The sequence below is a fragment of the Schistocerca piceifrons genome, chromosome 1 (genome assembly GCF_021461385.2).
Source record: "Schistocerca piceifrons isolate TAMUIC-IGC-003096 chromosome 1, iqSchPice1.1, whole genome shotgun sequence".
Lineage (NCBI taxonomy): Eukaryota > Metazoa > Arthropoda > Insecta > Orthoptera > Acrididae > Schistocerca > Schistocerca piceifrons.
Genome location: NC_060138.1, coordinates 291,511,813 through 291,633,708, shown reverse-complemented (window position 1 = coordinate 291,633,708; position 121,896 = coordinate 291,511,813). Strand labels below are relative to the sequence as shown.

The 121,896-nt window shown below is 43.1% G+C and overlaps 1 protein-coding gene and 1 non-coding gene across 2 annotated transcripts; both read left to right on the top strand.

Annotated features, from left to right (window-relative positions):
• Positions 1-11,648: 11,648 nt before the first annotated feature.
• Positions 11,649-11,724, top strand: Trnas-cga. Its single transcript has one exon. It is a non-coding gene; the product is annotated as a tRNA-Ser (tRNA).
• A 508-nt stretch (positions 11,725-12,232) lies between these two features.
• LOC124801802 lies at positions 12,233-114,638 on the top strand. The gene is made up of 7 exons (XM_047263101.1): positions 12,233-12,349; positions 28,940-29,039; positions 36,667-36,706; positions 43,429-43,473; positions 60,952-61,037; positions 68,432-68,594; positions 114,349-114,638. Exons 2-7 carry the CDS (start codon positions 28,956-28,958, stop codon positions 114,429-114,431), a joined length of 501 nt encoding a protein of 166 aa, XP_047119057.1. The 5' UTR covers positions 12,233-12,349; positions 28,940-28,955; the 3' UTR covers positions 114,432-114,638.
• The last annotated feature ends 7,258 nt before the right edge of the window (positions 114,639-121,896 follow it).

Here is a 121,896-nt window from a genome sequence, read left to right as displayed (position 1 = left end):
GATTGTATGTTCTAAGATAATAGTTATCACGGACACAGAAATCTTAGGTTTTGTTTGATGAGCATCAAGAGTAAATAATCGGACTTCAAAGGCCCGCACAATCACAAGTTCTGAATTTTATCAAGACACTGGACAGTTCGATAGAATTATGTCACAATACTTCGTGATCAGTAGTTGCGTCATAATTTTAGAAGGGTCTTACGGTCATATTGAATGAAATAGTAACTGGTAACGAATATACACTATTGTTGGTGATCATTCGTTCCTCGGCACCAGTAGGGAATTGCATCTTCTAGGATGACAATGTTCTCATTCATACAGCTATAGATCTTAGATTTTGTTTGACGAGATGATGAGTAAATGACAGCCTCCAGTATCACTGCTTCTGAATGATATCAAGACGCCGGACAGTTCTGGGCTCGCTCTGAGCACTATGGGACTCAACTGCTGTGGTTATCAGTCCCCTAGAACTTAGAACTACTTAAACCTAACTAACCTAAGGACATCACACACATCCATGCCCGAGGCAGGATTCGAACCTGCGACCGTAGCAGTCGCACGGTTCCGGACTGCGCGCCTAGAACCTCGAGACCACCGCGGCCGCTGGACAGTTCTACATCGACGTCTACGAATATACTCGGCACCCCGGTATGTATCGAAGGGTACCTTGTATCGCTACGAGTGGTTTCCTTTGCTGTTCCACACGCAAACAGATCGAGGAAAAACGACTGTCTATACGCCTCCATACAGACCCTAATTTCCCTCATCTTTTCTTTGTGATTCTTACGGCACGCAGTACGTTGGCAGGAGTAGAATCATCCTGCAGTCAGCTTCAAATGCCGGCTCTTGAAATTTTCTTAAGAGGGTTCCTCGAAAGGAGCGTCACCTACTCGCCGGTCATATAGGATGTCTCTCTTCAAATTAACATTCTAGTCCGGTTCGTAATTTAAAATTAACTCCGGATTTCTGTCTACATTCATACTGTACATGTAGTCGGGTGAAATGGGATGCATCCTTTTCAAACATTCTGTTTTATAAAAATCATTTCGCTGCATATCTGTATTTGTGTTTCTGACATCTAAAGTGGCCACCCTGCTCACGTTATCTACTACGTCTAATCGGACCCATATAGTACCTCGTTAGATTCAGAATGAGACTTGAGCAGTGCGGGCGCATATTGAGATAGTGGAGGGGTATTTTCATGCCCTGAGCGTTGCAGCTGTTCAATGCACAAAGGGTTCGGCAAGGGACCGCCATTTTCGTGTTCCAGACAGAAGGAGAGTATCCATGGGAATAACAGAATGGCGTGATATGGTTTCTGTAACCAGTGTGAAGCACAAGGGACCTGAAATGACAGTTCAAACACCGTGCAATATCCGGCGAGGACACGCAGCTCTGCAACGAACCCGGTAGCGATATCATAATGGTCATTCCAGAACACTGCAAATTCCGTGCAGATCCCTGCACAGAACTGTCAAACAAGATTATTGTTCCTTAAAAACCGTAAATGGCTGAACAGTTACGCCTGGGAGATAAAGTAAATAGGCGCAATACCAAAGAGCGTGCCAGGTGTGTTTGTCTGAATTAAAGACACTAGGAAAGTACTCCGACTTATACTTGAAATGCGAAGTGCTGCTATTGGGCGACTTTCTTGAAAATATCCGTGCACTCTCTCTCAAAAGAGACGAACTGGATGCAGTGCGTAACGTGACTTCAACTGGTTAAAAGCGGAATGCTTTGCTTAAAACTGCTAACGTAAAATTTTGCAACTTTAACGGATCATAATTTGTTGCTAAGTTACCGGGGGGGTGGGGGGGGGGGGGTGTTAACTCCACGCCAAGGGCTGGACTCCGCCTTACGTGAGACAAAGTGGTGGAGGATCCCAACACTGCAACTCCCAATGACTGATGGGCTACTCATGCAGATAAGTAGATGGTGTGCGAATAAGGATTCGCAAAACAAGCAGGTATGAACTGAAATACTGACATGGATAGTCCAGTAGGGGTCAGTTCTATGGGCAAGCAAAATTTTGTTTGACTTGCATTTCTCATTGATCATAGCCAGACAATGGTTGAAATCTAGTTCTACCTTGTGGGACAAGTAAAAAAGGCCCTTAGAACAGAGTTCCTGCAGAAGAAAGGAAATACAGCACTAACCCGACTCTAGTAGATGTTAAAATGGATCAGGATCACGTTTCATCTTTTAGCACTTTTTAGCCCTGGTCAGCAAGATGAGGGAAGCAGGTCGACGTTGGACTGCTGGCATTGCTGCAAACTCATCCGAACTGTTCTGCTGCAGGTCTTGAAGACTATGAGGATTGTTACGATACACCATAGATCTGAGCGGTCACTTCACAAAATAAACGCACACTGGAAGATCAGGTGACCTGGGTGGTCAGCTAGGGCCGCGACCAGACGGCAGGTCCAGGTGGAGTATTCGTCCGAATGATCGACGTGATGTGCCGGTCTCTTGTGTAAGTAGGCTCTTTAGCTTCTTATATTGGTAACGCCACCGCCACGTAGCGCTCTGTATGAAAATCACTGACTGTGCTGAGTGCAGTCTGAGGCTGGTCGGCATTGTTGCAATATTTGCTATTTTAGTGTTGGGCAGTTGGCTGTTAACATCGAGTAGCGTTGCGCAGTTGGAGCTGAGCCGCCAGCACTGGTGGATGTGGGGAGAGAGATGGCGGAGTTTTGAGAGCGGATGATCTGGACGTGTGTCCATCAGAGACAGTAAATTTGTAAGACTGGATGTCATGATATATATTATGACTTTTGAACACTATTAAGGTAAATACATTGTTTGTTCTTTATCAAAATCTTTCATTTGGTAACTATGCCTATCAGTAGTTAGTGCCTTCAGTAGTTTGAATCTTTTATTCAGCTGGCAGTAGTGGCGCTCGCTGTATTGCAGTAGTTCGAGTAACGAAGATTTTTGTGAGGTAAGTGATTCATGAAAGGTATAGGTTATTGTTAGTCAGGGCCATTCTTTTGTAGGGACTTTTCAAAGTCAGATTGCGTTGCGCTGAAAATATTGTGTGTCAGTTTAGTGTTGATCAGAATAGGGAAAGTGCGAAATGTCTGAGTACGTTCAGTTCTGCTCAGCTGTTTGAAAATCAAATAATGTAAGAGGTTTATCAGCACAGTAATTCATTAATTTTTCTAAGGGGACGTTTCACTTGCGACAGGTGACGTGTTGATTTGGTAGGATTCTGAAGTATTTTCAGGTGAACTGCAGCCACATTTTCTGGTGTGCGGGCACGTTTCGGAATATTTTTTTGACTTTTCAAAACAGATCCTGTCTGAGGCCACTTTCGGACTAAGCGTGTGCAGCACACTTTGCTGGCACCTTGACACTTTTAAACTTCTCAGCAAACAACTGACCGTACCGTTTCCACGACTTCGTTGTCACGTAACATTCCACGACGAACAGCCGCTGTTCCAGTGTTAATACCACCGTCCCCTTTGCGCTGCTCCACTAACGTTGACGCAACCCGCGCTACGCTGTGAAGCGGTGTCGATCAAGTGGCGGGCGCACAATTGGTGTGCGCGTCACGGGTAGTGGTTACGTGCTTACATTCACGTGCAGTGGTGTCCACTTGTCCGGACCACTTTTATTTGCCCCGTCCTGTATAATAAATAGATCGATAGCGACTGACTGCTGCACATTTTCTAACTAAAAAACAAGCACCCGCAGGTCAGCTGAGCAAGAAAGGACTTCAGTGAACAACCTTGACGCTGGAATAGGTCCGTTTCCAAGGGCAGAAGTGGTGGAAGAACCAGTGCAACGGCTTACTATCGTAGTTTTAACAATGGACAGAAATATCTGCCCTCTCAAATGTGCTGTGATGTAACAATGTGCATGATGGAAACAATTTTGTAAACAACTACTGCAGGTGATACCGCCAACAGGACTGCTTAGGCGGCGCGCAAACATCTTCAGTTACTGGGGAGCACGTACCTATATGCAGGATGGAGTCTACATCTACATCTACATCTACATGTATACTCTTCAAATCATATTGAAGTGCCTGGAAGGGGGTTCATCGAACCACCTTCACAATTCTCTATTATTCCAATCTCGTATAGTGCGCGGAAAGAATGATCACCTATATCTTTCCGCAAGAGCTCTGATTTCCCTTATTTTATCATGGTGATAGTTTCTCCCTATGTAGGTCGATGTCAACAAAATATTTTCGCATTCGGAGGAGAAAGTTAGTAATTGGAATTTCGTGAGAAGATTCCGTCGCAACGAGAAACGCCTTTCTTTTAACGATTTCCAGCCCAAACCCTGAATCATTTCTGTGACACTCTCTCCCATATTTCGCGATAATACAAAACGCACTGCCTTTCTTTGAACTTTTTCGATGTACTCCGTCAGACCTACCCGGTAAGGATCCCACACCACGCAGTAGTATTCTAAAAGAGGACGGACAAGCGTAGTATAGGCAGTCTCCTTAGTAGGTCTGTTACATTTTCTAATTGTCTGCCAATAAAACACAGCCGTTGGTTAGCCTTCCCCACAACATTTTCTATGTTCGTAATTGTAATACCTAGGTATTTAGTTGAATTTACGGCTTTTAGATTAGACTGATTTATCGTGTAACTGAAGTTTAACGAGTTCCTTTTAGCACTCATGTGGATGACCTCACACTTTTCGTTATTTATGGTCAACTGCCACTTTTCGCACCATTCAGAGTCGGTTCCATCTCGAAGCCCTTTACGCACTGGTGGTAAGGAGAGGAGAGTGCAAAAGGAGTGGAGAAGGATGAGGGGAAGGGAGTTATAAGGTCTAATTTTATTCAATGTCACCACTGCGTTCCCACTGCTTTCTCGTAGTAATATTTACCCCACTAGAGCCGAAATGTTTATGATATATTAAAATTGTTTTTCAGCATTAAAAGACCTTGAGAAGACATTTGTTTTATACATTTAAATACGAATGGTTCATTATGAATTTTTAAACAAGTAAAGGAGTCGATTTTGTTGACTATTTGCACTGATCTTAACGGTTTCCAGACGACGATAGTAAATTTAACTAAATGAGAGAAAAGATATTTTGAAGGTGAGGGATGGAGTACGTATTTATTCGTGTAAGGGAAAAGGTAGCCTGAACCTCTTGTCATGTTTTAGCGAGGAGAGGGGTGTGCGACCCCTAATAAGATCTCGAACCAAGCTGTTGGAAAGGAGCTTTGGCAGAAGTGAAGAAGAGAGGAAATGAGTTTAATACGAACCGATTTTCCAGAATTAGATTTTCACTCTGCAGCGGAGTGTGCGCTGATATGAACTTCCTGGCAGATTAAAACTACGTGCTGAACGGAGACTCGAACTCGGGACCTTTGCGTTTCGCAGGCAAGTGCTCTACCACTGAGCTACCCAAGCACGACTCACGCCCCTCCTCACAGCTTTACTTCCGCCAGTACCTAGTCTCCTACCTTCCAAACTTTACAGAAGCTCTCCTGCGAACCATGCAGGACTAGCACTCCTGAAAGAAAGAATATTGCTGAGATATGGCTTAGCCACAGCCTAGGTGATGTCTTCAGAATGACATTTTCACTCTGCAGCGGAGTGTGCGCTGATATGAACCTGCTGGGAGATTAAAACTGTGTGCTGAACCGAGACTCGAACTCGGGACCTTTGCGTTTCGCAGGCAAGTGCTCTACCACTGAGCTACCCAAGCACGACTCACGACCCTCCTCACAGCTTTACTTCCGCCAGTACCTAGTCTCCTACCTTCCAAACTTTACAGAAGCTCTCCCGCGAACCATGCAGGACTAGCACTCCTGAAAGAAAGAATATTGCTGAGATATGGCTTAGCCACAGCCTAGGGGGTGTCTCCAGAATGACATTTTCACTCTGCAGCGGAGTGTGCGCTGATATGAAACTTCCTGGTAGATTAAAACAGTGTGCCGAACCGAGACTCGAACTCGGGACCTTTACCTTTCGCAGGCAAGTGCTCTACAATCTTTTTTTTTTTTTTTTTACTTTCGGTGTAACAGTAACAAACATAAACTGCTTCTAGCATTTTTTTTAAATATATAAGACGATGACTTTATAAAATAAAATTTTTCTGGGAGACGTAAATCAGTGGACTTTTTTTTACATAATAGTGAAAAAAAATCCTGCTTCTGTCAGTACAAAACAATAACGGTCTACGTTCCTCTTTTAGGCGCGTAGCTCGCTAATCTCGTCATACCTCGCCTTGGTGTCGGGTACGTCTTCACGTGTGTTTGTGGATCCTCTCCACTGTCCTGGTCCTTTCTTGTTCTGATACTTATAGACAATAATCACATTCTCCTACCCGGGACACCCCAGCTGGGTGGGGGATCAAGCAAGGCACTAAAAAATTTGCGTAATATGTTCGATATCTCGGATGTCTCATAAGCTGTGAGTGATGTTCCTGTAGTAAGCCCCTAAAGTCAAGCACATTCTTACCGCCGTCTCGGAAAATATAACGCACAGTCAAACCTCGAATCCAAGTCACTGCGTTTGTCTTCGTTCAGGGGTAATATGTCTTACCTGGGAGAAGTAGTATCCGTGGTTCTATTGTTTGCGGCCCCACCCGAAGGAGGAAGGCGATCATTTTTTTTGACCAAACACCTTACGTCCGCCGACGGTCCGCATATCAGGCGATGCTCCTCTGTTTCTATAACATTGCACTGCGGACACAGTGGCTCGTCTGCCATATGAATTGTATGTAACCTGGAACGAGTCACGTATTTCCCATTTACCACCTGATACCACAGTGCGCGCGTTCCCGTATCAAGGTGTGGGTGGTGCACTGTACGCCATACCACTGACCACGTAACTGTTGGTTGGCGGCGCTCTACGGCATTATTCGGCCGTCGTCGAGTCAAGATGTGATATATATCACGTGCCGTTGCCGTCCTGGTAGTCGGTAGTTCCATATGTACATAACTGTGTTCCACAAAGAAGGTTCGCATATGGGTAAGCGACGGTGAGATGTGAGCCACCGCTACCGGAGCCGAACGAGAAGGTGGAGCGAGTTCGTCCATCAAGCTGCCCGTCAGACTTGTCTGGTGTCGTGTCCACATCTTTATCATTGTGGTTACATAAATAGCCACTGCTCGGTAGCGTACGTGGACTAGTCCAAGACCTCCACGACTACGAGGAAGGGTGAGGGTTTCGTATCCTACCTTAAAAAGCAGACCTGTGCTCACAAAATATCCTAGTGCCGCCAGGATTCGGCGGGCCAACACCACCGGCATAGGAAGAACTTGTGCCAGGTGATAAGTGTTGGCAAAGGTGACCAGTTGTATCATATCCAGTGCCCTTAACCTCTGACTTCGGACACTCGCACGAATTGTTTGCAGAAGATGTCTGTAACTCAGTGCCGCCGTGCATCGAACGTCTGTAGTGAAGATAATTCCTAGGCATTTCACCTTGTTGATCTGCTGTAATGGTGCTACACTTCCTGTCGGGAGTCCTCTCCCGATGTTCATCGCTCCCGACTTTGCCATGTTCAGGCGACTTCCCGTAGCCATACAATACAAATTAATCCAATGCAAGGCTGCTCTTGCCTCGTCGCCTGACCGCGCTAAAAACACTAGGTCATCTGCGTATGTTCGGCATATAAACTTGTTGTGCCTTATCGTCATTCCTTGGAGTCGATTCCGGAGCCCGCGAAGCAGCGGCTCGACAGCGATGGCATACAATATCGTTGACAGCGGGCACCCTTGTCTAACCGATCGTGAGATGGTGATGGGCCCCACCAAGCGTCCATTGATGAGCACTTTAGATGCGGCTCCGTGGAGTAGTCTCATGACGACGGTGACAAAACTTTCCGGAAACTTCATTTTCGTCATCACGTCCGTGAGATAAGCATGACTCAGCCTGTCAAATGCGCGATCGAAGTCTATCGATACCAATACACCCCGGAGACGACATGTTGATGCCAGTGCGATAACGTCGCGGTAGTCGCTGAGTGCCGTTTGTATATTGCTAGCTCCTCCTAGCTGGGTTTGGTCGAGTGAAATCACTTGGCGTATTACGCGTTTAAAGCGTGCTGCAAGTATCCTGGTGTAGATCTTGTAGTCGCAATTAAGAAGGTTCAGTGGCCGGTAGGCCTGTATCCCTGTGCCGCCAGATGGTTCGTGGATGGGAATGATCATTCCTTCCACGAAGGAGGGTGGAAGAGTCACGTTGGGAGACATCAATTCGCAGTACATGGCAGTCCATCGTGGAATCATGAGATCTTTAAATGTACGATAGAACTCTAACGGAAACCCGTCGGGCCCCGGCGATTTGTGCGACGCTCCCTTATCAATCACTTCCATTACGTCGTCAACTGTGATTTCACCTGTTAACTCCAGGTTGGCCGATTCGTCGAGACACGCGGAGAGCGTTCGTCGGACCTCATGAAAGGCTGCCTGATCGTGTTCCGCTTCTTCATAGAGATGACCGTAGTGTTCCACGAAAGCGTTGGCAATATCTTTTTGCGTTGTCATGCTGCTACCATCTGGCAGTACGACCGTCTGTATTAAGGTTCTGCGGCTACGTTGTGTTTCTTTGATAACGTGATACATCGACGGGGATTCTCCACGGACTCGTTCAAAGGCCCTTGCACGGATTGCGACACCCTCCAGACGGCGGCGCATTATGGAAATTATTTGGGCCTGTGCTCGTTTTATACCGGCACAACGCTCCTGTGAATGTGCTTGTACAGAAAGTTCGCGGAGCATCCGTCGTGTATCGCCTCCACATCATCTGCTCTCTTCCGTATGCAATTAACGCTCGGCGCAATGCAGGCTTAACGCATTCCAGCCACCACTGCAACGTCGTCGGATACGTCGGGAGGCGTCGTTCACACACATGCCAAGTGTCTTCGACTAAGCGTCTGCACTCAGGTTCCCTAAGGTGTGCTGTATTCAGTTTCCAAACACTGCGACTCCTCCACACTTGTTGACGACTCAGGGAGACCGTGCATATATATGCTATGTGATCTGAAAAGGGGACAGCCCACAATTCCGCATCGAGGATCGCAGGTTCGGGACGACGTGTTACGTAAATGCGATCGAGACGACTTGCAGAGTGACTCGTTACGTAGGTGTATCCACGTCTGTCGCCATGTATCTTCTTCCATGTATCAATGAGATTCATGTCCTGTATGAGCTGCCGCAACACGTGGGTGTTGATCTTTTGGTGCGGGCACGCAGTTGAAGTCGCCTCCAAATAAGGCATGTTCATAACGACCTAAAAATAGTGTTGCAATCTCCTCTGCGTAAAATCGGGATCGGTCGCGCCGTCTGTCTGACCCCGACGGTGCGTAAATGTTAACGACCCGTACTCCCAGCGCTGTGAGCGCCAGTCCTCGCGCTGACGGCAGGTACACCGCGTCCTCGGCTACTATGCCGCTACGTAGAAGTATCGCTGTTCCGCTGCCGCCGTCGGTAGTAGGTGTAATGTACGTATCGTACTCATAGAGGTCGGGGAAGCTCTCAACACATACTTCCTGCAGTAGAACGATGTCGACGTCTGACGCATGCAACATGTCTCGTAATAATTGCAATTTGACAGGCGTTCTGATCGTATTAATATTAATAGAGGCTGTTCGATATGCCTGCCGCTGTTCCTCAGTGCGTAAAGCGCACATGAACGCTTATGTTAATTTGTGTGCTGCTGCCCGGTGACATGCTGTCTGTGCGTCAGTCTGCATCTTCTGCGAGGTTAACATCCGGTGGACGCAGCACTCGCCATTGCGGGTGCGTCGTCGGTGTGTGGGTCAGCATCGGATTCGTCGGCCCAGTTCCTGTGCTGGAGGTCCAGCTCCCGTCGTGTCTCTCCGGCCGGGCTGACCGAAGGCGGTGGCGTTGCTGCGGTGGGTGGAGGGACTCCTTCCGTCGGCTTTCCGTCCGGTGTGTCTGTATTCAAACCCTGTTTAGCATGATTCGCGTCGTACTGTTGTGTGGGAAGTAGAACCTCCCGTTGCGCATCCGGATGAACTGTATCGACGTTACACCCAAGTCCATCTGACGTGGACTGCAGTAAGCAGGTATCCGACGGCGCTAGCCGTCGTTTCTTGTGGCGCTTCGGCGATCGTTGTTTGCGCGTGTGCGCCTCCGTATCCGAGTGCGGAAGTGACTCCCGGTGCTCAGGGACGAAAGCAGCTGTCGGCATAACAGCAGGATGAATTTCCATATCTTCTACCGATCCTTTCCATCTGTTAAGTGCGTCGTCGGCGCCGGAGCGGCAGACGTGTGCGTCGTTTCGTCACTGGAGGCGGTCTCTGCTGCAGTCGGTTGCCGTAAACTTTCAGGATTCTGTAGCTGCTCATTCTTCGGGATGGGATCCGTTCGAAATGCGTCCGCACACGTCAGTGGCAGCGGCGTTGACGTGGACGGAGGTACGGGTTCGCCGTTTGGAACTTGCATTATCCTCCGCTGCATACATTCGGAACGGACGTGGCCCTCTTTCCCGCAGCCTGAGCATGTTTTGGGTTGTCCATCGTAGATGACAATAGCTCTGCATCCGCCGATGAACAAGTACGAGGGTACATGTTGTGTCAGTTCTATTCTGATTTGACGCACCCCATTGAGAACGGGGTAAGTCGTGAAGTTGGACCATTTTTCCTCAACGTGGGTAAGCACTCTTCCATATGGGCGTAAGGCGTCAACGACCAAGTCAGACGGAACCTCGAAGGGAAGTTCGAAAATACGCATGTTTCGTAAGCCCAGTCCTGCATGATCAATAGTTACTTCTCCAACATGTCCATCAGAGTGACGAAATTTGAGTCCATGTTTAGTATCTCGGATGATTCTGTCACATACTGCATCGTTAATCAGCTTGACGTAAACACTGCTGCTCACTATGGAGAGGTGGATTCCGATAAGTTCGTTGTAGTCAAGTTTAACTTCGTCTCGTAGGAACCTTTCTATTTCGTAGGCTTTCGGTCTCGCATATTCATTCGAAAAACCAATCTTGAGAGTCGACTTTCGGTATGCATGTGCCATTCTATATCGAGTCGTCTAAACGCACGAGTACGCCGAAGAGGTAAACAACTGCGCGAGCGTGAACTTCTCCGGCAGGGACGTAAACAGACGTCCGTGCAGTAGCACCGCCGAAGGCAGACTCTCCATCTGAGCTACCCAAGCACGACTCACGCCCCGTCCTCACAGCTAGGTACTTCCGCCAGTACCTAGTCTCCTACCGTCCAAACTTTACAGAAGCTCTCCGCTACAGAGTGAAAATCTCATTCTGGAAACATCCCGTAGGCTGCGGCTAAGACATATCTCCGCATTATCCTTTCTTTCAGGAGTGCTAGTCCTGCATGGTTTGCAGGAGAGCTTCTGTAAAGTTTGGAAGGTAGGAGACTAGGCACTGGCGAAAGTAAAGCTGTGAGGACGGGGCGTGAGTCGTGCTTTGGTAGCTCAGTGGTAGAGCAGTTGCCCTCGATAGGCAAAGGTCCCGAGTTCGAGTCTCGGTTCAGCAGGAAGTTCCATATCAGCGCACACTCCGCTGCTGAGTGAAAATCTCATTCTGTAAACATCCGCTAGGCTGTCCCTAAGCCATATCTCTGCAATCTTTCAAGAGTGCTAGTCCTGCATGGTTCGCAGGAGAGCTTCTGTAAAGTTTGGAAGGTAGGAGACTAGGCACTGGCGGAAGTAAAGCTGTGAGGACGAGGCGTGAGTCGTGCTTCGGTAGCTCAGTGGTAGAGCAGTTGCCCTCGACAGGCAAAGGTCCCGAGTTCGAGTCTCGGGTCGACACACAGTTTTAATCTGGCAGGAAGTTTGATGAACCGATTTTGTTAAAGATATATGGATGTAAATGTGTATTTTCATTGATTTTAAGGGTTCCAAGATGCTGTTGGAAATCGGGTGTGGAAACAGTGTGCGTTTAAAGTTGTAGGCACGTTCTGGTGCTTCACCGCGGAGTATCAGGACTGAACATCGGCGCGAAACACCGGGATGGCTAGTACCAAGTTGTGTGGCGAATACAAGATTCGTCGATTTAAAGAAATCACCTGAAGCAATGTGTAACGATGTCACAACTTTTATTTGATTATTCCAAGGTAGACGGTACAGTAAAATGTTTCACCACAAGTAACAACCTCGCAGCACTAAACCATTCTGAAGTTACCCGGCAGGAAGCTACAGGAGCCACGGCTGTTTTCTAGGAAGAAATCCCTGTAGACCCAGATGCAGCTGCAGGAAAACTGTCAGCGTCTCGGGGAGTTGGACGCAAATGCTGCCGGCTGCAGCGACCGCCAGGCGCCGCACCGCAGCTGGAGGCTGGGCTCGTGACTCACAGCGACCCAGCTGAGGAGCAGCGAAGTAGCCTCAGGCAGTCGCAGACCGGCCTCCATCACAGCTGCAGTAGCGTCGTGGACCCAGGTAACGCTCATCTTCTTTACTAACGTCTCACCCCACAACGAGATATTCTCTGTGAAATCCAGCAACATTGTTGGTAGGTCGTCAGATAGGATCAGTTGTCTTTGAAGCTACAAGAGCAACGTGCAAGTGCACGCGTGTATGTATTCGTCCCGCTTTCTACCACACTTCTGTGTTTGTCGTCAACCATATAGTCTCATATGAAACGGTTGTTAGGATCTGAACACGAGAGCGAAGAGACGTTCAATATCGTCCCATGTCAAAAATTTTATTTCGCGATATTTTGATCTGCCGTACGCTGAAGTCTATATATATAAAGCGAAGGACAGGTTGTGTTGGGATTGAACCTATAAACTGACTCCTTGCACATCAATCCCATAACTAAATCGTTCAAATTATGTGTGAAACATGTAAGTAAGTACCTTACATCTCAATTTAAACTCACAGATCTCGTATATCTATACTGATGGCAAATTTTTAAACTGTTTTCAGCTATTCAGTGTCACCGAAAGTAAATTTTCGAGCATTTTTAGCTGTCGTGGGTTTGATATATTACGTTTCACTGGTTATTTTTGTTTACGTCATCGGCATTCAAGGAATGTAAACATAACTTTCTTCTAATGATACCAAACAAGAACAAGTAGCCTTTGTGCGCTCTTTAAACGTTTTTATGGCTCCGTAACACAATCGGTTTCAGCGCAAACCTTATAGGATCACATGTTGTCGGTCTGTCCGACTGTTAAGCCCCTATTTCTCAAGAACGGCTACACGTATCAACTTGAAATTTATGTTACGTACTGACGTCTACGGTGCCTTGATGCCTCAGAAATTTTACTTTCCGCGTTAATGCACTCAGACTTCACGACCATTTATGTCACATATTTTGATACTCATAAACTCATTCATAAAAACCTGTAGTGGAGTTAAGCACGTTCTTAAGTTTTTAGGTAACCCTAAGAGGTCAAGTTCTACTGGCACTTGTCAGCTTTTGTTTTGTTTCTGTCGTTTTTCGTCTCTTCCATCAGCCAACCCGAAAATTATGCCGATCAACAATATTTTCCCGTCATCAAAACTGTGAAGCACCACATTTTTTCAATCAATTGTGGTTTACTTACACTCTCTGCACTATCCAGTGACCTAATAATGCAATTCACTTACGTGCAAGATTTCGAATTATATTTATCCCTGTGAGTGTTTAGTGGGATATAGGGTAATTGTTATATGAGAACTACATTGACGGAAAAAAATCGCAACACCAAAAAACAAAAGTAATTGTTATATGAGAACTACATTGACGGTAAAAATCGCAACACCAAATAATAATTGACCTATAGCGATGAAAAAAATGTTCAAATGTGTGTGAAATCTTATGGGACTTAACTGCAACGGTCATCAGTCTCTAAGCTTACACACTACTTAAGCTAAATTATCCTAAGGACAAACAGACACACCCATGCCCGAGGGAGGACTCGAACCTCCGCCGGGATCAGCCGCACAGTCCATGACTGCAGCGCTGAGACCGCTCGGCTAATCCCGCGCGGCTATAATGATGAAATTACTTTACGTAACGTATTTAAGAGATTAACATTCCAAGGTCACAGGTTAATGTAAGCGGGTGAGAAGCCATTGCAAAAGTAAAATACTGGTACGTTAATAACCAGCGCAACCGCCAGAATGTTGAATCCAAGAACGCAAATGTGCATGCATTGTGTTGTACAGGTGCGGATGTCAGATGCCTGGTGAACTTGGTCGGTCAGTAACGGGACGGTTAATTCTGTTTGTCGATGACTCCGGAGTTGTCGTCCGATGATGTCCCGTATGTCCTCTATTGGAGACAGATCTGCTGATATAGTGTCCGCAGCTCGTGGTCGTGCGGTAGCGTTCTCGCTTGCCACGCCCGGGTTCCCGGGTTAGATTCCCGGCGGTGTCAGGGATTTTCTCTGCCTCGTGATGACTGGGTGTGGTGTGACGTCCTTAGGTTAGTTAGGTTCAAGTAGTTCTAAGTTCTAGGGGACTGATGACCATAGATGTTAAGTCCCATAGCGCTCAGAGCCATTTTTTTGCTGATCTAGTAGGCCCAGGCAACATGTCGACACTTTGTAGAGAGTGTTGGGTTACAAACAGCGGCATGTAACCCAAAAAAATACCCTCTGAAGTGCTGTTCATGAATGGCAGCACAACAGGTAGAATCACCAGACTGACGTTCAAAGTTGCAGTCAGTGTCCTGCTGTTATAAGGAATAGCACCTCAGCCCATAACTCCAGGTGTTGGTTCAATGTGTCTAACACGCAGTCAGGTTGATTGCTGGCACCCAACTGGCCTTCTTACAACCAACACACCCATCACTGGCACCGAGGCGGAACCAGCTTTCATCGGAAAACACAACAGACCTCCAACCCCCCCCCCCCTCCAAAGAGCTCTCGCTTGACTCCATTGAAGTCACAAATGGCGGTGGTTTGGGGTCAGTGGAATGCACGCTACAAGGCGTCTGGCTCGGAGCTATCCTTGAACTAACCGATTCCTAACAGTTCGCTGTGTCACTGTGCTGCCAATTGTTGCTAAAACTGCAGCTGTAGATGCGGTACGATGCGACAGATCCATACAACTAACACAATGGTTTTCGCTCTTGGTAGTGCCACGTGGCCGTCTGGAATCCAGTCTGCTTGCGACTGTACATTCTCGTGACCTTCGCGCCTAGCAATCATGCACAGTGGCTACATTCCTGTCAAGTCTTTCTGCAGTATCGCATAAGAAAACATCCAGCTTCTCGTAGCCCTATTAATCGACTTCGTTCAAACTTAGTGAGATGTTGATAATGGCGTGCCGGCCGCAGTGACTGAGCCGTTCTAGGCGCTTCAGTCTGAAACTGTGCGGCCGATACGGTCACAGGTTCGAATCCTGCCTCGGGCATGGATGTGTGTGATGTCCTTACGTTAGTTAGGTTTAAGAAGTTCTAAGTCCTAGGGGACTGATCACTTCAGATGTTGAGTCCCATAGTGCTCAGAGTCATTTGATTTGATAATGGCGTCTTCGTCACCGTAAGGCATTCTTGACTAATAAGAACTCACCACGTACAACTTCAAAGGTTACTAACGCTAACAACCGCTACAGCGTGCATTTAAAGCAAACCTGATCTGCATTGTAACGGTCTTTTAAATTAAGAAATCTTTTGAATATTTAGTAAAATTATTCTGCTTTGTATGAAATACACTGAATGATGACGAGTGCATAAAAATATTTATTTTGCCTTACCTCTAAAGCAGCAACAGTGTAACGCGATATATTTTGGTCTCTAACGAAAAAAATAAAATAAAATGATAGCTACAGGCTCAGCAGTTGCAATGCTGGCCCTAATACTCTGAAATGTATATGAAACACTTTTGGCTGATAAATGAAAATTTTTAAGGTAAAATCCAACTTCTTTTGAAAACATGTGACCTGGACAGGGAGGCGGTAGTGATTGTGGTGAATTACTAACACTGAGATTTTTAGCAAAGTTATATTGCAAGTTATGTTTGTCTTTCCAAAACATCTAACAACTGAAGTTACATTAGTCAGAGAAATGCATCATATTTACTAAATGATTCACGGACAATAAGATTTGTACAGCAAGTATCATCTAACCTCACTAAACCAGCATAAATGCAAATCAGCAAATTAGATCTAGCTCTGCTAACAAATCTTGGAAACCTTATAAAAGTGAAATATCTAATTAGCCTTTTTACTCAAAAATTACAAATTATCAGTTAAGTCATCTATACTAACGGGCTGCAAAACGAAAATCATAATTCTTTAACATATTTACCTTGCTTGTGAGAAGACTTCTGCTTGCATGTTCTCGTAATTCCTACATTAATCTAACACCTGGTGGCTTCACAAAGCACACTACAAAAACTGCCTACACCATCCTCTTCCAATCACAGACAGCTACCACCAACTGTGCGCCAAGTGCTCTTTACGCCAACACTACAAACTCAGACCAGAAACAGTATCTTTGGCTCTGCGGTCGTGCACAGTCAGCGATCTATTTTATGAACCCTATCAGAGACATACATCGTTTATAACATACTAGTTTTATTTTAATTTACATTAATATTATTGTCGTAGTCGGGTGCCACAAGTACAAGTGTCCTCCAGTAGACTCCTGTCACAACCCTCCAGCGGTCTTTAACAAATTTGGCACATATTTGTAAGTACCCTGTACAACAAATGTGTGGTAAATTTATCCCACTACTGATAAGTAGAAATCTTGAGTTGTGTAAGACCATTACAGTGTAGTCCTGAGGATCATTATAAAGTAACAATGATTGTACAAAAAATGTAACTGTATAACATAATTAAACGTGAAAGAATTGGTGGTGCTTAGGTGCAGTAGTATTAATTATAATCTGGTTATATTATGAGTAAATTGTCTCGTAAGCAAGGTTGTTGACAAGTACATCACATAAAGCAATGTCGGCATACAATCCTGACCGTGAAGATGATGGTATAGGATTGGGCAAGGGAAAACAAGAGTCATGGCTGAAACCTACGAGTATGTTGAAGTGAATGCATCATAAATTCCGTGTCCTTTGTATTGTGCAGGTTCAACAAATGAGTAGTGACCAATGTGGATTGCGTTCAGAGGACGAAGACAACCGAACTCCGTATTATTTGCTTCAGTTATGTACAGAAATACAATAGGTACTCGGCAACAAATTATTAGAAAACATAGTTGTCGATTATCATATGACAGTAATGTGGTGATTTGCATCATCACTGTTCTTCATAGTGCAAATTCCTCTGAGAAAAAACATATACAGTCAGTTATACCAGTAATAAATTGCTTCAGTACCATGAACAGAGGTAGGACACCGGATAATGGAAGGTATGAAAAGGTAACAAAGGTAAGGTAGGGAAAAATGGTCATTTCTACCTATCTCAACATCGAGTAATCTATCTGATGAGAGAAAGTTCAGTATCCTAATTAAATTGTAGACTGGATGACACAACAGCACATTACATCAGAGTGAATAGGCAAAATTGGAAGTGAACTCAGAATAAGCCAACATCAATAAGTGTGGCATCGGGCTGCCGATTATGCACTAGTATAACCTAATATGACAGAGAACATCACTGGTTCATAACATTATACTGTGGCTCTAAGTGGCCTTGTATATGCAATAACGTGACATAATTTCTTAAGAAAACCTAATATCAAATCAAGACTGGAATGGCTCCAGGTGACATTGTAATTGGTATACATGCAAATTTTAATATTTCAAATAATTGTACAGAAACTATCAATCAGATGCTCGAAGTTGCCTTCCTACAAACTTAAATGTTGATCTTAGTAGCTGTAAAATGTGGCAGAAATCATCTTTGTGGGTCAAAGTCGTCTAGTTTTAACATGAAATAAATGCTGACCTTAATAGCTAAAATGTTTGAGGCTCCAAGTGGCCTGGTTTTACATGAGATAAACATCAAAGCTGAGAAAGTATCAAAAACTATCTTTTACCTATAACAGTACATGGCACACAGAAACCTATCCATAATTCCAAAGGGGAATATGTAGCTCGATATGGTTTTTCCAAGAACGAAGTGCATAAATAGCAGTATTATACAAGAGTATGGCTTTTTGCGAGTACATATTAGACAAATAGCATCATAAAATCAAAGTATGCCGTTGTATGAGTAAAGACACAATATTTATAGGTTGTGTAGCACCCTCAGGGCTTCATAAAACTATCTATAAAATTACCTACATCTCTAAAAATGTGCGTGTCTACATGGAAGGACATGTGAATGATAGATAAGGGCAGTGCACTTGATCTGTAAAGAAAGTGATTAACAGTCAATTGTCATTCGTCCTGAGTCAAGAATTGCTATGGCCAAAGCAAAGAAAAAAATGTGATTATGGTATATGCAAGCTTGAAGACAAACGTACAAAACAGCTTAAAGAGTAGATAAATGTAACATGTCACAGTAAATCATGAGATAAATGTGCGAAGATGAGGGTGAACTGCAGAAATAGTGGAACTTGGAAATGTGATTATCAACCTGAAAAAAAAGGCAGTCATGCCTGCTAACATAAGAAGGCAGTATCATATGCAACCTCGTAAGGAATGGTGAAAAAGTGTTTTTAGGTGCAAAGGTTCTGTGACAGTGTTCCACAAATATCTCCAACCATGTGTCACAAGGTGAGACAGATTTTCCTAGACAGTACGCAACACACACAAAATACATATTAACATCTTACAAAATCATTATAGAAGAATCATCAATATGATCCTCATTACAGCAGTGCAGCTCAGTGCATGAACGCTCATTAGACATCAACATAATGACTCTTTCGGATACAATGAGACTTCAATACATTGGTTCAGCAAAATATACGAAATGGATGAGTATATGCAATGGACAAGAGTTACAGGGTACATTGATTTCTTAAATTTACGTAGGTTAAAGTAAGTAAACTATTGACATCATCAAGTACAACAGATATATAGCAAATTAGAGCACAAGACTGGACATAAATGACACATGGCAAAATTATAAAATGCAAAGAGTGACTAACCTAACAAAAAATGTAATAATAATTCATCAATCAATGGCATAAATTTTGGTAGTAATAATATCTTGTATAGGATGTGCAGTAATGGCAAAGAGGAGAAGCAAAGCTACATAAAAAGTAGCACATTAAAGTAGCACATTACATGATGTCAGCAAAGACAAAATAGCATCAGAAATAAACTAATATAGGATATATAAATGCTGTGTACAAAAAGGACACCAATTCTAATTATGAAAAATAATGCTTGAGCTACAGTTTGTGGCAGTCAGTCCACCCAAGGGATGTAATCCACTTGACACATTTCAAAATAAGTGGTGTCGCTTTCAATTGTTGCTTTCACGTACATGGGTATGAAAACAGAGAAATGCGCAAGGTGTAAACTTACGGTAACAGAACCGACCTGCGAGATTCTCCGTGCCAGGTACGTCGCCAGCTAATAAAATGCTGAATAACCAAGGAAAAGTGAAAACAAGGTACTTATAGAATTTGTGCAAGCATGGGAAATGTGTCAATTAAAAGGTCTGGTGTGCTTTATAGTTATGTGGACTAGCATGTAGAAGTAAAATAAGCATAAACTGAGATTTACTGGTATTGCAAATAACGACTTCTACAGGACAAATGCCAAATATCATCGTTCCTCAAAAGTACCAAAATATTTTATATACCAGGCTGAAAGGCGGAAAATAAATAGCTGTGGTATGTGACCATCAAAATTCTATCTATCAACGTGAAATGAACCAAAGCAAAAGTTATTAAGGTGCTTGACTATGCTGACGTGATGATTGCCTCGCGATTTTCTTGTCCGTGAAGTTTCAGTATGAATCACATTGGGATTGGGAAGGTTACGTATCTTAAAAGGTCCAGAATATAAAAGCTCAAATTTAGTGTAACGACGTTTTCCTCTATTGGATAGGTAGTGAGTGCGTACCAACACTTTTTGTCCTATGCGAAATTCCTGGAGGTTACATGTTTTTGTTGACGTTTGCGGCGCTGTGGTGCATGCTTTATATTGTTAACTGCAATGTCTATAATTTCATAGTGACACAATCTTTTTGTAGTACGAAAAGAAAGAATTTCACGAATTTTGTTAAGTGAATCCGTATTTTTCGACACAGGATACGGAGAAAGCATGGTGGAGTCATTTAGTATGGAATTGATGTCGTCCTTACTTGCGAGAAGACTTCTGCTTACATGTTCTCGTAATTCCTGCATTAATATGACACTTGGTGGCTTCACAAAGCACACCACAAAAACTGCGTACACCATCCTCTTTCACTCACAGACAGGTGCCTACAACTGTGCTCCAACACTACAATATCAGACCAGGAACAATATCTTTGGCTCTGCTGTCGTGTACAGCCAGCGATCCGCTTCCAAAAGCCTATTAGAAACATACATCGTTTGTAACATACTAGTTTCATTTTAATTTACATTAATATTACCGTGGTATTCGGGTGTCACATACAAGTGTGCCCCAGTAGACTCCTTTCAGCCTCATCGCACAACTCCTTCTTGGTGTTTTGTTCATCAGTGTATGTCGATAACAGTAAATCTGTGGGTGGGACTGAAGGCGAAATTATATGAAAAGATTTTGTGTTCATTTATGTCAAAATTTGTCACAAATTACACTAATGGGTTTTACAAAGTCTGAGTACTATTACGTATGAGAACTGGAGCCGAATCGCTTGGGTTTTCCAACGGATCACATCAGTGGTGGCACCCGAGGTCAAAGGTTATCAGCAGTGCCCGCTCTTGCGCGCTGACCGCACAAACAGACCGCGTGTTTGACCTCCACTCACGTCATTTACTGTACAAGACCCAATTGTTGTCGCAAAGTGATAATACTCTGATTTTTCAGTAATTTTCAGACTTTGTTCATCGTAGAAAGCTTCCTACAAGTGTCCCAGTGATTTCTGTTAAGAGCATATGGGACGATATTTACATCACGTGTTTCTTACACAGGCTGTAGAGAGGGAAGAGCTCACTGAAAGCATTTTGTGTATACACTCGATTGTAGATAAATCGAAACTCGATAAGTTGAATTTCTCGATAAATCAAGTAGTTATACTGCACCTCGGAAAAATGCCCACAAATTACATACTTCTAACTCAATGGCTATCTAATACTCGATAATTCCAATCGCTTCGTCAGTTCTTTCGGTAATTTTTTAGTTATTTAACTACTCATGAGATTACTCTGTTTATTCATTGGTGCATAAAAAACTAGAGTTCATAAATCAGCTGTAAAAATGACTTCAAATAACTACGCCTGGTTGACTGTCACAGAAAGATAGCAAGTTGTTGGTTAAGTAAATAAAAGGATGTAGTGGCTGTTATCGTGATTCCGTCGTCCACGTAGTTGAAACAGGAAGACAGGATTGCAGAAAAGAAAAGTGTCGCATGGAGGAAGATAGCCAGCCAGGCATGCTGAGTTTTCGTTTCTTGAAGAATTCTTCGCCACTACTGAGGGATGGATTACTAGATTATTTAGAAAACCGTTTTAAACTGTTCAGTGCCGATGAAAGGGGATTTCGTTTTCGAGTGTCTTCGCTACCAAACATGGAATTACAAAGAAGAAGACTCTCGTGGGGGAGAAAATTACCACGAAAGACTAACGTGAAAATGGACGATTCTCAGAAACTAAAACAACATTGATAGCGAAGACTAGTGGCCACAGATGTTTCAAGGGTATCGGATCAATTCTAACAAAAATTCCTGGATGACAAAAGCATAATTCAATGAGTGCCTGAAACAATTTGCTAGACAGTTGCTATTGGATACCGATAATTTCATTTTTTTACTTTCGAGGACCCTCTCGAAATTCCAACCGCTTGACCAAGGAATAAATTCAAAATTTAAAACTCTGAACCGAGAAGAAGGGCGATGGTTGTGTTGGACAGCACCGAGAATGCCGGAGGCAATCTTTTATGTATCTGAAAAACAAGTTGCTGACAGAAATGGAGCATATGACAAAAACGAATCACAATAGCTGTATTAAGCTGCCGTAATAGTAATCCACTGTAAGATATTGGTTGATTTCCGGTAATGGACCAAAAGGCGAAGTCATCAATCCCATCGGATTAGGAAAGAACGCGAAATGAAGTCGGCAGTATCCTGTCAAGTGAACCATCCCGGAATTCTCCTGAAACGATTTAGGTAAATTGCGAAAAACCTATATCAAGAATGCCGGACGCTGGTTTGAACCGTCGTCCTCCTGAATGAGAGTCCAGTGTGCTAACCACTGCTTCATCTCGCTCGGCCACAATAAGATTTGACAACGGTGAAGGAAACAGAAGATGCGACCTGGCTCGCTCTTCGTGGGGTTGTTGCAAGTTTCCCGTACACAATTAACAGTTATTCTGATACAGGTGTAGTGCAAAGCATTTTGAACCTAACAAATTTCGGTCCGGACTGACAATGATACTCGTACCTATACAGTATACTACTAATTCGGTAGGCTAGAGCCATTCTGGAAATTGTCCCTTGAAAATCCCTTAAGTTCTATTTGAAACATGGTATACAACATTTACCGATCCTCATCCTGCACACGCGATTGTAAATCTTTAACACTTCAGCTACGTAAATCCGAACGAAACTTCCTTACTTTATTTTCCTCTGAATGCTTCTTCTCATCGCACAATCATTTCTTACCTCCAGGTTAATTTTTAATTTTTACCAGTTTCCAACAGCACTGTTATCTTCTAAAGATTCTTCCTTCGTCCCCTCGCGAAGCTACGTACTTGCTCACTCTCACCCAAATTATTCTTTGCTTTCCACTTACTTAAAAATCACTCGGGGTCTCGAATCGAGAAACTCGGATTGTCAGTACGACAAGGTTCACCGAATGCCCACCTCTCAAGGAACTTGGCCCCGACAGATCTGATACCTACCCCGTCATCGTGGTTCTTTATTTGAGTCATGCACAACCTCACTCGACATTATCATCTTTTCACAAGTAATGTATAAATGAAATGCCACTGATTGCCTCCGACTGAACATAAAAACAATTAAGAATTTGGAAATAAGTCCTATCTTGGCACGCTTCAAATCGGAGAATAAAATCAACTGAAGCTGAATGTATTCCAGTAATCTACGATATGTTCATAAAATGATGGCAGAATCAGTAATTATGATCGAGGCAGCGTCAAAGCAGGTTGCGTGAAGTGGTGGGACGTCAACAGAGTGTTCTGCGACAAGATTCTTCAGAGTAAATTATCCGTTCTGTTGATAATGGTGGGCTCCATTTAAAGCTCAGAGCAATTGACTCATGAATATCGACTTTTCTGACAGAAAATTGCAATGTTTGTTTGTTTTTACTTTTTTCTTAATCGAATAAGAAAGATGTGCTGAATAAAAAGAAAAATATGTGGTCTACAATAAGCTAAATTACCAGTGAAATGAAAAAAACCTTCGATTCAAGGTTTTTATCACGTAAATGGCAATTCAATAGCATTTCCTTGTGTTAGTTTCAGTATTATCTGTTTTTAAGAACTAAATGAACTATACACAAATCAGTTGAACCATGTGTTGATTCGTTTCTCCTCAAAACCATTCTTTAGATCAGTGGCTCCCAACCTGGAGAGAAGTACCTCCTGAAATTTTATGATTTTGTCTCAGTCATTAAACTAAATTAATTTTAAAAGATCATTACTATTATCATAATTTTACAAGACTCTAATATTTACTACATAATTTATCATTAATTACTTTTTGTTAAATACTAGCATTAAGGAGTGACACGATGCGGTATAGGTTACAGCTTGTAAACTGAATATATGAACAACATCTATGTCACACAGTCCACACATCACACATGTACTTTGTGCTGTAAGACACATACATCACACATGCTAAATATGTCATAAACTTTCTCTTCAGAGTTGTAAATAATTTCTATTGTCTATCATAAATGGCTTCATCACTTATTTTGAAACAGACAAACGATCTAATTGACAGTACAGGACAACGGTAACTACATAATGGCTACTATAGTGCTCCACACAGGATTACTATTATTGTGTTATCATTGTTATTATTTGTCGTTATTACTGGCAGTGGTCAAACACAAAGCACTGACAGCCTGAAATCTTCCAGTCTCTGTTATTCAGAAGTAAAATCGTCAGAAATAAGCTGTACCAATCGTCTCACTGACTCATCAGTTCTTGGTTTAATGAAACACCTACAAAAACAAAATGTATCATTTTAAAAGTAAAAATCTTTTCATTGTACAATTTAGTTAAGTTCAAATGCCAATTATAGTAGTGTGGAGAGTGTAGAGGGGTACTAGCTAATATTTGATTGCACTCAGGGGTAATGATCTCACAAAGGTTGGGACCCTACTGGTTTATATTAAAGACATAACAAAGAAAATCAACATATTTTATCAAAAACCCGCAAATGCTATACACTTATTACAAAAGTCTATCTAAATACAGCCGACTTCATAGTTTCTTTTGATGTAGCTCTTGATGCAATACGCTGATTAAGAACTTTCTTCTAAGAATTTTGTAACTGTATCTCGCTAGATGACGTCATATCACCGACGTAAACAATGTGTGCTAAATTTCAATAGCATTTGCAGACCCCCATCCTTAATTTTCAGTGCGAACTTGTCACATCTTTCCCTAAATTGGCGATGTTTATTTAAAATAACGCCTTTTCTTCACTACCTACACGTGTCTATTAAATACGTTAAATAAAATCAAGCGATGACTGGGAAAACTTGCTGAAGGAGTTTCATGTAATGTCATACATACTTACACCGCATTGTCTACGAATTGCAGTATTGATATCCCGGTTTCCATAATATACACAGAAGAAAGTGGACTGAATGAAACATTTTACTGTTAAAGGAGCTACATATGGGAAAAATAATAATAATAATAATATTAATACAATAATAGTCCATCTGCAAAGAAAAGCAGGAAAGTATGTATGGTAAAGAACACATTTGGTAGAAAGAACTAATTTACTCAATATAAGGTATAAACGGTCTTAATGGGAACATTTAGGAGAAATCGTTGCTTAAGAAAAGGAAATAATAGACCAGAAACAGCAACATATTTTACGCAGTAGACGCTATACAAATTGATGATAAAGGCGGTTAAAATTCTCTCTACCTCTTTGTCTTTCTCCTTGCGTTTGTCTGATTACCTGTGTGTTTCACAACTCACTATATCTACGTTTAAATCCATGTGTACGTCATGTCATTAAACGATAGTTACGTCGTTTTGCAAACGGAAATACTGAACGTGTTACCGGCACCTGTTGTATGAATGAGATGCAGATATATGCCAGTAATTCAGGATTCTGTATTCAAAACGAGGGAGCTGTTCGCCTCCCCATTATGTTATCGATAGAGAGTGATAAATTATATTGGAATATCGCTCATAGTGACAGAATTTTGGAGGAATACTCTCGTTAAACTGTTGATTCAACGCACTGTTTAATCGCGCCATTACACAAAGTGGTGGGAATAAATTGAACGAAAGCTTTTCCAGTCTTTATCCGGAAGATATGTTTTAGAAATATACTTAATGACGGACTCCCCACTTACTGCTCTCAAAGAGACTGCATTATTAAGATTGTCTGCAAGTGTAGCGTGTCCCACTAAGTCAATTGGGCACCGTTGCAGCAGCCCAGCGCTAATTAAAGTGGATCGACAGAAACATCGCTACCGAGAGAGGTGGAGAGAGTGGAATCGCAATCGCGAGAATGGCGGCTCACATATGTGCCCAACCTATCAGATTTAGATTTTCCGTTGATTTTCGTAAATCATTCCAGGCAAAGTCAGGGATCGATCTTTTCAAAGGGCGCGACCAATTTCCTTCCCCATTCTTGAATTATTCTGAGCTTGTACTCTGTCTCTAATGACCTCGTTGTCGAAAGGGCGTTAAATCTTAACCTTCCTGCCTTTCTTCTAGAAACGTCGCTGCTCTTCTTACATGTTCTACTTACTTGTTCAACAAGGACCTTACAAATTGTACTGTCATGAGACAAATGGAGCAAAAATCTAGAACGAAATTTTCAAGTCCAACTTATGATACAATTGGCCTGAAGTCGCTGAGAGTTTCTATGTATCTTTATTATTTAGTTCACACCAAACTTTAAAGTGATTTCACAAAGTAATTTATACTTCCTCCAAACATGGGGTGTAGGGTTGTGTTTTACATTAAGTCAGTTTGAATCATTCGATATATTTATGTACCTGTATACCACGAACAGTATGCCCTCGGCTTAACCACGGTTCCTCGGATCAAGGTGTTACAAATAAATAGGGTGAAGCATTAGAGACGATATCGCTTAAATACTGTACGGGAACCAAAGAGTCGTAATTGATTTTTCTGTGAGTAAAGGCTCTTGAACGAGTAACGCGTGTGAGGAATGTGATTGTTACTGTTTATCATTCGTAATAAACAGCCCTCCCATTGAACTAGTGTCCGAGGTGCTCTTTTGAAAAACAATGCACGTCTTCACTGGTGTGCCCAGTCTGATAATGTTTACAGTTCATGGCTGGTTGCCGGAACATTGCTAATTACAGGATACAGCGACGGACAGTCAAATAAATTTACAGAGAAATGTTTGGAAACAGCTTTCCCTCTAATTCGAAGAACTTTATCTCCATGGATAAAAACTTGCGAGAAAGTGTAACTTCCAGGTAGTAGAAGGTGGGTCGACAACGGTTCTCAGCAAAGGCTCGTTGCAACTATAGAATTTGAAGATAAGATGTTGGATCAGGTAACAGAAGACTCGTCAGCACAACAACCGTGAACATGCCAGTGAAACGCACCCTAGGCAGTTATCGCTTTGAGCAGCTGCTAAGAACTGAAGCTGTTGGTATAAGCTACGAGTCGTTTGTATCAATGAAAACAATTTCCTCACCTCAGGCTGCTCACTTTATCATTGCCACCATTCGTACAATTTTGAACCTAAAGATTTGGGATGCCCTGCATTAACCGTTCCATTTCTTGCAGGGTATCGAGCTTTTAATTTCCACAAAATTATGTTTGATAGCATTATTAATTAATACGAACGTCTTAGGCTGCTGCTGAAAGTTGCTTTTATCAGCATAATAGTGTGCCCCGTCACTCCAATAAGCTACAATCCTGTATTAATAAAAAGTAGACAGACGCTAAGAGGTGCATTTAATGCTTCAGATGTTCTTAACAATCTCCTCCCCCCCCCCCCCTCTCTCTGTCACACACACACGCACGCACACACACACACACACACACACACACACACACACACACACACACACACACACACAAAGTTGAATACGACGAACAGAACCTTCATACAAACATGTGAAATTTTCAGTACAGTCAGTCCTTCTATAGAATGTTGTTCAATTCGTGCATCACAGTGGCTTGAATGTCAGTTGCCCGACAGTCAAAGTGTACAGGGTAAACCTCGCACACACTTTTCCACAAAACATGTCTTGAACACTCGATTTTGCTCCATTGTGATCTGTGACACAGTAAAGTTGACACACTGCGATCGCAAGCCCACTACTTAATACTGCCCGCCGACAACTGACTGGTCGAATGCATATTTTATTTTGTTTAGAATTGTTAGTTCAGGCTTTCAATGTAGTTAGTGCGTTGACGTCGCTTTTACGCCAAAAATAAAATCAGTTCCGAACTCTCTGGCAGTTCGGTGCATACTACTGGAAACAGTCGCCGAAACGTTTGTTTGTTTTAAACAAGAACGTCTTCATACGCACTGTAGAATTTTATTTAAAGCGGTCCCAGGAGCATGCGCACATGGACATTTTTCAGTGGAGAACACTGTTGCTAAACAATAGTCACATCTGGAAAGAATTGAAGCAAGAGGAGATGTGGAATTTCATCCTCATGCTCATGACAAGAGTTCTAAACCCTTACAGCCATGTTAGTGATGGCATTATCATATCATAGTTAGGAATTCGTAACATTATTCCTGACGCATTATCACCGTCAGTACTTAAGGAGAAATAATTATTTAACTTAACCATAGATTCTTGGGACTTAGCTGAATTCACTGAAATGCAGCCCACAGCACCTTCCATTGTCAGTTATTACTTTTTTTTCTCGTTTTAAAGAGTAAAAATTGTACTGTCCAGACACGTTACGTTTTTATTGACGAAGCGTCATCACTGGGGACGTATCACTCTTTTTCACATATTTTAAAGCTAACAGTCTTTTCCTCAACGGCAGTAGAGGTTTTTATCTAACAAGCTGGACCTGATTGTCACCCTGTGCGGATAATTTTTACGAACCTGCTTAATCTCCTGCTGTATTTGCATTATTTGCACTCCACTTTATTTCCGCAGCACTTCACGCAAGCTACTTTCATAGAAATTTTTTAAGCACTTACTGCTGGCAACGAAGGAAAGTAGACACTTCAAAACATCTGAAAACGAGTAATAAATGCCAAGCGCTTCTGAGGATGCTATGTCAGTAAAACATAAGAGCGCCTTCCTTAAAGCTCCCTTAAATTGCAGTATTCAACAGGAGAAAAAAATACTATGAAAGACACCTATTCAAAAAAGCAGAGTATCATCCATTCTCTTCTCTTCTCGCATCATGGGTGTCAGTTCTAGTGATCTTCATGGTGTTTCTTATTTGTCCCACCTAGGTGTAAATTTTGTACCAGGATGTTCTTGAAATATGTAACTCGACTGGCCTGAAGCCATATCATGAGAAGAAGTCTTTCGTCGACTCACGTACAAAAACGTCTGCTTTTTGGACGCTATTGATTTAATAGAAAGATATCTGAACGTTTCTGACATAACTTCTTATCTAAAATATAATTATCATATAAATTACAATCACTTCAAAGCAATTCTGCCTTATTTTGTGATAAACTGTAGTCAGACATTGCCACGTAGTTTGCATGCAGCAATGGAACAAAGAAAATTTACACCAATGAACGGAAGAAAACTGCTTCGCAGCTCACAATGAAAGTAGCAATCACTAACCGCCTAATCTCTTATTATTGTATCTGTACTCGATGCAATTCATACGTCTTCTGAGTACAAACTCTGGTCATATTTTTCAGGTTGGTCTCGGCAGTTATGGGGAAGCTACCTATGCTGAAGCAATGCTGCTGTGGTTGTTCTCTCAAGAGGGGCAGCATTATCATTGGAGCTCTGGGAATAGTAAGTAGCGCGAATACAGGCTATATATCTAATCCAAGAAAAAGGGAACTAAATATACAGAAAACATTTCACTCCGTTCTAAAAATAAATTATTGTACATCTCACAATTAAAGGAAATGAAATATTTTCCAGCTACAAAGAAAAAATTGTTATTACATGTCCGTTAAACTTTGGGCACATGATACTGCCCCTTACAAATTATTTGCTATAACTAACCAAGTGGTAAACTCCTGTCCTGGTGACAGGACTGAGTCGTTTTTATTCGAAGCAGGAAGTGGGCACACTGAATAGTAGGAGTAGAGCGCTAATTAAAGATGAACTGACTTGCTTTTCAGCTTGGCTGTGAGTTGCAATATACAATATACTTTTTTCACACACACATCTGAATGAACGGTGATTTCGCTTGCTCTAAATTGTCATGTCAAATACGAAATACTAAGCATAAAGGATGGAATTCATGTAGCACATATGAAAAACACTGGTAGACTCCTAGCTCCACTCAACATAAACTGAGGCCTAATAGTCACTGACTGATAGCCTGTGTCATCAGTTAGTATATGCAGAATTTTGGTCTGATTGTCACAGTTTACCGCAGGACTAACGAAGAGATTCATTAGAAGTGTAATACCTGAAAATTTACTTTCCTTTCACTAGAAGGATTGTAAGTTTCCTAACCAAGAGAAAGTAGCGTTAGCATAAAATGCATCAATAGAACTTAGCTTTTTTCCTGTTATGCTGTTTGTCATTAATTTTCAGTAGTTTTTTAAGAGTGTTACTGACTCAGAGCTACCTATGTCTACTATGTAATTTCAAAACATTGGGCGGCAATGGAAGATAAAATGTTTTTAGATTCCTTGACCTACTGATGATTCCATTTTGTGTACAATACATCGACTATGAAATAGGTGGCTCCTTCCAGAAGAATTCCTGCGTATGCTCGCTGCCTGGTTTCTAGCTGCTGTCCAGATTAAATGCGAGCACACAAGGCTACAGATCACAGCACCTGAAGGAGACGCCAACGAGAGAGTCGGTAAATTGCGCACAGAAGGCAATCGCATTTCCAACCTTCAGATGCCTTTTTTTTTATAACTGGCCTCCGAGTCAAGATAAGTTGTTCTATTCAGATGCATTTCATGTACGAGAAATGGAACGTAATCGGGAAACTTTTGGAACGTCCGAAATAAAACATCTGGGCGAACGTTTAACATCGCTGTTTCTCCGCCATCATAACGTTTACTGTATCTGTACATGCCATTTATCGTCTCAGCTTCGAAAAAACGTTACGCAGTTAATGTTACAATATTTATTGTCCAAACGTAGTAACTTCGCAAAAAATATATGGAATTCGCCCTATACCGAGAAAATATTCCTACATTTTCTGTGTTCCGAGCCCAACGCCACTGAAGAGCTCGTATCTACAGGCTTTAATAATGTAGACACACCCTGCGCCATGAACATAATGTCACTCGCCTTGTGAGATCCCGGAATGTGTCAGCAGTTAAACATGTATCTGGACGTTCAAGGAAAGTTAAAGTGTCGTCGGCCTCTAGGAAATTGTCCAGGGATGAGGCAAAAGACAGGCCGTTGCCTTGCATCGATAAAAATTCCAGTACTGGCCTTAAGTGATTTAGGAAAACCGAATAAAACTGCTTGAAGAAATGGCGTTTGTAGCTCTATCTCCCAAATCTCTCCTAAACGACTCAAGCGAGGAAGATTTGTCATGTGGTCTGTCTACGAGATGGGATGGTGAGCCTGGCGAACCCCTTGCTATAAAACTGTTCAGCACTTGTGTAATTTCCCTGGTAGTTGATTCCACAGCTAACATCACCGAGAATCAACCACCAAGTGAGTTATACTCCTTGATGTCATTCGGTATTGCTACCATGTTTCACCTTTCCATCTTCCATCCCGTACTTATAACCTCACATGTCACAACGCACTAAGCAAAGAATATGGGACCGAACTAATGAGTAGACATTGGCCTAAAGTTACTTGGGTAACCACGTAAACCTTATCAAAACTGCAGGACACGCAGTAACTGCTCTGTTTTGCTCGATGTCTTAACAGATAGCTACATACGACTGTTACAGTTTCCAGGCCCGTTGATGGAACGCTTTATGTGAACGAACATTATTGTTTTACTAAATGATGTATCACTCCACACGCTTTCTGATGTGTCGACAGAAGTGCCGCCACAGTGTTATTTTGAGGGGGCCGATAGGCACGCTATCTAACGCAGACGGGCGTGAATTCTGGAACAGGATAACTATTGAATGGTAGCAAGAAAAGTACGTAGCTGCTTTATACTTAACTTTTAATAATGGTTGTATACATCGTTCTTCTTGAGACATTTATACGATAACTCTCAAACTATGTATGGCTAATGGCGCCTTGCTAGGTCGTAGCCATGGACTTAGCAGAAGGCTATTCTAACTGTCTCTCGGCAAATGAGAGGAAGGCTTCGTCCGTATTGTCGCTAGCAATGTCGTCGTACAACTGGGGCGAGTGCTTGTTCGTATATCGAGACCTGCCTTGTGGTGGCGCTAGGTCTGCGATCACACAGTGGCGACACGCAGGTCCGACATGTACTAAATGGACCGCGGCCGATTTAAGCTACCACCTAGCAAGTGTGGTGTCTGGCGGTGACACCACACTTTCTGCCCTTAGAAACATGTTTGGAAAGGATGTGGACTTTTCTTAATGACTTGTAAGTGTAACTTTAGACTTTGGAAATCACAGAAATGTTTGATCTGCAGTGGTGTATGTATGCGACGTACCGATCATAATGTTGCTTACTAAATAAATCTCTTTGACAAGATTAAGCGCTAGAGGAAGTTGGGCGATACACGGCTCTATTTGGAACATTAGCTCGACATTATCGTAGGGTAGAGGGGTACATGTCTGTTTTCTTGTCCAGCAGCTAAACTCTCTAAAAGAATAGTATCATCCTCTGACTCTTTGGTCAAATTTAACTAAGCATAATCAAATAATGCGAACTGAAATAGATGCAACTTGCATAACGTAAATATTAATAAAACGTTAAAAAGTTTAAATACTCCTGAATAATTGATGTAGCCAACTCCAAAACGTTTATATTCTAATCAACTGATTATTTATTCGATCAGTTAAAGCACACATCAGTCAAAATGGTGATACTTCAAAACATGTTTAACCACGAAAAAAAAAAAAATCACAAAATTTATCAGAGCACTAAAGGTGGCATGATTGTGCATTTTAAGTCGTAGCAGATTCCCCACTTAGTATTTACACAGCACTGATCTCGTTCCGTTGAAACAAACAAAATATTTGCTAGTGAATAAGTAAATGAGCTTCACCTTGGCGATCAACATATCGAAAATCTCGTAATCGTGATTAGATTCCCGCAGTCTATTCAATAATAATTCTAGATTGCAAACGAAAACAATTAGCTTTTGCGAAATGTTATAGTTCTAACTGGCTTGCTGATTCTAAGTCCGATTTGATAATAAATTTTTAAAAGTTTAGTATTCCAGAGGCCGCTTGCCGCCAAAAATCGATCGTTTCGGAAGTCCTAAAACCACGGTATCGGATCCCCAACACTCAAATAATGTCCAAGATCGATCTGCACACCGTGAAGGCGTGCCACAGAATTCGTGTGGGCCTTAGGATGACAGGAGCTACAAGACGTTCGAGATTGTAATCTTCGGTTTCCCTACCAAAATTAACAATGAACGTAAAATACAGTAAGGGATCACCACTCAAAATACATGCACGTTACAATTATAACGTATATGTTAAATGAAAATTGTTTCTTTCTCAGTCATTCATACATGTTTTCCTCTGCCTGATGGCTTACGTACAATTAAATAAAATAAGAAATATGATCACACTTTTTGATGATAAATGACAAATAAATTGTTGCTAAACAGGGTAAAAAATAAAGGTGCCCTGTTCAACGGTAGTAACAATTACTACATTTAAATTACCGCTTTCAAGAGACGAGAGCCTTTAATACGGGAAGAATTGATTATGTCATTAATTATAATAGAATTCATGCAATAAGTTATACACATGTTACACAGGGTAAGGTTAACGCATAAAGAAAGACTTGGTACATTCATGTTCTGTTTAAGCGAGGAAAATACGATGATCAGGCACATATACACTAATATAATGATGCAAAGCACATAATAATTATATATATACATTTGCGTATATATATATATATATATATGTGTGTGTGTGTGTGTGTGTGTGTGTGTGTGTGTGTGTGTGTGTGTGTGTATATGTGTATGTGTGTGTGTGTGTGTGTGTGTGTGTGTGTGTGTGTGTTGGTGGGTTGGATGGAAGGCTGAGTGCGTCGGGGGGGGGGGGGGGGGGGTTACTGATGATAGCTAGCGCCCCCTCCGCTATATGTATACCTTGTTTGTTCAGATTGCATGAAGCGTCGACTGTTATTAACTGTTAACGATTATTATAAGGGTATTCGGTTGCTGTTACATCTAACGGAGCGTGGCGGAGGGTACCCAGTACCACTATTAGCCGTTTACTTTCCTGTTCCACTCGCAGATAGAGCGGGGTAAAACGACTGCTATATGACTGCGTATGAGCCCTCATTTCTCGTATTTTATCTTCGCGATCCTTATGCGATATGTATACTGACGGCAATAGAATCGTTCTGCAGTCAGCTTCAAGGGCCGATTCGCAAAATTTTTTCAGTAGTGTTCCTGGAAAAGAGCATCGCCTTCCCTCCTGGGATTCCCATTTAACTTCTCGAGCCATTATCGCAACTCTTGCGCCTTGTTTGAACCTACAGGCAAAAAATCTAGCAGTCCGCTTCTAATTTGTTTCTGTTTCTTCCTTTAATCCTACTTGTTGCAGATCTCAATCACTCGAGCGGTGCTCGAGACTAGGTCACACTAGCGAAATATGTGAGAGAGTGTCACAGAAATGATACAGGATTTGGGCTGGACTTCATTAAAAGAAAGGCGTTTTTCGTTGCGACGGAATCTTCTCACGAAATTGCAATCACCAACTTTCTCCTCCAAATGCGGAAAATATTTTGTTGACACCGACCTACATAGAGAGGAACGATCACCACGATAAAAAAAAAGGGAAATCAGAGCTCGTACGGAAAGATATAGGTGTTTATTCTTTCCGCGCGCAATACGAGATTGGAATAATAGAGAATTGTGAAGGTGGTTCGATGAAACCTCTGCTAGGCACTTAAATGTGATTTACAGAGTATCCATGTAGATGTAGATGTAGACCTCTATGCACTCTCCTTTACTGATGAATCACACTTTCCTAAAATTCCTTCCCTGCCATAATCTTCGTACTTTCGTTCCATTTCACACTGCTTTGCAACATTATGCCCAAATATTTAAACCACGTGAATGTGTCAAGCAGGATGCAACTAATGCTATATCTGAACATTAAAGGTTTCTTTTCCTTACTCATCTGCATCAGTTTACATTTTTCTATATTCAGAGCCAGATGCAATTGATCACATCAACTAGAAGTTTTTTCGAAGTTACCTTGTATCATTAATCTTCGACACCCTCCTGTACGCCACAGCATTACCAGCAAACAACAGCATATCGCTGCTCATCCTGTTCGCCAGATCATTTACGTACATCTAAAATAATAGCGGTCGTATCACACTTCCCAGGAGTACTCCTGTCCCTGACGAACATACGCCGTCGAGGACAACACACTGAGTTTTACTACCTAAGAAGCCATCAAGCCACTCACATATCTGGGAACCGGTTCCGTATGTTCATACCTCCATTAACAGTCTGCATTGCGGTGCCGTGCCAAATGCTTTTCGGAAATCTAGAAATATAGAAGCTGCCTGTTGTGCTTCAAACAAAGCTCGCGGTATATCTTGAGAGGAAAGGGCAAGCTGACTTTCTCATGACCAATTCTTCCTAAAACCTTGCTCATTCACAGACATAAGCTTTCCGGTGTTAGGAAATTTATTACATTCGAACTCAGAACAAGTTCTACAATTCTGCACCAAACCAATGATAAGGATATTGGTCCGTAACTCTGCGGGTCCGTTTCTGTGATATAAATAATATTAATGTCTCAATAGGTACACCTCACTGCCATGGTTGATTTGATTCGTCTAGCTACACATCTAAACTGTGAATTATTGTTTAATTTTATATTACTTCTCAGTAGCCGCAGTGTGCCGTGTTACGACAGACGCTGCCTTCAGTACTTGCATCTCCCTCGGCGTGCTGGTGCTGCAACCAACGCTCACATCACACCTTCCTTGTGTGGGAAAAACCACCGAATTACTGCTGCTGGTCGCTTGATCGTCGTCAGCCTCGCGCCTACCAAAATAGCCCCAGCCAGCCACTTGCCCATGCCCTGGTGCTCAGCCGTGCCAAAACAAAACTTCCTGATTGCAATATGTTTAGACGGCTGACAGCTCGCGAGCATATACGTCATGTTACACGTGGTAGAGAAACGCATAAGAATGTGGTAGGGCGCCCTATTCACTGATTGTTAAGCAACCGCTTTTCTGCTTTAGAACTTTAACAGTTCGCCAACAGTATCATAATTCTTTCGATATTTTGCACAGAAAGTCGAAATATCTTCTCCCCATAGATCTAACAGCAAGAAAAAGTTTATTATATGTGTAGACTACTAATGAAAGAATAAATGATTAAGTCACAGGGCCGTGCGGTGTACACGCCCGGTCTCGGGCGTCTTGTCATTGTTCGCGCGGCTCCCCCCGTCAGAGGTTCGAATCCACCCTCGGGCATGGGTGTGTGTGTTGTCCTTAGCGTAAGTTAGTTTAAGTTAGATTAAGTAGTGTGTAAGCTTAGGGACGGATGACATCAGCAGCTGGTCCCATGGAACTTACCACAAATTTCCAAATTTACAACTCACGGGACTCGCTTGCGGAAGAAGCAGGAATCAGATCCCTTTCCTGCCAAACAAGAAACGGGTTTCCTTAAATTTCATAAAATGAAATACACTGTTCCATCCTTGTCTGATTGTAGCTGTAACTCCATCTTTTATGATCGTTGTCTCGACACTTACCTGACCTAACGGGAAGTATCAAATCAGCATGCAGTGCTCTGTAAAATGAAAATACATTCTGGAAACAATCCTCTAAGCTATCGTTAAAGCGTTTCTCTGCAAATCTTTTCTTCTCGAAGTGCTAGTCCCACAGGGGATGCAGGAGAGAGTGAGAAGTTTGGAAGATATGAGAAATTGTAGTGGTGGAAATAAAGATATAAGGACGGGTCCTGAATCATGCTTATATAGTTCATTCAGTTGAGTGTTTGATCGTGGAAGGCTACAGTCCTGGGTTTCAGTTCCAGACCGGCATACAGTTCAGTCTGTTAGGCAGTATCACACACGGCATGAGTCTTCCCAGTGTGTCTATGTGGATATAGTGGAAATATCATTGCACCACGCTGACTGTACATCGTTTTCTAGCTTGCGTAATTCGTACCAAATCACACAAGTTTTATGTTTTTGCCAAAAGTCGTAAAATTTAATTCAATTTATCCATGAATATTTGGCGCTTGTTCACGATGTTATATATTAATTCTCAGTAGCTGTATTGTATTAACATTCGTCAGATTTCCATATTATAAAATTCTTAAAACGTTTTCTTATTTCACAGGTACACGGGATAGCGACCATCGTCGAGGCAGTTCATCTTCGTAAGTATCAGATCTGCTTTCTCAGTTCGTGTGAGATCAACCATTAAATGGCCTCTGTATTTTTAATTCACATATTGGTTCCCGACGAAACTCTGTAGGATGTTCGATACCATTCACCGAAAATATTTTGCAAATATTATGCACTGCACTTCTTGATGAGCTGACCCATATAATTGACATCACTATTGAGAAACAAATGTTCCTTTTTGTGTAGCTGTCTGTTTACTCAGCACACAACGGTTACAATTATGTCCTCAGTAATGTGTAAAAATCAGTTTCGTTCCCCATATTACTACACGCAATTCTCTGTTTTTCTAGAGGTGGTGTAAGGTACATGTTTCGACTTCATCATTTTTATGAAAATTATCAACTCGTGTTACAATATTGTAGTACACAGATCACTCTCTGTTCGTACGATCCGGTTTAGAGAGTATAGGGTGAATAGCAGAGACTCCAGCATAATAAATCCAGTACAACTTAACTTTAAGTAGTGTACACAGAATGATAATGATTCAAGTTTCCTAATCGTACTTACCTTGTTTACAAATTTCTTTTCGATGTTTATAATAAATTAAGCTTCATTTTCATTTCAAGAACAAATTGAAATGTACAAGATAAATGTCTGAATGCAGTTTCATACTTGAGAAATGATATAGCTACAAGTTTTTAGGTTTGCAGCTGAGTTATTTACCCAGAGAAACAAACCCAAAACCTTGAAAACAACCTATTTCGCCGAGAAAACCTGAAAGATTGCTGGAGAAAAGTTCTGAAAACTGAGGCAACAGTTGTATTGAACACTACAGGAAAGTACAGCAACTACCCTAAGGTCTTGGCTAAAGAGTATTTAGCGATGGAGTACTTGGATAGATTTTTGTCGGTTAAATTGCCGCGTCAAATTCGGATCGGATCCGAAGCTTACTATAACTGCCTACGTCATCATCGTCAGGAGCTAAGTCTGTCATGAACCTAGAGAGACTCCCACTTTCATGCCCAGAGACAGTCACATGATTTGGTGGATTACGTCATGGAGATGGCGCGTGCTGTGGTGGTACCCTCGCTGTCCCGCATCGTTTGCATCGGCAGCAGATGGCGACAAGTCTTCCTCTTGCTGTTTATCAAGAGTGGACTTCCATGAAGAACTAGGTGCGTGGCTGGTGTCTGTATTAAAGTTACTTTCACACAGCCCAATTTTCACTGCTCTCAGGAATTTAATGTTGTTACTTAAATAATACATAATATCGTTCGCATTATTCTCTATTTGCACAGAGCCTTTGAATTCACATGCATAGTGTCGTTTTAAAATGGTTAAGCAAAGTAGTTCTTAGTTCTACAAACATCTCTCAGTTGGACTGAAAAAAACACGACAGAAAAATCCTCCATTAATTATCACCAAGCTACTAGACCAGCATTCTTAACACTCGTGTTTATTATCGCTTTCAGAAAGCCGGGTGGGGTGTTAATGCACAATTCGCCTTCATTTTTCTCTGTCTTCTTATACTTCTTGTCTTGACATTGTTTCCCAGTTTCTCTTCTAGTCCTCAGGTCTTCCTTAATCTGATCCAACCATCTTTTTCTGGGTCGTCTTACTGCTCATTTCCCCTGCACATTTACATCCAGATATTGTTTTGGCAGACGGTTGTCGTTCACCCTCTTCCCATGTCCAAACCACTTGACTTGGGCGGTACGTAGTCCCTCTTTCATTGTCAGATCCATTTACATCTCTCCTCTGATGTCTTCATTCCTAGTTTTATCTCATCTACTCTTCTTCAAGGCTGATCACAAGAACTTCATTTCGCATGCTTGTAGCTTGTTCAAATAGGCCTTGTAAATTACATAACACCTCAAGCTGTACGTCGCAATCATCAGGAGATACGTTTTAAACATGTTCTGTTTGACTCTCAGGTGAACTCCCTAGTCACGCACGAGACTCCTCACGTGAAGAAGAAGTATAGGTCCTTTTCTTACTCTGTTCTGTATTTTTTTTAACGCTTTCAGTCCTTGAAATTGTACTTTTCAGGTAACTGAAAGCTTCCACACAGATAATTTTCTCTCCATTTAGCATCAGGTTACCAAGGGCAGATGTCTGTCTCATAACCATTGCTATAGTTTCGCTCTTCCTTACTGTCAGGTGATACTCTTTAAACTTGAGGTTCCATTCTTCTTATCTTCTCTGTACCTCTAGTTCTGTTTGTCCTCGAATAGCTACATCATGAGCAAACTTGTTTTTATGCCAGGACATAACTGGATTTCAAGTGAACGCTGGTGTAATTTCTGCTTGAAGATCACGTCCAGTGCAAAAGAAAAAAATGTAAATGTCGTGTGACTAGGGCCTCCCTTCGGGTAGACCGTTCGCCTGGTGTAAATCTTTAGATTTGACTCCCCTTCGGCGACTTGGGCGTCGATGGGGATGCAACGATGATGATTACGACAACACTCAGTCCCTGACCAGAGAAAATCTCCGACCTCGCCGGGAATCGAACCCGGGCCCTTAGGATTGACAGTCTGTCGCACTGACCACTTTGTTTTAGCTGTTTGCTTCATTTAATTACAAAAATAAACATTCTTTATCTACAAATTTATAATTGCCTTTCTCACTGTACATTAGTCAACAACTGCTGGATACATACAAAGCTGAAATGATGGTGAGAAAGTCAACTGACATGTTTCCTCTTCTTGAAGTTCTTACTCAATTTCTCCTTTCTGCTCTTTCTTTTAAGCATCTTTCTTCTTTTCTCTTCTTCTTCATCTGGATCTTTCCCCTCGAGGATTAGCTTCTTTTTTCTGTTAATCATTTTTCTCACATAAAAGTACACTAATAATCATCTCACATAAAAGTCTGTTTCATCAAGCTTGATCTCTCGTTCTCTCTTATCAACGGACACCTGTGCGCATACCTTTGCAACATCTTTATAGTCTACATCATATTGTTTCAGCTTTGTGTTGATTGCATTTTCAATTGCATGAACAAGGTGAATGTCATAGGGTGAAACCAAAGATATGGCTACACCAAAACTACCTGCACGAGCAGTTCGGCCAACACGATGGATGTAATCTTTTGGAATGTTAGGCAGAATGTGGTTAATAACCAGCTCTACAGCTGGTATATCAAGACCTCTACTAGCTACATCAGTGGCGATTAAAATTCTAATAACATTGCTCTTGAATTTTGCAAGTGCTACCAGTCGTAGCCTTTGTTGCGTCATGGAATGTAATGAAACATTTTCAAATCCAACTTCATTTAGCGTCATCGACAACAACTGACAATTCTTGCACGTATCAGTGAAAATAATTGCAGAGCCATTTTCATGATGTTGTCTGAAAGTTCGAATTGTTTCGACCAAGTACCCATCTCGTACATCATGTGAGCAAAGAACGTAGAACTGATCTAGTTGATCAACTGTAGCAACTTCAGTCTTATCTTCCCACATAAATACCTCATTCGCAGTAACAGCTCTAACTTCTTCCAATGTATCACTAAGCTACCGGGGGCGGTCAGTGCAAAAGAGAAATACTGGTACATTAGTAACCGTTGTAACCGCCGGAATGTTGAATCAAGTATGCAAACGTGCAAGCAATGTATCGTGCAGGTGCCAGGTGTCAGTTTGTGGGATCAGTCAACACAGGGACGGTTAATGCTGAAGCTGTCGTACTATGATGTTCCGTATGTGCTCTGTTTGAGACAGATCTCTTGATCGAGCAGGCCCGGGCAACACATCGACACTCTGTAGAGCAAGTTGGGTTACAAGACCGGTGTGTGAGTGAACGTTATCCTGTTGGGAAACACTCCCTGTTGTTCATGAATGACAGCCCAGTAGGTTGTATCAGGAAACTGACGTACAAATTAGTCAGGATGCGTGGTACAACCCATAGCATAACTCCAGTTGTAGGTACAGTGTGCCTAGTACGCAGACAGGATGGTTGCAGACACTGAAGTATTCTCCTTCTAACCAACAAACGGCCATCACTGGTAGTGGGGCAGAACAATCTTTTATCAGAAAAAACAACAGACCTCCACTCTGCCCTCCAATGAGCTCTCGCTTGAAAACACTGCAGTCGTAAATGGTGGTGGTTTGGAGTCAGTGGAATGCACGCTACAGGGCGACTGGCTGGGAGTTGACCTTGAAGTAACCCATTTGTAACAGTTAGTCAACTGCTGCTCCAATTGCTGCTGCTGTTGGATACATTATTATGAGCCAGACACATGCGCCGAAGTTGATGGTCTTCTCTCTCGATGGTGCGACGTGGCCATCAGGAATCCGGTCTTGGTTCAAATGGCTCTGAGCACTATGGGACTTAACTTCTGAGGTCATCAGCCCCCTAGAACTTAGAACTACTTAAACCTAACTAACCTAAGGGCATCACACACAACCATCCCCGAGGCAGGATTCGAACCTGCGACAGTAGCAGTCGCGCGGTTCCAGACTGTAGCACCTAGAACCGCTCGACCACTGCAGCCGGCAACCTGGTCTTCTCCCAGCAGCCATTTACAGTGGCTACATTGATGCCAACTCTTTCTTCAGTATGTGAGAAGGAACATCCGGCTTCTCGTAGCACTATTAAACGGCATGGTTGAAAGGCAGTGAGGTGTTTATAGTGGTATCTTTGTCGCCTTAAAGGCATTCGGGACTAACATCAACTCACCACGACCAAACTCTCAAAGGTAATTACCGCTCACAGCCGTCACAGAGTGTATGTAAAGCAAACCTGATTTGAATCCTCGTAATGGCGCTACTAGCGCCACTGTTATGCGACCGGCAGGGCATTTGAACAGACATCATCTTTCAGATGCAGAACCGCGCCTACCAAATTACGTTTACGTCGCACAACTCTTTTTTGGTGTTGCGATTTTGTTCCGTCAATGTGTTTCGCTAGCGTACGTGAATGAATCTGTTATAGAACATACACACACACACACACACACACACACACACACACACACACGCACACACACTGGTCATACCGGACTCGAGAGTCCATTACCGCAGCAACATATTTTCGCCATTTGTCCCTGTCTTGGGCTATTTCCTTCCATTCACCTTCAATACCTAGGCTCCTCAAATCAGCCTTCTCATTGTCCCCCCATCTACGCCTCGGTCTCCCCACAGGACGTTTTCCCTCTAAATGCCCTACCAGTACTCAGCGCGCTGCCCTGCCCTCATCCATTCGAGCTACGTGACCCGCCCATCGCAGCCTGCGTTATTTAATAATACTGATTATGTCAGGCTTGAATAAAGTTCGTGAACCTCTTCGTTGTGCAGTTTTCGCCACTCTCCGCTAATGACATCCCTTTTTGTTTCGAAAATTTTCCTCAAAATTTTGTTTTCAAATACTCGAAACTGCTTTTCATTTTGCACAGTGAGAGACCGAGTCTCACACCCATACAGCATAACTGGTAGAATAATAGTTTTGTATATTCTAATCTTTAAATCCCTAGATAATATCCGTGATGGAAGTAATGTATTCAGTGAGAAGTAGCACGCATTTCCCGCCTGTAATCTCTTCTTCAGTTCGGATTCAATCTCATTTCTCGAAGTGATGTCCACGCCTAGATAATTAAATGTGTTGACTTTTTCAAACTGCATGTCTCCAACTCTTAACATTTCCTGATCTACTGCTGTTGGCATTCTAGTAGTAACCAGGTATTTAGTTTTGTCTTCACTTATCCTTAGACCTACAACTTCACTAGCCTTGATTAACGCATTCGCATTTGCTGTTACAGATTCTTTCCTATCGCTAATGATTTTTAGATCATCTGCATACCCTGTTGTTGTTGTTGTGGTCTTCAGTCCTGAGACTGGTTTGATGCAGCTCTCCATGTTACTCAATCCTGTGCAAGCTTCTTCATCTCCCAGTACCTACTGCAACCTACATCCTTCTGAATCTGTTTAGTGTATTCATCTCTTGGTCTCCCTCTACGATTTTTACCCTCCACGCTGCCCTCCAATACTAAATTGGTGATCCCTTGATGCCTCAGAACATGTCCTACCAACCGATCCCTTCTTCTAGTCAAGTTGCGCCACAAAATTCTTTTCTCCCCAGTCCTATTCAAACTTCCTCATTAGTTATGTGGTCTACCCATCTAATCTTCAGCATTCTTCTGTAGCACCATATTTCGAAAGCTCCTATTCTCTTCTTGTCCAAACTAGTTATCGTTCACGTTTCACCTCCATACATAGCTGTACTCCATACAAGTACTTTCAGAAACGACTTCCTGACACATAAATCTATACTCGATGTTAACAAATTTCTCTTCTTCAGAAACGCTTTCCTTGCCATTGCCAGTCTACATTTTATATCCTCTCTACTTCGACCATCATCAGTTATTTTGCTCCCCAAATAGCAAAACTGCTTTACTACTTTAAGTGTCTCATTTCCTAATCTAATTCCCTCAGCATCACCCGACTTAATTCGACTACATTCCATTATCCTCGTTTTGCTTTTGTTGATGTTCATCTTATACCCTCCTTTCAAGACACTATCCATTCCGTCCAACTGCTCTTCCAAGTCCTTTGCTGTCTCTGACCCTAATATCTTAAGATTTCCATTTAACTCCACACCCTCTGAATTATCTGCTGTTATTCGTACAATATATTCTAGGACTAAATTAAAAAGTAGCGGAGACAGGGCATCTCCCTGATTAATATCATACACACCATTGAATCCCAGAATTCCTTCAGAGTCTTTGCAGCGAAGTTAATGCTCGAATTCTCTCCTTGTTTCAGTCTGCGGGACATGCCCGACAACGTTCAAGATGAGCCTCGGGTCAGGTGAGTAGCAGAGATCGCCCCTGGGCTCGCGGCGCTGCAGCGGTTCGCAGCATCTTCACGCAGCGTCCGCGCTCTGGAAGCGACCAATGAGGCACGCGGCAGCAAGCCAAGGCCCCAGCCGGCCGGCCGCCCAGCTACGCAGCGCTGCGCCATAGCGTCGTCGCCCACGCAGCCTGCTAGGGCCCGCTCTCGACTCGTGCTGCGCATCCTGTACGTCGCTGAGCTCAGAAATAACGGCACGAATGTCATGTACTATCTACACCACCGGCTAACGTATACGCCGAATTAATTTAGTCATTATATCTGTGTCTACAGTCTCGAGGTATACTGAAGCGCCAAAGTAACTGCTGATGGCATGCGAATTCACATACAGAGATACGTAAACAGGCAGAATACAGCATTGTGGTCGGCCAACGCCTTCATAAGACGAGACCTAGTAGATAGTGTCGGAAGTTCCATGCGGCTTTTCGCGCATGATGCTGTAGTATACAGAGAAGTTGCAGCATTAGAAAATTGCAGCGAAATGCAGGAAGATCTGCAGCGGATAGGCACTAGGTGCAGGGAGTGGCAACTGACTCTTAACATAGACAAATGTAATGTATTGCGAATACATAGAAAGAAGGATCCTTTATTGTGCGATTATATGATAGCGGAACAAACACTGGTAGCAGTTACTTCTGTAAAATATCTGGGAGTATGCGTGCGGAGCGATTTGAAGTGGAATGATCATATAAAATTAATTGTTGGTAAGGCGGGTGCCAGGCTGAGATTCATTGGGAGAGTCCTTAGAAAATGTAGTCCATCAACAAAGGAGGTGGCTTACAAAACACTCGTTCGACCTATACTTGAGTATTGCTCATCAGTGTGGGATCCGTACCAGATCGGGTTGACAGAGGAGATAGAGAAGATCCGAAGAAGAGCGGCACTTTTCGTCACAGGGTTATTTGGTAAGCGTGATAGCGTTACGGAGATCTTTAGCAGACTCAAGTGGCAGACTCTGCAAGACAGGCGCTCTACATCGCGGTGTAGCTTGCTATCCAGGTTTCGAGAGGGTGCGTTTCTGGATGAGGTATCGAATATATTGCTTCCCCCTACTTACACCTCCCGTGGAGATCACGAATGTAAAATTAGAGAGATTCGAGCGCGCACGGAGGCTTTCCGGCAGTCGTTCATCCCGCGAACCATACGCGACTGGAACAGGAAAGGGAGGTAATGACAGTGGCACGTAAAGCGCCCTCCGCCACACACCGTTGGGTGTCTTTGCGGAGTATAAATGTAGATGTAGAAGTGTCTGAAGCAGTTGTTACATCGGGCACTGATGCCACAATGGCAGGCTATACAGAATTAAGTGAATTTGAACGCTGTGTTATAGTCGGCTTACGAGCAGTGGGACGCAGCATCTCCGAGGTAGCGATGAAATGGGGATTTTTCCCGTACGACCATTTCACGAGTGTACAATAAATGTTACAAATCCAGTAAAACATCAGATCTCCGATATCGCAGTGGCCGGAAAAAGACCCTCCAAGACGACTGAAGACAATCGTTCAACTTGACAGAAGTGCAACCCTCCCAGAAATTGCTGCAGATTTCAATGCTGGGCCATCAAGAAGTTCAGCGTACGAATCATTCAACGAAACATCATTGATGTGGTCTTTCGAAGCCAAAGGCACACTCTTGTACCCTTGATGACTGCACGGCACAAAGCTTTACGCCTCGCCTGGGCTCGTCAACACCGAGACTGGACTGTTGATGACTGGAAACATGTTACCTGGTCGGACGAGACTCGTTTCAAATGGTATCGAGCGCATGGTCGTGAACGGGTATGGAGACAATCTCATGAATCCAAGCCCCATGCATGTCAGCAGGGGACTGTTCAAGCTGGTGGAGGCTTTCTAATGGTGTGGGGCGTATGTAGTTGGAGTTATATGGGACCCCTGATACGTCTAGATACGACTCTGACAGGTCAGACCTACGAAAGCGTCCTGTCTGATCATCTGAATCCATTCATGTCCATTGTGCATTCCGACGACCTTGGGCAATTGCAGCAGAACAACAGCACAATGCGACACCCTACACGCCCAGACTTGCTACATCGTGGCTCCAGGAACACCCTTCTGAGTTTAAACACTTCTGCTGGCCACCAAACTTGCCAGACAACATTATCGAGCATATCTGGGATGTCTTGCAACGTGCTGTTCAGAAGAGATCTCCACCGCCTCGTACTCTTATGGATTTATAGACAGCCCTACAGGACTCATGGTTAGGCAGGTGTACCAGTTGCTTTGGTTCTTCAGTGTATTCTACAACTGGTAAAAATCAGGAAACATAGACCACTACAACTTATGTCAAAGCCAACACTGGTCAGCCCTATGCTGGGCAACCAATTTACAGCATTAACTCCGTTAATTGCACTTAGGAAGATATTATTATGGCGTGCTGCTCTTTTTATACCATCCAGTTTGATAAATTAGTTTCCCTTTAATCACATTTATGAACTACAAACACTGCATGTTTTTCACTTTTGATTTTCTTCCAGTACAGTGTAAGAGACAGCAACAGGAGTTGGAAGATCAGTTGAAAGGAAAGGATAGTTGCGAGGATAGTTCTATCGCCGTAGTCTTAGTTGTGACAACGTGAACTTTGCTTCCCTCTCTACTAGAGCAGTTTAGGCGGATTGCACTGTCATCTGTAAAGTAATCGGAATGGCAGTGACTGTCTCCCTACCTTCATGCTCTTCCAGGTGTTTTCCCTGAAAGACTACTCTTCTGTTGCAGCCATGTTTTAGTGGAGCTGCGAAAGCCCATCGTGATTAACTTCCCATAACCCTCCCAAATTAATTACATGTATCCAAATTTATATATAGAGATTAAATGGAAAGCAGCGTAACTCCACTATCAGTTATTACTTCTTTCCTTCTTAAGAATTTACTCTCTCCCGTTGACAATCATTAAATCCCGTAATACTTGATCAGAAAAGAAATTGGAAGCTAGAGATAAAAATAGCCGGAAAACCACATATTCAAAGGAGATGAGACAGGCGATCGTCCTAGATTCCACTACTTTGTACTTGATTTAACTATTCTGCTGGTGCTGCCAGTCATACTCGCCTAAAGAAAGACTGGGATGCACCGAGCTGCGCAGTGCAGAAATTTAGGCTCCTTCCCAAAAGGGAAGCGTCATCCACTGAGCGGTACTCCAAGGCGTGGCGCCCTCTACTGCACTGCTACAACGAGTCAGTCAGGACGTTTGCATGCTACGGACCAGTCAGTCTCATGCAGTGCTCACTTTCAACCTGTGTATTCCTTGCCGCCGAAACAGTGTCAGTCGCAAATGGCAAAATTACGAACCATTGCAGTACGTTCACGACAATTCTTTCCAATAGTGAAACCCCCAAAAATAATGCGTCTTTTTCAGTCTCCAATGACAAAGTGAAGGTCGCCCCTCGTAAGAAAAGATTTCAACACTGGGACATAGTCCCTCTCCCCCCCTTCCATCCTCTTTCTTCCCCACCTCCCCTCTCTTTGCCCCCTTCTCTCCCCCGAGTCCTTTTACATTTCCCTCCTCTGCCTCCTCTCATTCCCTCTCGCGTCTGCCCTTCTCCCCCTTTATTAGTCCTCTCCCTCCTTGGTCCCCCCCCTTTTTCGTTTTTTTCCTTCCTCCCTCCTTGTTCTTTCCCCTCCTCCAGATCCCCCCCCCCCCCCAACTGCCTTTGGCTCGCGAGTGTCATCCTTGTGCCGCCACTTTCGTGCAGTGTTCTACAGTGAGTGTTCCGTGTTGTGTTTTTTTGGGAAGTGTTGCGAACGGCCATCATACTGGCGCTGGGTGTGCCTTTTATCTCTTGCGAACAGAAACCAGACTGTCGCTGTGTTTTTTAATTGTGTGTGTACTATGTTCTTGACTGATTCCTGTGTCTTTTATTAACGTTGCCAACCCCTTTTGCTTTCTGTTTTAACTTTCCGCATTTTTCCGCTTTTTTACACTTGACGTCACCATTTTATCGCCTGTTTTTCTTGTTTCTTTTCTTCTGCCGTTTTTTAAAATGAAAGTCTGTAGGCTGTAGAGCAGCGTACTAAGCTGCTGCCAGCCGGCCCCCTTCAGGGGGAATTGAAAATCAATAAAGGAAAAAAGAAAATGGAACATAGTATCACATTACTTTACGCCAACTGTACGTTCCCCTACCAATGTCCATAGCTTCAGAAACCGGTTCGAAAAATTCAGAGAGGAACACTATGATGCCAGAGTTTGTTGCCAGTGGCCTGCGTTTCCTGCAAATACTAATCTTCAAAGGAAGTCAGAGAAACATGGAAAAGTCGCCCCCGAGTCCTGCACGCAGAGCCGTACCGCCAGAGTCACCATGCTAAAAGGGAAAAGGACGCAGGCACAAGTTGGGGCTAGCAGGTAGACCCAGGACCTGACCGCTATAAAACTGTACACCACAATGGTGAAGGTGTCGGGGCAGACGAGTTCGGCAACTGGGACTGGCCGACTGGTCGACCTGTGAATGGGCTGCTTCCCAGCAGGGGGAGAACCAATTCTATATCAGCACTTATTTTGAATCTTCGGACGCCCAGAGATTTACATTTTTTCTGCCAGGAATTGGTTCAAATGGCTCTAAGCACTATGGGACTTAACATCTGAGGTCATCAATCCCCTAGACTTAGAACTACTTAAACCTAACTAACCTAGGGACATCATATATGTCCATGCCCGAGGCAGGATTCGAATCTGCGACCGTAGCAGCAGCGCGGTTACGGACTGAAGCGCCTAAGCCGGCCGGGGTGGCCGAGCGGTTTTAGGTGCTACAGTCTGGAACCGCACCACTGCTATGGTCGCAGGTTCGAATCCTGCCTCGGGCATGAATGTGTGTGATATCCTTAGGTTAGCTAGAGTTAAGTAGTTCTAAGTTCTAGGGGACTGATGACCTCTGTAGTTAAGTCCCATAATGCTCAGAGCCATATGAGCCATTTTTGAAGTGCCTAGAACCACTCGGTCACGGCGGTCGACACGAGGATTTGGTATTATGTCACATATTGAACGCCAAGAAAGAGGAAAATTGAATCATTTGGAACAGTATGTACAATTTATGCCATAATATCAGAAGGACAATGCTTGCCACCCTGAGTAGGTTCGTGCCTGACCTCACTTTCCAGAATCTTACGCCATCCAGGCTGCGGTCTAGTACATCCGCCACTGCCCTGCTCGGCCAAAGCGTTTCCTACCGCTCTACTTCGAATCCTCTCCAAATATGCACGGACCTCAGACACTAATAAACTATTCAAACCATCATCGAGTTAATGAGTTAGAGAGCGACTTGCAAATTTCACAGAGCACAGTACTGCCGGCCACTGTTTATTACGATATCAGTAATACTTTCCACACCGAATTTCTGTTTTCTCAGCATCGGAATGATAAATATATTGTAATTATTAATGAAACCAGCACGCGAAATGCTTGCTGCAGTTTATAGTAGCACTGATATCGCGGGAAAAAAAATTCTAAACAACAGGTACAATAATAAAAACTCTTCAGAACCATATAATTCGATCACGTACTTACTGCCATTGTATATGCAATAATACCTCAGGTTCTCCCCTCACTCTCGACATTCAAGCCCACATTCGTTACAAATTATGTGGACAAATTTCATTTAAAATCTTGCCCTGAAGTGCACACTTGAAAACCTAAATTAAGGTTCCATAATAAGAAACGAGCAATGGACACGTCTGAAAAGGGTGAAACTAGGACAGACAAGTACGGACGCAAGAAGTAGGTACAACAGTTCTCAGGAAATGACAGGGAAACAGCAATATAAGTCACATAGAAATAAAATAAATAGAAATTTTAAGGAAGTTAAAGTTGAATGGTTACAGGGATAAGTGAGGAAATAGAAATAGAAATAGAAGGCAGATTCAGCACCTGGAAATTTCAAAGAACCACCAGTGAAATTAAACGCAAAGGAGTCAATATTAAGATTGCAGAAGGAATTCTATTGTTAAATGCAGACGAAAGAGCAGATAGGTGTAAAGAGTACGCGGAAGGGCTCTACGGGTGTGAAGGAATCAGATGATGTGGTAAGGTCTCCCGTAGTCAGTTGATACACAGTTTCTGTGGTAAGCAGAGTATACATAAGCTTTACTTTGTATCAATAAAACAACTTCTTAGTGGAAGCAGATAATTTGGGTTTAAAAATTTGGAGAAACGAGCTCTAATGCAAGAATGGAGTTGCGTAAGAAATAGAAATCAGTACTGCGATTTCTTTTTCTTGAATTTAATTTTATCACTATATTGTAAAATAATGGAAAGAGGAAAATAGTTTTCGTTGACTACAATTCCACCAGTCAAAACGTTATTGCTGTATTCTGTGCTTGTATTATCACAAACAAAACGTAGTGCCTCCGGATTAGTGACACATGTAACAAAAACTTTGGCGCTTACAACCAGTCAGTTCCCTTGTATGATACCAAGAACTTCCTTAATAAACTATTTATTATCTAATTTGTCTCACTATTTTGTGCAGTGATTAGGTGTCAACCATAATTTTGTGGTATCAAAATGCCTTCTTATTTTGAAGGATATTAATAAATTATTCACAAAAAGAATACTTTTTTTTTTATTCTCGGTAGTATCGCGTACACAAGGTATAAAAGGGTGGTGCATTGTCAGAGGTGTGATTTGTACCCAACTGATTCATGTGAACAGGTGCCTCAAATGGCTGATTGACGTGAATGGTAACTGGAACGAGAGGCATAGGATATTCCATTTGGAAATCGTTAGGGAATTCAATATTCACGGATCCACTGTGTCAAGAGTGTGTCGAGGATACCAGATCTCAGGCATTACCTCTGACCACGAATGAAGCAGTCGCCGACGGCCTTCACTAAACGACCGAGAGCAGCGGCGTTTGCATAGAGTTGTCAGTGCTAACAGACAAGCAACACTGCGTGAAATAACTGCAGAAAGCAATTTGGGACGTACGATAAACGTATCCCTTAGGACAGTGCGATGAAATTTGGAGTGAATGGGCATGGCACCAGACGGTGCTTTGCTGTCTGAGGCGCCTTACCAAGGTCCACGCGGCTCCCCCTGTCGGAGGTTCGAGTCCTCCCTCAGGCATGGACGTGTGTCTCTATCCTTAGCGTAAGTTAGATTAAGTAGTGCGAAAGCTTGTAAGCTTAGGGACCAGTGGCCTCGGCAGTTTGGTCCCATAAGACCTTACCACAAATTTCCTTTTTCCAGCAGACGACCGACTTGCTAATAGCACGACATTGGCTGCAGCGACTTTCCTGGGCTGGCCATATTGGTTGCACCACAGACGACTGGAAAACCGTGGCCTGGTCAGGCGAAATCCGATTTCAGCTGGTAAGAGCTGACGGCAGGGTTCGAGTCTGGCGCAGACCCCACGAAACCATGGACCCAGTTGTCAACGAGACACTGTACAGGCTGGTGGTGGCTCCATCATCGTGTGGGCTATGCTTACATAGAGTATTCAAAATGGCTCTGAGCACTATGAGACTTAACTTCTGAGGTCATCAGTCCCCTAGAGTTTAGAACTAATTAACCTAACGTACCTAAGGACATCACACACATCCATGCCCGAGGCAGGATTCGAACCTGCGTGTGGTTCCAGACTGTAGCGCCTAGAACCGCTCGGCCACTCCGGCCGGCACATAGAATGCACTGGATCCTCCGATCCAACTGAACCGATTGTTGACTGAAAATGGTTATGTTCGGCTACTTGGAAACGATTTGCTGTTATTCATGGACTTCATGTTCCCAAATGAGAATTGTACTTTTATAGATGACAATGCACAATGTCACCGGGACGTAATTCTTCGCGATTGGTTTCGAGAACAGTCTGGACAATTCGATCAAATGATTTGACTACCCAGATTGCCCGATATGTATCCCATCGAACTTTCATGGGACACAATCGAGAGATAAGTTCGTGCATAAAATTCTGCACGGACAACACTATCACAATTATGGACGTCTGTAAATTCATCACAGCTCAATGTTACTGCAAAGAGCTTCCAATGGCCTGTTGAGTTCATACCACGACTTGTTGCACTACACCGGGAAAAAAGAAGTTGGACACGATATCAGAAGGTATCCCATGACTTTTTTCACCTAAATCTATTTTCACTCCGCAAGCTTTGTTTATCGGCTGTAATGTAATACCAACTGGCTGTGACTTCACTGCTAAGTGCTCTGTGAACACGACGGACAAATGAGTATGCTGTGGTGCAAAAACTAGTGGCAGTTGGGAGGAACCATTTACATGCTTCCCCACATAGTGCCTTTAAAGATGTAAGATGAATATCAACGAAAGTATAATAAGGGTGATGGAATGTAGTAAAATTAAATAAGACGATGTCCAGAAATTAGATTAGAAAATGAGACACTAAAAGTAGTAGATGAGTTTTGCCATATGGGCAGCAAAATAACTGATGATGGCCAAATTATTGGGGACATGAAATGCATAACTGCAATGGCAGCAAAAGATTTCTTGAAGAAGAGAAATATCTTAACGGATGGTAGGAATTTTCTGAAAGCATTTGACTAGACTGTGGTCTGTACGGGAGAGAGGCGTGGTCAATAAATATTACATACAAGGAGAGAATAGGGAATATCAGAACGTGGTGCAGCAGAGGAATTCTGTAGATTAGATGCGTAAATCGGATAATTATTGGATAAGTACTGAATTTATAGGGGAGAAAAACATTTTTGGCACAACTTGGTTGATAGGGCACGTCCTGGGGCATCAACGAATAGTCACTCTGGTAACAGAGTAAATGGTAGATGATATAAATTGTAATAGCAAAAACGGAAATGATATATCTTGAATAAAGTGTGTTGTGTATAAACTGTAAAGGAAGACCAAGTTTTGGTTAATGTAAGCAGGTCCAAGCATTTGTAGGTTGTAGCAGCAATGCAGAGGTGAATAGGCTTGCACAGCATAGACCAGCGATTATGTGTGTCAGAGTAGTAATCTGATTGAACCCCTCAATAATAACAAGGTGGACTGCGGGCTGTTTGAGGCCAGCCAAATACCAGGCTTGCTGTCCATGTGGTAGAGAATTCCCCAGTTGAAAGTTTATAGGACGGGGGTACTAGCTCCTACATTTGCCTTACCACCAAGGGAAACCTTCCGTAAACCGTGGACAGAATCCAAGGAGTTGGAACCATTTTTAATGCAATTCCAGGACCATGGATAATATTTTCCGTTGTCCCATAATTACGTTAAAATTATTCCAATCATCCGGTTCTGACTAAGGTTTCGGGAAGTATCCCTTCGTCCATTAGCACAGAGGCACATTAAAAATGCATTTCTAGTCATTGAAAACAGTTCTAATCACCCCCGTCACGACCAATGATTTTCCGAAGATTTTTCTTGATCCATTATCCCAGAAAGACGTTCACTATAGTACCAGCTCCACGGTTGCGACCAAGGTTTTCTTGGTGGTAAGGCAGATGCCGGAACTGGTAATCCTTCCTCATTTACTCTCACTTGGGAATTTTCATTTGCAATAATTAAAAACAAATAAAGCAATAAAAATAAACAGATTAGGTGCATAAGCTGCTGCATTGTAGTTAAAGTCCATGGTAGTTGCTTCTGTTTCCATGAATTTCACCTATTTTTGGGGTACCACTAAATTTACGACAGTTATAATTCATGAAGGCACTCAGTAATGTACCTTGAAGTGTACCAAAAGAATGGACGTCTTTTTCTCACACACTGAGATTTAAAAATGTGCATTCTATTAATGATAATCTGTTGCTGTCTTACTTTAAGACGAATGGAACATTGCAGGCCGGCATTCACTGGTGTGGTTCAGTGTGGATCATTATCAGGTGGTGTCTGATCGGCCTGGTGGTATCAAAGCACTCACAAATTTCACACTACGTCGTTGTGATAGAAGGCAGCGGCTGTTGTCTACGACCGTGTGGGACTGCACCTCAGGCATGTAACAACCGTGGTTGACCGTAGGAGTCTACCCAACACCGAGAGACGTCGCTTGTTGTCAACATACTGGACTCGCATTCACGAGATCAGCATTTCCATCCAGCCATCCTAATTTAGGTTCTCCATGGCTCCATGGCTACCACAATCAAACAAAAGCTACTCATTGAATTTACAATTAATTTTACCTTCTTAAAGGGAGCATTTTCAATAGGGGGCTTCGCAATGCTAGCATTTCCTTGATATATCTATAAATGGGGTTGGCACTCCTCATTGACAATCGGATTAACAGCACAACAATTTGTTATATATCGAAATTACACTTGTACAACCGAAGTATAATTACTGAGTATACATATTTTGTTACATATGGATGTTAACACAAGATTGGTGGGCATGGGGGGATATATCCTAAATTCAGCAGTCACTTACAATACTAGCGTTCGAAATGGACAAGGAAAGGTGGGAGCTCACCATTCAGAAAAGAATTTACTCTAATAATTAGTGAAAGTTAAGAGACGGGATCCAATAGTTAATACGTAAATGTATTGAAAAGACAAACTACGAACTACTTGTGGGTGCATGTTATTAAAGCGGCCTCCCATCCTTAAAACAATAAAATTCATAAAACTCATTCTGCAACACCTAGATTAACGCAATAAAAAGATACGCGGGTCATGGTACTTCTGGATCAATTTAGATATCGTGTGCAGAACTACTCATCAAGTGTTCCCACGTGGGCGACAGACAAGGGTAAATGTAACACACAAACTGCCGTTATGAAATGTTCACTAAATCACGGAGTATTGGAGAAGGAAAGACATTCGCTGAAGTCGAAGAGCTTACAAGGACGGTTGAATTATACCGAACGTGGTGACTGAGAGTTCTACGTATATTTTGCATAATGCAACTGACCAGGATCTGACGCCAAGTCCAAGATCAAAATTGCAAAAGGAGGAAGAAATCAAAGCAATGAGGCGCAAATCCTCCCAAAATTAAAGGTCACCTAGCACTTTAGTATGTATTCACGATTCAATCCACTTCTGAACCTAGCAAGAGCACGCACGCTTACCAGCTTTCAACCATATTCCTCTGGATCTCGCCACCGACTCTCCACGACTGCTAACCGCCTACCGACCATTTCTCCAGGGGAGCCCGGCCTTGTGGGGGTGGGAATTGGCGTACTTTTCGCCAGCCAGTCAGGGGCACGGATCTGTCGTCGAACTAACTGCCGCTCAAGCAGATATTCCTGACTTGACTGAGTGACTCGTGATTGGATAGAATTTAGTCAGGGAGACGTCAGGGAGGCCTCTTTACAGAGCCCAAAGAGCAGGAGAAACTGAGTTTTAGGTTGGTACTACTACTTAGAAGAATAAGAAGAAGGACTACTGTGGCATCTCCAAATCATTCAAACCAAAGGCCCACGCATCCAAGCTCAAAGGTCAGCGCGAGAAACGAAAAGCCAACATGGCTAGCTGATGGAGATACTGAATATGAAAATAAAACAAAAGCACCTTGCTCCAGTCCTCTCTCCAGTTTCATTATGCTGCTCATACTGAAAAAAAATCAGCAGAATGGCACGCATGCTATTGCCATATAGGTAATGATAATAATATGACAACCATATCGTAATCGTACCGAGCGAGGTGGCGCAGTGGTTAGCACACTGGACTCGCATTCGGGAGAACGACGGTTCAACCCCGTCTCCAGCCATCCTGATTTAGGTTTTCCGTGATTTCCCTAAATCGTTTCAGGCAAATGCCGGGATGGTTCCTTTGAAAGGGCACGGCTGATTTCCTTCCCCATCCTTCCCTAACCCGAGCTTGCGCCCCGTCTCTAATGACCTCGTTGTCGACGGGACGTTCAACAACACTAACCTAACCTAACCTATCGTAATCTTAAATAAGTGAAAGAAGTGCAAGGCAGATACACGTCTTTCATTAGTCAGTTACACACCTGGAAATGGAAAAAAGAACACATTGACACCGGTGTGTCAGACCCACCATACTTGCTCCGGACACTGCGAGAGGGCTGTACAACCAATGATCACACGCACGGCACAGCGGACACACCAGGAACTGCGGTGTTGGCCGTCGAATGGCGCTAGCTGCGCAGCATTTGTGCACCGCCGCCGTCAGTGGCAGCCAGTTTGCCGTGGCATACGGAGCTCCATCGCAGTCTTTAACACTGGTAGCATGCCGCGACAGCGTGGACGTGAACCGTATGTGCAGTTGACGGACTTTGAGCGAGGGCGCATAGTGGGCATGCGGGAGGCCGGGTGGACGTACCGCCGAATTGCTCAACACGTGGGGCGTGAGGTCTCCACAGTACATCGATGTTGTCGCCAGTGGTCGGCGGAAGGTGCACGTGCCCGTCGACCTGGGACCGGACCGCAGCGACGCACGGATGCACGCCAAGACCGTAGGATCCTACGCAGTGCCATAGGGGACCGCACCGCCACTTCCCAGCAAATTAGGGACACTGTTGCTCCTGGGGTATCGGCGAGGACCATTCGCAACCGTCTCCATGAAGCTGGGCCACGGTCCTGCACACCGTTAGGCCGTCTTCCGCTCACTCCCCAACATCGTGCAGCCCGCCTCCAGTGGTGTCGCGACAGGCGTGAATGGAGGGACGAATGGAGACGTGTCGTCTTCAGCGATGAGAGTCGCTTCTGCCTTGGTGCCAATCATGGTCGTATGCGTGTTTGGCGCCGTGCAGGTGAGCGCCACAATCAGGACTGCATACGACCGAGGCACACAGGGCCAACACCCGGCATCATGGTGTGGGGAGCGATCTCCTACACTGGCCGTACACCACTGGTGATCGTCGAGGGGACACTGAATAGTGCACGGTACATCCAAACCGTCATCGAACCCATCGTTCTACCATTCCTAGACCGGCAAGGGAACTTGCTGTTCCAACAGGACAATGCACGTCCGCATGTATCCCGTGCCACCCAACGTGCTCTAGAAGGTGTAAGTCAACTACCCTGGCCAGCAAGATCTCCGGATCCGTCCCCCATTGAGCATGTTTGGGACTGGATGAAGCGTCGTCTCACGCGGTCTGCACGTCCAGCACGAACGCTGGTCCAACTGAGGCGCCAGGTGGAAATGGCATGGCAAGCCGTTCCACAGGACTACATCCAGCATCTCTACGATCGTCTCCATGGGAGAATAGCAGCCTGCATTGCTGCGAAAGGTGGATATACACTGTACTAGTACCGACATTGTGCATGCTCTGTTGCCTGTGTCTATGTGCCTGTGGTTCTGTCAGTGTGATCATGTGATGTATCTGACCCCAGGAATGTGTCAATAAAGTTTCCCCTTCCTGGGACAATGAATTCACAGTGTTCTTATTTCAATTTCCAGGAGTGTAGTATGTGACAGACCAAGCAGTAGGCCGTGAGTGGACAATGGAATTTACCAATCCAGAAAAAGCCGACATGCTCAGAATGTACGGAGAGTGTAGGAAGAATGTAGTTCGTTCTTGTATGGTGTATGCGGCAAGATATCCCAGTAGATGTCAACCATCTTGCCATCTTGACAGTTATTTACCAATCTCTTCAACCAGTTATGTACTGTAGTGTAACACCTAAACGACATAACAGAAGGAAAACAATTGGCAACAAAAGAGAAAGAAATTAATATTCTTGCTGCTGTTGCAGTTGATCGGCACGTTAACTCCCGCGCAATCTCACGAGGAAGTGGCATGAGTCAGGCAAGTGTCCTACACGAAGTGGCACCTAAGTCTACGGCTTTTTGCATTATGCAGGAAGCATTTACACAGGATTGGCCGTATTTTTCGGAAATAAGATGTGAAAAGTGTTTTTCGACCACCTTCTAAGATTAAGGCCCTGTTGGCGTCTGTAAAGGATGACCTTGGTTTGCGTAAGGCTGGTGTCAATCGTATTCTTTGCAGTTGTGGCATGTCATATATTGGTCAGACAATCAGGACTTTGGAAGACCGGTGTATTGAACATAAGCGTCACACACACTTACAACAGCCGAGCAAATCCGCTATTGCGGAACATTGCCTTGACACCGGTCATCCTATGGAATACAACAACACGGATATTCTGGCTTACACGTCCAGTTATTGGGATAGTGTTATTACGGAAGCTGTTGAAATCAAACTATCAAGCAACCTTATAAACAGAGATGGTTCTGAGCACTATTGGACTTAACTTCTGAGGTCATCAGTCACTAGAACATACAAAAACTTAAACCTAACTAACCTAAGGACATCACATCCATGCCCGGGGCAGGATTCGAACCTGCGACCGTAGCGGTCGTGCGGTTCCAGACTGTAGCGCCTAGAACCACTCAGCCACTCTGGCCGGCTTTCTCCTCTGTGAACCGAGGTATTAAATTCCCTTGCACATTGCTTCCGCCTTGCAGTTGTGAATTGAGAATGGCAGGGTGTGCTCCTGTCAAAATATAGGCGGTGGCCGACGAGGTCACCCGGTAGCAAACTCGTAAGTTATTTGAACATTCAATTCGCCGGGAAAAGTTAAGGTCTCACGTCCTACACATTCTCCAACGACAAAGGTCCCATCACCATCACATCTCTCTCCATCAAGAGCTGTATGGGAACGCTTATTAGAATTGTGTTAACCTCTGTACACGCCTAATTAAGACATGATACTCGGTGTGAATCATATATCTTGTTTAGTGATGAAGCCACAGTTACCAATCATGGACAAGTAAACCAGCAAAACATGTGCTGTTGACAGTACGCGTTGGCTTCGTCAGGTGGTTCAAATGGTTCAAATGGCTCTGAGCACTATGGGACTCAACTTCTTAGGTCATTAGTCCCCTAGAACTTAGAACTAGTTAAACCGAACTAACTTAAGGACATCACACACATCCATGCCCGAGACAGGATTCGAACCTGCGACCGCAGCGATCGCGCGGTTCCAGACTGCAGCGCCTAGAACCGCACGGCCACTTCGGCCGGCTTCGTCAGGTGGATCATCAGCGTCCATACAGTGTAAACGTATGATGTGGGGCAGTGAACCATCAGCTCATAGCCCAGTTTTTCAAAGACGGAACACTGAACGCCTGTAATTATCGTAGTCTTCTAACAGACCATATTCCACCGATGCTGGAAGACGTTTCTCCGCAGACTAGAATGTGATCGCTATCCAGCCTATAGTGCACAAAGTGCTATAACATTTCTTCACGTACTGTTTCCAAATCGTTGAATTGGATGAGGACCTGTACCTTGCCAACCAATTCCCCAGAACCGACGCCTGTAGACTTTTTCCAGTGGGGAAAGCGGAAAAGCAGTGTCTACGAGGATATAATGACTACACTCGATGACATGAAACAACGTATTACTTCAGCCTGCTCGGACATACCCGCTGAAATGCTAGCACGTGTGCAGCAGTCGTTCCACACCGGACTGAAAGCGTGTACTGCCACTGCCTTTGGTCATTTTGTACACAATCTGTGATGGTCAGCTGTCTCGTTACCGGTGAGAATCCATATAAGTAGAACTGGTGTATGCACATACGTTGTTCTTTAGTGTGTGCTACCACAGGTATTGTATAAGTGTCGGTGTGGGAGCTTTTCGAAATAAGATATCTTTTAAACGATTCGAACTAAAATCCTGCAACAAATACAACTGACATTCTAATTTACTCTTCTTATAGTTTGTTAATGTCAATAGGCATTGTTTCATTTACAAACGTGTATGTTTGGACAAAAAATACATTTTCTAAGTGTTAGTACAATCTGTTGAGTGGCTGACAGGATGAACTCCTGACTACCAATCCACTGTGTGAAACTCGCACATCAGTAGCACTTTCCATTTTGGCAAAATTTGCGGTGAAGTTTTAGGTTTCTCACTCTGTGTACTTCAGCAAGATACGAGGTGCGATAACGAGAGTGATTTTCTTTGCAAAGTGTGGCAACCCTGCAGGCTTCCGTGGGCACAATATCTTTGACCTTGGTCTATAAACTGCTTCTAGGCCAAGTGGCACATCGATGCAAGTGCTCAGTCGTGAGTTGTGTTGTAATACGTTAACACATGTTTGTGTCTCTCGTCATGGAAATGGAACCGCATAATATTGCGCAACGGTATGCTATTTCTTATTGCGTTAAATTAGGTGAAAACGCGACGACAACTTACAGTAAGCTTCAGAGGACTTTTGGAGAGGAGATTATGTGAAGAGCTCGAGCTTTTCATTGGCGTAAAATGTTTGCTGAAAGCAGAATGAATGTTGAAGACTGCAGTGGACGATCATCAACCTCACGGACGGATGTCAACTTGGCCAGAGTGCGTGAACTCATACGATCTGATCGGAGATTATCCTTGAAAATGATTGGAGAACAACGTAACATCAATCGAGAAACGGTTCGTTTGACAATAACTGAAGATCTTGGTATGAGAAATATTTGTGCACAAATGGTCCCCAAAAATCTCACACCACAACAGCGAGAAACATGGAAAAATGTGGCAGTCGATCTGTTAGAGCAAACGGAAATCAATACAGAATTTTTTAGCCGTGTTATCACTGGTGATGCAAGTTGATTTTTCCTGTATGATCCATAGACAAAACGCCAAAGTTTGCAATGGTGCTCAAAGGGATCGCCGGCCGAAGTGACCGTGCGGTTAAAGGCGCTGCAGTCTGGAACCGCAAGACCGCTACGGTCGCAGGTTCGAATCCTGCCTCGGGCATGGATGTTTGTGATGTCCATAGGTTAGTTAGGTTTAACTAGTTCTAAGTTCTAGGGGACTAATGACCTCAGCAGTTGAGTCCCATAGTGCTCAGAGCCATTTGAACCTCAAAGGGATCACCCAGGCCAAAACAAGCTCACATGTAAAAGTCAAAAGTGAAATCCATGCTTGTGTGCTTCTTTGATTCCAAGGGAATTGTTCATAAAGAGTGGGTGCCTTCTGGACAAACAGTTAACCAATATTACTATAAACAAATTTTAGACAGACTTCGTAAAATAGTTCTTCGTGTCCGTGCCAACATCGCTGATAATTGGATTCTGCATCACAATAATGCTCCATCCCATACTGCTCTGTCAGTACAGCAATTTTTAACCTATAAACAAATTTCAGTACTACCACAGCCACTGTGTTTCGCACGTGCAACTTTTTTCTATTTCAAAGAGTCAAAATGGCGGTCAGGGGACCATTTTCAAACAACCAAGATGTCTACAAGCCTGTGACGAGGGTCTTGGAGGATATTACAGAAGATGTTACCATCAATGGCGGAAGCGCTGGAAAAAGTGTGTGCAATCAGAAGGGAACTACTTTGAAGAAGACAACACCAATCTTGACTAAAACGGAAAGCAACATTTTTTTTCACATCAGTCTTATTACTTTATTGTCGCACCTCGTAGAATGCTTGTACCTCAGCAGTGTTGTTGCTTCTGTCTCAAGAGAAGTACTAATGCAGTCATTTAATTAAAATTTGGGTTAGTAAGTGCTCCAATGGAGCAGTTTCACTTGATCGGGAACGCACATCTCACACCATCACATACTTTACCTGCCTTTCTGTTACAGAGGGTGAGATGACGGTGGTGACGGGAAGCGTGTTGGGCTCGCTACTCATCGCTCTCGGAATCGTCCTCATAGTTGGTAGCGTCATGGTGAGTACCGCCAGCCCAACGTACAGGGTTTCTCGTATTGTACATTACCTGTTCTTGTTTGCCACCTTGTACTATCCTGAAACTCCCTAGCAGATTAAAACTATGTGCCTTGCAGGAACTCGGACCGAGGACCTATGCCTTTCTCACGCAAGTGCTCTACCGACCCTTTTTTTTTTTTTTCGCGGGCAAGTGCTCTAACAATCTTGTTTTTTTTTTTTTTTTTTCTCTACTGACTTGCTCTACTGACCTTTTTTCTTCTTGAAATAAAGAATAATGTCTTCCTTATAGAGAACAAAAAACAGACATGTACTGTATGAGCAAAATGTTGCACATGATGAGAACCGACTGAGCTACCATCCTCACAGTTTCACTTCTATCAGACAACATTTTTCTGTCTTCTAAACTTCAAACATGTTTTCCTGCGATACTTGCAGGACTAGCACTTCTCGAAGAAATGTTATTGCGGAGATATTACTTAGCTACAGCCTGGGGGATTGTTTCCAAGAAGCTTCGTATCAGCGCACGCTCAGCTGCACAGAGAGAAACTCATTTTACTGTCCTGTTCATAACGAATTTCGCAGACTTGGGCAAGGATGGAGGAAGCAATTGATCACATGCATTCGTGAGTAACCACGTCAGCAGTTCTTAGAGGTCAGCATTTCTGCGTCCAGATAGCGGCGTTCTGGCCTCGATTTCCGGCCGGGTCGGGGATTTTCTCCGCTCGTGGCAGGGGGCGCGTGTGTTGTCATTATTTAGCTCCATCACACGCGCAAGTCGGTGAAGTCGCGTCTAGCACAAAGATTTATGCATGGCGACCGAGCACCCCTCGGGCAATAACGCCATATAATCTCTTCACTTCGTTTTCATGAGTAACCGTATGGTCTCTAGCTTTAAGAACGTTAGAGAAATTATAGAAAATTATACCATTCCCGTTTTGCAGGAACTGAAACCAGGCCTCTCAAAACTATTAGTAAGAAGAACTAGTGTCGCTGTACGAAACCTTCAGTGATTAGACAGAGTTTATCAAAACTGCAGCTCGATACAAACTCGACTGTTAAGCTCATAATATCTGAATGAGTGTACCTGAAACATCGTAAGCAGACTGACTTGTAAGCTCCCATATAGTGCAGGAAAACACCATAAAATTCCTAAACTGCGAGCAACGTTCATCAATGCATGAATAAATTCAAGTCCTCACAGAGGTTGATATACGAAAAATTTCTAACTGGCTTGAAAGCGATACTGTAATTTTTTTAAAGTCCGCCGTAGCTACATAAAACCAATAGTCTAAGTCCCAAACACTCGTGAAATAATCAGCCTCTAAACTGCACTTAGCTGTGAGTACATCCACTAGTGATGACTGACACACATCCGAGGTTTGGTGACTTTCAAACGAGTGTAACTTTCAGCCTGTAACTTTCAGCCTTCGGATGCCCTTGTTTTACCCATGATCTGGATTTTCCAAGGTAGTCTATCTTTAGCTTCAATTTTCATATTTATTTGTAAATTAAAGATTGCAGCAATCAGTCTTTTTTTTCCTGTGTTGGATTTTGATTCCCCCCCGAGGGGGCGAGCTGGCAGCAGCTTAGTACGCTGCTCTTCAGCCTACAGAATTTTTAAAACATAAGAAGATAAGAAACAATAAAAGCAGGCGATAAAACTGTGACCTAAGATGTAAAACGACGGAAAATTGTGGAAAATTAAAACACAAAACAAATGGTGGGCGATGATAATAAAATACACAGGAAGCAGACAGGGAAAATAGTAGGCAGATAATTAAAAAACATGGCGACAGTCTGAATTCTGTTTGCTAGGGTAATAAAAATCACATCCTGCCACAGCATGATGTCCGTTCGCAACACTTCGGTAAAGACGCACAACACTTAACAATCACTGGAAACACTGCACTAAAAATTCGGCTAGAAGATGACACACCACAGCCAAGGGCAGATGGGGGGGGGGGGGGGAACTGGACAGATGGGGAAAAAAGGGGGGAGGAGAGGAAAAAGAAAAGGCGGGAGGGGGGGAGGGCCCACGGCCCACGAAGGGAGAGGACTCAAGTAATCAGTCGTCCTTGCTTAAATTTTATTGTGCAGATCTAGATTTCAGCAAGAAGCTAGCCATTCTCAACGCTAAGAATACAAGAAGTACATAGTCAGATGATGTACAAAAAGTTATAAGTAATGGCTTAACTCATGCGGTTTGTATATTCCACACCACTATTTTCGCTCAAAGCACGTAAGTCCCTGTTGATCAGGCTTCGACCACGGTTCATTGAATACTATTGTTTGCGGAAAGCAGGCTGTATGCAGAACACATCGGTTGGTTACATGGCGCCATCTACAGGAACTACATATATAAAATTCAAGGGAAATAAATCACATCAAATTTGAATGAGAATTACATAAAATGAAACATAAGTAAAATTCTTTACATTGTAGTCCGATTTATTTCATATTTGCTGGCAAGTAATAAAATTTCCATGTTCACTCCTTGAGAGTCTGTTATTATTATTGAAACATCTAAATTACGTCAGATAGCTAAAACTTTTTAAATTTTCTAAAAATTTATAAGACGCAAGAAGAGACGTGCTGTATACACCTATTAGTTGATATGGCTTAAATATTTTTATCTTTATATTATATCTCCCTTTATTAAAACATAATAGTATATTGTTCATCATATTTACTAAATATATGTCGGTCAGATGCATGGTTGATGCAATTTAGCTATTCTGCTATAGATATAGGGGGGATACTAACCTCATTATCCCTTAAAACCTATTTTCCTTGTAAATTCAAAACAACCAATATACTGAATTGCTGTTAATAATACTGTATATGCATCTGAGCTAACGCGTCATGGAAGAAGTGCTGTTCGTTCAGAATTATGATCATCGTACTTGTACAGTATTATGCAAATGGCTGCTACATATTGGCAAGACGGCAGGTGTTACCTCCCCCACCCCTCTATGAGTCCTCTCCCTCCATCGGTCCCCCCCCCTTCGTTTTTCGTCTCCTCCCCCCCTTTTTCCCCTCATCTGCGCAAGTCCCCCCAGCCTCCCCCCCCCCCCATCTGCCCTCGGCTGTGGTGTGTCATCTTCGTGCTGACATTTTAGTGCAGTGTTTCCAGTGATTGTTAAGTGTTGTACGTCTTTCCCGAAGTGTTGCGAACGGACATCATACTGTCGCTGGGTGTGTGTGTTTTTTTATACCTCTTGTGAACAGAAACCAGATTGTCGCCGTGTTGTTTAGTTGTCTGTCTACTATTTTACTTGTCTGCTTCCTGTATATTTTATTAGCACCACCCACCCTCGTTTTATGTTTTAACTTCCCACAATTTTCCGCCGTTTTACAATTTAAGTCACCGTTTTATCGCCTGCTTTTATTGTTCGTTATCTTCATATGCTTTAAAAATTCTGTAAGCTGAAGAGCAGCGTACTAAGCTGCTGCCAGCTCGCTCCCCTTGGAGGGAATCAAAATTCAAAAAAGGGAAAAAAAGGGGGAGGGGGTGTTACCTCGTTCACCCTGAGTCAAACCCTACAGTTTTCCAGAACCGTGCATTTTTCATAACAACCTGATGATTAATCAGGTTGCTGTCGGTATTTTTGCGATGGCAGAAGATATTGAACTTCTCCAGGAGGTCGAGGAACCTACCCTTCTCGCAGTTCTGCAGCAACCTCCCATTGGATGTAAAAGTCACCACCTTATGTTTTGTTCTAAGTAAATGTGGAGCCATACTCGATTTCTCCATGGTATCTTTTCCTCCCAATGCGACGTGTTCCCCAAATCTGATTTCCAGCCACTTTCCCGTTTGGTCAACGTTACAGGCCCTACAATATGGGCAATCAATTTTATAAACTCCAGAAGCATGAAATATGTTTTTTACGTCCATAGAGTGTTGCAAAATACATCCTAAGTTACTTTTGGTACCAAAAGACACTATCATATTGTACTTTCGAAAGATAGTTGCAATCCTAGTGCTCACATTCCGTAGTAAGGTAAGCTGACAAACGTAGTATGTTCTTTAGAAGCCGCATTATTATTGTAAAGCGTGATTCTATTTTTGTATTTATTAGCTATATTATTATATACAGGGTGTTACAAAAAGGTACGGCCAAACTTTCAGGAAACATTCCTCACACACAAATAAAGAAAAGATGTTATGTGGACATGTGTCCGGAAACGCTTAATTTCCATGTTAGAGCTCATTTTAGTTTCGTCACCTACGCTTCCACCTACGCTCAATGGAGCACGTTATCATGATTTCATACGGGATACTCTACCAGTGCTGCTAGAACATGTGCCTTTACAAGTACGACACAACATGTGGTTCATGCACGATGGAGCGCCTGCACATTTCAGTCCAAGTGTTCGTACGCTTCTCAACAACAGATTCGGTGACCGATGGATTGGTAGAGGCAGACCAATTCCTTGGCCTCCACGCTCTCCTGACCTCAACCCTCATGACTTTCATTTATGGGGGCATTTGAAAGCTCTTGTCTACGCAACCCCGGTACCAAATGTAGAGACTCTTCGTGCTCGTATTGTGGACGGCTGTGATACAATACGCCATTCTCCAGGGCTGCATCAGCGCATCAGGGATTCCGTGCGACGGAGGGTGGATGCATGTATCCTCGCTAACGGAGGACATTTTGGACATTTCCTGTAACAAAGTGTTGGTACGTTCTGTTGCTGTGTGTTTCCATTCCATGATTAATGTGATTTGAAGAGAAGTAATAAAATGAGCTCTAACATGGAAAGTAAGCGTTTCCGGACACATGTCCACATAACATATTTTCTTTCTTTGTGTGTGAGGAATGTTTCCTGAAAGCTTGGCCGTACCTTTTTGTAACACCCTGTATAGTACCTGCAAAGTCATGTGGATAGGTATTTACTGTTGCAATGTGCCTTATTGTTGCCATTTCCTCATCGTATTCGTCTTTTGACAGCGGAATTTTAAACAGCCAATTGAAAGCAAAATTGGGAAACGCCTTTTTATGTTGAACTGGGTGGTCTGAAGTAAAATCCACAATCCCATCGGTACAAGTCTAATTACGAAATATACCAAATGTGTGCCTGCCATTTTCATTTCGAATTGATAGATCTAGAAAAATAATAGATTTACTTATTTCAGTCTCACAGGTACATTTAATGGTTTGATGCAAATTGTTAATTTTGGCTACTATGGTGTTGATGACACAATTTTGTCCGCTAACCAAGGATTTGCAGAGAAGAATCTGTTTTCTAGATAATTAATAAAGATGTCTGCAAGCATTCCCGATATTGAGCTCCCCATACTGAGACCATCCCCATTAAATTTAAAGTAGTTAAACTTCATAATTATGGTAAGTAGCCCAATGAATTCATCCCCATGAGACCATCCCCATTAAATTTAAAGTAGTTAAACTTCATAATTATGGTAAGTAGCCCAATGAATTCATCTGCTACTTATTTCCTCTCTAACTTCTCCCTTCAAGATTCTATTAATATCGTCATACATAATCGCTGAAACTGATGGAACTTGTCCGATATTTCTAATATAGTGGTAAATTATTTGTTTTCAAAAATAATTAAAACACTTAACTTGTTCTTTTGTTCTGTTTTTGATAACAATTTTTGGTGTCATTGGTTTCAACCACTTTCTAACAACCCTACCACAACAAAGGTCAGCATTTAGGTGTCATTAGAGCACAGTTAATAAAGTCATTTCATGTAATAATAAATAAACTAGGCACTCATCTTTTTGTGTTTCCCACGCTGGTCTCGTCGTAAAATCATGGCTCAATCGTTGAAAATCTGGGTGGTTACGATTCCAAGCTCGGATGAAAAGAGGCCTAGGTTTTATTCTGCTATATCCAAAAGTTTTGTAGATGCGCTTCACAAACCATTCTTGAAGCTTACACTTTTACTGGACAATGGTGATGTAAAAAAAATAATCAGCACTCCTAATTTAAGTTACACTTCCTTTTAATTGCTTTTATTGCAATATCATGTAAACACAAAATATCACTTCACAATATAAAACATACTTGAAAATATCTCTCTCATAGTCACTATTAAAGTTCATATTTTATAAGCGGACTACGTTATGCGTCTTTCCAACATGACATCCAACACTTGACTTTCTCAAGGTCCGACTCTCTAACAACTCAACAACTAACTAATAATCGCTTACGCGCCCAAAAATCGGAGTTACAAGTACGTCAAAGATCATAGCGACAAAAGAAAGCCGGCCGGTGTGGCGGTGCGGTTCTAAGCGCGTCAGTTCGGAACCGCGTGACCGCTACGGTCGCAGGTTCGAATCCTCCCTCGGGCATGGATGTGTGTGATGCCCTTAGTTTACTTAGGTTTAAGTAGTTCTAAGTTCTAGGGGACTGATGACCTCAGTAGCTAAGTCCCATAGTGCTCAGAGCCATTTTTGACAAAAGAAAGTGTGGTGTCACCGCCAGACACCACACTTGCTAGGTGGTAGCTTTAAATCGGCCGCGGTCCATTAGTACATGTCGGACCCGCGTGTCGCCACTGTTAGTGATCGCAGACCGAGCGCCACCACACGGCAGGTCTCGAGAGACGGGCTAGCACTCGCCCCAGTTGTACGGACGACGTAGCTAGCGATGCACACTGACTAAGCCTCGCTCATTTGCAGAGCAGATAGTTAGAATAGCCTTCAGCTAAGTCAATGGCTACGACCTAGCAAGGCGCCATTAGTAGTTTATTGCCTGAATCTACAGAGTCTCAATTGTATCGTCAATAGCGATGTACAACAAGGATGGATTAAAGTTAAGTATTCCAGCAGCTACGTACTTTTCTTTATAGCATTCATTACGTATCCTGTTTCAGACTTCACGCCATCCTTCGTGAGCTTATAGCGTGCATTGCGGTCCCCTCAAACCACACTGTGTCGGCACTTCTGTCGACACATCAGAAAGAAAAGACATAAGAATAATGTCATTGCAGTATAAACATATCGATGTATCACAAATGAAATCAAATCTGAATGCTGTCTCAGAAATATGTCAACTACTTTGCAGAAACACAGTAGAATATAGCTGGTATCGAGAGGTTCAGGTGAGGTGCCGTAATGGTTGCGTAATTCAAGTACCATTACAAGGTACACGTTACAATTTCTTTTCATCGTCAAGTACAACAAACTGATTGTCTGCAAAAATTTAGATGCTTATGGTTCCCTATCATTGTGTCTATAACCCTATGTTTCCATCTTCTGAAGACGTCGTCAGTGTATACACTAAATAACGTCGATGATAAGCTGTACCTTCGTCTGGCACCTCGTTTACAATGATCGTATCTGAAATTCCTGCACCTGTCGTAACGTTGCGTGAAAATGTGGAGAGTCATCTGATAACTTGACGGCAGGCTGTGTGTGATGTGCAGGAGGCGCCGCGAGTGGTGTGGGCGTGGGTGGTGGCGCGCGGCCTGGTCGGGCTGCTGACCGTCTTCCTGGTGCCCATTAGCATCGGGCTGAAGGTGGCGGAGGGCGGCGTCAGCCACCTTTTTGCCGCTCACGCGTTCCTCGTCTTCGGCGTCCCCGAGATAGGTAAGCCGCGCTACTACGTGCTGCAATATACAGGGTATTACGAAAAGGTACGGTCAAACTTTCATTCCTCACGCACATTCCTCACGCACAAAGAAAAAAAATGTGTTATGTGGACACGTGTCCGTAAACGCTTACTTTCCATGTTAGAGCTCATTCTTATTACTTCTCTTCAAATCACATTAATCGTGGAATGGAAACACGCAGCAACAGAAAGTACCAGCGTGACTTCAAACACTTAGTTACAGGAAATGTTCAAAATGTCCTCCGTTAGCGAGGATACATGCATCCAACCTCCGTCGCATGGAATCCCTGAAGCGCTGATGCAGCCTTGGAGAATGGCGTATTGTATCACAGCCGTCCACAATACGAACACGAAGAGTCTCTACATTTGGTACCGGGGTTGCATTTCAAATGCCCCCATAAATGAAAGTCAAGAAGGTTGAGATCAGGAGAGCGTGGAGGCCATGGAATTGGTCCACCTCTACCAATCCATCGGTCACCGAATCTGTTGTTGAGAAGCGTACGAACACTTCGACTGAAATGAGCAGGAGCTCCATCGTGCACGAACCACATGTTGTGTCGTACTTGTAAAGGCACATGTTCTAGCAGCACAGGTAGAGTATCGTGTATGAAATCATGATAAAGTGCTCCATTGAGCGTAGGTGGAAGAACATGGGGCCTAATCAAGACATCACCAACAATGCGTGCCCAAACGTTCACAGAAAATCTGTGTTGATGATGTGATTGCACAATTGCGTGCGGATTCTCGTCAGCCCACACATGTTGATTGTGAAAATTTACAATTTGATCACGTTGGAATGAAGCTTCATCCGTAAAGAGAACATTTGCACTGAAATGAGGATTGACACATTGTTGCAAGAACCATTCGCAGAAGTGTACCCGTGGAGACCAATCAGCTGCTGATAGTGTCTGCACACGCTGTACATGGTACGGAAACAACTGGTTCTCCCGTAGCACTCTCCATACAGTGACGTGGTCAACGTTACCTTGTACAGCAACAACTTCTCTGACGCTGACATTAGGGTTATCGTCAACTGCACGAAGAATTGCCTCGTCCATTGCAGGTGTCCTCGTCGTTCTAGGTCTTCCCCAGTCGCGAGTCATAGGCTGGAATGTTCCGTGCTCCCTAGAACGCCGATCAGTTGCTTCGAACGTCGTCCTGTCGAGACACCTTCGTTCTGGAAATCTGTCTCGATACAAACGTATCGCGCCACGGCTATTGCCCCGTGCTAATTCATACATCAAATGGACATCTGCCAACTCCGCATTTGTAAACATTGCACTGACTGCAAAACCACGTTCGTGATGTACACTAACCTTTTGATGCTACGTGCTGATGTGCTTGAGGCTAGTACTGTAGAGCAATGAGTCTCATGTCAATACAAGCACCGAAGTCAACATTACCTTCCTTCAATTGGGCCAACTGGCGGTGAATCGAGGAAGTACAGTACATACTGACGAAACTAAAATGAGCTCTCACATGGAAATTAAGCGTTTCCGGACACGTGTCCACATAACATCTTTTCTTTATTTGTGTGTGAGGAATGTTTCCTGAAAGTTTGGCCGTACCTTTCTGTATCACCCTATATGTGTATGCTCACAGGGGTGCACATTGAATAAAATAGACGCCATGTCATTAAAACTGTAATACCAGGAAGCATACCGATTGCAGTTTTACACATTGTGTATATTCAAAATAGTAGTAAGTATGCTTCATTAAATTTGTCGCTGATTTGAAGGCGCACACCGAGCTGCCAGTCTGACAGCAACAACGGCTCTAAACAGGCTGCGCGTCGAGACGAAATGAGTTGGGGTGCCACCCTGTTCCAAGCTCCTTCAACTCTTAGACAAAGTTCATTAGTCGGAATTTCTGTCCAGTGCTTTCGCGCCAGTCTCTTGGCAATGAACGACCAGATGTTTTCAGTCCGTGAGAGATCTGAATAACTTGCTATAGGGGAACAGTTGAACACCACAGGTATCGAGCTAGGTTGTGGCAAGATGGACAGCACGCAGTCTTACATCTATTTTTGAAAGTTGACGCCACAAAGACCCTGAAGGTACGCCACAGCCACCAGCCTAATCATGTCAGAAATGTAAGACCTGCTGCCCAAATCACCGGCTATCGAAATAGATGTTATGGTGAAACTTCCTGGCAGACTAAAACTGTGTGACGGACCGAGACTCGAACCTTTGCCATTCGCGGACAGGTGCTCAACCATCCGAGCTACCCAAGCCCGACTCACCATCTGTCCTCACAACCTTACTTCCGCTAGTACCTCCCAAACATCACAGAAGCGAGCCTTGCAAGACTAGCACTTCTGGAAAAAAGGATATTGTGGAGACATGGCTAAGACACAGTCTGGGAGATGTTTCCAGGCTGTAAGGACGGGTCTTGAGTCGTGCTTGGGTCGCTCTCAGCCTTCAGCGGCGCAGCGGTTCTGACGGTATTTACGTCCTTGCAGCACGTGTACGCGAGAGATGTTTACGTTAAGTGTGTAGCGGTGTGCTGCGGTAATACATAAAACTAATCATTGTCTTGTCGTTCCGCAGATGGACAATGAAATTTAGGTTTGTTGACCAATATGCTCGACCGAAGACTTAGGAGATAGAACGTTATTTACGGGACGAGACAAAAATCGAACCTGACTTTCTGGTTGGTTTACGGTTACCTATAGTCAGCACCGCGGTCTATGTCAAGGTCGTCAGTGAAGCGACATGTGACGAACTAATGCTCCGACACTGACTTGGACTTCGTTTCTGTCATTCGGACAGGAATGTTGGAGCGCCGGCTGTGCTTTCGAAGTGCCAGAAGAAATGGTGACAGACGCCTTGCATCCTTACAGAACGGCTCTATATCATGTAGCTGGAAAATGAGCACGTTACAAAATGTATCCCGTCCTCAAATACGGAAGGAACTACGAAAACATGTTTCGTCATACCTGGTTGAGAAGTGATTGTCATCAACGACGGACAACCAAGAACGTGCTCTGGGTGTGGGAAGAGAGGACACGTACGTTCTGAGTGTATCCAACGAATGTTGTTACAGCTGCCACGGTACGATCCAGCACTCACACGACATCCGATTGTGCACCCTGTAATCTATGTTGAGGCACTACATGTTGACTTAGGCCGCGCTACAGAAACGTACCGGAACGTATAGTCAGAGGAACATCGTGGCGAACCCCAGAAGGAAGACGTTGCGCTGGTCAACCTGCAACAGTCACAGGACGCCCTTTCTTCGGTACCGCTATCGGGCATGCTGACCTCTGATTCCGAAGCTCAGCAACGGAAACAGCGATCACCAAAACGCCGGAATAATTGCCGCCTTACGGTGGAGAACGACCAACCAGGTCCACCAGACAATGCTGAGGTGTTTTCGGTTAGAGAGCAGACGACCACGGATACAGAAGAACTTCCTAGGGTGGATGTAGGCTTGGCCAGCGGGACGATAACACGACCTTCCCATGACGATGCTCCAGGAACAGCAGAGGAGTCTGATCGACAGCAACAGGATACTGGGAAGGCTACGGTGCCTAAAAGGCACGACAACGATGGGACGCTTGGGAACTGGTCACAAGACCCACCCCCGTGAGGAACAGATGGAGATGTGTGATCCGAAGAGAGCATGGAGTAACGGCAGACCAACTGAGGGGACGGCGGGGGACTGTAGAAAGAAAGCAGCCTGGAAGGTGCCCCATCTCCGCTGACAACCAAGCAACAATCTTATCGGATAGGGTCTATTAACATCAATATCATTGGGACTCCTGTAAAGATCAAGATGCTCAGTGCCATGATAAGGGCTGCAGACTTAGACATAGCGCTGTTACAGGAAGTTCGGGTGCTTCCTCCCCTCACAGTTACAATGTTTACTGCTTCCTGTGTGACGAGAGAGGCGTTGGCACTGCGATACTGTTCAAGGAAGGGATGTGTGCAAACGAAGTGGAATATTTGCCTTCTGCCCGGGGTATGGCCGTTACCATATGTGGAATGCCTTTGATCAATATATGCACCCTTAGGTTCTGATAAGAGAAGGGAAGAAGCAGATTCTTACGCCCTTGAGGTGACACCCGTTAGGGGCGAAAGGCTACAGCCTTGTCTTACACCCTTCTTAATACGAGCATTTCGTTCTTGATCGTCCACTCTTATTATTCCCTCTTGGTTGTTGTACATATTGTATATGACCCGTCTCTCCCTATAGCTTACCCCTACTTTTTTCAGAATCTCGAACAGCTTGCACCATTTTATATTGTCGAACGCTTTTTCCAGGTCGACAAATCCTATGAAAGTGTCTTGATTTTTCTTTAGCCTTGCTTCCATTATTAGCCGTACCGTCAGAATTGCCTCTCTCGTCCCTTTACTTCTCCTAAAGCCAAACTAATCGTCACCTAGCGTATTCTCAATTTTCTTTACCATTCTACTGTATATTATTCTTGTAAGCAGCTTCGATGCATGAGCTGTTAAGCTGATTGTGCGATAATTCTCGCACTTGTCAGCTCATGCCGTCTTCGGAATTGTGTGGATGATGCTTTTCCGAAAGTCACATGGTATATCGCCAGACTCATACATTCTACACACCAACGTGAATAGTCGTTTTGTTGCCACTTCCCCCAATGATTTTAGAAATTCTGATGGAATGTTGTCTATCCCTTTTAATGTCACCAAAGGTTGTTTTGACTTTCCTGTATGCTGAGTCTGTCCTTCCGACAATCATATCTTTTTCGATGTCTTCACATTTTTTCTGCAGCCATTTCATCTTAGTTTCCCTGCACTTACTATTTATTTCATTCCTCAGCGACTTGTATTTCTGTATTCCTGATTTTCCCGGAACATGTTTGTACTTCCTCCTTTCATCAATCAACTGAAGTATTTCTTCTGTTACCCATGGTTTCTTCGCAGCTACCTTCTTTGTACCCAGGTTTTCCTTCCCAACTTCTGTGATGGCCCTTTTTAGAGATGTCCATTCCTCTTCAGCTGTACTGCCTACTGCGCTATTCCTTATTGCTGTATCTATAGCGTTAGAGAACTTCAAACGTATCTCGTCATTCCTTAGTACTTCCGTATCCCACTTCTTTGCGTATTCATTCTTCATGACTAATGTCTTGAACTTCAGCCTACTCTTCATCACTACTATATTGTGATCTGAGTCTATATCTGCTCCTGCGTACGCCTTACAATCCAGTATCTGATTTCGGAATCTCTGTCTGACCATGATGTAATCTAATTGAAATCTTCCCGTATCTCCCGGCCTTTTCCAAGTATACCTTCTTCTCTTGTGATTCTTGAACAGGGTATTAGCTATTACTAGCTGAAACGTGTTACAGAACTCAATTAGTCTTTCTCCTCTTTCATTCCTAGTCCCAAGCCCATATTCTCCTGTAACCTTTTCTTCTACTCCTTCCCCTACAACTGCATTCCAGTCGCCCATGACTATTAGATTTTCGTCCCCCTTTACATACTGCATTACCCTTTCAATATCCTCATACACTTTCTCTATCCGTTCATCTTCAGCTTGCGACGTCGGCATGTATACCTGTCGTTGTCGGTGTTGGTCTGCTGTCGATTCTAATTAGAACAACTCGGTCACTGAACTGTTCACAGTAACACACACATTACAAAAATGTAAATAGAATAACTTGAGTTTCATTAATTTTAATGATCCTTAGTCAATAAACAGTAAAATTATGTACATGAAGTAACTTTAAACTTCTAGTATTTACAGGTTTAATACTTACATCTGCTTTCATTAAATCCATCATTCAGACATTTGCTAGTTTCTTGGCTATTACAACCAAGTATTGTCAAAAATTAAGGTAAATTATTCATTTCAGTGGTATTCAGTTAAGAACAGTCAGGTTATGTGCAAGATTTAAAATTAAACTTCCACTATTTATAGACTTAAGACTTACATCTGCTTTCCATACATCCATCATTCACACTGTTGGTAGTTACTGGGCTGTTACAACCAAGTATTGTCAAAAATTAAAGTATAATAAATTTTCATTAAAATGGTCTACTGCACTTGCTGAGAAACTCATGGATGGAATAGAAGTTAGCCACCAAAAATTCTTTTAAATTATGTTTAGATTGTCCCTTGTCTGAAACTAAACTCTTAATGGTTGCTGGTAACCTGTTGAAAATGTGCATTGCTGAATACTGGACTCCTTTCTGAGCAAGAGTAAGTGATTTTAAATCTTTATGTACATTGTTCTTATTCCTAGTATTGGTACTGTGTACTAAGCAGTTAGTTGGAAAAAGAGATGTATTATTTAGAACAAACTTCATTAAGGAATAAATTTTCCGAGAAGCTGTGGTTAATATGCCCAATTCTTTGAATAGGTTTCGACACGATGTTCTAGGATTTACACTACCCATTTATTAAACGCTTCTGTACTCTAAAAATTTTTTCTCTGTTTGTGGAGTTACCCCAAAATATGATACCATATGATATAATGGAGTGAAAATAAGCAAAATATGCCAGTTTTTTTATATTTATATCTCCTATGTCTGACATCATTCGCATTGCGAACACAGAGTTGTTTATGCACTTTAGCAGTTTGTTAGTATGTTGCTCCCAACTGAGTTTATTATCAAGTTGTAATCCCAAGAATTTTACACTCTCAACGTCTCCTATTTGCATGTCATCATGTTTTATAGACACACCATAAGGAAATGTCTTGGAAGTTCTGAACTGTATTTAGTGGGTCTTTTCAAAGTTTAATGACAGTGAATTGGCTATGAACCATTTATTAATGTCAGTAAAAATTTGATTAGCTACCCTTTCTAAATTTATATTTGACTTACTATTTATTGCAATGTTTGTATCATCTGCAAATAAGACAAATTTGGCATCTCGTAATGTAACAGATGACAGGCCATTAATATACACAAGAAAGAGTAGTGGACCTAGTACGGAACCTTGGGGAACACCACATGTAATTTCTTCCCAGTCAGATGATGTCTGATTGCCTACTGCTGAAGTCTTATGTAATGACACCCTTTGTTTTCTATTTGTAAGATATGACTGAAACCACTTTGCAGCGCTACTAGTGATGCCATAATATTTTAATTTACTTAAAAGAATGCTGTGATTCACACAGTCAAATGCCTTTGACAGCTCACAGAATATGCCAGTTGCCTCTAATTTGTTGTCCAATGAGTTATGGACGTTTTCGTTGTAAGTGTAAATAGCTTTCTCAGTTTCAGAACCCTTAAGAAACCAAAACTGTGACTTTGCCAGTAGGTTATTTGCATTAAGTTGCTTAAGTAGACACTTGAACATAAACTTTTCAAAGATTTTTGAAATAGCCGGCAAAAATGAGAGCGGTCGGTAATTTGAAGGAATTTCTCTGTCCCCTTTCTTGTGGAGAGGTATAACTTCATCATATTCAAGCCAGTCCTTGAATGTTCCAGTGACAAGTGATTGATTACACAAGATATGAGTAAGCTCACATGAACACTCTATTATTAACTTTGTTGATATGTTATCATAACCATTAGAATGCTTTGATTTCAAGGACTTTATGATGGATTCTATTTCTTTGGGTGAAATAAGTGTCAATTCCATTTTACTGAGGTTGCTTGTGTGCACTGGTCTCAGATATTCCATTACATTATTTACTGAACCTGACAACCCCATGCTATCAGTAACAGAGACAAAATACTTGTTTAAGTGGTTTGCAACACAACATGCGTTTGTTACCAGGGTTTCATTTATTTTTAGAGCTATTTGTTCCTCCTTATTTCTGGTCCTACCTGTCTCTGACTTAACTATATCCCATATTGTTTTTATTTTATTGCTGGATGTATTTATCTTCTTCTCATAATGCAAGTGTTTACATTTCTGGATAACCTTCTTCAATATTTTGCAGTAATTATTGTAATGAGCTATAACGCTAGTATCAAAGGTGTTCCTATGTGTCAGATAGAGTTTCCTTTTTGTCTCACATGATATCTTTATCCCTTGTGTGATCCATGGTTTCTTATTAGACCTCTGCTTAATTTGAGTTACCTTCAGGGGAAAACAATTTTCAAATAAGGTGCTAACTTTGTTAATGAATGTTTTGTAATTTCCATTTGTGTCTTGGATGCTGTAAACATCCATCCAATTAATTTCTTTGTGCAATCTCCTAAATTTCTCAGTTTTTGACTGTTTTATCAGCCACCTGTACACAGTTCGGATAGATGTTTTACCCTGACAATTTTCAAAATTTAATGTTGCATGTTACGGTCAGTTAGCCCATTTACTACTGGTTTTGTAATGTGGCTTAGTTACCTAGAATTGTCTATAAATATATTATCAATGGCTGTCTTAGAACATTTGTATACCCTAGCTGGGAAATTTACAGTAGAAATTAAATTGAATGACAATGTAACTGATTTCAGTAACTGTGCACTGACAGTGTTTTTCGGGACATCTATATTAAAATCACCAGCAACCACTAGTTCTTTGTTTTTTAATTTTAGATCAGATAATAAATCTTCAAGACCCTTTATAAACAGGTTGAAATTTCCTGAAGGTGCTCTGTATATGGCTACTGTTATAAAGGACCTATTATAAAATACTATCTCTGTTGCACATGCTTCTAAGTGCTGCTCTAAGCAAAATTTGTTAATGTCAATATTCTTAAATTTAAAACAGATGTGTGTTACTGTGAACAGTTTAGTGATAGGGGTGTTCTTATCAGAACTTACAGCTACACAACACCGACAACGATAGTTCAGGTATACATGCCATTGTCGCAAACTGAAGATGAAGAGATAGAGAAAGTGGATGAGTGTTTTGAAAGGGTTATACAGTATATAAAGGGAGATGAAAATCTAATAGTCATGGGAGACTGGAATGCAGTTGTAGGGAAAGGAGTAGAAGAAAAGGTTACAGGAGAATATGGGCTTTGGACAAGAAATGAGAGAGGAGAAAGACTAAATGAGTTCTGTAACAAGTTTCAGCTGGTAATAGCGAATACTCTGTTCAAGAATCACAACGGAAGGACGTATACTTGGAAAAGGCTGGGAGATACGGGAATATTTCAGTTAGATTTCATCATAGTCAGACGGAGGTTCCGAAATCAGCTACTGGATTGTAAGGCTTACACAGGAACAGACAGACTCAAACGACAATATAGTAGTGATGAAGAGTAGGTTGAAGTTCAAGACATTAGTCAGGAAGAATCAATACGCAAAGAAGTGGGATACGGAAGTACTAAGGAACGACGAGATACGGTTGAAGTTCTCTAAGGCTGTTGATACAGCAATATGGAATATCTCAGTAGGGAGTACAGTTGAAGAGGAATGGACATCTCTAAAAAGGGCCATCACAGAAGTTGGGAATTAAAACATAGGTACAAAGATGGTAACGGCAAAGAAACCACGGGTAACAGAAGAAATACTTGAAGTGATCGATGAAAGAGGAAGTACAAAAATGTTCCGGGAAACTAAGCAATAAAAAATACACGTCGCTGAGGAATTAAATAAACAGGAAGTGCAGGGAAGCTGAGACGAAATGGTTGCAGGAAAAAGGTGAAGACATGGAAAAAGAAATGATTGTCGGTAGGACAGACTCAGTGTACCAGAAGTCAAAACAATCTTCGGTGACATTAAAAGCAAGGATGATAACATTAAGAGTGCAATGGGAATACCACTGTTAAATGCAGAGGAGAGAGCGGATAGGTGGATAGAATACATTGAAAGCCTCTTTGAGGGGGAAGATTTTTCTGATGTGACAGAAGAAGGAACAAGAGTCGATTTAGAAGAGACAGGGGATCCAGTATTAATATCAGAATTTAAAAGAGCTTAGGAGGAATTCAGATCAAATATGGCAGAACGGATATATAACATTCCACCAGAATTTCTAAAATCATTGGGGGACGTGGCAACAAAACAACTATTCACGTTGGTGTATAGAATATATGAGTCTGGCGACATACAATCTGACTTTCGGAAAAGCATCATCCACGCAATTTCGAAGACGGCAAGAGCTGACAAGTGCTAGAATTACCGCACAATCAGCTTAAGAGCTCATGCATCCTGGTCGCTTACAAGAATAATGTATAGAAGAATGGAAAAGAAAATTGAGGTTGCGCTAGATGACGATCAGTTTGGCTTTAGGCAAAGTAAAGGGTCCAGAAAGGCAATTCTGAAGTTGCGGTTAGTAATGGAAGCAAGATTAAATAAAAATCAAGACACTTACATAGGGCTTGTCGACCTGGATAAAGCGTTCGGCAATACAAAATTGTGCAAGATGTTCAAAATTCTGATAAAAGTAGGGGTGAGCTATAGGGAGAGACGTGTCATATACGATATGTACAACAGCCAAGAGGAAATAATAAGAGTGGACGACCAAGAACGGAGTGCTCGTATTAAAAAGGGTGTAAGACAAGGATGGAGCCTTTCACCACTACTACATTCTGTACATCGAGGAAGTAATGATTGAAATAAAAGAAAGGTTCAGTAGTGGAATTGAAACTCAAGGTGAAAGAACATCAGTGATACGATTCGCTGATGACATTGCCTTCCTGAGTGAAAGTGAAAAAGAATTATATGATCTGCCGAACGGAATGAACAGTCTAATGAGTACAGAATATGGATGCCCGCCCGGTGAGCCGTGCGGTCTAACGCACTGCTTTCCACGCGGGAAGACGAGACGGTACCGGCACGTATCAGCCCTGAGGATTAGTGTAGAGGTCCGGTGTGCCGTCCAGCATGTGGATGGCTTTTTCCATCTACCTCGGCGAATGCGGGCTGGTTCGTCTTATTCCGCCCCAGCTACACTAGTCGTATGTCAGCGATTGATGGCCAAACGCTGTCTCCACGTACGCGTACACCATAATTACTCTACCACGCAAACATTGGGGTTACACTCGTCTGGTGTGTGACGTACCTGTGGGGGTCCACTGGGGGCCGAACTGCGCAATAACCCTGGGTTCGGTGTGGGGCGGCGGTGGGGTGAGTGGACTGCTGTAGCTTGTTGTGGTGTTGTGTACCACTGCGGGCTACGGCGGGGACGAAGCCCCTCCTTTATTTCTAGCTCCCCAGTTCACCACAATACAATACAGAATATGGTCTGAGAGTAAATCGAAGAAAGACGAAGGTAATGAGAAGTAATAGAAATGAGAACAGCGAGAAACTTGATGTCAGGGTCGATGGTCACGAAGTAGATGAAGTTTAGGAATTCTGCTACCTAGGCAGTAAAATAACCAATTATGAACGGAGCAAGGTGGACATCAAAAGCAAACTAGCAATGGCAAAATGTGTGTGAAATCTTATAGGTCTTAACTGCTAAGGTCATCAGTCCCTAAGCTTACACACTACTTAAACTAAATTATCCTAAGGACAAACACACACATCCATCCCGCGCGGCAACAATGGCAAAAAGTGCATTCCTGGCCAAGAGAATTCTACTAATATCAAACATCGGCTTTAATCTGAGAAAGGAGTTTCTAGAGATTAGATTAGAATAATTTTTCGTTCCATAGATCCGTGCTGAGGAGATCCTCGTGGATGTGGAACATATATTTTTTTTAAGCTGAAATAACAATACTAATACTATGAATATATACAATACACCATTTGTTTCTATTACAAAATTCATCAATGGAGTAGAAGGAGTTGGCCACTAGTAAGACTTTCAGGCTCCTTTTAAACTGATCTTTATTTGTAACGAAATTTTTTATGTTTGCTGGCAAATTAGTGAAGATGAGTGTTCCTGAGTAGTGGACCCCTTTTTGAACTAAAGTAGGTGCTTTTAAGTCCTTGTGCAGATCATTTTTGTTCCTGGTATTGTATGTATGATCTGAGCTGTTTGTTGGAAAAAGAGAAATATTATTTCTGAGAATTTATGTCTGGAGTACAGCATTGTACGTTAGTGAAACATGGACTGTGGGCTACAACGAATATGTGGAAAACACTGATAAGGCGAAGGGACAGGATGATAGGACTTCTGTTAAGACATGAGCAAATGACTTACATGGTACCAGAGGGAGCGGTAGAGGGCAAAAACTGTAGAGGAAATCAGAGATGGGAATACATCCAGCAAATAATTGAGGACGTAGGTTGCAAGGGCTACTCTGAGATGAAGAGGTTAGCACAGTAGAGGAATTCGTGGCGGGCCGCATCAAAACAGTCAGAAGACAACGTTACAACAGAGTATCGGTTTGCAGGGCTCTGGCAGTTAGTTGACTTGAATGTAACTTAATGTAACGCGTTCCACATACATACGAAAAGAAATCCACTACTGCACAACTGTACTGTTGATAGCAAAATGCTATAAGGAGTAATTCTCCAGAGCGACCTTAAGTGGAATGACTATACAAAACCAACAGTAGGACAATCAGATGCCACAATGAGATTCGTTGGAAGAACCTTAAAGAAACACAACTCATCTACGCAGTAAGTGGCTTACTAGGCGCTTCTTCGACACGATTCATCACAACATCGTTTAGTCCGTGCGAATACTACAGATATGCTCAACAAATTCCAGTGTCAGACGCTACAAGAGAGGTTATGTGATTCTCAAAGAGGTCCATTATTTAAATTTCGAGTGATCGATTTCCTGGAAGGGTCGGACGACATATCCTCTTCATTCCCAAGCAAACATTAAAGGTACGAGTGGGCTACTGTTATGTCAGCTGGCTTGTGTTAATGCTAATTAATAATTAATGACCCCAAAATACTTTTTGTAACAGTAGTGAATTTCTTATAGATGGTTTCATACATGGTAGCACAGGACTTGAACAGGACAACACAGAACCGTGTACCTTCATGCGCTCTAAAAAAAAAAAAAAATTTGCACATTACTCATATTCCTCATATTTACTGTAGATTTCAGGATAGGACAAAATTCACGCTTGGTATCAATACATTCAACAGTTGTAAGAAGACAATTCAAAATACTTTAAAAAATGTACCCTAGCAAAAATTTTCCAAGTTTTTTCTTTTTCCTTTTATTATTACTTGGATGACTATTCAGTTAATACTAGTTGTCCTGACTTACTTGTACTTTTGTGGAATGTGTATAGCAACTTTTATCAACAGTCAAGCAGAGGAACACTTTGCACTGCTAACACTGTACAAAGGTAAGGTCTCTGCAGCCTTCTGCCTCGGATTTTGACCTATTCTTCTAAACATGGGAGTCATGCCTGGTATGAAGCTAAAAAAAATTCGTACCACCTCCACTGACGTAAGCAAAGTTAGCACGGAACCCTGAAGTACCATATAGGAAGACCTTATTTCAATAGTGGTACGAGTCCATTTTTGTTCATTCTGATGTACAGAGTCCTAAAGTTAAATGAGCGCTGAAAAATCTGCAGTTGAGATACCAGAAATATTCAAGTATATACACTTATAAATATTCAATTTCAGCGCTCATTTAACTTTACGGCTCTGCATCTCAGAATGAACAAAAATGGACTTGTACCACTATTGAAATAAGCCCTTCACATCATACGCCAAAGTTTAAAGTCTATAAATCCGTTATAACATTGATTTATAATTATCTAGTAATTAAGGAGCGTCCACGTAGCTTAATAAGTTATTAAAGCATGTGAAAACAATGTAATTATAAAAAGATAAGTCTTTACCTTTATTTCAGCAACTGCAGAATCGGAAGTTTGCAATGAGTGCTATCCTTGTGGTGCACAGCAGAAGGATGAACCACTGAGCAGTCCAGAAAAGCTCCAGCTGCGTTCGTGCTGGAGAAAAAAGTAAAACCTGAAGGTATCGCATACGAAATGAGCGGCTGAAGAGGATATTACTTCCCTTGACATACATCTCGCGAAATTACGACGAGAAAATTGATAAAATTGGAGCTAACACAGAGATTTACCGATAATTATTCTTCCCAAGCGCCATTTGCGAGTGGAACAGAGAAGGCGAGATCAGTTAGTAGCACTAGAAGTACCCTTCGCCACACACCGTTCGGTTGACCGCAGAGTATGACGTAGGTGTAGGTGCAGACGGCAAATGCAATCTCGCACCGGCCGTTCTCCTCTGAAACGTCCGCACAGAGAGAGACGTCCGTCGTGTTGCTGTATGCAGACTTGGGACTCGGACAAAACGGCGTGCTGTCACTCTTGTGTCCAGCGGTGCTGAGCGCACCATTTCGGCTCACCACCCCCTCCCCTCCCCCCCCCTTCCTCCAGTGCCATGCGTAGGACATCCGCAAAAACCGCTCATCGTACTGACAGCCCTTTGTGCTCCAGACGTCGTGCAGTGTCTGTGTGGATACTTGTCTCTCTGGGAACTTGTCTATTTCCTGGCTCAGGATACGCGACGTGGCAGCACGGTCCTAAGATAACGTCTCTCGGGTCCGGCGCTTGCAGCGTGGGGCCCTTGAGTTCAGACATTAACCCATCGATTCCTAATTGGCATTGCAATCGTGGGAACCAGACCGACGTAACCGACAACATCGCGGTTTCGTTAAGCCACAGACCTACCTCTGTGGAATTCTAGCAAGTGCTTGTAGAATTTCCACCTGCCTTCCTTTTCTTATAAAGCGGTGGCGACCAAGAATTCGATTCACGAGTCGTGCCGTGGCACGAGCGCCGTGGCGCTCGGCATAGCTGCACACTTCCCGCTTCGCCATAGCGCACTGTCTCGGCGTGAGGAGTAGGGGGAGGGAACTGCGAATGCACCGCGTTTAAATGTCAATGCAGTCGCACTGCAATCGATTTTGTTCTGTAGTTCATATTTCTCGACAACGTAGATCACAAACAAAACAAATTTTTAGTATACTTTAATTATTTCTGACGTGCTGAAGACACATATTATTTTTATTTGTTACGAATTGTCGGCATACGGTCAGACGCAAACAATTTCACAAATTTTCACACACAGGTCGCCAAGTAATACTGAATTTGATAATCCAAAAAGAGGTCATTCATACACACATGTAGATTGAAATAATGCAACATTTTTGTAAGCTCATAGTTGAGACCTGAGGCAACCAATGTATAAGCCCTGTGCCGCGCGGGATTAGCCGAGCGGTCTGGGGCGCTGCAGTCATGGGCTGCGCGGCTGGTCCCGGCGGAGGTTCGATTCCTCCCTCGAGCATGGGTGTGTGTGTTTGTACTTAGGATAATGTAGGTTAAGTAGTGTGTAAGCTTAGGGACTGATGACCTTAGCAGTTAAGTCCCATAAGATTTCACACACATTCGAACATATTTTTTTATAAGCCCTGCACAGAATATACGTAAAAATATTTGTCAGTAAAACTGGAGTTACTTTGCAGGTTAATCAATTACATCTGCACATGCACAGGAGTACTTTCAACTGAAGCGGTAAACGATATCGAAAACAGACATAAGACTGACAAAGCCCTCGAAACGTTTAGAAAACTGTCATTGCAATTCTGTCGAGGACATAATGAATTCTTCAGATCTTGAAAGAACTGGACTTTCTCAGAATTTGTCTGTTCTACAATGCAGTCTTCTTTTTAAATGCACGCCATGAAAACAGAAAAAAATTATTCTCATTTTACACTGTCTTGCTGTGGGCAATGGGCAGTTAAGTCCACTTGAAGAATGAAATCTGCAGTCCATTCCGGATGTCCTAAATTTCGCTGCTGCACTCCTCTTTCCTTCATAAATTCAATTATAGCAGGTTTTTAATTGAAAAATGTTTCACACTAGCATTCTGCCGTAACCAACTTATTTTGAAGCAATATATAAGGTCTTTACACTCTTCGTTCAGTTCCATCTGAAACTGTTGTAACTGACAGTGAAATAATGCGTGTAACTACACAAATTTTGCTATTCGCGACACCTACACTATGTGATCAAAAGTATCCGGAAACCACAAAAACATACATTTCTCATATTAGATGCAGTGTGCTGCCACCTACTGCCACGTACTCCACATCAGCGACCTTAGTAGTCACTGGACATCGTGAGAGAGCAGCATGGGGCACTCCGCGGAACTCGCGGACTTCAAACGTGGTCAGGTGATTGGCTGTCACTTGTGTCATACGCGTGTATGCGATATTTCAACACTCCTAAACATCCCTAGGTCACTGTTTCCGATGTTATAGTGAAGTGGAGACGTGAAGGGACACGTACAGCACAAAATCGTACAGGCCGACCTCTTCTGTTGACTGACAGAGAACGTCGACAGTTAAGAGGGTCGTAATGTGTAATAGGCAGTCACCTATTTAGACCATTACACAGGAATTCCAAAGTGCATCAGGATCCACTGTAAGTACTAGGACAGTTGGGCAGGAGGTGAGAAAACTTTGATTTCATGGTCGAGCGGCTGCTCATAAGCCACACATCACGCCGGTAAATGCCAGACGACGCCTCGCTTGGTGTAAGAAGCGTGAAAATTGGACGATTGATCAGTGGAAAAACGTTGTGTGGAGTGGCGAATCACTGTACACAATGTGGGGATCCGATGGCAGGGTGTGGGTGTGGTGAATCCGCGGTGAACGCTATCTGCCAGTGTGTGTAGTGCCAACAGTAAAATTCGGAGGCGGTGGTGTTATGGCGTGGTGGTGTTTCTCATGGAGGGGGCTTGTACCCCTTGTTGTTTTGCGTGGCACTATCACAGCACAAGCCTACATTGATGTTTTAAGCACCTTCTTGCTTCACACTGTTGAAGAGTAATTCGGGGATGGCGATTGCATCTTTCAATACAATTGAGGACCTGTTCATAATGCACGGCGTGTGGCGGAGCGGTTACACGATAGTAACATCCCTTTAATGGACTGGCCTGCACAGAGTCCTGACCTGAATTCTCTAGAACGCTTTGGGATGTTTTGGAACGCCGACTTCGTGCCAGGCCTCACCAACCGACATCGATACCTCTCCTGAGTGCAGCACTCCGTGAAGAATGGGCTGCCGTTCCCCAAGAAACCTTTCAGCGCGTGATTGAACTTATGCCTGCGAGAGGGGAAGCCGTCATCAAGGATAAGGGTGGGCCAACACCATATTGAATTCCAGTATTACCGATGGAGGGTGTCACGAACTTGTAAGTCATTTTCGGTCAGGTGTCCAGTTACTTTTGATCACATAGTGTATTTCTTTACGTGGTCCATGCCTGCAAATTTAGCAGAAAGTACTTCCTGATGTACATAACAATGAATCCCGTCTATCGATGGTGTAATGTTTTGCTCGTTCAGTGTCAGCTAAATATTGTAACTCTTTCTGCACGGTATTGTAATGTCGTTTCACAGCAAATCTGCAATACTTGACTGCATAACATATACTGACAATTGGTATCCCTCTCTTCTGTCGTTCCCATTCAGTCTTAAAGGTGTGTGACGATAGATCGCTAGACTGCCTCTTTTTCTGCAAACAGCCACTAGACCTATGAGCATCCTTCATAACACGAACAAACAGCAAAGGAAAAACAACAGTGACATCTCCAGTCTGCAAAACTGAAGATAGCTGTACCGACTGGAAAATGCTACGTGACAGTACCAAATAAAATTTTGCACTGTATAGAGTTCTTCCGAGAAGGACAGAGCAAAGCCGAGAGACGTCAAGCCTCAGCGCGCACGTGGCCCGCACGTATCCAGCACACCTGGCTCACGAGCTGCTGCACAGGGCGAATCATCTGCCACTTGCTCCGCAAATATTTCGATCATGGAAGACGCTGTCGACACTCGATATCCACAGAAGTGAATTTTAGCCAAAGGCGCGTATTTGCAGCCAATCCCCAGATTTATAGATGTTTACGGTATTATTACAGTTGTTACAAACTTTTAAATGTGGAAATGCCTAATGACAGTAAAATCCTAAAAGTAGTGTAAATGAAAATGTCAGCGGTGTTTACTGCAGAAATATAGCGCAAGTAGTTTATAAGTTGTCGTACTGCGAACATTGTAAACACTGACAGCTGTTTGTTCCTTCCTATTGTTTAGGCACTAGGTGACTAAGTTAAGTTTACCATATTGTTAATTTCGTGGCCACTTGTTGACAAACTTCCTATTGGCTTCTGTCACGGGCTCTTCGGCCGACGTTGATCTAATGAATTTACTGACGTTTCGACAGCAATGGAGGGTGAAGTTTTGACAATGTCAGCCACTCATGCTGGCGAAACGTCAGTAAAATCATTATATGAACGTCGGCCGAAGAACCCGAGACAGAAGCCAATAGGCAGTTTACGTTATTAGAATGAAATTTTCACTCTACAGCGGAGTGTGCGCTGATATAAAACTTCCTGGCAGATTAAAACTGTGTGCCGCACCGAGACTCGAACTCGGGACCTTTGCCTTTCGCGGGCAAGTGCTCTACCGACTGAGCTACCCAAGCACGACTCATGCCCCGTCCTCACAGCTTTAATTCCGCCAGTACCTCGTCTCCTACCTTCCAAACTTTATAGAAGCTCTCCTGCGAACCTTGCAGAACTACCACTCCTGAAAGAAAGGATATTGCGGAGACATGGCTTAGCTACAGCCTGGTGGTTGTTTCTAGAACGAAATTTTCACTCTACAGCGGAGTGTGCGCTGATATGAAACTTCCTGGCAGATTAAAACTGTGTGCCGGACCGAGACTCGAACTCGGGACCTTTGCCTTTCGCGGGCAAGTGCTCTACCAACTGAGCTACCCAAACACGACTCACGACCCGTCGTCACAGCTTTAATTCCGCCAGTACCTCGTCTCCTACCTTCATGTCAGCGCACACTCCGCTGTAGAGTGAAAATTTCATTCTAGAAATAACCCCCAGGCTGTGGCTAAGCCATGTCTCCGCAATATCCTTTCTTTCAGGAGTGCTAGTTCTGCAAGGTTCGCAGGAGAGCATCTGTAAAGTTTGGAAGGTAGGAGACGAGGTACTGCCGGAATTAAGGCTGTGAGGACGGGGCATGAGTCGTGCTTGGGTAGCTCAGTCGGTAGAGCACTTGCCCGCGAAAGGCAAAGGTCCCGAGTTCGAGTCTCGGTCCGGCACACAGTTTTAATCTGCCAGGAAGTTTCAGTTTACGTTATGTTTGCCTACATTGCATTGTGTGTACGCCGCGATTGCATTACGACGGTCCTGTCAGTTATTGTGTAATAGAGCACACAGTAGAACGTGCATTGGAAGTTCATATTTCCCTATGCGGAAAAAGCTGACATGCCCATGGTATATGGCCGTTCGTTCGTGTACCGTGTAACCTGAATGATATCCTAATAGGCGTCAACCATCGCGACAGTTATTTGCGAACCTCTTCAAACGATTACAATGGAATAAAGCCTAAAATGTGTAACAGAAGGAATCGTATGACTGGAAAGGAGGCTCAAATTAATGTCCTTGCTGCTGTAGCAGTAAATCCGCAAGTTAGTTTCCGTACAATCGCACGATGGAGCGGCATGAATCAGGCAAGTCGCAAGTTCCATGTCTATCGCATCTCTCTCGGTCAATTGCTGCTTGGAAATGATTATGGAAGTCGTCTGAACTTTTGTATATGGGTTTTAAGACGAGATACTCTGGACGTGTCATATATCTTGTTTACAGATGAAGAAACATTTACTAATCATGGTCAAATAAAACGAAGAAACATGTACTACTGATCCGTTGACAGTCCCCGTTAGCTTCGTCAGGTGGAAGTCAGCTACCATATAGTTTAAATGTCTGGTGGCCTATGACCTCATAGGCCTGTTACTCGTAGATGGAACACTGAATTAGCAGAAGTATCTCAACCTCCTAAACGACGATCTTCCACAGATGTTAGAAGACGATCCCCCTGAAAGTTGGAGGAAGCTGTGGTATCACCAAGATGCCTGTTGGCCTATAGTGCACGAATTACGACTGCGTGTGTTCAGAGATTGTTTCCAAATCGATGGACTGGACTAAGAGGACCTGTTCCTCAGCCTGCCTTTTCCCCAGATTATTGGATTTTTTTTTTTGTGGGGGGAGCTGAAAGATACTATCTACAAGGACATAAAATTACATCAGATTATACGAAACGGCGTACTACTGCTGCCTGCTCTGCAGTTCCCCTCCAATGCTGAGACGTGTGCAGCAGTTCTCGCATGGCAGAATGGCAGACTGCAAGAACATAATGATCCTGGCGGTGGCCAATTTGCGCACAGCCTTTGAGAGTACATTGGCTATTTAGGTACCAGGCGCCACAGAAGAATTTTATTCACCTTTGTTTGTCTTTCATTTGTCCTAGGCAATGTTCCATTTAACGACACGACACCTCCGGCATCGTACTGACATCAGTGTAGAGTGGCACATACGCACCCATGTCTAATTCACATTTGTTTGTGCTACAACAGGGAACAAACGACTGTCGTTGTTTAAAATGTTCAAACTGCGATATCTCGTAAACTACTTGCACCAATTTCCTGCTGCAAACACCATTCACATTCTAATTTACTCTACTTTGTGATACTGTCAGTAGGTATTGCCACTTCTGTAAATAAATACACCTTCGAAACGGATGACACTTTGCGTATGAACTACAAACGCGGGCCCTGCCTACCACTCCAATCTGTGAAATCCGCATATCGATAGCGTCTTCCATGTCCGAAATATTTCCAGTGTAAGTGTTAGGTGATTCACCCTGTGTACAGGATATAGATGAAATTACTCCTACCAACTCCTTACGGCTGCGTTGCTTATACATTCATGTAGTTCTACACTCCTTGCCAATATGCTGTGTGTTGGATACCGTTTTAATGGTGTTGCAATTTTAATACCGAACAGTATAATATGAAAAACCATCTAATCCGGTACGGTTCATATACAAAATACTGATCAGCGTTGTTTCGTAATACACCTTGCAAGCAAATTTCCAGTTTTCTCAGAGATATTGAAGGAAGGTAATGGATTATTAATTGTTCCAAAACAAAGAATACAGTGGCACGTTCATACTCAGAATTATTTTTGTGTGGCGACGGGGAAAGATGTATCTTCTAATCTGCCGTTCTGGGGTGACAGATAGAGACGTGTTATTTCATCCTCATTAGGATGGTTCTCATTTTTCAAGGTTAAGCTTTTCTTTGTGCTAATCTCTAGTTTGGTTCGATTACACGAAAAAATTAGTTGTTTCGATTCACAGGAAAAGGACAGCCTCCCAACTTCTGAAAGGAAAGGAAAAAATTCTCATTTACTTTTTATCTCATACAATATTGCACTCATGTAGATGAATAATTAGTTACTTCCAACTTTATCATTAGTTGTATTGTATTAACTTTAATAATCGAATATATAACACGTCTATGCACTCCTAAATTTTATGTATATACCGAAGCGGCAAGTGGATATTCGCTCAAAGGCTGGGAATCGAACCCAGGTCTCCTACTTATTAGTCAGGTGCGTCAGCCGCTAAGCCATCTGGGCACAGCGGTTCACACAACTGCGCGGATTACCCTGGCTTGCCTCCCTCCTCGATCCAAATTCTCACTGCCTCCCCAGTCTTCATTAAATTCCCCTGTGCAGTTGTGAACCGCTGTGCTTAATGATGCTTAGTGCCTAACGTACCTGTCTCATAAGCAAGAGACCTCAGTTCGATTACCATCCTTGGTACAAATATTCACTCGCCGTTTCAGTCTACATACACAATATCATATCTGTATGAGACCAGTATACGTTCTGAAATTGTGTTAATTCATTTGTGTGAGTACACTTAAATTTCGTTTTTTTGTCCGTAAAAACTACCAGCTTTTATTAAACATTCGGCTATGGAATACAGTGAGTTCTCCAGTATTAAAGAATTTATGCTGTATTTAAAATTTGTTTTCATGCCTGTCAGACAATTTATGTTATTGGGAACATGACTGACGGATTTTTGAGGCTGCATTTTAAACTTATTTCTCAGCCTCCGATAACTTTACTAATGATTATTACAGGTAATTTTATTTTCTTTCCTTGTAGCTGCGGACTTAACTATCCTCAAATTGTAATGGAGTATTTGAGAAGAAGTTTATTAGTGAACACACACATTGTGAAGGAGCATTCAAATTCCCTGGCTGATTGAAAAGGTGTCTGCAAAATGAATATGGCTGAACACCACATATTACTACTCTTCTCGTTATTGGCCATCTTGAGGCTGAAGCTGACACTTGTACACGTATTTGCTTTCAAAGAAATTTTTTGTGGAAAACTACTACAAAACAGACTACGGATAATCAGACAGAACCGTAGAAAACAGATATGATACAAATATTATTACACTCAACCAAAAAAAAATTGAAACAAAGAATAAAGCAGCTTATAGAATAGGTAGTATACCGAAAAAAAACAAGAATAGTTATAATATTGATGACTAAACACAGAAAAAATTAAAGACAATCATTACAAGCCGGCCGGGGTGGCCGAGTGGTTCTAGGCACTTCAGTCTGTGACCACGCGGCCGCTACGGTCGCAGGTTCGAATCCTGCCTTGGGCATGGGTGTGTATGATGTCCTTAGGTTAGTTAGGTTTAAGTAGTTCTAAGTCTAGGGGACTAACGACTTCAGATGTTAAGTCCCATAGTTAAAAAAAAATCATTACAAACACAAACATCACACGTCTTGTATTTATTCACTGACATGTCAAGACTGCAAATGTTGGACAGACAAGTAAAAGTTTCAATATTAGTTACATGAAACATGGAGAAGCAGTGAAAAGTAATAACTGTCATTGTACACTGCACAACACAAAGGAAGTGTCACTTTTTTGCAACTCAGTAATTATCTCCCTCTACGACGAAAAAGTTTGAAATATTGCTCAGAGGTGGCTATAATCTTCCTCTGTAACGGTGCAAAATCGTGACGCCCTGTAGCTTTACATAGACAGCCCGTGAGAGGTTCCTAGGCACGTGCAGGCAGGCAACCTCTTGACATTCTTCAACTGAGTGGCGTCTCAAACGGAAATTTGTCGACCAATGTGGAAAAAAGGCAGAGTTCAGTAATTTATGCGATGGTTAAGATGAGTTACTGATATATTGGTACCAAATTCCATTACAATTCTATCCAACGCTACCACACTATGGAAACTTCGTCACACCTGCTGTTACCCACATTTCACCCCTTCTTTTTTAGTCTCTGCAATGTAGATCACAACAGCGACCCCGAACGCTGAAATCACGTAGGTTTCTTATGGGTGACTGAGGAAAAAATTTTAGAACCGCAGCCGCTCAGAATAGGCACGAAAAGACGTCATGGGTTGACATAAAGGGCGTCAGTGAAACCACATTTCGCAATCGATAGTTCGCAGTGCTGTAACAGGACGATGTTCAGACAACCTTTGATACTGATGGTACTCAACAGACAATTCAGCCCTCTAAGGACATCTTGGGCCTGCAACACCATTGAACATGAATGCACCGCTTAGAACTGTAGGGGGACAGTAATATTTGCCCTGGTGTACAGGTTGGAACCACAAGGGATTGTTCAAAACCATTCGGTGAAATCTGAACTTGATCCAAAGAAGCAAAGGGTGTTTATGCTCTTTAAGCCCTACTGTTTTGCGTTCTACTATGGCGTCATCATGGGGGACGGTTGGGGGCTTGGAGATTGACAGATATTGAATAAAACGGCAAGAGATCCCTCCAAGACCTTCAAGTTCAGCAATGCAATTGCAGAAAATTACTGTCCTCTGTCGAGCAAATAGAGACAGATTTATAGGTGCCTGCCAGCAGGCAACCCCTTAAGATCCCTCAGTTGAGTGGCGCTAAAGTAATACTCTAACGCCTGCATGTGGGTATGTGGTATTTTTTTTTTTTTTTTTTTTTTTTTTTTTGGTCATCAGTCTACTGACTGGTTTGATGCGGCCCGCCACGAATTCCTTTCCTGTGCTAACCTCTTCATCTCAGAGTAGCACTTGCAACCTACGTCCTCAATTATTTGCTTGATGTATTCCAATCTCTGTCTTCCTCTACAGTTTTTGCCCTCTACAGCTCCCTCTAGTACCATGGAAGTCATTCCCTCATGTCTTAGCAGATGTCCTATCATCCTGTCCCTTCTCCTTATCAGTGTTTTCCACATATTCCATTCCTCTCCGATTCTGCGTAGAACCTCCTCATTCCTTACCTTATCAGTCCACCTAATTTTCAACATTCGTCTATAGCACCACATCTCAAATGCATCGATTCTCTTCTGTTCCGGTTTTCCCACAGTCCATGTTTCACTACCATACAATGCTGTACTCCAGACGTACATCCTCAGAAATTTCTTCCTCAAATTAAGGCCGGAATTTGATATTAATAGACTTCTCTTGGCCAGAAATGCCTTTTTTGCCATATCGAGTCTGCTTTTGATGTCCTTGCTCCGTCCGTCATTGGTTATTTTACTGCCTAGGTAGCAGAATTCCTTAACTTCATTGACTTCGTGATCATCAATCCTGATGTTAAGTTTCTCGCTGTTCTCATTTCTACTACTTCTCATTACCTTCGTCTTTCTCCGATTTACTCTCAAACCATACTGTGTGCTCATTAGACTGTTCATTCCGTTCAGCAGATCATTTAATTCTTCTTTACTTTCACTCAGGATAGCAATGTCATTAGCGAATCGTATCATTGATATCCTCTCACCTTGTATCTTAATTCCACTCCTGAACCTTTCTTTTATTTCCATCATTGCTTCCTCGATGTACAGATTAAAGAGTAGGGGCGAAAGGCTACAGCCTTGTCTTACACCTTTCTTAATACGAGCACTTCGTTCTTGATCGTCCACTCTTATTATTCCCTCTTGGTTGTTGTACATATTGTATATAACCCGTCTCTCCCTATAGCTTACCCCCTACATTATTCAGAATCTCGAACAGCTTGCACCATTTTATATTGTCGAACGCTTTTTCCAGGTCGACAAATCCTATGGAAGTGTCTTGATTTTTCTTTAGCCTTGCTTCCATTATTAGCCGTAACGTCAGAATTGCCTCTCTCGTCCCTTTACCTTTCCTAAAGCCAAACCGATCGTCACCTAGCGCATTCTCAATTTTCTTTTCCGTTCTTCTGTATATTATTCTTGTAAGCAGCTTCGATGCATGAGCTGTTAAGCTGATTGTGCGATAATTCTCGCACTTGTCAGCTCTTGCCGTCTTCGGAATTGTGTGGATGACGCTTTTCCGAAAGTCAGATGGTATATCGCCAGACTCATATATTCTACACACCAACGTGAATAGTCGTTTTGCTGCCACTTCCCCCAATGATTTTAGAAATTCTGATGGAATGTTATCTATCCCTTCTGCCTTATTTGACCGTAAGTCCTCCAAAGCTCATTTAAATTCAGATTCTAATACTGGATCCCCTATCTCTTCTAAATCGACTCCTGTTTCTTCTTCTATCACATCAGACATATCTTCACCCTCATAGAGGCTGTCAATGTATTCTTTCCACCTATCTGCTCTCTCCTCTGCATTTAACAGTGGCATTCCCGTTGCACTCTTAATGTTACCACCGTTGCTTTTAAAGTCACCAAATGTTGTTTTGACTTTCCTGTATGCTGAGTCTGTCCTTCCGACAATCATATCTTTTTCGATGTCTTCCCTTTTTTCCTGCAGCCATGTCGTCTTAGCTTCCCTGCACTTCTTATTTATTTCATTCCTCAGCGACTTGTATTTCTGTATTCCTGATTTTCCCGGAACGTGTTTGTACTTCCTCCTTTCATCAATCAACTGAAGTATTTCTCCTGTTACCCATGGTTTCTTCGCAGCTACCTTCTTTGTACCTATGTTTTCCTTCCCAACTTCTGTGATGGCCCTTTTTAGAGATGTCCATTCCTCTTCAACTGTACTGCCTACTGCGCTATTCCTTATTGCTGTATCTATAGCGTTAGAGAACTTCAAACGTATCTCGTCATTACTTAGTACTTCCATATCCCACTTCTTTGTGTATTGATTCTTCCTGACTAATGTCTTGAACTTCAGCCTACTCTTCATCACTACTATATTGTGATCTGAGTCTATATCTGCTCCTGGGTACGCCTTACAATCCAGTATCTCATTTCGGAATCTCTGTTTGACCATGATGTAATCTAATTGTAATCTTCCCGTATCTCCCGGCCTTTTCCAAGTATACCTCCTCCTCTTGTGATTCTTGAACAGGGTATTCGCTATTACTAGCTGAAACTTGTTACAGAACTCAATTAGTCTTTCTCCTCTTTCATTCCTTGTCCCAAGCCCATATTCTCCTGTAACCTTTTCTTCTACTCCTTCCCCTACAACTGCATTCCAGTCGCCCATGACTATTAGATTTTCGTCCCCCTTTACAAAAAATGGTTCAAATGGCTCTGAGCACTATGGGACCCAACTGCTGTGGTCATAAGTCCCCTAGAACTTAGAACTACTTAAACCTAACTAACCTAAGGACATCACACATATCCATGCCCGAGGCAGGATTCGAACCTACGACCGTAGCGGTCACGCGGTTCCAGACTGTAGCGCCTAGAACCGCACGGCCACTCCGGCCGACGTCCCCCTTTACATACTGCATTACCTTTTCAATATCCTCATACGCTTTCTCTATCTGTTCATCTTCAGCTTGCGACGTCGGCATGTATACCTGAACTATCGTTGTCGGTGTTGGTCTGCTGTCGATTCTGATTAGAACAACCCAGTCACTGAACTGTTCACAGTAACACACCCTCTGCCCTACCTTCCTATTCATAACGAATCCTACACCTGTTATACCATTTCCTGCTGCTGTTGATATTACCCGATACTCATCTGACCAGAAATCCTTGTCTTCCTTCCACTTCACTTCACTGACCCCTACTATATCTAGATTGAGCCTTTGCATTTCCCTTTTCAGATTTTCTAGTTTCCCTACCACGTTCAAGTTTCTGACATTCCACGCCCCGACTCGTAGAACGTTATTCTGTCGTTGATTATTCAATCTTTTTCTCATGGTAACGTCCCCCTTGGCAGTCCCCTCCGGGAGATCCGAATGGGGCACTATTCCGGAATCTTTTGCCAATGGAGAGATCATCATGACACTTCTTCAATTACAGGCTACATGTCCTGTGGATACATGTTACGTGTCTTTAATGCAGTGGTTTCCATTGCCTTCTGCATCCTCATGTCGTTGATCATTGCTGATTCTTCCGCCTTTAGGGGCAATTTCCCACCCCTAGGACAAGAGAGTGCCCTGAACCTCTATCCGCTCCTCCGCCCTCTTTGACATGGCCGTTGGCAGAATGAGGCTGACTTCTTATGCCGGAAGTCTTCGGCCGCCAATGCTGATTATTTATCAAAATTTAAGGAGTGGCGGGGATCGAACCCGGGACTGAAGACGTTTTGATCACGAATCAAAGACGCTACCCCTAGTCCACGGATACAATGTGGTATCTATGAGACGCCAGAGAGGTTACTTGACTGCAGGAGCCTAGGAATCCATCACAGGTCATCTCTAAAATGGTTCAAATAGCTCTAAGCACTATGGGACTTAACATCTGAGGTCATTGGTCCCATAGACTTAGAACTACTTAAACCTAACTAACCTAAGGACATCACACACATCAATGCCCGAGGCAGGATTAAAAACCTGCGACCATAGCAGCAGCGCGGTTCCGGACTGAAGCGCCTAGAACTGCTCGGCCACAGCGGCCGGCCAGGTCATCTCTGTAGAGTACATTTCTGAAGTGCTCAATGCAGATGCACTGATGTCACCGAAGGTGTTGCCGAATTGGGGGGTCTAAGAACGACCCGCTGCCGTTTTATTCACGCATGTAACTTCCCCCATGTTCACGCCACAGGAGGGTGCGAAACAAGACGCTGAAAAAGCACAAACACGCTTTGCTGCTTAGGGTCACGTCCAGATATCGTCGAATGGTTTTAAATGTCCTATGCACCAGCGGAAAAATTGAGGTTGTATTACACTTCAAACGAGTGCAATCACATTCAGTGGGGTTGCAGACTCACAATATCCTTAGAGAATGGTTGAATTGTGTGGGTGTTGTCACCAGTGCCACAGCTTGTCAAAAATGACGTCCTATTGCTCATCGCACCGTGTACGGTCTTTCTCGACCGTGAAATGCGTGGAAATCAACGCCCCACAGGTAAGGATGGTTTCACTGACGCCCTTTAGCACCCCACTCCTGTGGACTTTTGGTGCCTATTCTGAGAGCCGATGTTTCCGAAATGTTTTTCTCGGCCATCCGTAGGAAAATCGCGTAAATTCAACTCTGGGCATGTCGGTTCTGAACTCAATAGCAGAGGCTACAATATAAGGGGTGAAATATGGCTAAGGGGATATGTGACGACTTTCCCACCGCGTGACAGCTCCACAGTGCTCTTTGGCAGGTTTTTGGTCTAATTTGGTTCCAATGTGACATCATTAACCCACCTTGTACCTTATGTGACCTTCTCAGCACTGGCCCACGTTTCTGACTGAAGAATCGCCGAGAGCGAGAATGACGTCTCAGGGCGCCACGCTTTTGCACCACTACTCAGGAAAAGGGTAAGCGCCTTTGAGCCGAATTCCAAACTTTGCGTCGCAATGGATGACAATTACGGTGTTTCCAAGAAGATGACCTTCTGTTTGTGTTGTGCAGTGCACTGATGTCACCGAAGGTGTTGCCGAATTGGGGGTCTAAGAACGACCCGCTGCCGTTTTATTCACGCATGTAACTTCCCCCATGTTCACGCCACAGGAGGGCGCGAAACAAGACGCTGAAAAAGCACAAACACGCTTTGCTGCTTAGGGTCACGTCACGGATATCGACCAGAGACCAACGACATAAACACTGACCTAAAAGTTCCCAGATGTAGCCACGCCCACCACAGAAACTAATAACGGAAGAAAATTGCCAAATTGGCAAATCATAGTAGAAGGAAAAGAAATAATGAACGATTATGCAGCTCTCTGCAATGGAATTCTATTCTTTGCCCTCAAAGAATTATCAGATGGTCCTAACCTATAAGCATTCAAAGAGAGATACACCTCACAAAGTCCTTTTAAAAAATTCAATTCACCCACGCTGGACAAAGTCAAGTATTCGCCATATAGGTTGTATCTGTACATTCCAAGTGGTGAAAAAATACAGTTTAAAGTGTATTTTCACAGTCAAGACTGCATAAACGTGTAAAAGTAAGTGTAAACATATTGTGTATGCATCACACACACAGTCTTCTACATAAAATAAAATAAGTTGGATCGCACCACTATAACATTGCCAGTTGTAAATTTTCAATATAAATATGTTTTCTATATTGTGTTCTGTATAGCTGGAGATGACTAACTGTGAAAGCAAAATAGCTATAACGCAAAGTACAGTAAGCCACAATAACACAGCATGTATTGACAACGTATTTTTTTAAAAAGCTTCTGTTTTCACACTTAACTTAAAAGCTGAAATTGTGAGTATGCAGAAAGTAAAAACCAGTCTTTCCTGTTATTTAACATAAAGCAAATAAAAATCCCAAGTCGTATAGGGGATGGATGGAGGTTTTGCACTGCATGCCTCTGGTTATACGTAGCATATTGGATATAAGTCCTTAGACAGAACACCAAAAAATCGATCACTCACTTAACTGAATTCATTTTCCACACTCTTGTATGCCACTTTTTTTTTTTTTTTTGGTGGATAAATTTCACACTAATCCTCTAGGGAGTAGCTACAGTGGTTCCAGACAAATACGTGGTGTATGTTACCAAGAGTCAGTTTCTCAGATTTTGTGCTTCTGAAAGAAACTGAAAATAATGACTGTATTTACGAGATCTGCACAATTTGGGATTTCTGTGTTAAATTGCCTGACACTGATTTCTGCAGAAACACATGGTGAACAAGTAAATATTATTTTTATTTACGAACATATGAATAAAATAGGATAGTTTCAAAATGGCTCTGGGCACTATGGGACTTAACATCTGTGGTCATCAGTCCCCTAGAACTTAGAACTACTTAAACCTAACTAATCTAAGGACAGCACACACATCCATTCCTGAGGCAGGATTCGAACCTGCCACCGTAGCAGGCACACGGTTCCAGACTGAAGCGCCTAGAACCGCTTGGCAGAGTAAATTTTCGGAATAAATTATTGGATGGTACGTTTAGTAATATCAGTGAGTGGATTTGATAAACGTAGAGCAGTGGTGAAGAGCTCACTGTAAACAGGATAAACAGTGACTTTAATAATAATTACCAAATCTGTAATCCGCCTGCTTAGCTGGGTGGTATGCTTCCCTCCTACGCAGCGGGCCCGGGTTCGATTCCTGGCCGGGTTGGAGGTTTTCTGCACTCGTGGACTGAGTGTTGTGTTGTCCTCATCATCATTTCTCATCACTGGCGAACAAGTTTCCCAATGTGGCGTCGACTGAAATAAGACTTGCACTCGGCGCCCGAACTTCCGAGGATGGGGCCTCCCGGCCAAGAGTGCAATAAGATCATTTCATTTTCATTTTTTTCCGAATCGGTGCAGAGGCACCTTAGAAGCACCATCTCTTTCATATTTCAGGCTGTTGTTGGAGGACAGAAACTGTTTCAAATACCTATCTGATGACCCTAAATGATAGGGAAGAGTGACGGTTCTCTCGTTTTCGAGAGACATGACTAGAGGCAAATATGTGAAAGATATCACTTCAGATGCAAATCACATATTGTGAAATATTTTCAAAAATAATAATATAAAATAAGGACCACAGTGTAAAAAGCAGTGAATATAAATTCCTTAAATTTTCTAAATAAATAGAGATTTATATGTACGATATATGATGGATTAGACATTTCCACCAAAATTCCATACTAGAATTCACTTGGCGAACTGGTACCGCCATCGCATCTGTGCTGTGCATAGCACTCAGGTCGTGACGTCACGAAAGGTGGTCCCAGCTGTCCCCTCCATGTAGGCCTCGGGTCAGTGCGTCATCGAGCAGGGGGTGGGACAGGATTGGTGCAAGCGTCCCTTCAGGGCGAGGAGAGAGGTGAGAGGGCGTTGTCTTCCCTCAGGGCGAGCGCTGATGCAGGGCCTCATTAGGAGGGCGACCACAATGCCCGAACCAGAGACGCGGCAGACGATGTCTTCCAAAACCGCACATGTAATTGTTTAAACGTTAAACTAAGCATACTAAACTCCGATAATGTTCACACACGTCTGGCGTAACTCCTCACCCTACACCGGCTGCTGGCTATGTTTCGATGTACACCGAAAGTTAAAATGAATGAAAAAAAAATCGTGCTTTCTGTTGAAAACACTGCACAATTCTGACGGTTATGGTGGTAATGAAACATTGCACCACACACATGAGTGGGCTATTCTGAATGTTGAATTTCGCCTCTTAGAACAAGCAAGCTATCTTCGATTCCACAGCGCGACTGCTACAGTCGCAGCTTCGAATCCTGCCTCGGGCATGGATGTGTGTGATGTCCTTAGGTTAGTTAGGTTTAAGTAGTTCTAAGTTCTAGGGGACTGATGACCACAGCTGTTAAGTCCCATAGTGCTCAGAGCCATTTGAACCATTTTTCGATTCCTCAACAGTTTGAATGATTACACCAGTATATCAACTAATATTTTTAATTTCTCGCCATTTAAAGCAAACTACATCGGATATCCCCGCCATTTTTAACTTAAAAGAAATGCATAAAACTACTTAAAGCAAGTCTGCTGCCTTGGATTGAGATATCACAGAACTGGCAGTAGGAGTGGGAGAAATGTTCTGTTAGTCCTGAGGTGATCTTAAATGTGACATTGGGAGTGGGAATGGGTTGGTGGTGATTTATGGGGGAGAGAAGAAGGGGAGGAGAAAGGTGCTAACAAATCATTCTTTTGTGGTGGATGAGAGGAAGATAATTAATCATGTGTCTGCAGTGGGAGTACAGTTTGCAACGAAAGTAGAACGCTCCCCTGCAAATACGTCAAAATTACGTCAAAATGTTCATTTGTTTGTTTCCAAAACTAGAAAAAAGTTGTTTAACTTAGTCAACAGCTTAGTAATGTATTTGTTACACTTCAACATTTCATCAGTATGTTCACCTATAAACTTGAAAAATTCTTCACGATATTCTGACTCCTTTTTATTACTTATATTTCTTGGTACCGTTATATTCGTTGTATAAAACTAAAGTTAAGATATATTTCATTTTTAGAATTCTTGTTGTAATTGTTGTGGTCGTTGTTGTTGTTGTTGTTGTTGTTGTTGTGTTCTTCAGTCTGAAGAACGGTTTGATGTAGCTCGCCATGTTGCTTTACCCTGTGCAACCCTCTGCATCTCCAAATATCGACCACAAAACACACCTCCCCCTGAATCTACTTATTGTCTTCATCTCTCGGTCCCCTTATACCATTTTTAGCCCCCAGACTTCCCTCCAATACTAAATTAGTGATCCCTTGATGTCTCACAGTGTGTCATATCAACCGACTCCTTCTGCTAGTCAGGTTATGCCACAAATTTCCTCTCTCCCCAGTTCTGTTCAGCACCTCCTCATTAGTTATACCCACCTAATCTCCAGCTTTCTTCTGCAGCACACAACATTTCTAAAGCTTCTATTCTCTTCTTGTCTAAGCTGTTTTTTGTCCTTATTTCACATCAATGCATGGTGGCACTCCATACAAATACTTTCAGGGAAGACTTCTTGACACTTACATCTATATTCGATTTTAATAAATTTCTCTTCTTCAGAAACGGTACTCTTGCCATTGCTAGTATACGATTTATATCCTAACATCTTCGTCCATCATCAGCTATTTTGCTGTGCAAGTAAGAAAACTCATTTACTTCTGTATGCATCTCGTACCTTACTCTAATTCCCTCAGCATCGCCTGATTTAATTCGACTACATTCCATTAGCCTTCTTTCGCTTTTGTAGACTTCATCCTATACATTCCTTTCAAGACACTGTCCATTCCATTCAACTGCACTTCCAAGTCCTTTGCTGTCTTGATTGAATTACAATGTCATCGGAAAACTTCAAAGCCTTCAATTCTCCTCTCTGAACTTAAAGTCCTACTCCAAATTTTTATTTGATTTCCTTTACAGCTCAATGCGCAGGTTGAATAACATTGGCGATAGGCTACAACTGTCTCTCACTACATTCTTAACCACTGCTTCCCCTTCATACTTATTGTCTCTTATAACTGCGGCCTGGTTTGTGTAAAAGCTGTAAAGAGGTTTTCGCTCCCTGTATTTTACACCTGCTACTATCAGAATTTCAAAGAGAGTATTCCAGTCGACATCTTCAATAGCTTTCTCTACGCCTACAAATGCTATAACTTATCTTGTAAGAAAACTCTTAGGTCAGTATTGCCTTTCGTGTTCCTGCGTTTCTCCAGAATCCAAGCTAATCTTCCCAAATATTGTTTTGTACCAGTTCTTCCATTCTTCTTTAAATAATCTCTGTTAGAATTTTGCAACCATGGTAATAATCACACCTGCTTTCTTTGACATTGGAATTATTACATTCTTCTTGAAGTCTGAGTTTTGTGGCGGTGTTCGTAGCGACAAACAATTCGCTGTAGAAACGGCTTACGAAGTCACCGCCACACTTTTAATAGCGGGCCGACCGGTCCGCTGGAACAGTGAACAGAAAGATGAAAACGCAAACACTCTGATTAAATAAAAGTCGGTACTTATCTTTATTGATGAAGATACAGAAACACAATAGTGAACTCCGTGTCTACAGAGACCTGTCTAGTTCGAGTCGGAGCGGCTAGGTCAGCGTCGGCTGACGACAAACAACAACTCTGCTGCGATAAACACACAACTGACTAGCAAGTACACAATTCGGTGGCGAGTATACAACTGAGCGGCGAATACAGAACTGTCCTAGCGCTCGCGACTCCAGCGCTTAAGAAGACAGAAGCCAGCGGTGGCGCGCGCAGACTTGCGGCGATTTGCTGTCCCGCTGGCGCTGCTTATGCGGACGGCGTCCGGACTTTGATGCTGCCAACCTTTTGGCAGCGGGCTCGGGTGGCATTACTGGCTAGGACATAACACTCCTCCCCCCCCCAAGTCGCCGCACCGTCGTTGAATAATGACGTGGCGAGCGTCGACGGCGGGGGAGGGGTCTGGTCGCAGGCGTAGCAGAAGAGACCGGGGCGGAGACTGTTGTCGGTGGCAGTCCCCGGTCCGCACCCCAGCATTGGCTGCGCGGGGCCTCGGGAAACACGGACTGAAAACCGAGGTCAGGGCGCACGCCTGTGACCACGGGCGCAGCTTCTGGTACTGGACGCGACGGGGCGTCGGGACCCACGAAGAGAGGCAGCGGCTCCTGACGCTGCGTCGACGGCTGCTGAGTGGGCGCCGGACAAGGCGCTGCGGTGTCAGACTCCTTGGGGGTGCCCAAGGAAAGCGGCTGCAGGACAGGCTGCACAGCTTGGGAAGGCGGCCCGGCTGAGGGGTCGACGTCCATCAGCTCCGAAGGTGGTGGCGACTGAAGAGGGACCGCAGGCGCCGGAGCGACCACCTGGGGCGCTCCCGGAGGAAGCTGCGCGGGAGGCATCAACGGGACGGGCTGTCGGCGTGGTAGCGGCGACGGCTGCTGCTGCTGCCCCGGGGGCGGCAGCGAAGTCGGAAGGCGCGGCTGGAACCCGCCGTGGACCAAATCTGTGGACAAAGAACGAGCGGCAGAATCCGGGCGGCCAGCGCGGCGCAACTGGTTCTGATGCCTCCTGTGCACCCCAGTAGCACCTTGAACAGTATAAAAACCGCGACCCTGGACACTTATCACGGTACCACGTTCCCAACGACGGCGACCGTGATTGAAAAAAAACGGCGTCGTTGCGCTGAAAACGCGTGCGATGCTCAGAAGCGGCGGGTCGATCCGGGGGTGCAACAACCGTAGTAGGGTGCGATGACGACGGCCGTGGAGAAGCTCCGCAGGCGAAGGGCCGTCGCGTGGCGCGGTCCGGTACGACGACAGGAACGTGATGAGAGCCTGCTGACGAGAGTGCGTAGCACGAAGGCGGTCCATATGATCCTTGAATGTGCGTACAAAACGTTCCGCTGCACCATTCGATTGAGGGTGGAACGGCGGAGTAAGAACATGGCGAATGCCATTGGCAGAACAAAAACTTTCAAATTCAGCAGAGGTAAATTGTGGACCATTGTCCGACACTAAAACTTCTGGAAGACCCTCAATACAAAAAATTGAAGTCAACGCCTGTATAGTTTGTGCAGACGTTGTAGACTGCATGGGCACAACAAACGGAAAATTACTAAATGCATCTATCACGATGAGCCAACGAGAATTCCAATATGGACCAGCGAAATCTATATGTACTCGCTGCCAGGGACCGGCAGGGCGTGCCCACTCAAAATAGCGTTGAGGCAGAGCAGCTTGGTGTTCGGCACACGTCGAACAATCTGTAGACATCTGCATAATCTGCTTATCAATGCCGAGCCATGTACAATGACGGCGGGCAAGCTGCTTGGTGCGGACCACTCCCCAATGACCTTGATGCAACAAGTCGAGGACCTTGGATTGGAGCACTTGGGGAACCACTACACGAAGCTGGTCATTCTCGGTGAGTAACAGCAAAACTCCGTGCGAAACAGACAACAGATGACGTTGCGGATAATAGCGACGAACCACAGGATCCGATATGTCCTTCGCCTGGGACGGCCAACCACTTTGAACAAAACGTAATAGTAAACTCAGATGAGGATCCGTAGCTGTCTCACGTGCCACCTGACGATAATCAATCGGAAAATCCCGGAGGGATTGATGCTCATCGGCGTCAATCTGATGGCAAGAGTCGTCAGAGGAATCGAAGACATCATCCGCAGCAATCGGCAATCTAGAAAGCGCGTCAGCGTTTGCATGCTGAGCTGTAGGGCGATACAGTATCTCATACTGGTATTGGGATAACAAAAGAGCCCAACGTTGTAGTCTTTGAGCTGTCCGCTGAGGAACTGGTTTAGACGGATGAAACAGTGACGTCAGGGGCTTGTGATCTGTTACTAAATAGAATGGTCTACCATAGAGGTAGTGATGGAATTTTGTGACACCGAACACAATAGCCAACGCTTCCTTGTCCAATTGGCTATAATTACACTGAGCTTTGTTGAGCAATTTAGATGCGAACACAATAGGACGTTCGGTGTTACCGACTCGGTGAGACAACACAGCACCGAGGCCGAAAGAAGAGGCATCACAAGCTAACACCAGAGGCTTGTTAGGGTCGTAATGGACCAGACAACGATCATTCAATAAAGCCTCTTTCAGCTGCTGAAAGGCTGATTGGCAATCATCTGACCACACAAACGGAACATTCTTACGGCGGAGACGATGCAACGGTGCAGCAATCTGTGATGCATTAGGTATAAACCTAATATAATACGTCAATTTGCCAAGAACTGCATGCAATTCATGCAGATTGCGAGGGGCGGGCAAATCACGAATAGCTGCTAAATGTGACTGGGAGGGATGAATACCTTGAGCATTAATAACATGTCCCAGATACTCCATCTCCGTAAGGAAAAATGAACATTTATCGATGTTGCAACGTAGGCCTACCTGAGACAACACTTTAAACAAACACTCCAAATGACGGAAATGTTCAGCAGGCGTCCGACCGGACACAACAATATCGTCTAAATAGTTGCAACACGATGGCACATTAGCCAGAAGTTGTGACAAAAAACGCTGAAAAACAGCTGGAGCTGACGCACAACCAAAAGGCAAACGCAGAAAACGGAACAACCCCAACGACGTGTTTATGACAAAATACTGTTGTGATTGCTCGTCGAGGGGCAATTGCAAATATGCTTCACGGAGATCAATTTTGGAAAAGAAACGAGCTTCCCCTAACTTATCCATCAGCTCGTCCGGTCGAGGCAAAGGAAAAGAATCAATGACAGTCTGAGGATTAACTGTCGACTTAAAATCAGCACACAAACGTAACTTGCCAGACGGTTTCTTTATAATAACTAAGGGAGAAGCCCACTGGCTCGCTGAAACGGGTTGAATAACACCGTTGTTTTGCCAACGACGAAGTTCATCTTCTACAGGTGCCCGGAGGGCGTGAGGCACTGGACGAGCACGACAAAATCGAGGCTGAGCATTATCTTTTAACGTAATATGAGCGGCAAAGTTCGCAGCACAACCTAGTTCGTCTTTAAATATGTCACTGTATCGTTTACACAAATCGGTTATGCTGTCTTGAGGAACAACAACAGAATTAATTTGCAACACATTGTCTTGGATAGACAGGCCAAACAAGTCAAAACAGTCTAATCCGAAAATGTTTACACTGTCTGTAGCGCGGAGCACTGTGAATGAAACTGTTTTTGTATTGCCACGGAATGTGGCTGGCACGCTACATACACCTAACACAGGAATTCGTTCTCCACTATAAGTAGCCAAAGAATGTTTTGCCGCTGAAAGTTTAGAGCGGCCGATAGCCGCATACGTAGCACTATTTATGAGAGTCACAGACGCACCAGTGTCTAATTGAAAATTGAAGGTCTTATCCTGGATGCATAGCTTCACAAATAGTTTATTACACTGTCTCTGGATCGGTGCAGTGGAGGCGGAAGACACAAAATCAGCGCGTTTAGCGCGTGTTCGCTGCTTACGACAACTCGTGGGTTGGGCGGGTGGAACAACAACTCCCGCTTCACTTGCAGTCTGTACATTACTGTTTACAGCGTTCGAATTACGCTTGGGTCGCATAGCAGAGGGCTGGGTGGGTGGCTTATTGCGAACAAGTTTATTACCCACACGAACCGTGGAAGAGTCGTTAAACGCGACCTGGGCGGGCTGGCTTTGAAGAACATGAATATCCATGGGCTGGGCAGCACTAGAATTGTTCCTGCGTTTACGCAAACAAACAGTCTGGATGTGTCCTTTCCTTTGACAAAAGTGACAAACCGCGTTTCTCAACGGGCAACGTTCACGAGGATGAGCAAGAACACACTTAGGGCAAGACTTAACTTTATCATTTTGCACACGCGGCTGACGAATGTGTTTAACATGACGCGGCAATTTGAGAAATACATGGCTGATCTAACCCACACTCAGCATAGTCAAAAGTATCTTGGGCTTCAATGATGTTCATCACAGTCTCTAATGACGGGTCAGGCAACTTTAAGATAGCAGCACGAATACGAGAATCTGCAATGTTTTGAGTAATAGCGTCTCGTAACATGACATCACTGTAGGAAGCTCCACACACACAATTAAATCGGCACTGACGGGTGAGGCCCCGTAAATCTGTTAACCACTGTTTATTAGATTGATGTGGCAGTTTCTTTAATCTGAAGAACTTGAATCTGGCTGCTGCCACATGAACTCGCGACTCGAAATACTCAGCAAGCTGGTTAACAACAACGTCATAGTCTAAAGCTTCTGGCTGGGATTCCGGGAACAACTTACAAAGTAGTCGATAGATTTCCACGCCTGCAGTGGAAATTAAATAAAGCTGCCGTTCAGTACCTGTGATTTTGTAGACTGTCATGTGCGCCTGCAACTGCGCGAAATATTCTCGCCATTCTTCTCTGGATTCATCAAAAGCCCGGAACTGTGGTGCTGCCTGTGCTTGTTCCTTTTGTGTTGGAGGAATAGCCGCTTGTTTGGCGATTGCTTCCACCAGACTTTGTATTTGCTGACTCCGTAACAAGATCAACTGTTGTAATTCGGCAGACATAGTGAACACAAATTAAACCAGCCCCCAAAAGTTTATCGCTATAATTAGTATAACAAGAACAAGTTGAACCAGCCCTGCACACGAGTTCGGAAGACCTCGTCGCCAGTTTTGTGGTGGTGTTCGTAGCGACAAACAATTCGCTGTAGAAACGGCTTACGAAGTCACCGCCACACTTTTAATAGTGGGCCGACCGGTCCGCTGGAACAGTGAACAGAAAGATGAAAACCCAAACACTCTGATTAAATAAAAGTCGGTACTTATCTTTATTGATGAAGATACAGAAACACAATAGTGAACTCCGTGTCTACAGAGATCTGTCTAGTTCGAGTCGGAGCGGCTAGGTCAGCGTCGGCTGACGACAAACAACAACTCTGCTGCGATAAACACACAACTGACTAGCAAGTACACAATTCGGTGGCGAGTATACAACTGAGCGGCGAATACAGAACTGTCCTAGCGCTCGCGACTCCAGCGCTTAAGAAGCCAGCGGTGGCGCGCGCAGACTTGCGGCGATTTGCTGTCTCGCTGGCGCTGCTTATGCGGATGGCGTCCGGACTTTGATGCTGCCAACCTTTTGGCAGCGGGCTCGGGTGGCATTACTGGCTAGGACATAACACTGAGGGCATTTCGCCTGTCTCATACGTCTTGCACACCAAATGGAAGAGTTGTGTCATGGATGATAGAACGTCGGCTACTCCCCCGTCTTGTTTCGACTTAGTTCTTTCAGTGCTGTGTCAAATTCTTCTCGCAGTATCATGTCTCCCAACGCCTGTTCATCGACGTCCTCTTCCATTTCTCTAGCTCCACGTTCATGTCTCTTGTATAGATCCTCCATATAATTCTCCCACATTTCAGCTATCTCTTCTTTGCTTAGCGCTGGTTTTCCATCTGAGCTCTTGATAATAATACAGCTGCTTCTCTTTTCTCCAAAGGCTTCATTAATTGCCCTGTAGGCGGTATCTATTTTTCCCGTAGTGAAATACTCTTCTAAATCCTTACATTTGCCCTCTAGCCAGTCCTGCTTAGCCACTTTGCACTTTCTGTCAATCTCATTTTTGAGACATCTACATCTACATTTAGACTCCGCAAGCCACCCAACGGTGTGTGGCGGAGGGCACTTTACGTGCCACTGTCATTACCTCGCTTTTCTGTTCCAGTCGCGTATGGTTCGCGGGAAGAACGACTGTCTGAAAACCTCCGTACGCGCTCGAATCTCTCTAATTTTACATTCGTGATCTCCTCGGGAGGTATAAGTAGGGGGAAGCAATATATTCGATACCTCATCCAGAAGCGCACCCTCTCGAAACCTGAACAGCAAGCTACACCGCGATGCAGAGCGCCTCTCTTGCTGAGTCTGCCACTTGAGTTCGCGAAACATCTCCGTAACGCTATAACGGTTACCAAATAACCCTGTGACGAAACGCGCCGCTCTTCTTTGGATCTTCTCTATCTCCTCCGTCAACCCGATCCGGTACGGATCCCCCACTGATGAGCAATACTGAAGTATAAGTCGAACGAGTGTTTTGTAAGCCACCTCCTTTGTTGATGGACTACATTTTCTAAGGACTCTCCCAATGAATCTCAACCTGGTACCCGCCTTACCAACAATTAATTTTATATGATCATTCCACTTCAAATCGTTCCGCACGCATACTTCCAGATATTTTACAGAAGTAACTGCTTCCAGTGTTTGTTCCGCTATCATATAATCATACAATAAAGGATTCATACAATAAAGGAGACATTTGTATTCTCTTTCGCCTCCTTCATTTGCCCCATTTTTACATTTTTTCCTTTCATCAATTAAATTCAACATCTGCTGTCTTATTCAAGGATTTCTGCTACAGATTGTCTTTTACCTAGTAGATCCTCTGCTGCCTTCACTATTTCGTGTCTCAAAGCTACCCATTCGTCTTCTACTGCACTCCGTTTCCCTGTTCTAGTTAATCGTTGCCTAATGCTCCCTCTGAAACTCTCACCAACACTATGGTTCTTTCAAATTATCAAGGTCCCATATCCTTAATTTCCTACCTTTTTTTGCAATCTGCGACTCATAACCAAGAAATTGTGGTCAGAGTCTGCATCGGCCATTGGAAATTTGTTACAATTTAAAATCAGATTCCAAAATCTCTTTCTAACTATATATGTCAGAAACCTTCTGGTGTCTCCAGGTCTCCTCCACGTATCCAGTCTTCTTTCATCATTCTTGAAACAAGTGCTAGCGATGATTAAATTATGCTGTGCTAAATTCTACCAGGTGGCTTCCTCTCCCATTCCTTTCTCCAGCACATACTCATCTAAAATTTTTCCTTCTCTTGCTTTTCCTACTGTCCAATTCTAGTCCCCTCTCACAATTAAAGTTTCGTCTCCCTTAACTATCTGAATAACTTCTTTTATCTCATCATACATTTCTGCAGTTTCTTCATGATAAGTGGAGTTAGTTGGCTTATAAACTTGTGCAACTGTGGTGGGTGTTCGCTTTGGGTCTGTTTTGGCTATAATAATGCATTCACTGTGCTTTTAATAGTAGCTTAACCGCATTTCTGTTTTATTATTAATTATTAAACCTACTCCTACAACGCCCCTATGTGATTTTTTACTTATAGCCCTGTATTCATCTGACCAAAAGTTCTGTTCTGTTACCACTGAACCTCACTAATTCACATTATATTTAACTTCAGCTTATCCATTTTCATTTTTAAACTTTCCAGCCTAGTTGAGGACAGCCCCTTTCAGTTGAGATCGGAAGAATCAAAACTGATCAACGACATTAAGATGCAGAAGGTAATTGAAACCAATGCATTAACGACACATGATCTGTATCCACGGTACACGTGGCTTGTAACTGAAAAAATGTCATGATGATCTCACCATTGGCCAAATTGGATCTGCGGGTGTGGATTGAGTGCCAAGGGGGAGGTGAACATGAGAAAAAGATACAATAGCCAAGGAACAGATAACCTTTTACGCGTCAGAGTATGGAATGTCAGAAGTGTGAGCGAGGCAGGAAAGGTAGAAAAACTGGAAATGGGAGTGAAAATAGTCAGTATAGAATAGTGGAGGTCAGTGAAATGAAATGGAAAGAAAGTAAAGATTTCTGGTCAGATGAATACAGGATGACGTCAACAGTAGCAGAAAACGGTATAACGGGTGTAAGATTCGTTATGAAAAGGAAAGTAGAGCAGAGGATGAGCTACTGCAAACAGTTCAGTAATAGAATTGTTCTCATCAGATTCGACAACAAACCAACTCTGGCAATCATATTTCGTGTATACTTTCCAGTGTCGCTATCATAAGATGAAGAGATAGATAAAATATACGAAGATATGCAACGGATAATTTACTATCTAAAGGGAGATGAACATGTGGCAGCCGAGTGGGACTCGAATGTGGTTGCATGGGAAGGAAAATAGGGAAGTTTACGGGACAATAGAGGGTTGGCAGTAAGAATGAGAGAAGAGAAATGCTAATTCAGTTCTGCAATAAATTTCAGATGGTAACGGTGAATATTCTGTTAAGGAAACACAAGAGGAGGAGCTGTACTTCGAAAATACCAGGAGACACGAGAAGGTTCCAGCCGGATTACATCATGGGCAGGCAGAGATTCTGAAATCGGATGTTGGATTTAAGGGCTTCCCAGGTGACAAGATACGTTCGAAATTCTCTAAAGTTGTGAATATTGCCATAAGGAATATCAGAGTGGGTAGTTCGGCTGAAGTGAAGTGGATTTCTCCGGAAAGGGCGATCACAGTTTTGCGACCTTCAAACATAAGTACAACGAATGTAACTGCGAAGACACCTTGGGTAACAAAAGAAATACTTCAGTTAATCGGCGAAGGAAGTAAATACAAAAAGGTTTAGGGAAAGTCAAGAATGCAGGAATCTGAATCACTTAGAAACGATATAAATAGAAAGCGCAGGGCAGCCAATGTGAAATTGCTGCAGAAAAAGTCTGATAAAATCTAAAAATAAATGATAGATTCAGCACATAGAAAAATCGAAACAACCTTCGGTGAAGCTATAAGCAAGAGTGGTAACATTAAGAGTGCTATAGGAATTCACTGTTAAGGAAAGAGAAGAATACGGTTAGGTGGAAAGAGTAAATCGAAGGCCTCTTTGAAGGGGAGGGCTTGTCTAACTGATAAAAAAAAAAAGAAATTGGAGTTGATATGGAAGACCAACGGATCCAGTATTAGAGTTTAATTTATAACAGCTGCGGAAGCCTTGAGCTGAAATAAGACAGAAGGGATAGATAACATTGTATCGCCGCAATGGGTAGGCGCGCGGTCTGAAGCGCCTTTTCACGGTCCGTGCCGTCGGAGGCTCGATTCCCCCCTCGGGCGTGGGTGTGTGTGTTGTCCATAGCGTAAGCTAGTTTAAGTTAGATTAAGTAATGAGTAGGCTTAGGGACCGATGACCTCAGCAGTTGGGTCCCATAAGAGCTTACCACAAATTTCCAAATTTTTCCATTGTATCAGATTTGCTAAAATCATTGAGGGAAGTGGTAACTAAACGACTATTCAGGCTGCTATGTATAATCTATGATTAGCGGTGTACCGTCAGGCTTTCGAGAAAGCCAGTTCTGAAGATAGCAAGAACAGATAACTGCGAGAACTATCGCATAACCAACTTAGCAGCTCCTATAGCCAAACTGCTGACAAGAATAATAAACTGAAGAACGTAACAGAAACTTGAGTATCAGTTAGACGTCAATCAGTTTGCCTTAAGGAAAGGTAAAGGAACCACAGAGGCAGAGCTGATGTTGCGCATGATAATGGAAGCAAGGCTATAGTAAAGTCAGTACGCGTTCATAGGATATGTCGGCCTAGAAAAAACGTTCGATTATTTAAAAGACTTCAAGATGTTTGAAATTTTGAGAAAAATAGGAATAAATTATAGGTAAACGCGGGTGATATGCAGCATGTACGCTTATTATGCCATCACAAAAGAATAATGAGAGTGCGAGACGAAGAACGAAGTGCTAGGATTATAAAAGGCGTTAGACAGACACACAGGCTTTCGTCACTATTGTTCTGTCCATACATCGAAGAAAGCAATAACGGAAATGAAAGAAACTTTCAAGCGCAAGATTAAAATTCAGGGCGAAAGGTTATCAATGATAAGATTCGGTGGTGACATTGCTATCCTCAATAAACGTAAAGAAGAATTACAGAGTCTGTTCAATGGAATAAAGAGTCTAATGAGTGTAGAATATGGATTGAGAGTAAATCGAAGAAATGAGAACAGTGAGGTTTGAGGATCATAAAGCGGACAAAAAGTTACGGAATTCTGCTTCCTAGATAGCAAAAAACGCTCTATGGACGGTGCAAGCAGATCATAAAAAGCAGACAGCACGGTTAAAGAGGGCATTCCTGTTCAAAAGAGGTGTACTAGCATCAATTACAGGTTTAACATGAGGAAGAAATTTATCAGAATGTCAATTTGAAACACAGCAATATAATATAGTGAATGATGGACAATGGGAAAACGGTAACATAACTGAATTGAAGCGTTTGAGCTGTGGTGATACAGGAGAACGTTGAAGACGGCATGGACTGATAAGATGCTGAATGAGGAAGTTTTCTGCAGAATTAGTGAAGAAAGGAACATGTGGAAATCACTGACAAGAAGAAGTGACAGGTTAATAGGACATGTGTTAAGACATCGGTGAATAACCTCTACGGTACTAGAGGGAGCAGTAGAGGGTGAAACATATAGGGAATGCAAAGATCTGCATACACCCATCAAATAATTGAGGTTGTGTGATCCAAGTGCTACCCCGACGTGAAAATGTTAGCACAGGACAGAAAATCGTGACAGCCTGCTTTAAATTAGTCAGAAGACAGAAGACTTGAGAAAAATCGGTACATGCTTATTCTGTAAATAGTAAACCAGTTTATGTATTCGTTTCAGATATTGCCATAATTTCATATTCATTGATGAAGTGTACAACGTAAAGCAGATCCACAAGTAATTAAACTTGTTTCCATACTAGGAGACTCTCGAACATTCTCTCCATCTACATCTAGATTCTCCGTACAGAGTGACTAAAGAAATGACTTTGTGAGTCAGTTATATGAATTTCTGATGTTCTAATAACAGACACCGCGTATTCATGTAACTGACCCGCCTCGATGGGCAATGAATTCACCACCTTCACTGCGGATGCACAATAACGTTAGACCTCCTGCGGCAGTCACAAAGTAGCGAGCATTGGGGGACATTGGGATTGCCTATCTGTGGCGCTAGGTGGGAGTGTGGGTCGGTCGAGAGGCGTCCAGAGATATTCTTTGCAGAGGCAATGATCACTTTGTCCTCTTGGTGCAGTGGGTAACGCAACTGCCTAGGAAGCGGGAGATAGCGCGTTCGAATCTCGCTCTGCCTCACATTTCTGATTCTGCGTAAAGTCCCAATGCAACTGATATCGATATGTTCTTCCCTCTCCTTTCCTTTCTCCCCCCTCTACCACCAATTTACAAGATTAGTGACAGGCTCCGCACAGCTCTGGCATTGGAGAGAAGAACTTGGCACGCACTTTTTTTTTTTCTCTAGCTGTGTGCCATATACATAAGCCTTTTACTCAGCGCAGCACATTTCAAGTGATCGGCCAATTCACTGACGTATGCTATGGACTTCCAAGTTTGTTTCTTTGCTTATTCTTTGTCTAAGCCAGCCGAGGTACCGCAGCCTTGCACTGCCCTCATGTCTGAATTTATCCTGCCATTTTTTGATGCGCCTTACCCTGCCCAAAATCTCACAAATCGTTGGTATGGTGAATTGCCATGTTTGCTGTTACGTACTGAATGCTATTGTTATGTGCTTGCTAAACAAATTAATTTTTTAACTCTCTAAACTCCCATACCAAGTTTCGTCAGCTGATCCAGAACATCACAGTTTTGGCATCTGAAACTTTTTCGCGGATTTCGTGCAGCTCTATCAGTAAAGACAACTCTGATCAGCAGTCGATTGAACTATAGATGCTAACAAGTGGACGGAAGTGTACTTCTGAATTATCGGAATTCTGAATATTTTTCTTTTTGCCAAAAAGGTGTATCTGATGCAGATACATGTCATGTGGTTAGAACTTTATGCTGTGAACCGTTTACAGCTTTTGTACAGTGAATACAATGGATGGATTCTTTTGCAACCTGGATTTAATTAAGTGGATGTGTCTGCGACACGGAAAGACTGAGTCAGTCCTTGTTCTTAAAAGATCTCACGCAGTCGGCAGAAGCAACGCATCCAACAACATTGCAATTTAAAGTACTATAATATTAACAAATTGATTTTTCATCCTTGCACTTCGCTACGTTTTCAGGTCTGGACATTTACTTCCTGCTCGTGGTGCACAGCTTCTACCGAATAATTGCGGGAAACGAACCGCCGCCTGAAGACGTCTGACGGCTGACTTCTCACTCCGATGGCGCCGAAACCATCACTGCTGGTCGTACTCCCTGTCCAAATACAACCGCATGAACTGCGGTGCACGCAAGTGTTTTCGTGTGTGTGTGTGTGTGTGTGTGTGTGTGTGTGTGTGTGTGTGTGTGTTTGTGTGTGTGTTTCACAGCATATTTGTATTTATTCTCAATAAATTCATGAGAGATGAAATTAAAAACAACAGAACAGTTATTAAAAACTATAATTTATTCTATGCACCTTGATTTACATTTATATTTAAAATATTCTGCATCATTCCATGACAATGGAGAATTGACACTCTGCTTCAATCAGTTACAATTTAGACTACTGCATATACGTTAAAGGCATTAGCGCATAGTAACATATCCACTATTTCCGTAAATTGTGAATAAAGTTAATATGTCTGCGTAAGCAGAAGAAACTAATGATCAAAGTCCGAAAACAATTTATTGGACTGTTCAATTAACCAAAACAAATTCTCCAAGTATAACACCAACAAAAAACAGTGATCTGTCTTCGAATCACAACTACATACAAGAATAATATAGAAAACAACTGAAATAGTTTCCTACTAGTCACCGCCAGAGACTTCTCCAATATACCAAGCGTAATCCAGAGATCAGTGAGAAGATCCAAGCCGGGCTGCTGGGGCGGCAGCTATCCACGTCTGCTGGCGTTCGATGAACTGCCGATGTGTGACCGAGCGCCGGCCTTTATAGCGCTTCGGCGGATGAGTACCTCGGAACTATTTTCCATCACGTGGTTTGACGTGTGAATACACGAGGGCTGTCCAGAAAGTAAGTTACGATCGGTCGCGAAATGGAAACGACTATGAAAATCCGATAAAGCTTTGCAAAGATGTGTTGGGCAGTGTCTCTAGTATGACTCTAGGTAGAATTATGTCGCTCTTTTCATTCCTGAGCTCTTAGTGAGCGCGTAAAGATGTTATAGAAAATCGTGTGTCCCGCCAAGTACGAGGGCCTGGTGAGAATTTTCCCCTGAAGCTATGCAACCAACATTACATAACTGTCGTGCGGTTTCTTCTTCAAGACAATTCTCAGCTCATTCTGCAGGGGCAATGAAGATGTTCCTGCATCGTTTCAACTGGAAATGTTTGGTTACCCACAATACAACCTGTAATTGTCTCCCACTGAGTTTCATCTCTGCTCAAACTAACCGCTGGCTATGAAGACAACATTTTGGCACAGACAACGAGCTTTAGGCCAGCGTAGAGAATTGGCAGAAAGCACTGGCGGCTGACTTCTATGATGAAGGTATTGGAAAGTTGGTACAACGCTACGACGAATGTCTGAGTCAGAACGGCGACTACGTAGAGAAGTAGCTGAAAGGTGTAGCTAACTGTTACAAATGAAACATTTCTGATTTTCACTGTGATTTTCATTTCGCGATCGATCGTAACTTACTTTCTGGGATCTGCAGCGACCTCTTCCTTATGTTTATGTGGGCCGATAGTGGCCCCTGGTGGCCGCTGGTGTCTTTGCTGTGTTGCTGTTGTTGTTGTTGTTGTGGCCGTTCATCAGTAGTGCCTGTCGGCTGCAGGATGTCAGTTTGGTTGCTGATACTCTAGGCGCCGTGACATCTGGTGGAGAAGGCCACAGCAAAAGTGTGCCCTCATTTGGATGAACTACAATTTGTTACAGCTACAAAAAACGATCAAGTTCGATGTTGAGGACTGTATTTATCTCTTTCACGTGTAATAGAAAATGTGTAGCAATCCACTGCAGCAGTAAATCTAGTCATCTTTAATATCTATTTACAGTTGTCAGTTGCCGTCTACCCGTGCCGAGATAGTATCTTCGCCTCAGCAGAAGTGATTTGTTCCGCGAAAGAGCTAACAAAGCAGTAGATGCTCGTCACCAACAGGGAACTTTTATGAACCGTTTCAGTGTTTCGGCAAGGCCGCTCGATCTCTAGTGAACCAGCATCCAAACAGCTAGATCGTTCTTCAGTCCTAATTCCCACTTGGACGTAGGTACGACATTCCTGACACACCAAGGCCGTCTGGTGACCTGCAGACTGCCTGATGGAGGCCTGTTGTAGCCTGTTGCGAAAGAAACAAACCTGAATTCTTAAAATGAACATATCACGTTATCTAATGATGTCCAATCTCTGAAATTAGTATAATCTGGTTATGCACCTGAAAAATGACGTCAGAATAAGAATAAAGAGTGGGTTAGAAGTCATTAAACGACAATTATAAAGCTGTGTTCTCTCCAGCATTTAATGTAATCTTCAGAACTGCTGAAGCACTTACGGGGATATCTCAGCATAAAGAAGAGTACCTGCGACACGAATGTAGTTTTCAGTTCCCTTCAGCGCTGATCTACATATTTATATGACAGTCAATTCCTTCCCATTCATTCAGTCACAATTGTTCAAATCATTTGATACGCTGTGTACGACGATTCACATTTTCTTATGTCCTCTTGCGCTACGGTGAAATCATTATCTCCACTACACCCTTTCGGAGATGCTGCTCTTATGGTAATTGAGAGCCCTGTTAGGGGTCAGATTAGAACCAGTGGTTGAACACAAGTGAGATATATGTCGCATGATGCAACTGACTACAGGCTGCAAAGTACAACGGTTTCTACTCAAACTACCGCGCAACATGGAGTCGAAAATCTTCATCATATGTGTAACCTTACCTTTAACTCTGCAGTAGGGTAAGGTGGCGTTGAACCGTTGCCGCCCAGGTCTCAAGTATACTTAAGGTGTCCTCAACGAATGTGACGAAAAGAGTGTAAGAAAATCTTAAGGCCTAACTATACTGATATTTACGCCCAGCAAGAGAGTGAATAAGCACGTATGTGGCGGAGGGGACACAAGAAAGAATGCCGGCCAGAGTGGCCGAGCGGTTCTAGGCGCTACGGTCGCAGCTCGAAACCTGACTCGGGCATGGATGTGTGTGATGTCCTTAGTTTAGTTAGGTGTAAGTAGTTCTGACGACCTCAGAAGTTAAGTCCCACAGTGCTCAGAGCCATTTGAACAAGAAAGAATGTTTATAATATGAGGGACAGGAATCTATAGTTTCGTAAAATAGTTCTCTGAACTCTGTTTATTTAACAGCACGTGACTCACCGCCCTGTTAATACAGGATTGCGTGAGGCGCTTAAGAATCTGTTGCAAAATCGATGTCTACTTGAAGCGTCCATAGAAACAAAAACGTAGACGTAATCTCAGATATATTAGAATATTGCTGCCGAATATCTTCACCGTAGCGAAATTAATTAAAAGAAACCTTTGAATTAAAGAAAGTTTTTCCTTTTTAAACGAAATAATTTTTGTTTTGCCCACGAGCGGCCAGTGCCTATACTGAACTGAGAGTTTATAGTTTGTACTTTAATATGAAATAAATTACTTTATGCACTTTCTTTTCTTTACTAATTATGATTGCGAGTCTTTTTAAGTGTCCATTGATGTCGAAACGCAAAGAAATTACAATGAAATTATTCCTACGCAAGATGTCTGCCAAGAATGGTCGATTGTTCGGTCGATGTTGTTGCTCATCCCGCGTACTGAAAACCTTGAAAAATAAACCTTATTTTTACTTCTGCTTGAAGGTCACTATATACGAAGGTTATTCCAAAAGTAAGGTCCGATCGGTCGCGAAATGGAAACGACTATGAAAATCCGATAAAGCTTTGCACAGATGTGTTGGGTAGTGTCTCTAGTATAACCCCAGTTAGCATCACGTCGCTCTTCTCATTTCTGTGCTCGCAGTGAGTGCGTAAAGATGTCTAGAAAATAGTGTCTGCCGCCAAGTACGAGGGCCTGGTGAGAAATTTCGCCTGAAGCTATGCAGCCAACATTACATAACTGTCGTGCTGTTTCGTCTTCACGACAATTCTCAGCCGCATTCTGCAGGGGCAATGAAGATGCTCCTGCATCGTTTTCAAATGGAAATGTGAGATTACCCACAATACAGTCCGCAATTGTCTCCCCCTGAGTTTCATCTCTGGTCACATGAACCGCTGTCTTTGAAGACAACATTTTGACACAGACAACGAGGTGTAGGCCAGCGTGGAGAATTGGCGGAAAGCACTGGCGGCTGCCTTCTATGATGAGGCTATTGAAAAGTTGGTACAACGCTATGACAAAAGTCTAAGTCAGAACGGCGACTACGTAGAGAAGTAGCTGAAAGGTGTAGCTAATTGTTACAAGTAAAACATTTCTGATGTTCACTGACAAGAGCGCGCCGAGAATACCAAATTTCAGGCATCAGCTCTCACCACGAACAATGATTGAGAACAGCGGCATTTACGTTTAGTTGTCAGTGCTGACAGACAGGCAACAGTGCGAGAAATAATCGCAGAAATTAATTTGGGACGTATGACGAATTTATTCTGTGCGGCGAAATTTGGCGTTAATGGGCTGTGGAAGCAGATCGCTTACTGCGCCTCTCCTTGGATTGTGACTATATCTGTTGTTCCCTAGACGATTCGAAAACCGTGGCTTGGTCATATGAGTCCCATTTTCAGTCGGTAATAGCTCATGGTAGGGTTTGAATGTGCCGCAGAGGTCACGAAACCATGGATCCAAGTTGTCAACAAGACTCTGTGCAAGCCGGTGGTGGCTCCATAAAGGTGTGGGCTGTGTTTACATGGAACTGACTGTGTCCTCTGGTCCAAATGAACCAATCATTGACTGGAAATGGTTGTGTTCGGCTACTTGGCGACCACTGCCAGCCGAACAACGATGGAGTTTTTATGGATGAGAGTGCGCCATGTCACTGGTTCATAACTGTTCGCCACTGGGTTGAAGAACATTCTGTATAATTCGAGCGAATGATTTCGCCAACCAGATGGCCTGGCGTGAATCCTATCGTACATTTATGGGACACAATGTGGAGGTTGTGCACCAAATCCTGAGGTAATAACACTTTCGCAATCATGGACGGCTATAGAGGCAGCATTGCTCAGTAGTTCCCCACGGGACTGGTTCAGTCCATGTCACGTCGAGTTGGTAGACTACACCGGACAAAAGGAGGTCCTAAACGATATTAACCCTTTCATTCCTGAATTAATATATGTGATTTAAAAATATATTTGCTTTGAAATATGTTATCTAGGATGTATTAGGAAATATAATTTGAAGTTCTCCTAAATTTTCTCCCACCCAATTTTGAAAGAAAAAAGTTGCCATATGGCAACGTTAGTACTCAACGAAATGATTTTCAGGAATTTGATAAAATCATTTATTTTTAAAAATTGAATACAAATACAAGATATGCTTGTGATAGAAGGAAGAATATCAATGCAACAAGGAGAATATATATTTATATGGATGACGTGACCATTTCTAAGTTTTTATTATACAACATGACATAAATATGCTGTCAAGGTAAGTCACAGAAGACTTCATTTATTATTTGGAAAGACATAAAGCAATTTTTTTCACTTGTTAGACATAGGGTGGGTTGTTTGGGGGAAGAGAGCAAACAGCGAGGTCATTGGTCTCATGGGATTAGGGAAGGAAGTTGGCCGTGCCCTTTCAAAGGAACCATCCCGGAATTTGCCTGGAGCGATTTAGGGAAATCACGGAAAACCTAAATCAGGATGGCCGAACGCGGGATTGAACCGTCGTCCTCCCGAATGCGAGTCCAGTGTGCTAACCACTGCGTCACCTCGTTCGGTGTTAGACATAGGAACACTTAACAGTTCTATGCACGACATTCTGCTGAATCCTTTAAGGCATAGCTTGCAGCGGCCTTTCTGGTGGCTCTGTTGTGACCAGTGACCAACTTCACATCTGACATCTGCAATAGGCCTGGAGGCTACCAACCTCTTATTTGGAGCTTGCATATCTTCTGTAGATGATCTTCCTCTTTCGCGATGAACAACATTTCCTGCCATAGTAAGACCAGGAGCAATATGAGTGTGGAAATCCAGAAGAGAAAGATGAGATGTTGCGCCTCGCTGATTCAAGTGACGTCTGTAACGCAACCACGAATTTACAACTGCAACATTGAAGCACCAATAAACTATTCGCATACACTACTTTTTAGAACGACATTTATCCTATAACGCTCCGTGAGCATGTCTGCTAAATCCACTCCTCCCATGTCTTCATTATATTCCTTCACAATCAGTGGTCGATTTACCTGCATTGACTGATTATCCTTTTTACTCCACCTCTTGCATTTATGCTGTGGATTTATACCTGCATATGTGTAAACCAGTTGCACAGCTTTATTGTCATACCACCTTACTGCTATGATGTTGGATGATTCATCAATGCTATAATGCAGTGTCCCTCTTCCTTTCTTTTTCAGCTCCTTTTCTTCTGCTATGGGGCTGAGTGACATTCTGTCTGAACGAAGAGTCACAACACATAAAATACCTTTCTGTTTGAGAACATCTAAAAGTTGTAAAGAGCTGAACCAATTACCAAAAAATATCTTGTAGTTCTTGCCCTCTGGTAAATCTTCACACAGCGTCAGAACAACATCTTCTGAACCTCCTAAATCGTGCTCATCATATGTGCCTTTACCCACATAACTCCAGCTCGAATAAACACTTTATATCCTCATTTATGGTTTGTTTTTGAGATGCTGAACTAAAGAACTTCTTTCCTTGAAAGGGATCACCTGTTCACCAGTGCTCTGTTTCTCATCTGGAACGAGTTGCAACATATTGTTCCGTAAAGAATCTATCAGGGGCCTCACTCTGAATAACTTGGGATCACCTCTCGGTTTCTGGCTGTTGTTATTACTTAGATAGAAATATGACCTTAGAGTTTCAAATCTATTCTTACTCATAACATCTGCAATAGCAGAAAAGTGACACTTTTGTGACCAGTACATTTTATATTGTTGCATTGGAAGTGCACCCATAAATAGTAAAATACCAAAATATTGTTTTATTTCATTGAAAGTAACATCAGTGACAACCACATCTTTGATGTGTGCGTAATGATTTGTTTCAAGGGCAATGGATTCGCACATTTCATCATCAATGAACATCTGAAAATAATTCATTGGAGTGAGGTCTTCATCAGATGGTGGTGGAGGTATGTTGTCTTTCCATGTGGTATCTGGCGGAACGAAATCACCTTTCTTCCATGAACAGTTTTTCTTCGTCTTTTTGCGGGTTGAGCTGCTTCCTGTAGCATAAAGTATGCATAAACAATTATGTACATTTTGAGGTAAACCTATGTAAGAATTTTTCGTGCTGATAAGATATATTACTTACCTTACTGGTGGAAGGTTGTACAACATTACTTTCTATGTCTGTTGCTTGCGGTTTAAATATGTCCTCATGTTCAATACTATAATCCTTCCCTTGCATGTGTATTTCAATATGTGGATATTCTAGGACACTGTCGGAGTTTTGTTGGATAAAGTCAGACTCATTATTTTCATCTGAAGAAAGGCTACACTATGAAATATCGACATCTGGAATCTGTAGCAGCTTTAATATTTCCT

Coding starts and splice junctions, on each gene's coding strand:
- LOC124801802 (XM_047263101.1), top strand. CDS start 28,956: ATGGGGAAGCTACCTATGCTGAAGCAATGCTGCTGTGGTTGTTCTCTC. Junction 29,040..36,666: donor TCATTGGAGCTCTGGGAATA/GTAAGTAGCGCG, acceptor CTTATTTCACAG/GTACACGGGATAGCGACCAT. Junction 68,595..114,348: donor CTTCGGCGTCCCCGAGATAG/GTAAGCCGCGCT, acceptor CTACGTTTTCAG/GTCTGGACATTTACTTCCTG.